The 130773-nt window shown below is 50.8% G+C and overlaps 1 non-coding gene and 1 gene segment (V, D, J or C); one reads left to right on the plus strand and one right to left on the minus strand.

Moving 5' to 3' along the window:
- Positions 1-14932: 14932 nt before the first annotated feature.
- Positions 14933-111331, plus strand: LOC143394878 (Ig gamma chain C region-like). The segment is given in 6 exon segments: positions 14933-15061; positions 101289-101631; positions 102540-102860; positions 106171-106482; positions 109862-110164; positions 111201-111331. Coding segments are annotated over 6 exon segments (1539 nt in total).
- Positions 89585-89657, minus strand: Trnam-cau (transfer RNA methionine (anticodon CAU)). The gene has a single exon. It is a non-coding gene; the product is annotated as a tRNA-Met (tRNA).
- Positions 111332-130773: the final 19442 nt, after the last annotated feature.

The following is a 130773-nucleotide window of genomic DNA, read 5'->3' on the forward strand; positions in this document are numbered from 1 at the left end:
GCTCACAAACCACGTCCTCAGTGAGGCCTGGCCAGACCACCCTGTCACAGTAGTCCCCCTCGGCCCCGCCCCAGTGACACCCTAGTGACTTCTCCACTTTGCCTGCCTAGCGGGCATTGTGGCCTGCCCAAATTGTGTATTTTTGTTGTGTTTTATCTATCTTCCTGCCTAGCTACAGTTCAGTCCAGACTGGCTGCTCAGTGGTTAGCTCTGGACATGATCCTAAGGCTGAAACTCAGACTATCCCAGAGGCAAATTCTTTCTTTCTTTTCTTTTTGGAGGGAGGATACCAAGGGATTGAACTCAGGGGCACTCAACCTCTGAGCCCCATCCCAAACCTACTTTTTTGTATTCTATTTAGAGACAGGACTCACTGAGTAGTTTAGAGCCTGGTTTTTGCTGAGACTGGCTTTGAACTCACAATCCTCCTGCCTCAGCCTCCCGAGCCACTGGGATTACAGGCGTACCACCCTGCCCAGTCCAGAGACAAATTCTTTCAGGAATTCACCTCTCACTTATGAAGATTGGGTTAATGATTGTGTTGAATCTAAACGGTTTTTGTAAGGGTTAAAGAAGTTGATATTGATTATACCAATTGTTTTTTTTTTCCCCCAGAACCTCAGCCCCAGGGGCCTTCAGCAGTAAAGAGTAGGTTGATAATAAATATGTATGAAGTTTAAAAACTGATTCACTCCAGCTCACAAGGTAGGGAATCAACAGAGGCAGGTCTCTGCAAACCTGTGTTTCAAAACTCACCCCACTTTATAATCTCCTCTCCATCGCACCCCGCCTGTCATCCATAGCTGCCCAGGGAAACGGAGCTGTGCTTCTCCAGGCTGAGCAGATTTCAGCAGCCACTGGAGGGAGGGATGGTCAAGACACACGCCACGCCCCACCTCCAGAGGTCTAATTCAGGGGGTGTCAGGTAAGGTCCGGGAATTTGCATTTCTAGCAAGGTCCCCCCTGGTGATGCTGATGCTGTAGGTCCCAGGGCCCCACGTCAAGAGCCACTGGATGGACTGCTGTTCAAGTGGACATGGGAACGGTTGGCGGGCCTGGTCCCGGCTTTCCTGTTGGTTGGCCAGTCTGTCCGTCCCTGGGGTTCCTGTCTGAGGTGAAGGGAGGGCGGAGGGCAGAACAGCACCCGCTCAGAGCGTACAGTCAGTGCTCTGAGGCTGAGGGGCTGTGACAGATCACTGAGCCAGACCCCGAGGGAGCCGTGCGGTAATTAGTGCTTTCCCGGGAAAGTCAGCGATTAAGCCACCAGGCAGCAGGCAGGCGGCTCGCCGAGCTCATCAAGGGTGGGACTGGGCTGTCAGGGCCTAAATACCATTCTCAGGCTCTGGGGAGCTGACTCCACCCAGAGCCGAGCCCAGCTGTGCTGAGGCCGAGCCTGCCCCCACACCTCTGGGAGGGGAGTCTTGCAGGGTGGGGAGGCAAGGCCAGAGAACTGATTGGCTCCGTCTGTGTCCACGAGCCTGGGTTGGGGAGCCACCCTGCCTGCCACATAACCACAGCCAGAGCCCAGAGCACACACCAAGCCCAGCCCTGAGGGACTTCAGTGGGTTCTCTGGTGACTCTCCCATGGACCCGATTCTCATTCCCATTTCACAGATGAGGAAACCGAGGCAGGGAGCTGGACGGGGCTTGTGGCGAGGGCAAACAGCTGGAGAGCTTCAGAGCCAAGCTGTGAACCCCGCAGCGCTCCTTCCCCACCCCTGCTCCCCCACCTCTGCGCACTCTGGCTCGTACTGTGCAGGGAGCTTAGAATGCCCCACAGTCCCCTCTCTGGGTCCCCGTCACTCCAGAGTGACTGGCTCCATGATTTCCAGGTCCTTCTGGGGTGCCCGGCACTGGGCCTGCGAGGGGCCACCAGCACCCAAAGATTTGGCTCTTGTGGGACCACAAGGCCGAGTGGCCACAAGATGGGCATTCAATCCCAGACTGTCCCCCGCTAGCTGCGTAATCCTGGGCAGGTCTCGCCTCAGCTTCCTCATCCAGAAACGGGTTGAGAGTGGGATTAATGGACAGGAAGGAGAGAGAGAGAGAGAGAGAGAGAGAGAGAGAGAGACTGAGAAATTTTGCAGAAGCCCGGGCCTGATGTGTAGTGGTAGCTGCTTCTCCATCTGCATCCTGGGCGTGTGGCTACTCAGGCCACCGTGTCCCCCGGCTCATCTCCTTCTCTTCCTCCCCACTCCCTGTCCTGTCAGGCAATCCTCTCAGCTTTACCTTCAAAATAAAGCAAGAGTCTCGCTCATCCTTCCCACCTGTTTCACACTCTGCGCTGGACACCTGCATTTCTCACTTCCTCCTGGACATTCCACTTGTCTTTCCTTTAATCAAAACCTCCCCAATAGCCTGCCATTTCATCTCTTGAAGAAAACTATATTCTCCATGTAGCTCACAGGGTCCCATGTGACCCGCCCCCTCCTGCTTCTTCCCTTTTGCTTACTGCACTGCAGCCATACTTACCTCCTGGGTACTTTCCTGGTGGGTGTCCACCCCAGGGCCTTTGCACTTGCCATTTCCTGTGCCTGGAATCATCTTTCCCCTGCTAGCTGCCTAGCTCATTTCAACTCTTCCTTTGTGTCTCTCACATGTTGTCGCCTCTCATGGCTCTGCTCATGGACAGAGCAGGAAGCAGCTCTGTCTACGAGGGCACTGCAGCTTGACCAACGGGTTCAGGCTCCTCCATCTTGTCCCAAGGGCCTGGTTTGGCCTGGGTTTCCTCAAGGAACAGGTGTCCTCATCAAACTCCCAGTTGCCTTTCCAGGCAAGGAGTCCAAGACTCCGCAGCTGGCCTTCTGCCTGTTCCAAAGAGGAAGTGTCAGTCCCTGGGCAGGAACTGGCTTGGCCCTCAGGGAAAGCCCGTGGGACACATACCACTTTCTCTGCTGCAGCTTCCAATGAGCAGGGGCCCTGGCTCCCGGTCGTCTGTGGCCACCCTGGTCTCCGTGCTGCCCCAGCCACTGGGGCAAGGAGGGAGTGGCCTGGGAAGCCCCCTCAGACCTCGGTTCCCGAGCCTGGTGGCCTGGTCCCTCCGGCCGCCTCCCAGCCTGGCTGTGTGAAGGTGGAGCTCAGGTGCCGGCTCACCTGGCTGAAGCTCCGTCCTCCCCTGGCCTCTCCCCATTCGCACAGGTGAGCCAGCAGAGGCTCTGCGAGGGAGAGTCGGCCTGGGCGAGCCTGGGGCAGGGGCAAAGCCAGCAGTGAATCTAGATCTTTTGATGCCAGATCCCTTTCCCTCCTCCCATCCAGGCCCTTCCCACCCCAGTGCCAACTGCCTGGAACACGGGGCTGGTTTATGCCTGGATTCCACCCTGAGAGCTTCCTCTCTGACATCCCTTCCCCAGCAAAGAGAGCAGCAGGGACCCCCATGGAACAGATCAAAAGACCGAGGGCCAGAGAGGAACCCTGGCCCCAGACCTCAGCCTGAGACGTGAGGGGCCAGGGGCGAGAACGTGCATCCGGGTTCCATCCCCCGGCAGTTCTTCTCCCCGGAGTCCAGCAAACCACAGTCAGCCTTCCAGAATGGATTTAGCATTAGGCAGGAGTTAGGGTCTCCAGGAAGGTCTCAAACCAAGGTGATTACCAGGGGGGACTGGGAGAGCCGGGGGTCTCAGGGTAGTGGGGATGCTGCCCCACCCTGCATGACTGGGGAGCAGCTGAGGCCTCCCCAGCAGGCCTCGTGGGGGCCCCAGGAAGCCAGGCCTGGGTGCCACAGCCTCTGCCTTTGCCAGAGGCTCCAATAAGCTGGGTGCTGCGGAGACCGAGGCCTGGTGGGAGGCAGGCACGCCTCCGTTCCTCCAGCGGACGTTTACTGAGCACCTACCATGGGCCAGGGCCCTGCCCAGTGCTGGAAATGAGATAGTCACAGTTCCTGTCCCCAGAGCGTTCTCGGGGGGGACTGTCCTAGCTGTTAAGGGTTGTCAGGAAACAAGAGGGAGGGCCGCAGGAAAACCCCAGGGGAAGGAGCGGCCAGACCCCTGGCAAGTTCAAGGACAGGGGGCAGCCAGGAGGCTAGGACAGACGGGTGGAGGAGGGTGGACGGGGGAGAGGAAGGAGAGGCGAGGAAGGCTCAGGGCAGCGGGCGTTCACTGAGGCAAGATGGAGGGCCGCTGCAGGGTGGACGGCCGAGGACATCCAGGCCAAGCAGCAGGCACAGATTCCAGGAAGCCACCTCAAACGCTCCAAGACCCTGGAACTGCCAAACTAGGAGGAGGAGCCCTGAGATGACCAAGGCTGGAGTGGCCTCTCACCCACGGGTCAGGGCAGGGGCCCACACCAGCTGAGAAGGTACCTGGGGCTCCTCAGACTCTGTCTTGTTACGTGCAGATTCTGATTTAGTGGGTCATGAGTCGGGGCAGAGCTCTGTATCCCTAACGAACCTCGAAGCCACTGGTCCCCGCCTGGACAGCACCTGGAACAGCCATGATTTGAAGGACAGAAAGGGCCACATCTAGTCCAATGGTCTGAGATCACATTGCTCAGCTTCAAGGCTGTCAATCAAATCTCCTTTTGGGGGGGTACTAGGGATTGAACCCAGGGGCACTCAACCACTGAGCCACACACTGAGCCCTGTTGTCTATTTTGTTTAGAGACAGGGTCTCACTAAGTTGCTTAGGGCCTTGCTAAGATGCTGAGGCTGGCCTTGAACTTGGGATCCTCCTGTCGCAGCCTTGCGAGTCCCTGGGATTACTGAGTGTGCCACTGCACCCAGCATTCAACACTCTTGACACGTGATGCGGCCCTTCCCCTCAGCTGCAGGACCCAGGCTTTGCAACTATCACCTCCCAAAACAAACGGGTCCTTCCCTGACTTCATGCAAACCCCATCCTGTCCCCGCGTGGTGGGAGAGCATCACGGTGGCCCAGTGGGCTCTGGAGCCTGCAGCCCGAGCAGGTTCCAATTCCACCCCTGCCAGCTACAGGTGGCTCGATTGTCATTCAGTTTCTCATCAGGAAAATGGAAAAATCATGATAGCCTCTTTACAGGGCTATTTTGAAGATTCAAAGGAATAATATATATCAGAAGTCTGCCATACGGACGCACTCAATAAATGGGATATGGCTTTCCCGCTCTTCCACTTGTCCCTTAAGGTAATGATCTATGTGTGTGTATCTCATTACTTCAAGTTTTCTATTTTTGCGTATCTTTTATCAAATACATTATGTTTTAGTGAAAACGTATATAAGTGCATTTATAAATAAACACCTATGTTTAACTTTGGGGGAACATGTTGAACGTGTTTCCACTAATAGAGAAGGTGATACAAAAATTTTTGAAAAAAAAAATCACTATTTGGAAGCCCAGTGGAATTGATAGAGAATCTCAGGGTCGGAAGGGATGTTACAGGGCTTCCACGCTCTCAGCGCCCACTGACCCAAGTATTTACAACACCCTGGGTGGAATTGGGTGGCCCCCGGTGCTGGGGAGCTCACTACCTTTCTGGAAAGTCTGTTTTGTACAGCTCTGGTCTCTGGACAGTACCTTCTTGTGCGCTGGCAGCCTCAGAGCCCCCAGGGCCTGGCTGAGCTCTCTCCATCTCCACCCACTGGGTCACAGGCCCAGGATCCCCCAAGGGCCCAGCACTGGGCTGCAAGCACAGTGGTTCCTACATAATGTCCCATGGGTGAGTGGGAGTGGGAGGTGGGCATAGAGGGCAGGCCAACAGCTCAGTGCCACGGACCCCCTGGGAGAGTGAGGGCCCTTGTGACCCCAGGTGTATATCTGGGCTGGGTGTGTCTGCCTGTGCCTGTCCGTGCAAGCCACTGTGCGTTCTGCTTGTCACTGGGTGCAGGCCCCTGTGTGTTCTGCCCTGTGACTGTCCCTGTGCGTGTGGATGTGTATTAAGTGTGCCGTGCATGTCTGTGTGTTTGTCCAGGCCCGTGTACATGGCGTGGGTCTGCCTCTGTGAGCTCTGCACATGTGTGGGTGTGTGCTGTCTGGTGTCTGTTTGTGGCGTGCATGTCTTTCCGTGTCTTTGTGTGTCTGTGCGCTGGGGCCTTTCTTTGTGTGTCTTGCTGGGTGTGTGTGTGTGTGTGTGTGTGTGTGTGTGTGTGTCGCCTCTCCTCCCCTGCTCGGCCCTTTTGGGGAGCCGGGTGACTCCCCGCAGCCTGGTTGACTTAAGGCCGACTGACTGGCAGCAGCCAGGGTTCCAGCCTCCCTCTCCGGCTCTGCGGTGCTAATCACTGGGTTACATGCAGATGGCAAATGTTTGGCTGCCAGGCTGGGAGGAGGGACTGCAGAGGGGTGTGTGCAGATGAGCAGACGCCGCCGAGGAGCCAGAAGACAATTTAAAGGCAAAAATGGGGTAAACAAGGCTGCTTGGCTCTGGAGTTATGGGTGTGGGGCTCTCTCCAGAGGCAGGGAGGGTATTAAGAGGAAGTTCTGGCTGTGATGTTTGCCTTCCCTGATCAGCTTAGAGTCTCAGAATCACGGGGTTCTAGAATCTTAGCATGGTGTGTGTGGGGGGTGTTTGCCTATAGAATATTCTAGGTTCTCATATCCTATCATCTACCCTGAAAGCCATATTTCAGGTCTTGCATCCTCCTGGGTCTTGGCATCTTCACGGCTTTTCTTCTCTTCCCTCCCTCTTTGCTGGCCTTTCTTTATATAGAATCATGACCAGGGCATGACCTTGGAAGTTCATCAGGACCTCCCCCACTCTGCCCCACAGGCACGCACCGCGCACGCGTGCCACACACACACACACACACACACACACACACACACACACACACGGGCTCCAGCAGGGTGGGGGCATTCTCGGGCATGATGAACGGGCATCTTCCCTCCCTGGGGCCTGCAGGGTCTTGGCTCTCCCATTTCCCCTCCCACCGTCAGCAGGTCTGCACTCCAGCCAACACAAAGGCGCCTGTGTTCCCAGGATGTTTGCAGGGCTCAGGAGCTGGTGGAACAGGTTGCAGGTGTGAGGAGAGTGAAGGGGCGGAGCTTGGCTCCTCCATGATCCTCCAGCCTTCCCTAATAACCCTACCTGCATGGGCGTGGGGGTGGGGATGGGCAGCTGACCAGGCAGCCGCCTCCACCTGGATGCCCACAGAGGCGTCTCCTTCCTGTATTGCTTCTCAGTAAGCAATAGTAGCTTAAATAGTAGCTACTATTAAATAAGCAATAGGAGCTTCTCAGTAAGCAATGGTAGCTTAAAAGTCCAGATTATGTCCTTTCCCAGGATGCTGGGAGCCATGGACGGTTCCTGAGGGAGGTCATTCCACTTATTTTGAAATCCCTCAGGACTCACCCAAACTCTTCAGCAGGGCAGTTTTTCAGGCTCATGACCACTGGCTTTTCCAACGCTCCCTCCCTCCCTCCCACACGTGTCTGGCCACACTGAACCCCCTACTTTGCAGGGACTCTTTCCTCTTTGCCATTTCTTCATGGTGCAAACCTTCATTTGCGGTGGCATGCAGGCTCCGAGTCAATTGTAAGGAAATGCCATGAGAGAAAGTGTTCGACTTGTGTAAAACTTCATTTCCCAGAATCCACAACATTTGGCACACAGCAGGTGTTGGATAAATGTTCACTGAGGGACTAACCGACTGTCTCCTTTCGAGCCTGCTCATCTCCCCTCTGAAGACTCGGTTCCCCCACAGGTGTTTCCTGGGTTCCCATCCCCGCCCCCCCGGGGTTACCTGTGCTGGGCAGTCTGCCTGTCTTGTCTTAGGTTTTCACCAGATGCAGCACCCTTGGAAGCTGACCAAGGTTTGGCCAGTCTTTCTACCTGTGGCTTCCAGTTCAAGGCCTGGCACCCAGCGGGTACCCAGTAAATGCAGGGAAGCTGCCAGCAGCCCGGCTCAGTGACTTGAAATCCCCTGTCGTTCCCAACGGTGAGCGCCGGGCCAAGCTGTTGGCAACATCTGCTTCCGAGTCTCATTTGCAATTAAACGTTCCCAGGCTTTTGCCACTTAATATTTAATAACCAGGCGGCTGGCCTTCTCTGGCAGCCACTTAAGCCCCTGATTGCCTCTTGTCTGAACTTGGCCTTGAGTGAGGCTCGGGCTGCTTTGGGGTTAAGCATAAAGCCCAGATCCCGAGTTTGGGGCCAGCAGAAGGCCAGACCCCTCTGGCACTGGGGGAAGAAATGCCTGTTGGCTGGAGGCTCCTGGTGACCTGACCCTGCAGGAGGCAGGTGGGGCACACTCCATGGCCTCCACCTCTCCTCCTCTGCCGTGGAGCGCTGGCCTGGCTCCTGGGGAGGAGGAAAAGGGAAAGTATTAACGGGACATTCCTGACTCACACCCAAGCTGGGCGAGGAGGAAGACAGGGGGATTCCGCCCGGGCTGGGTCCCAACAGGAAAGGTGGTTCCTTCCTGTGTGTCTTGGCCACCAGGAGTGAGGGCCTGGGGGGCCCGTGGCACCAGGGAGTGGGGCTTGGGCACCCTGCCAGCCTCCACGGGCAAAAGGCTGGAGATGCCTTCGGAGTCGGCTGTGGAGGGAGATGTGGGGAGGGCCGAGCTCCTGCCTGGTGCTGGGAAGCCCCACAGGCCCCGGATGCTGGGGTCAGCTGGGAGAGTGACCTCAGCAGGACTGCTGGGGTGAGAAGAGGAGAGAGGCCAGGTGACCCACGGCAGTCACAGGAAGGTTCTGGAAGAGGGAAGAGCAAGTGCAAAGTCTCTGTGACTGTTGCCATGGGGTCCAGGGAGGGTCAAAAGCAGAGGGAGGTGCTCCTGGGCTCACAATGGGGCACGGCAGAGGCGACAGATCCCAGAGAGAATTTTACACCAAGTTGTACTTGCTCTGCCCCTGACCAGCCCATCTGGGGCAAGTCCCTGCCCGAGGTGCTGTCACTGTGCAGGTTGGACAACATGACTGCCAGACCTCTTCTAGGGTGACGAGTCCTCTATTCTTTTCTCAGATCAACCCAGGAACCTGGGACCCGAAAGGCCACTTATTCTTCGTGATCTGCAGAGCTGATCCCGCAACCTTCAGAAGGTGCCTGGTGCAGATTGCCGTGCGACAGGCAGTGTTTATAAAGCGCTCATCATGTGCAAGGTGCTGTGCTAAATCAGCCCTCTGCCAGCACCCGCCATCTCCTTTAACCCTGTCAGCCTGTCCCTGTCTTCCCCTTGCTGCTTCTCATTCCTGGTCCTGCTGACAGCACCTTCAAAGCCCAGCCCTGGCTCACCACCCGTTCCACCTTCCCCTGCACAGCCCCTATCAACCACTGACCACTGACCACTGCCTGGGCATCCTCTGGCTCTCCTGCACCCGCCCTGGTTTCTGCAACCCATCTATCCCTCCATAACAACCAGGAGGCCTTTGAACATTTGAAATCAGATCGTGTCTCTGCCTGCTTCCAACTGCTGGGGGCTGCCAGGAAGCTCAAAATCAAACCCAGATCCTACAGCCAGTGCTGCTCCACGGCGGGCCCTCCCTCCCCTCCATCCTCATCTTGGATGGTCTCTGCTGTGGAGCTGAGCTGGCCTTCCCCTCCTCCAGGGAGGCCCCCAAATCCAACGTCCAATGCCCAGGGCTTTTCCATGGGCGTCCCCTGAACCTTGGTTCCCATGTCCCCTGCTGGGAGTGGCCCTCCCTCTCCCTCTAAACCCTGTCCCCGGCACCCCACCCCTGCACCCAGCCTCTCATTATCCTATTTCCAAATTTTATAGCTCTTATCACCTTCTTATTTATTTATGTGCTCCCTCCCCTGGAATGGAGACTTCACCAGAGAGGGGCTTCAGCTGGGTTGCTCTTTACAGGATCCCTGGCACCTGCAGAGGGACTCTGGGGGTTCGTTATTGGCAGCCAATGTAGTAGTATCATCCCATTGTATAGAAAGCCCAGCAAGGTCAAGTGCAAGTGTGACTCACCACCTCTGGAATGGGCACAGCACCAAAGCTTGATGCAGGAGGCTGAGTACCACGGTTGTCATCAGAGCCAGAGTCCTGGGAACTCAGAGTTCCTTCAGGGGACATCCTGGTGTTGGCACTGGTGCTGATGGTACCAGGATGTGGTTTTTGATTTTGTCCCCATTGGAGTTCCTATTGTGAGGCTGAGAGTCTAGGATGAGGCCCAGCCTTCCCCATACCCTTCTGCCCATGGGTGGCCCCTGCCGCTCCTGTTGGGGCTGATGGGCCCCCAGGAAACCTAGAGGCCGCTTGGTGGTCAGCAATCTCAGCCCCTGCCTGCCCCGTGGGTTTCCAACCCTCCCTCCCTCTGCCGCAGTCGCGGCTCCACAGTTAATGGAATAACAAGACACTTTACTCATTATCTGATGCAAATACCTTTTGTTGCTGGCACTAGCTCCAACAGCTGGGATCTCACAGGCCTGCAGGCCTCCCACTCCCTGGCTCCCCGGCTCCAGCCCCAGCCGAGGAGGTGGGGGCCCAGCTGGGTCCAGCCATCCCTGTAGGGCTGGCCCTGGAAGAGGGTCAGGGTGCTCGGAGGTGAGAAGGTGGGGCCGCGGCACCCACCCCCACAGACAGGAGAAGGGAAGAGAAATAGGGGACTTCGATGAGTGCCCCTCTGTAGCCGGGCACTGTGCATGTTTAGTCACCACAGGAGAACATGCCACTGTGACCCCACCTCGCACAGGTGGACCTGGAGGGCGCCTCCAAGACTGTGCGCCTTGCAGGGAGGTGCATGGCGTCCAGTTCACATACAGAGGACTTTGTCCCTGTGCACCATTTAGATCCTATTCCTCAAAAAATTCTGCACTGATGGGTCTATTTACCAGATGAAGAAAGTGTGTGTGTGTGGGCGGGGAGGGGTGCCCTGGTCAAGGCCACACTGTCAGCAAAAAGGGTGTGGGGAGTCCAGGAATGAGGGCATGCACGTGTGGGAGAGGGGTGGGGTGGGAGAGGTCCTGGGGCTTGTCCCCAAGCCTAGGTCCTGGGAGCCCACTGCGCCGAACCCACCTGACCTGGTGCCCGTTCAGAGCCTCAAGCTTGTAGGGACACCTGGCAAGTTCAAGGACCCTCCGGAGAGAAGGCAGACCTCCCCCAGACAATGATGGGACCTCCAGAGGACGCTGGAGAGCTGGTCCCTCCTCTGCCCACCCCTTGAAGCTGTGAAGAGGAGGGAGGACGGGTGTGACGGTGACAGGACCTCAGGGGCACCTGCTTGGAACCAAGGCTGAAGCTTGGAGGATGCCACCCGGAGTGTCCTCTGCCCACTTCGCGGTCGGAGGGTGACCTCGCCCACACTCAGGCACGAGGGTCTGGGACTTCTTCCTGGACCCGCCTCCCCTCCCCCGCCTCCCCTCCCCCGCCGGTGCCCACGGAGCCCAAACTCCACACAAGTCCCTCTAAAGGGACTTGCTGTCCCCCCGCCTGTCCAGCTCCCTTCTGCTTTTGTTGGGCCTGTTTTCAGAATCTCCACACACACCTCTGCCTGCCTCTGGAACCCTCCAGCCAGGCCTGCCTGCCCTGCCCAAGTCCTCAGCGGCTCCGCCCAGCTGCATCCCACCTGCTCCCAGAGCCCCAGGTCTCCCTGCCTCCACCTGCCGGGCTTTGTCCCAGATCGCCTTTGTCAATGCAAAACTGTGTCTCCCCCTCTTCAGCGGCACCCCCTCAGGGTGCTGTCCAGCTCCTTAGCCAGGACTTCACCAAGACCTCTATGTCACCAGGTTCTCCCCCACGTTCACCGCTCTTGCCACATCAGCCCAGCCAACTCCTACTCATCCGTCAAAACCCAGCTCTCGAGGGTCTCCCCTAAGAAGCCTTTTCTGATCAGCTCCCTTCTCTGGGTTTGGGGCCCCTTTGGGCTTCTGCAGCCCACTCCTGCCCCCTCCCCAAGTACCTGTTCCCAGGAATTCTTCAGATGTTTATCTGTTTCCCGTTGGACTGTGGACTCCAGGATGGGGCTGGGACTGCCGGTTCTGGAGCCTCCACCCGGGTTCAGACCCTGGCTCTGCCATTGCCCAGCTGGGCAACATCGTACGAGGGACCTTAAACACCTTGTGCCTCAGTGTTCTCATCTGTACAATGGGAAGTGTAATGTGACCTTCGGCACGGAGCTGTGTAGAGGAACCTGAAGCACTCTGACCCAGCCCGTAATGGGTGCTAACTAAACGGTAGTTTATATGGTCACCTCTAGATCTCACACGGGCAGCTCATCTGTGGGTCTCTTCACCTGACAAATAAAAAGCCAGCTCTTTTTAGATTGAACTTGTCTCTTAACCAAGGGCTCTCAAGCCTAGAATCAAGTAGCACCATGTGGAAAAGACACAGCAGGTCTGGGAGGGCCTGGACTGAGAGTCCAGGAACCCCCTGCACCCTATTCGGATGCACCCTGTTCTGAACTCAGCCGCTGCTCCAAGTGGGTGGGGTGGTAAATGAGAATTTGATGTGAAAACTCTGCTCCTGGGACAGCCCTTCTGAAACCCTCTGGGGGCGGGGGTGGTTTGGAAAGTGGCAGATTTGGCAAGGCCCCGCCTCTGGGGCCAGGGCCTGGGTTAGCCCTGCTCCCCTCTTGGGGGAAGCGGCGTCCACCCCTGGGCCTCTCTCTTTCTGAGAAGTGCAGGTTCCACAGGCCCCCCATCTGCTGGGAGGGTTGGGTGATCCCCCTGGGGTGGGCCTGAGACCTAGTGTGCGCTCGGCAGGCGCCAGTGGCCATTACCTTCGCCCCGCGGCCGTTTGTCTTCCAGGGCCGCACTCCCTGAGCGTTTTATTTTCTGTTGATGGATTCCAGCTCATGTTCCGGGTCTGCACCTGCATACAAATGCCACGAGGACCGGCCCACCCCGGGATCTGTCCTCGCCTGCTCTTTGCTGAGCACCAGGCCGAGGGCTCCCAGCAGGGCTCGGAAGTCCAAGGGCCTCCCGTGAGGCTGGGACCACCATGGCCGGCCAGCCTCCCTGGTCGTGGCCGGAAGCAGCCAGGCTGCAGGACCCCTTGAGAGAGGGGATCCCCGTGAGAGAGTGGCTGCTGGGAGGGCTTCAGGGACCTTGGGAGCCACGGGGACAATCGGTAGCTGTTTGGGGGAATGAGGTTGGCAGGGCCCTGGCCCTGGGCACTGAGCCCCTGCTAGGCCCTGCCAAGCCTGGGCCTGGCTTCCCGCTGCCTGTCAGCTCCGGGCACTGGCAAGGAGGCCCAGGGAAACTCTCTGCCTCCTCTCCAGAGTCTTCCCTGTGGCCAAGGAGGCCTAGGCGATGACCCAGGCAAAGATGGCAGCTTTGCCTGGACAGGGACAGGCTCCGCCTGGGCCCCGTCATCTGCCAGGCGAGGGGCAGAATGTTTGGAACTAGAGCCTGCCACCAGAAGCACTGGGAAATGGGGCACCTTCTCCACGGGCCATGGAGAAGCACAGGTTTGGCCTCGGCCCCTGTGTGCTTGTTAGTTACCTCCCTCCCAGTGGTTGGTCCTAGTCAAAGCCGTTGAGCAAGGACAGGACGGCAAAAGACCCTGAAGCCAGGGTGGTTGGAGGAGAGGCATGGAAAAGGAGGCAAAACCAGGATGCCAGAGACCTGAAACTCCTCACATCTTTTCCACTGTACAGTTGGGAAATGTAGTTCAGAGAGGTTAGACAGATTGCCTGAGGCCACACAGCTTGGCAATTGGAAGCACCTGTCTGAACACTTGCTCGTTGCCATGTCGGAGCTTTACCACATGTTGCCAAATTGCTTCCTTGTGAGGTGCAGGTGGCATCCTGTCATGGGTAACATGGGATCCTTGGATGCTGGTTGTATTCCCTGCTGGTGTCAGCACACTCAGCAGGGCCATGAACCGGGCACCCAGGAGGTGGGCCATCTCTAGGGACCTTCCTAGAGATCTGAGTCTGATAGGCCTGGGTTCCGACCCTCAATCGGCACCGCTTTCCTGGGCCTTGCTTTGGTAATGTGCATGCTGGGGCTAACTCTACCTGCCCCGGGTGGCCTGGGGGTGGCCTGGTGGGGGCAAGGAGCCCACCCAAGAAGAGGCTGAGTGATTAGAAAGCTTTTATCCCCTGCCAACACCCACCCCCCCAGGCCTCTGAAGAGGTCCTCACACCTCACAGTGCCCTTCCCTGGGTGTGTGCTCAGGAGAAAGTGGCCCTCCCCAGGGGGCTGCTCTGCAAGGGGACCACCCTTGGGGCACGGCTGCTGCCAACTCGTACAATGGGAACTGTTGGCATCCTCCTGTCGTCCCCTGCCGGGGGCTCTCTGCTTTTCCTTGGTGGCATCCATCAGGCTTGTAATTGCTTGTTTAGCATCTGTCTGCTTCTCTGGGCTGTGCTCTCTCATTCTCGGCTGGCCTTGTTCATGGCTGGGTCCCCAGCACCAAGCAGCCTGCCTGGGGCGTAATAAATGTTTGTTGGGAAAACAAACTAACAGCCAGGCTGGCAGGATGAACACGGATGCTCTTCGGAGCAGCTGGACCCAGGTTCCAACAAGGCTCCTCGGCCACTCACTGCTTGTGCGAACTTGGGCAAGTCACAAGTGTTCTCTGGAGGATCAGGCGGGTTAGGAGGTGAGGCGGGGCCCCGAGGACCACAAGGGAGTAGCCCGCTAGAGGAACCTGGGGATCGGATTCTCCATAGAGAGATGGCGTGAGCCAAGAGGAGGAGGCAGGCAAGTCCTCAGCTTGTCCGGGGGACCCTGATGTCCTAGGCCACCTGTGCTCATTGTGCACCATGGTGCATGGTGTGTTTGAAAGTGTTTGGGTGTGATGTGTGCCTGAGGGGAGTGAGGTGTGTGTGAGACCTCACCTGATGCCACTTGGGGTGGGTGACAGGCAGATCCCACCCCAGGGTCCCTCTGCAGCCCATGCCCTGGAGGCCTGGGAGAGAGGAAGCGCATCTTCAGAGGGATCCGCACCCTGGCACTGCCCATGGAGTAACCAGGAGCCATCGCTCCCCGGCCTCCTTCCCTTCCTGGCGGGGGAGCTGCGGCTGCAGGCGGGCAGCCTGTCCGTCCCGGGGGCCAGGGGGCGCAGGGGGTGCAGGGGGCGCAGGGGGCGCGCGGCAGCCCGCTAGGACCTGGTGGGGACGCGTGTGCATGTGGGCGTGGGCGTGCGTGTGCACCCCGCGCCGCCGAGAGAGGGAATTCTATCGTGGAAATCGTTCGCTGGCCCTCGGTGGCCCAGGGTCGCGCAGCAAGCTGGCACTAGAATATTTCGAGCTCGCGGTAATGAAAGCAAACGGCAATTTGGCGCGTCTTCAGGCTTGAAAGCCGCAGCGCGCCGTTCAGTCATCAGCGGCCCTTATTTCCCACCGCTAATGGGGCTGCGGCTCCCAGGCCGGTGAGGGAGACGAGGGCTCAGAGAGGTTAAGTGACTTGCCCAGCATCACATGGCGGGTAATGGGAGGGCAACGTCCGAGGCGGAGTCTGGCCTCTCCCCCTCCCCCAAGGCCAGGCGGCTCCCCGGAATGGAGCTTCTCGGAGCCTTTCCTGATCGCCGGTTTCCATAGCAGCAGGGCCATTCCTGCACAATGGATCCCCCATCTTCCCTGGGCTTCCAGGCTGTGGGGGGCTGCAGGGGTGGGGGACGCCCATCTTGGGGGACTGCCTGCCTGGGTGCAGCAGGGGAGGGGCGGGACACGCCATTTGGACCCTCTTCCAGAAGGGTCACCCTTGTTCAGGTCTGTTCAGGAGCCGGTGGAGAGGATGAAATACAAAACCATCAGGACGCAGAATGGGAAAGACAGACAAAAGAAATTACACAGAAGCCAAGGCAGGAAATAAAAAAAAAATAAAAAAAAAAAGAAATGTGTTTGTTTTCTAGACAAAAGAATTTCATCCTGACAACCTTGGGAGGTAGATTTTGTTTGCCCCCATTTCATAGCTGAAGAAACTGAGGGCAAATGTGACCTTGCCAAGGCCCCGCCAGTCTCACCTGGGAGGTGGGCCCCACACGGGGGAGGGGAGCGGTCAAGAATTCTGGCCCATTCCCTGTCCTGGCCCTGGACTGAGTGGAAACCAGGACCCCACACGGAGTGAGCTCCCCAGGAGAATTTTCTAGAGAGCAAAGTTTGAGAGGGTCACTGACAGGATGGCTGCCCCGTGCTCGGCTGAAGTTCAGGCAGCAGAGCCAGGATTTAGGACCCAGAAGGGAACAAGAACGAGAGGAAAGTGACAAAGAGAAGCTTTTCAAAGCAAGACAGATATGCCTCAGAAGAGGTGGCAGTGAGCAAGAGAAATAAGCAAGCCCGCGACACACGCAGAGCCGTTCGCAGAGCTGAGAGAAGGGTAATCGGGTGGCATTAGAGAGAGCTTTTAGTGACTGTGGATTGCCTGTCACTCCGCACACTCCCTCACTGTATGCTCACAAGAGCCCCATGAGGTAGGTCCTGTGGCTCCTAGTTTGTGGATGAGGAAACTGAGGCAGGGAGATCAAAGGGGCAGCCCCTCCCTCGATTTGAGCCCCAGAGGTCTGGCTTAGGAAGAGGTCAAGGTTTTAAGGCTGCCTCTGAGGCAGAAAATGCGAGGCTCAGATCTTGGCTCAAATCGTGGCTCTACCACTTCCTACCTGGGTGGCTCTGGGAGCCTTTCTTTTTTTGTGGTTTATTTTTTTGAGGGTGGGACAGGTACTGGGGATTGAACTCAGGGGCACTCAACCACTGAGCCACCTCCCCAGCTCTATTTTGTATTTTAATTAGAGACAGGGTCTCACTGAGTTGCTTAGTGCCTTGCTAGGTTGCTGAGGCTGGCTTTGAACTCGCGATCCTCGTGCCTCAGCCTCCTGAGCCACTGGGATGACAGGCCAGCGCCACTGCGCCTGGCCCTGGGAGCTCTCAGTTTCCTCACCTGCAAAGTGGTGACATGAACGCTTATCTCAAAAGCTTCCTGAGAGGCCCGACTGAAGCGGTGTAAGAAAAGTGCCTAGAGACGGGCCCTGGCGTGCAACTCGGTATGGAGTGCTTGCCCTGCACGCATGAGGGCCTGGATTTGATTTCTAGCACCATGGGGGAAAATGAGAAGGGAAAACATGAAAAGAAAAGCACAGACAGCAGGCCCTGGTGCTAGTGAGGGCTTTTCTGGTCCAGGGGACAGGGATGTTCCTCCCCAATGGTCTTTTCCCTGAACTCAGTGAGTCCAGCTCCTCTCTGAGCCCAGAGCAAACCTACTAAACACAGAATCATCCATGTGACAGAAACAATGACCTAGCTCATGTCCCCACCTGCTGCTATAGGCCACCTGGCTCCTGGGAACCTCACAGGTTCTGTCCGGAATCCCCAACCTGAGATGGCTAGAGTTCACGCCCCCGTCTGCTCGGCCCAGGTGCTCCAGAGGCTCAGAGAAGCACCACCGGATCCACTGGGCTCCTGCCAGGCACCCTCTGGGTACCTGAGTTACATCCCACTGCAGCTGAGACGCAGGAGCCCCGGACCTGCCCCGTTCACCCTCCAGGAAGAATGAGCCGTCCCCATTGCAAGATCAGAAACAGAGGCTCAGAGAGGTAAAGTGACAGACAGGTCCCTGGCCACACATCTGGGAAAGATCAGGACCTGCATCTGCCTCTGGCTATGCTCTGGTTGCCTCTGATAGGCATTGGCTAAGCCCCTGCTGTATACCAGGCCTTGGTGATCCATGAAGCATGGTCATTTCCTGCATCCTCCTGCAGGCTGGGAAAGCAGAGGAGGGACCCATGTCCTTCCCGTGTGGACGATGGGTGTTGTGCCCGCAGATAATGCTTACTGGACGTGCCAAGTGTACTCCCAAGGGATTTCTTCTTGGACCCCACCTGCTGCCCTGTAGGCAGGTGTGAAAATCAGCCACTTGTGGTCCAGCCTCTGTTCTCCAGTGAACGTGGGTGGTCTTGGGGAGGTTAAGAAACGAGCCCTGTGAGCAGCAGTCTCTCTCCAGTGTTGTTGGGCAGTCTTGTGACAACTCAAAATGCTGACGTTCATCAGCCCTCTTTTCACACGATGCTGAGATAGGTTCTTAATGGTCTGTTATTATGGTCACTCCCGTTTTACAGATAAGGAACACTGAGGCACAGAGACTCTAAGGGGAAGGCTTGAACCCTGCACTCGAGTGCCCAGACTTGTCTCTTAGCTGCTTCTTAGTTCTCTGGGAAGGGAGGGATGAGGGCTGGACTGGGCCCAGGACTGGCTCCTGAGAGGGGGATGAGGTCTAGACTGATGGCAAGCTCAGGGGTGTGGCAGGCCAGCCAGTGTGGCTGGGGGAGGCTGAGCAGGGCTGGAGGGCGGGGGCAGCCAGAGACAGAGCCATCTGCAGAGGCGCACGTACCACTCTGAGCCGAACCCGCCCAGCCGAGGAGCCAGCTGCAATCTCATCTTGTCACCCAGGTTACGCTCTGTTAGTAAAATCAGAGTGAGGTCACGCCCCCTCCTGCTCTCAGAGCACTCTGGAGGCTCCCATGGCATGCAGAGGAAAAGCCAGAATCCTGAGAGTGGCCTGCGAGGCCCTGCCCTGGCTGACCCCTGGCTACTCTCTGGCTCTGCCGGCAGCCATCTCCCCCCGGCTCACTCAGCCCGAGCAGCCCGATTGTGGAACATGCCAGGCACGCTCATGCCCCTTCTGCCTGCAAAGGTCTCTGAAATACCTGTGCGGTTCCCTCACTTGCCAGATCTTTTTATAGACAGGCCTGGCCTGACCATCCTGTTTAAAATTGCAGCACCCCCACCCCGTCCTCCCACACCTCCCCTTCCCCTCTCTGGGTTTAATTATTACTCTTTCCTAGCACTTACCGCCATCTGAGATGCTTTGTGTTTTACTTGCTTATTTGTTTGGTGTCTGGCGGTCCCTGGAATAATGTCGGCTCCAGCAGAGCTGGGAGTTTTGTCTGTTTCTTTTTTTTTTTTTTTTTCACCGCTGCATCCCCAGAACCTAGAACGGTACTGGCACATAGTAGGTGCCCAAGAAAAGTGGATGTCACATAGATAAAAATGACAACGATGGTCTCATCTCACCATCGCCATCACTCTGCAAGTCATTTCCTCCACGTTGCAGATTTTGGAAACTGAGGCTCAGAGAAGGAAGGCCAAGGGCTGACCCAAGTTCACGTAGCTAAGGAGGCATGGTGGGTAAGCCAGTCCAGCAGTTCAGCAGAGGGTCATAGGAGATGACTGATCCCTTACAGGGCTGATGGGCTGGCCCAGGCCACTGACCACAGTCCCAGGCCCTGGTGGAGGAGAAGAGAGAAGCGTAGCTCTGTCACAGGTGATGGCCTTGGACTGGAGGCTTCAGACACTGTTATAGGTTGCATTATATTCCCTATCCCCCCCCCCAAAAAAAAAATTCCTATGCTGAAGTCCTAACTCCCAGTAATCTCAGAACGTGACTGTATGAGGAGCAGGGTCTTTAAAGAGGTGATTAAGTTAAAATGAGGTCATGAGGATGGGCCTCGATCAATATGACGATTAAGAGGAGATTAGGAAACAGACCCAGCTGACCTCAGGACACGGGGAGAAGACGGCCATCCACAAGCCCAGGAGAGAGGTCTCAGGAGGAACCAGCCCTGCTGACCCCTGGGTCTTGGACTTGTATCTCCCAGAGAGGCTTCTGTGGTTGAAGTCAGTAACCACAGACCCATGAGCCGCTCTGATCCTTAAACAATGTGCAAGGTGAGTGTTGAGACTGCTCCATTTTACAGCCTCAGAGAGAGGAAGCGGCTCGTTCGGGGTGAATGGTTCTGAGCTGCACTGAATGCAAAGCCAGGAGCTGCTGTCCAGCAGGGGAGACGGGCTGTCTGGGCAAAATCCGTCCAGCTGCACCATCTGTCTGTCCCGTGGTCAGGCAAGGGCTCTGTGAGCTCAGAGGACCCAGGGCGAACAGCCAGGCATCTGGGGAGGCAGAGTGTTTGGGTCTTGAAGAGGGAGTACAGTTTCATGGAGGGCAGTGGTGTGGCAGGATTTGAGGTAGTGGCTGTTCAGGGGTGTGGAGAACGGGGGTTCTCATGGATGTGTGGGTTGGTCAGTGGATCAGAGTGCAAGGACAGAGCACAAACAGGGACCTGGAGAGAGAGGGGAAGGGCCAGCAGGTGCCAGAATAATTGTAGGTGGGAGGTCACCTTGGGAGAGTGGTTTCTAAGTTTGGAATCTCAGAACCAACGTAAAAATCACAGAGCCCCCCAAAGAGTTTTTGTTTATCAGTTTATCTGTTGATAATTACCACATTAGACATTAAAACAGAGACTTTTTGTTTTGGTTTCCAAAGTTTATTAAAAAAAAATCAAAGAATAGAAAAATACATATGTCAACTTTAGCTTCTACACTGTGGTCCACACACAAAAGGAAATTGAAACATGATATCTTTTTGTAAACCTGCAGAGCAGGACCACAGGGGTGGCCAGACCAATTCATCTGGTTCACCATGATGGGAACGGCGGACGTGGTAACTGTGTCTCCAGACAGTTAAAATGTGCACCTACGGGACACTCACAGCGTCCCTTCCTGGTTTCCTTATTATAGGTTTATAGTCATACTGGGAATGCCTAGAGATCAGTACAGACCTATAGATCAGTGTTTATAAACATTCTCTATCAATAGGTTCACCATTTAAATATTTTTAAATATTCTGGGTGATTCTGATGGTCACAAGCTGCAGACTGCGTGCTGCTGTTCTGGAACGGCTGCTGGATACTGCCACGGCAGGTGGCGGTGCTGACCACAGGGCCGACCCAGACACGGGGAGCTGGCCCTAGCTGGGTGTCCACTGCGGTCAGACATCGATCTAGAAGTCCCCACAGCCACACATCCATCAGATGTCATGGCCATTAGCTTCTTGCATTGATATTCAAAGACTATCCTAGTGTTTAGCAGGACCAGAGATCCCACTTTAAAAACAGGAAGTCAGAGCGCCCACAGGACGCAAACCAACCCCAGAACTCGGGGTTCGGCAGAGTGGATATAAGCTTGTTCAGAAAAGGGTAACAAAGGGAGTGGTGGTGGCAGAATACACTTGCCTAGTCATTATACCTGCAGGCTTCTGATGGCAACAGCAGCCGCTCGGGGCCACCCTGCCCTGGGCTCCCCACAATTCACTAGGTAACCCCCCACGGTGGCATGCTAGTGGCACAGGTGCTTCTCAGATATTTTCTTTTTTTTTTTTTTGATACTGGGGATTGAACTCAGGGGCACCCAACCACTGAGCCACACCCCCAGCCCTATTTTGTATTTTATTTAGAGACAGGGTCTCACTGAGTTTCTTACTGCCTCAATTTTGCTGAGGCTGGCTTTGAACTCATGATCCTCCTGCCTCAGCCTCCAGAGCTACTGGATTACAGGCGTGTGCCTCCGGGCCCAGCTTCGGTATTTACTCCTAGCAGAACCAATGCCTGCTGCTATGCAGACTCCTCCACTGAACCAACGGAGTTCCTCGCTCCACATTCCTAAAGCCGGGTGCCATTGTCTGTAATGACATCCGCCAGACCCGCCAGCACAGGCCATGCCACTGAAACCCACTGAAGCATTTCCACAGTCACGTTTGTCTTAAGATGTTAAAATGTGGCAACCTTTTCTCTCCTTAGAAGGCTGTACTTCTGGCACTTTAAGTGCTGGGTTTGTCGTCTAGTTTAAAAGAACCAAAAGCAAAATGTTGGGACTCATGGTCAGAGCAGGCAGCGCCTGGGGCCCCAGGGAAGGGCCGTGGGGTGCTGCTCAGAGGCCCCGAGCTGGCTCTCCAGGAAACCCGTCCAGGCTGCTGGGCGCCTTCCCTTGTGTCTGACAAAAAGACATAAAAGTAAAACCCCAAGCCCCTGTTACGGTGTTGGTAAGGATGCTCACCAGACAACCGCCAACGCCATGAACTCAACTTAGAAAACGCAACCTGGGAAGGGATCTAAGCTTGTTTTTAAAAATCCTCTCTTCCCTTAAATAGAGCATGCGAAAATGTGAAATTAAATAAAAAATATCTGAGTTATCGCATAAATCATAAGTTTTCAATATTGGCATTAGAAAAGCAGTCCTGAAGTTTCAACAAAACACAAGGGCAGTAAAGCAATGCCCCCCAACCCCAACTGCTGCCGGAGACCAGGTCCCTGCAGTCCTGAGCTGACTGCTGGGTTGGGAGGGGGCTCCTGGGAAGGCAGAGCTCACCCATCTCCTGCGATGCTCCCAGAAGCCACAGGATCTAAAACAGAGATATTGTAAAAACACACTCCTCTAGTTATCCAAGAAACTTGGAGCAGTGGCACATGCCTGTAATCCCAGCGGATGCTGAGGAGGCTGAGGCAGGAGGATCTCAAGTTCAAGGCCAGCTCCAGCAATTTAGTGAGACCCTATCTCAAAATAAAAAATAAAAAGAACTGGGAATGTAGCCCAGGGATGGATCACCCCTGAGTTCAATCCCCAGTACCAGAAAAAAAAAATCGAGGTAATGAGGTCAGGGGTTGGGGGTGTGACCCAGTTACACTGCACTTGCCTGCTAGGCCCTGGGTTGTATTCCTATTGTTTATTACTACAAAGGAAGAAACATTTAAAAAAGCAAAGAAGTCATCTTCCCAACACTGGCTAGTATGAGTATTGTTGCTGTTATCCCATTTTATAGATGAGAAAACTGAGGCTCAGAGACACTAAGTGGTCTGAAGCCTTATAGCTAATAAGTGAGCAGAGTTGGGGTTTGAACGCAGGCATTTGGGCTTCAGAGCTCAGGCAGTGGACCACTGCGTTATGTCCCTTGGACACAGTGCAGCCTCCTCCATCCCCGTTCCTGGTGTGGGGCTTGGACGTTCTCCTGGGAGCTTTGGCCTCAATCCCTGGAGCCTGTCTGGAGGCAGAGGGTGGCACAGGGTGCAAGGAGTTAAACTTCCCTGAGACGAGACTTGGAACCGTGAGAGGGATGCTTTACCCTGGAGGCGCACACACCAGGTCCCACCTCCACCTCCACACCCAGGCAGGGGTGAGAAGTCTGCTCTCACAGCCTCAGACTCTGAAATGTTATTTCCTGAAGTGTCTCCTCACCCCTGCCACAGCCCAGAGCCTCTGGAATGGGGCCTTCTTTGGAGAGGCAACTGGTTCCCCGACTTCCCCCGGCACAGAGTCTGAGACCAGCGAGGGATCAGGGGCTTGGGGTAGGATGAGCCCTGGCTGGCACCCGCCCTCCCTCTGCGCCTTGCCCAGCCGCCTGTCTTCATTCAGCTCCTTTTAGCTGTAGGGACACTTAGGGAGAACCTTCCAAGTGCCGTGAAGCGTCACAATCAGAACGTCGCATCAGGTCATTTTGTAAATGCAATCCATGAATGCTTACTGAACATTTGTTATGGGCCTGACACTTAACTAGATCCGGGACGCAGTCCAGAGCGGGAAGACAGATAAGGTCCACCTCTCGGGAAGCTTAGATCCGCATGGAGGAGAAAGATGAGAGCCATAGTAACGGCCTCAAGCACAGGGGGTCTGGGCCAGCTCAGACTGGGAGCCCAGGGGATATTTGTGGCCTGATGACAAGCTGCGACAGGCCAGGTGCTCTCAGGTAGCTGTCCACGTTGTCCCCCGGCTGTATTAGTCAAAGCAGGAGAACCGCTGTCACCAACAGCTTCCCGGTCTCCGCGGCCCAACACAGTCGGTGTATGTTTATCAGCATTTCGCAGTTTGGTGACCCGTGGTCAGCTCCTCAGGGTCACTCAGAGGCTCGGGGCTCTCCGGTGGCTGTGACATACTTTGGGGTTGTGAGTTCTTGGGCGGATCTTCTGTATTCTGTACAAGAGGACAGAAAAAGTCACTGCACGGAAGACCACGGGGCATTGGGGCTTCAGAGCTCAGACAGTGGACCACTGCGTTGTGTCACTTGGACACAGTGCAGCCTCCTCCGTCCCCATCCCTGGTGTGTTCTCGGGCAGGCAGACCGAAGGCACGCACGGCCAGCTCACCTGCTCTGTGTGGGGGGACTTGGTGTCAGCACCCTCGATGCTCCCAGATAAACTCAGTGTTGGAGGAGGTGGTCGCCTTGGGAGGGGATGTGGACTCTGGATGGCCACCAACTTCTAACCAGTAGATTTCCACTGCAATGGGGGGCGGGGGTTGAGGATTCTTTCACCTTCAATGGACAAACAAACAAACAAACATACAAAAACACCCAACTCAAACTACTTAAGAAAAAAAAAAATGGGGCCGAGTGCCTCTGGTCTAGGAGGCAGTTTCAGGGATGGTGGGGTAAAGGGACACACTCTCTTCTTGGCTTTATCTTCCCAGCTTGCGGCAAGGAAGGTGGCCATTAGCAGACGGACCCACACTCGGGAGCCCCAGGATCAGCCAGCCTGGCAGGAGAGGGCTTCTTCCTCCTGTCTATCCTGCACCGTGTGAATGTCCACCCATTAACCCCAGAAAAATCACTTCTGTCCTGCGTGGGACCCATGACCACTCTTGCTTGGGGGCCCTTCATGGAAGCCCCCGTGAGATCAGAGCTCAGAGCACACCCTCAAGGCCACCCTGGGGACTTGACTGGCCCTTTCCAACAGCCTGGGGCCCGTCACACCGTCCCCTGTGTCAAAGGGGACTGGACACCTGAGGAAAATGGGTGGCTTGTGTCTTCATCCGTGGCCTGTGTTCAGAGCCAGGTGTGGACCGCGAGATTGTGCGTGTCAACGTCTAGGTCCCCTTCCTCCCCCACTTAGGTTCAGAGACTGTAGGAGACCCAGGAGGCAGGAGACGGAGAGGAAAATGTCAGCTTACTGCAGATGAAGCTGTTCAGAGGATGCGCTCTGGCAGGCGGGCAGAGGGACCTGCTGGCGGCGATCCTCGGAATAACAGCCCTCAGGCTCCAATCAGGGGGTCCCTCTCCTGGGGTCCCATGTGACAGAGGGACCCCAGGGCAGAGTGTGCCTTCACAGGCGCTGGCCAGGGCCCGCAGCTAGACCCAGAGCTCAGCTCTCCCTCCCCACTCTCCAGAGAGCAGCGTAGGACTGTGCCTCTGATGGAGCCCCCTCCCCACCCCACCTCTTCCCAAATGCGCTGGGTGGGCAGGGAGACCCTGGGAAGTGCCAGCAAGTGTCACCTGAGGGTGGGGAGCTCCTGGCTTCTTGAGGAAGCTGGTGAGATGCGCCGTGGGCAGGAGTCAGAGAGAAGCAGGCTTGTTTCCCTTTCAAACAATGCAGTCCGCTGCGACCACTTTAAAAAAAAAAAGAATTGTAACCTGGCGGCCACCCTGAGTCCCACCATCTAGTGCTCACTCTCGTTACGTGTTGGTGTAGATCCCTCGGGCCTTTGCGAACGTGTGTTTCTCAACAAAATTAGAATCATGCTTTATGCATATTTTTTTATCTGGCTTTCTCCAACGTTCTATATAAAGCACTCCAGCATGGCCACCAGGCTGGGGGCGGCACGAGGGTAGGAACCGTGTCCGCCTGATAAACACCGTGTCTCTGGGGCCGAGTATGTGTGTCGTGTGCAAATCGTACCTCCGAAGATGACATTCGCCGGTGATATTGACTGGGTGACTTCCAGACACCACCGGGCATCATTTAATGACGTCCACGTGACAAGCAGATAAAACAGGGCCTTCTGTGAACTGCGTCTTCCAGAAGGGGAAGCTGAGGCCAAGAGAGTGAAGTGACCCAAGGTCACCCTCAGTGTCCATCTCCGCGTGAACTTGACCTTGTAGGCACGTTTTCCCACTCGACACATTTCCTTGCCACGGTCCACTTTGAAGCAGAGACGGAGGGGACAATTCCACTCCCCTGAGACAGGGCTTCTGGCCTGGACAGTTGGGCCCACTTTGGGTGGGACCCTGGGGGCTGCACTTGGGTGGGCTGCCTGGACTTGGGTCCTTCCCACGGGGACCCCTGAGCAGCCTGGCCTTGGGCTACTTCACCTGGACAAATGTCCCTGACTTCCTGTACCAGCCAGGTGCCCGTGTGTGCACCCACCCAGGCCTCAGGGTCCCCCGTTAGGACCACTCACTATTGTCAGAATCCTGCGGGGCGATGCTCCTTACGCCCATCCCAATCCCTCGGTCTGTCTTTGCCGTCTTGGGCCATGTTGGTTCTGCGTCTGGCCCATGAGTCTGGGCGTGAGAGTTTGGCCCCTGGAGCCGGCCCCATTACCAACATAGCATGAAGCGGAACCTCCTGGGAGCGGCCTTCAGCCAGTCAATGCGGGAACCGGCGTTTCGATTCAGCCTCTCTGCTTGCTCGGGGCCTCTCGGAGGGGCCTCTCTGAGGCTCAGTAGATGCTAGTTCCCAGAGTCCCCCAGGGGGATTGAGGACCCGTCTCCTGGTGGTAACTGGCTTGCCCAGGAACATGTATCTGCTTGCTTCTTTCCTCCTCCCACATCAGCGTTTCCCGGAATCACCTCTAAACACACTTGGATCCTCGGCTCCGGCTGGCTTCCTAGGGGGCCCAAACTACAACTTCCACCCTCCTCTCTTGCCTGCATCCACTACCCATCTGAGACTCCCTCCTTGAAGGCCCTGACTCTACTCTCTCCTCTAATCTGACTTCCACACTTATCCACCTTTTAAGATATTCTGCTCACCCCACTACTTTGCTGATCTCCCCAGGCCTCCAAACTGAAGTCTTCAGCTCAGTATTCAGGGGTGCATATGTTTCCACCTCGTCAGGCTCTGGCATCCTCTTGAGGGTGCACGTGCCATACTCACCCCCCTCACACGGGCTGACTTTCACATGCTGCTCGACCTGCCTGGGGTACTTTTCTCTACCTTGTTTGCTCTGAAGAAGTCTTCTGCTAATCCAGCAAGACCTAACTCAAAATCCACCTCCTCTCTGAAGCCTTCGTAGATCACCTTAGGCAATGACAACTTCTGCCTTTTTATGCTCCATTTGTTAATTCTTTATCCCTTTTACCCAAGACTTCTTGTATTGCAATTATGTTTCTTGTTTTGTTTTATTTTTTTGGTACTGGGGATTGAACCCTGGGGCGCTCAACCCACTGAGTCATATCCCCAGCCCTTTTTATTTTTTATTTTGAGACAGGGTCTTGCTAAGTTGCTTAGGATCTCCTAAGTTGCTGAGGCTGGCCTCAAACTTGTGATGGATCCTCTTGCCTCAGCCTCCCAAGTCATGGGGATTATAGGCATGCGCCACTGCACCCAGCAGGATAGAGGTCCCAAACTCTCCTATCTACTCCAGACCTGGGAGCAAAAGAGGTTAGGGTAACACGGTGATACTCATGATCCTGAATCCACTGCTCAAAGCCCTGCTACCCAAAGTCAGGAGCTGTGTGGATTGGGTGGCAAGGGACACTTGGAAGTGAATGAATGAATTAGAATGAATGAGGGAGTCCAAGACTGAGAGTGTTCGTCAACTCTGGGCACAGACCTGCGTGGAGCTGGTGGATGGGGGGAGGAGAGAACGTGGGGACGCCAAGCCCGAGCCCAGAAAGTTGTTTTGCTTTGGAATATATTATTTTTGCAGGTTGCTATAGTTACCGCTGTGAAATTAAAAATTAAAACCTTGTGAAAGAGAGAGGGTTGACTGAGATGAGGCAGTTCCTTGACAGGCTGAGTTATTTATCTTTTCCCCATGTAACATCTGGTTATGTGCTTGCAAATTTATTTTTAATTCAGAGCTCTAAAAAGGATTTCGCGGTGGTGCGAGGTGCCCGGATGAACGGTTCGGGAGGGGAAGGTTAGCGGGTGGTATCCAGGGGTGATTGGAGACCGTCCCTCTTGTCCCCTGGCCCTTGCCCCTGCTTCTCAGGCAACCTCTAGGAACCAGAGGGTGGCTCGGGTGCGTCTGGACCCCCTGCCAATCAACTGGCAGCCGTAACCATGGTTCCCAGATGCAGAGCCAGGATGGAGCCTGTTATCTGGCTCCTGTGGTTTCCTGAGTAGGAGGACAGGAGTGGCTGGGTGGGGAGGCTTCACGTTGCCGGCCTTCCAGTCTGCGTCCTGACCTGTGTGACCCCGAGGGTCTCCCAGGATCCTCTTGGCCTCTGTAATTTGACCCCCAGAAAAGCAGTTGCTGTGGTTCAGTGAAGGCAATGCTACCTGGAGTTAAGAGATGTGGGACGTGGTCCAGCCAGCCAGTGCTTGCTGTGTGACTTTGGGATATCATCGTCCCTCTCTGGTCTCCATCCTTCTAATTCGTCAGGGAAATGTCGGAGTCTGTAAGGGGTCCCGCTGGACCTTTATTCCAGGGATCACTGGTGCCTATGTTTATGCTTCTGCCCCCAAACCCAAGGTGGCAGGTTGGGACCCCAGGTGGCCCTGTGGTCTCCCATCCCTTGCCAACTTCCCTCAGGCCTTGGCCTTGGCATTCCCTGTGCATGGGCCTCCCTTCCCCAGGTGTTCACAGGAGTCCCTTCTCTGCTCCAGCCGTCTCTGATTGGATGTCGCCTGGGCACCTGCTGATCTGAAATGACCCCCCCGCACCTGCCCGGAGTCCCTCCTAAGCCTGGCGTCCACTCATCGTCTTGTCACCGGTGTCCACGCACTTCAACGCCAGGGAGAGGAGGAGCGCAGGGCAGTAGTACCCTTTGAGAGAGGCCACATTCATACACCTTTTATTTCAGTCTAGGGTTATAATTATCCTATTTTACTATTAGCTGATGCTGTTCGTCTCTTACTGTGCCTAATTGACTCATCCAACGTTATCGTAGGTCTGTGTGGATAGGGAAAAGCAGGTGCCTATAACGTTTGGTGCTGCGTGAGGTTTCAGGCATCCATGGTGGGTCCTGGGCCCTGTCCCCTGGGGGTGAGGGGCACTGCCATAGTGGACATTTTGCCTACTGCCTGCCTGCCTGTCCTCGTCTGGGATGGAGATGCTGTAAGGACAGAGACTGTCCATGTTGGTCACAGTTGTGTCTCCTGTGCCCACAGCAGGGCCTGGTGCGACAGAGGACTGGGTAAGCGTTTGTCAAGTAGACACGTAACGGATGAGGGACAGAATCAACAAAAGGCTTGCTGGGGGCGATGGCACCCACCTGCAATCCCAGCCACTCAGGAGGCCGAGGCAGGAGGATCCCAAGTTCAAGGCCAGCCTGGGCAACGTAGCAAGACCCTGTCCCCAAATGAAAAATTAAAGAGCTTTGTGGTAGAGTGCTCCTTGGTTCAATCCCCGCTGCCAAGGAGAAAAAGAAAAAAAAAAGAAAAGAAAACATCTTTGGGTCCTTGCTGTACGCTAGATTGGGTTAGGGCAAGCTCCGTTAGGTTAGAACCAAGAGGGAAATGAGTTAGATAAAGAACTGTCAGCCTAGGAAAAATGAACGTCAAAGTCAGCTGTAAATGCACACTCCTCATGACGGCCTGAGTGTGTGTGCACGCACGTGTATATGTGTGTGTGTGTGTGGACATGGTGTGAGAGCCTGTTCTGAAATTATAATGATGACCCTCCAGCATAGGATGGTAGAAAGCAATTGTATGTGTGCAGCCAAATTCTCTATAACAGAAGTAACGATAACGGCTGTGTTGAGAACTTATTATACATCAGACACAGTGGGGTAGAGATGTTAGCTCTGATCTTTACAGAAGCCCAGTGAGATCGTTATTATTATTTTCACTGCTGATCCCCAGCGCCCAGCACACAGGAGGGATTCAACAGACATTGATGCAATGAACAAAACTCCATTTCCCAGGAAAGACATCTGATCAGATAGGGCGAGTCATTTGTCTGTGGACACACAGCTAGGAAAGGACGGGGCCCAGCTTCAAGCCCGGTCTGTTTGCTCTGTCCCTGTTGGAGAAGGGGCTCTCCTCCTTGTGTGCTGGCTTCTTTGAGTCACGGTCTCCCACCTATTGCCCTGAAGAAATGACACCCCCCCCTGCATTGCTCAGCAACCCTCCCCACTTGCCTGACACCCAATTTAGCTCAAGATCTGAAAGACCTTGGGCTGGATGCAATAGAAATCAGGCCAGGTGGGGTTTAGCCATCCACACTGCAAGCCCAGCCCGGGCCCTTGGAGTCTTTGAAGCATCCTGGCTCGTTGTCATCTGTGCCTGATGGGGATGATGTGGGAGGACCAGGGAACATTTTGTGGGCAGACAGATTCCAAACTTCTTGACAGGTCTGGACTCATTACCCAGGCTCCCCCCATGGGCGAGCTCCAACAAGCCTGGCTGAAGCCCTGAGCCTGCGTGTTCAGCAGGGATGAATAATTAAAGAACCATCAGGCTCCAACAGCTTGGCGAGGGGGGTGTTGTGTCGCTGGTAACGCTGCGCCCAGCCCGACTCTGTTTTTGGGTAGAGGCTGCTGTTTCTGATGACTGATTAGGTGGCTCTTGGAGCCAGAGAGCCCACGGCCGATTTGACTGAGGCAGAGGTCTTGGGAGGGCCACTGAAGCCCGGCTGCACTGGCCTCAAATCCTCCTGGACACACTGGGGGATCTTGAGGACGTCTCTTTGTTTTTGTGAAGGCACCATAGTAGTGTATGCTGTGCCAGAGCCCTGGAGAGGAGGTGGGTGGGGCTCAGGTAGGCTTCCTACCTTCCTCATTTTTTTTTTTTTTGGTACTGGGAATTGAACCAGGGATACTCTACCATTGTGCCACACCCCGAGCCCTACTGATTGATTGATTGATGATACCAAGGATTGAAACCTGGGTGCTTTACCACTGAGCCACATCCCTGGCCCTTTTTATTTCTTATTTGGAGACAGGGCCTTGCTAAGTTGCTTAGGATCTCCTAAGGTGCTGCGGCTGGTCTCGAACTTGCAATCCTCCTGCCTCAGCCTCCTGAGTTGCTGGGATGACAGGCGTGCACCACCGTGGATCAGGAAGTCTCTGCCTGGTTCCCTGGTTGGGCTTATGTTTCTTCGGTAAAATGGGGAAGTGGGTCTGTATTTCAAGGAGCTGTTGAGGAGATGCAGGGAGGCAATGTAAACTGTAAAGTGTCTCCAAAAGCTGAGGGCTGGCATCAAGAGACATCTGCCTGCTTGCTTTGCTTACTGTCTACTGCTCTCCCTCCTGGTCCCCGGGGAGTGTGGCTGAGAACGCAGGCGGCAGGCAGGGGCTTTGGTGGCTCTGTTCACCTGTGAGTACCTGGAACCCCCACTACCCCATTCACCCCTAGTAGTCCCAGGAGGGGTGGACGCAGTGGGTAGCCATGCCGGACCAAACGTGCTTCCTGGAAGTCCAACCGTCTGGGCACTTAGGCTGCTGGAATCTTCATGGTGGGTGGCTGCAGGGCAAGACCCACGGCCCCTTCCTCAGGATTCTCAAAGGGGTTTGTGTGGGTTGGTCTGGGGGCTGAGGAGCAATCAATTGCTCAGGAGCTGTTTCTGAGCCCCGGTCCAAGCAAAGGCTTAGCCCGGGTGCATTTTGGGAGAGATGGGTGGGGGCTGGGGGGGAGAAGGCATGACTTCTAGGAGGCCGTCATTCCCCAGAGGCTCCCTGGACTTGGTCAGGCAGTCCTGGGGTCCCATCTAGGCCACCTTGGTGAAAGTTAGGAATGAACTTAGCTACAAATAATGAAACTCTACGGCAGAAACGTAATCCAGTTGGCCCTTCTTGTCTCATGTGACAAGGGGAGCCCAGAATATACTATCCAGGACAAGAATGGCTCTCCTTGTTGCCTTGGGGGATCCAAGTTCTTTGCCTCCCTTGAAGAGTAGACTTTTACCCTAGTTCCTGTTACCTCATGGTTAAAAAATGATTGCCATGTCTCAGGCATTATAGCCCCTATTCCACAGGAAGAAGGGGAAGGGCTAAGCACGAAGGGAAGGGCTTTCTAGTTAAAGAGGAACCCTTGTCTCTGGGACCCCTGATTTCATTGGCCGAATCCGTGTTCTGTGTCACTCCTAGTCAAAAAGGAAGTTAGGACAGCTGGTGTCCTGTACCCTAGCAGCCCGGGTAAGAGGGGTGACCGGCTCCGTGGGAGGAGCATGGCTTCCGCAGAGCCAGATGGGGTTCTGAAGCCAAGGGTCCCCCACCCAGGCTCACTGAGGCTCGAACTTCCTGAAAGAAAGTCCTCTCCCCGCCGTCCGTCGTCCGGATGGTGAATGAATACGGTTCATGCACCAGCCAGGCTGCCGGGCCTAATCCTGGTCCCTCCAAGGCCGGCCGTAGCCTCCGGCACCTTCTGCAGCCTAGGTGTGCCTGGGTTCCTCATCTGCAACTTGGGGACCACAGTCCTTTCCCAGGGGTAGTTTTAGGAGGATGTAGACGGTTCAGTCATGCGGGGCCTTGGGGCCGTGTCTGCCCTGTGGTAGGCACATAAGGAAAAAATAAAATGGCTCTCATCTTGCTGTCGCCGTCATCATGACCATAGGTACCAAGTCGGGGCCCCGGGCCTAGGGAAACGGAGAGGCCCCCAAGCCTGAGGTGCTGTCCCAGCTCTGCCCCGACCTGCAGGTCCACTCTGGACAAGACCCCTCTCTGGGCTCGTGTCCCCTCTGTGTGGTGATAGCTTGGTCCCACAGGCCTCTCCCAGGAGGCCGTGATGGATGCCTACGTGACAGTCACCCCAGGCCTTGTCACATAGGACAGCGGAGTCCTGGGGTGGAGGGGGGGGCAGTGGTGGCAAACGTGGGGACCCTTCTGCCCCTGTTTATTCCAGGTCGCTCCCTCCCAGGTTTGGTCCTGGCCTGGCTGTGGCACTTCTCTGGGCCTGAGAAGCCTGAGCGGCCAAGTCCACCTCCCTTCCACCCTGCTGTCTTCTGGCTGCCTGGCTCTGGGGGCCCGTCCCCCTCTCGTGACTTCCCCTCTCTGAGTTCCCAGCAGGCTGGACTCCGGTGCCTGCTTCCCGGAGCCAAGGCCCTGGGTCCCTCTGGGGCAACAGGCAGAGGGGCAGAGAGTCCGCACGGGATGTGACCTGGTGTCGCAGCGGTTGACATCTTACTGGGAAGATGACTAAGAAGCCCATCTGCCCTCCAGAGGGAACTTGCGTCTCAACTGGCTGGTGACCTCAGCAAGTTCCCGTTCCCCTCTGGGCCTCAGTCCCCCCATCTGTGCAGTGGAGTAGCCGAGTGCCCCAGCTCTGAGGGGCCCACAGACTGGATTCTGAGCCTCCGAACAGCCTCGGAGGTGGGGTGGCCTTGAGCGGTGTGGTCACCTCCCTCCCCTTGATGTAATGGGAGGACGCAGGTTTGACAGGGGCCCTGTGCTCCAGCCCCCCGCCCCCCACTCCAGCAGATGGGTGGCTTCTCTTTCTACCGCATCGGCCGAAGCCTTCACTGGGATTCAACACTCCAGAGTGAGAATAAAAGTTTGAAAGTAATAACGAATGCTTGATAGATTGCCATGTGCGAGGCACTCCGTGTTCCCCACATATTGATTTATATAATCCTACAGCGAGACGGAGTAGACGGGGGACTATTATTAGTTCTGTTTTAAAGGCAAGAAAATTGAGCAAAGAAAAGTTAAGCAAATTACCCAAGATCACTTACCTAAGTAAGAGGGAGCAGAACCCAGCCTGTCTGGGTGGCTCTTTACTATTTTTTGTGGTGGTTGTTGTTGTTTTTTTTTAAACTCATCCTCTCTTCTTCCCATCTGTTAGAATCCTTACTATGACATCCCCTGAATGCGACGCCTGGCTTTGGCTTGCACACCTGCCAGCATGGGACGTTCCTTCCCTCCTTCCCTGGGGATCTTGAGATGCCTGTACCAGTATAAAAATTCTCCCCCAAGTTTGTAGACCCCTTAATAAATCTTTAAGACTCAAAATGGTTTCCTGGGAAACAGAGCAGATTGCTCAGCCCCTGGGGACCTCGGGTATGGTCTGGATTACAAATGGAGAAATTTAGAAGGAGGTCACAAGCCTCATGTTGTGTAGCCACTGGAGGGGACGTGGCGTAGACGTCGGCGGGCACTCTCGGAGTGTCGTGGTCCATCTCAGGCCATCTCTGGGAACACCGCAGGCGGGTAATTTGTCAACCACAGACGTTTAGAAGGCTCAGGGCTCTGGAGGCTGGGAAGTCCACGGTCAAGGGACAGTCATGGAGTAAGGTCTTCTTGCTGGGTCACCCCATGGCCAAAGGTAGAGGGTAAGAGGGGAGGCATGAGAGAGAGAGAGAGAGAGAGAGAGAGAGAGAGAGAGAGAGAGAGAGAGAGAGAGGAGGAGGGAGGGCACTTGCAGCTCAAAGCCTAATCCATTCAAGTACCAACACACACTTTCTGGGGGACACTCTGTAGACTGAGCATCATCTCATCTTCTGTGAAATGGCACTTACGAGGCCACCTTCCCCATGGAGTTGGCCTCAGGTTTCCACATAGCAGTCCGTGTTGGGCACCTGGTACTCCGTGGACATTGGCTGGTGTCTTGGGATCACCGCCATCGCCATTGTTACCGCCTATGAAGGTCGTCTTCTTACTCCAGCCTTTCAGAACGACTCGGTCCATGACTCCATCATAGAACTAAAGGGGTCAGGGGCTGGGGCTGGGGCTCAGCGGTACAGCGCTTTACCTAGCATGCGTGAGGCACTGGGTTCGATTCTCGGCACCATATACAAATAAATAAAATAAAGTCCATCAACAACAAAAAATATTATATATATATATATATATATAAAGTCTGAAGTTATTAAAAAGAACTAAAGGGGTCAGGAACTTGCCTCTTGGGTCCAGCGAGTGCTCTTTGGCCTATAGAGAAATCAGTTTCCAGAGAAGAGCAGGGACCTACCTGAGGTGACCCAGCCAGCCAGTGGCAGAAGACAGAGAATTCCATGGAGCGAAGTGAAAGGTGATTGGTCCGGCCTCTTGACCCTCTTGGAAATGTGAGGTCAAAGGTCAGAGGCTGCCCCATGGCGGGGGTTGGGGGAGGGGAGGCTCCTTGGCACCAACTTCCGGAAGGAGCCCAGGGCAGTGGGGACTAGTGAGTGTCCAAATCCATCACCGGGATGTGTTGCTCAGTTAGGAGTTTCTACATCTGGGCGTGAGACACAGTTCAGAGGGATGTGGCTTGGGTTGGGCTGCGGCCAGACAATCTGGAATGTGTTTTATTTGGATGGTTTGAGGACACACGGAAAAGATCCCTGAGGACACCAAAGGGTCCAATGGAAAGAGCCAGAGTCCCGGACGCACCCGTGGGCTGGGATCCCAGCCGCTCCACCAGCTTCCCATGTGAGTGCCCCTCTGAGCCTCGGTTTCTTCATCTAGAAGACGGGGGTGGGGCTGGGGAAAGTGTGAAATGTGACAGAGGCAGTTGAGGTGCCTTAAAGGCAGCCAGCCCATACTCTGTCTCAGCCCTTTTTAGAGACTGAGAGACTTGACATCAAACCCTCACGGCCTCAATCTCAAAAAATCAAATGATTCCAGCCCCTGGAACCACTTTCTCGAGAGGCCACGTGGGCATCTCTGGACCCCGAGAGCTGGGCTTTCTGATCTGCAATCTGTCAATCTGCCTGACGGCCACCTGCGGGCTGGAGGTCGCGGGTCCACCCTCCCGCCCCAGCAGGTCTGTCCCCTTCCCCAGGAGGAAGGATCCCTGCAGGAGGCAAATCCCCGGTCCCTGGAGGTGTCCGCTCAGGGCGGCTCCAGGATGAATACTTCCTTTCATAATGTTGCTAATCATTTTTTCCTCCAGGCAGAAACGGAGGCTCTCCCAAGCTCCTGCAGCTGCCGTGCCCCGTGGGCTCTTAATCAATGTTACATGGTAATTAATAATAGATCCTCCTCCTCTCACTCCATCACTGGCGGCTCCCGGTTCCCTCTGACAAGCTGGCATCTCCCCGGCCAGACGAGGCTGAAATCAAAGGCCTGAAATTGAAGCTGAAAACTTTTCCTCCAATAGCCGGTGGGGAGGAATCAGGAGACCCGGATCCCCCGTCGGGTCTGTGCTGGGCGAGATTCTCCTATTGTCCTCACTGAGACCCGGTCGATGAGGGGTGGCAGGCTTGGAGACGTGCAGTCATTTGTCCCCAGGGTTCTCACCCTCTGGTGTGCATCTGTGTGATTCCGGAGGTCTGCAGGGTCTGCAGACCAGTGCTAACGAGTCCCAACCGGTAGGCTGGTCCATGGGCTGCTCTGAGGGCACTGGTTTGTTGACTACATTCCAAGGGCGGGTTACTGGTTTTAGGTGTCAGGTGAGAAAAGCAGATGTGGTTCCTGCCCTCTCGTTGGGTGGAATTGACCTGGGGCATCACAGGACAGGTAGGAAAGTGGGTTCTAGAATCTGACCAGCTTAGCCGGCTGGGCGTGGTGGCGCACACCTGTAATCCCAGTGGCTCGGGAGGCTGAGGCAGGAGGATCATGAGTTCCAAGCCAGCTTCAGCAAAAGTGAGGCACTAAGCAACTCAGCGAGACCCTGTCTCTAAATAAAATGCAAAATAAGGCTGGGGATGTGGCTCAGCAGTCGAGTGCCCCTGAGTTCAATCCCTGGCACCCCCCAAAAAATGCCACAAGTTTGATCAGAGCCCTGGTTCAGCTGGTTATAGCTGGTAGTTTCCCTGACTCCTCAGAGCCTCTATTTTTGTAGCTGTCTAGTGGGAATAATTGTGTTTTCTGACTCAGAAGGTAAAAGTGAGGATCAATTGAAGACAGGCACGTAAACATATGTGCTCAGAAATAGAATAAAACAAATAATGCACATTCATGATTCTGTCATCATCACCCTTGTCCAAGGTCGTGTAGCCATGTCCTGGGGAAGCTGAGGCTCATTCATGGACCCGTCAATGCATTCCACACGTGGGTCTTGAACACCAAGAATGTACCAGGGCACTGGAAGCGCAGAGGCGGATCCAGGAGCTGAACTCTCTACCCTCATGGAGCAGGTTTTCTTATCAATAAGCAGATACATATGTAATAAAGGCAGAGAAGTGTGAGCACCGTGAAGCGGAGCCAAGCAGGGCGGGTAATAGACACTGGGGCTGGGAGAGGTGGGCAGAGAGATGGGCAGGTGACGTTGGGTAGAACGGTCAGATGCTCAGGTGGTCTCTGAGCAAAGAGCCCTCGGGGAGCTATGGCAGCCCTGGGAGGTGTCTGCAGGCAGAGAGCAGAGGCCAGGTCAGGTCCAAGGTCTGTCTGGAACTTACATGCGTCCCACCTGAATGTCACATGATATCGCATCCAGGGGTTCCAGACCTTTGGGTTTTGGGGGGACCCCAGCAGCTACATTTCTTCTTTCCCCAAGGACTGACCCTGACCCCATCATAGGCACATGTCCTTGTACCCCCAGGGCCGTGTAAGCTAGTCACCAGTTCCACAGGCTTTGCAGCTGACCCCTGTGACCTTACACAGACCAATTCCTTCTCTGAGCTTTCCTCAACATGCCTGCAAATTGGGGGTGATGACCTTACCTATATCTCAGGGGATGGTGAGTCAGCACAGCCTGTGAAACTGCTTTGCAAGCCAGGCCCTTAGTAGGTGCTCGATGAATGCTGGTCATCAATGCGGCCTCTCCTCCCTCCCCCCACACCTTGGGAGACCCAGGAGCAGGTGGGAGCTCAGACCCAGGATTCTGGCTTAGCTAGGGAGCGGGCCTCATTTGCATGGATTTGCATGAGGCCTGAAATGGTGTGTACCTCTCTTTGCCTTTAGTTCCTGTGAGCTCACGTCACTATTTAAAAATAGGGTGTTGATCTTCCCCTTTTCCCACTATTCCCTTTGCCTCTTGAAAGAATTTCAAGCTATTAATCAAATATGCTGGTTTGGAAGCTGTTTTTATTTTGGACAGGAACCCCTTTTTGCAGAAGGGGGTCATCCACTCCAGGTAGCCCTTGATTACTTGCTTTACTGGAGGGGAGACAACAGCAATGGTCTCACACAGTGGAGGGTCCTGGAAGCTTTAAAAAGAAAAGTCAATTTTATTCTTTCTGCTCACAAAAGTAGAACATACAGAGAAAATGGAAAAACATAGAACAGCAGGAAAAATTCCCCAACAAAGTACTTATAATAACCCTAACCAGACACAATCACTGTTAACATATTAGTGTGTTTCTCTCTGGTTTATTTTTTCCCCATGAAATTTTTATATAATTGAGAACATTGCCTTCCTCCCCCTCCCCTTCTCTCTCTCTCTCTCTCTCTCTGTGTGTGTGTGTGTGTGTAGTTATAGCTGACTTCCCCCAGGCTATTAAGAAATCATTTTTCACAAGCACATAATATTCCACAAAGCAGATAGTTTTCAATCTTTCACCTGTTGTTAGGCATTTAGATTTACTCAGGGTCTGTTTGGACTATGGTGTTTGCAGCTGTGGTGAAAATATTGACGTTCTTGGAATTTTCTCACCTCAGTGTGGGTTACTTCCTCACGAGAGAGCCCAGAAGTGAAATGAGCAGGATGGGGAGGGGAGACAAGTTTAAGGCTTGGAAAGATTTTTCTGAGCCAGTGTCTGGATTTAGGAAGCACATTCAGGTTGGCATCACCGTAGGCCTCTTCAATAATATGCCCCAGAGCGAGCCCAGGATGCCCCTCCCCGGGAGCAGAGGAGGCAGCGGCACTTCTGCGGCTGCTCCGTGGCTCTCCCCCACCTGGGTCAGGGAGCACAACCCCCGCTGGGTGGTGGCAAAGGCTGATCTGTCTTCTTGCAAATGTCCCTGGGGTTTTAAAAGTATCTGAGATCCAAGAAAACCCAAACTGCGTCTCCAAAGCTGTGTCTGTGCTCTCCCAGTCCTGTTTTGAAAACAACAACAACAACAAAAAACCCCCCAAAACAAAAAAGACGGCTTTGTGTCTGTTAGGAATGTCTTCCGCTTAAACAACCAGGCTCTCCTAACTTTTTATAATAGGATGTCAGGAGACAGCAGTCCAGAGGGTGTGCTACTGTCCCACGAGGCCGTCTGGCCCCTGCCCTCCATATCCCTGGTTCACCATCTCTGGGAAGTTGGCAGCTGTTTTTGCAGTTGTTTTTCTTGGTTCCAAGAGGTTGCCACATCAGGTGGCCATTCCTGAGCCAACTGTTAGTGAAGACTGGCAAAGTGACCATGACCTCTGGACCCGCCAAGATTCACCCCAGGGCTCTGGGAGGGTCCATCTTCCTTGAGACCCATGGCTTATCAGCGCCTTGGGAACAAATCAAGGTTTAATCAACAGGGTGGAACAGGATGGGGGGGTAGGATGGGTGTTCCTAGGAGAGACATTCACAGACTTCGTGGAAGATGTTATGATTTCATCCCAGCTGTGGGCTCTTATCCGTCAATGCCCATTCCACTTGCCTGGTGATTGGCTCAGAGGAGAGTACATGGTTCAGTAGGGCATCTGGTCCATAAGGATACCTGGAATCACTGCAGTCATTTTGGTCCCACAAGATAACCTAGCCTGAGGAGGGAACTAACAAGCACTCAGAGGAAGGGATGCAGACACAAAGGAATCCCTAAGTGATAGAGCTATGGCCTTGATCAAACTATGCCTGAGATCCTCCAGACTTCTGGACTTTTTGGTTACAAAAACTAACACATCCTCTGAGTTGTGCAAACCAACCTGACTGAAGTGTTTGATGCAACAGCAAAAGCTGTCCGTAACTGATAGAGATGAAAACAGGAACTTGAAGAAAAAGGGCTGTGTGGTTATGTAATCCTGAAGAACTGGATTACGCAAAATTTGATAGATTTCTTTTGGCCTTGACTTAGATTCTTTTATATGCTAATATGTAATGCGCTGCTTTAGGTGGGGGAGACCTCAGGTAGCATTTCCAGACTCCTTTTAATAAGGGAACCTCAGACATCACTGGGAAGGGCCACCAGCTTAGCCCCTGCCCCGTGGACTTAAGTTTTTAACTTGAGATCTGATATAACAGTTTGTGTGGGCAGAGTTAGGAGAAGCAAGAGGGTACAGGTTTTGGTTCCTCAAACATCTCCCCAGTGGTCCCTGCGTTTCCTCCTGAGGGAGGCCCCGTGTCAAACAGACCAGACAAGAAAGCTATTTGGAATGAGGCAAGACGTTCCAGGAAGCTCGCTGCAGCCTCTCTGGATGGGGAGGGAGAGGAAGTGGGTGCGGAGGGGAGGTGATCCGGGTTCCAGTCCTGCCTGGAGATGGCCCTGTCCTCCTTTGTTGGCCTTCTCTCAGACCTCAGTTGTCTTATCTGTGGAATGTGGGGCCAGGGCCAGGTTGGAGTGACACTCTTCCCCCATGTCTCCAGGCCGCCGTCAGGGCTGGATTGATGAGCGTTTCTGTGCCAGAACTTTTGCAGCATCCTGGATGGAGAAAGAGAGAAATAAAACACTTACCCCAACCTTCCAGGAAGCCGTGGTCTGAGGGGTGTGTGTGTGTGTGTGTGTGTGTGTGTGTGTGCGCGCGCGTGCGCCTGCCTGAGCATGCACGTGTGTGTTGCACATCATTAACAGGATATTGAAGCCAGGCACTGTAGCACAAGCCTGTAAACCCAGGGGCTGGGAGGCTGAGGCAGGAGGATCGTGAGTTCAAAGCCAGGCTCAGCAAAAGCGAGGCACTAAGCAACTCGGTGAGATCCTGTCTCTAAATAAAATACAAAATAGGGCTAGGGTTGGGTGCCCCAGAGCTCAATCCTCAGTACAAAAAATAAAAAAAATATATAAAAACAGGCAATTGGAAGTGAAAAAACAGGCTTTAACCTAACTCTTCACCTCTTTCCAATGATCGTGCCTCTAGACTGCTGCAACCCAAGGCCATCCACAAGCAGGCTTGGCGGGACAGAGTGCCCTGGCAGTGCTGCGCTCCCTGCGTGGACGGAGGGAGGGTTCCTGCTGCCTGCCTGTCTCTTCCAAGTGCAGAGCCAGTGGAACCGCAGGAGCCGGGCTGGGGGAGCTGCAGGGATCCCAGTCTGGAGCAGGGCAGTGGGAGGCCTGCTAGAGAAGAGGGCATTGCCTCTGAAGGGGGCAGATGAGTGGGAGGTGGCCAGGCGGGGATTCCCCGCTCCCCTGTAGGAGCAGTGCGAGCGGAGCTCTGCGTGGGTGGCCTGGGCACAGCTTCTTGTAGCAGGTGGAGTCGAGGGAGGAAGATGGTGAGGGGCAGGAACGGATCACACGGGGCCTCAGGGGCACCATGCCGTTCTAGATCCTTATCCCCAGACGTGCAGGCACGGTGGAGTTTGGGCAGTTGAGTGGGTGATGTGTTTTAGGACCTCGTCTCCTGCTCCTGGTGGGGTGAGTCATGGCCGGAGGGCGAGGCCAGGATGGGGACCGCTGTGGACAAGGACAGAGCGCCCAGCCATCCCGTGAGAGAGGGGTCTGCAGGAGAGCCCACCATCCCCGAGAGGCAGACTGCCTGGTGCTGCGGGACTGACTTCTCTGAGGATTCTGCGGTGACCTTTGCTGACTTTGAATTAACAAATAGCTGTCTGTAGCTGTGGACCTGGGCTCAGGGACCAGGAGGGCAGGAGCCTGCTGGGCTCCCGGGAGATGGTCGACAAGATGCCCCATGGGAGGGGTCAGGCTGGTGGCTTTGCTTTGTTTGTCTGGGGAAGGGAGATTTCTGGAAAACTCCGAGGAGCCTGGTTGGTCCTTCTAACTAGTCACTAATAATAAGAGCCCTCCTTCATCAGCCCGGCATTCAAAGTGTACTCCGAGTCTAAAGCCTGTCATCATCTCCACGACCTGGATCGTCACCAGAGATGCTCACCGCCTGCCTCCTGGCTCCCTGGTCTCCTCTGGTGCTCAGAGGAATCTGAGGGTTCCCATGGCACTGCCAGCAGAAGCCCAAACCCCTGCCTGCTAACCTGCCTCCCTCCCCCTCTCCCCAGGGCCCCACCTTCTGCTTACCTACCTCTGTGACTTGGGTCCCCATCTGTCAGATCACTGTGCTCTGCCCACCTGGCCTTCTGGCTGTGAGCTCTGCTGTCCATCTGCCTGGAAGGCTCTTCCCCAAACATTCACACGGTTCTCCCCAGGGCTTTGCCCAGGTGCCACCTGTTAGGCCTTCCCGACCACTCTGATTAAAACTGCACCCCCAGCTCTACTTACCCTTCCTCCCGCATCACCATCTAGCACACTGTGTATTCTACCTGTGTCTGAGATAGACTGTCCCTGGGTTGGGAGTTCGCTGAGGGAAGCGTCTGGTCCTCTCGGTCACTGTTAAAGCCCCAGGACTGAGAGCGGCCTGGTGCGTGGCAGAAGCTCAGTACCTATTTGTTGATGAGCAGGATCATGGAGCATCACGGTTCCCCCCCCCCCCCCCCGGGGTTTCCACCTTCTCAGGACATCTAGGAAGCCCTGCTGTGAATTTTGTATTCTTGTTTCCTCTTTCCAACTTGGGGAATTTCTATGAAACCATCACCAGTTTCATTTTTCTCTCTTGTGTCCATCCAGTCTGCTAATAATCCAAAGACTCCTTCCTCTGTGACCCCAGGTCTTTCTAGGGTGCTTCTAGCATTTCCAGCCGGCTGTCTCTCAAACTCGCCATCTGTTCATGCATGTTGTCTACCTTTTCTACTTGATCTTTTAGTCAATTGATTGTTTGATACTGAGTGAGTAGCCATTTATCAAGTACTATGCACCAAGCTTTGGGATAATGACTTTCATTGATTCAGATGGGAAGAACTAAGGATCAATTACTGGAGGTGACTTACCCCCAAGGTCCTCCAGACATCAATGTAGTCACTGGATTTCTGACCCCAGACTGAGTGAAGAGCCGTCATTGTAACCAACTCTGCTGTCTGCCTTCAGCTGTAAGCTCTCCCAGATACCTGGACTCAGATGGCCAATTTATCCACAGCAGAGGATCCAGGTGGCCTGTCCCCATGGCACCTCATTGCAGCCAATTCTCCAAAGAGTAGAACAGGCTTGCAATCAGCCCCTCTGCTTGGCCTTCCACCGTCCCCTCCCCAACGTCCCCCAGGCTCCCCATCAGGGAGCCAAGCTGGGCTTTTCCTCTGCCAGAATTCCTCACCATCTTCTCCTGCTCCTCTGGCACCATAGATGTCACTCTGCCTGTCATTCATTGAATGACATTTTTATTTATTTATTTATTTAGATACTGGAGATTGAACCCAGAGGCTCTCTACCACTGAGCTAGATCCCTATCCCTTTTATGTTGTTTATTTTGAGACAGGATCTCCTCAGTTTCCCAGGCTGGCCTTGAACTTGCCATCTTCCTGCCTCATCCTACCAAGTCACTGGCCTGACTCACTTTTATAACATATTTAATCAGTTTGATTTCTGATCTTTCCATTTCCCAGCTGAGGATTTAAGTAAGCAGTTTCCTCCTCAGAAAGGGGACAGCAGAAGGACCTGTCCCACATCTGTTGAGTCTAACCTAGTAAGTGTGGGCGGCTGCTGAGGAATGAGAGCTGTGACTTAGGGATACGGAGGTGGCATAGACCCAGCCCTTCTCTCTGGGACTCCCCCACCCCAGTCCCAAGAGGCATCAGCTTGGAGACCTGATTCCGGTGGTCAGGCTGGAGCTGGCACAGGCCGTGGGTAGCCCAGAACAGGCCTGTCCTTTGCCTGCCGCTCTAGCCGCTTGGCCGATCAGAGGGACACGGTCACTGGGCTGTGAAAAGTCCAGCTGGTCAGGCCGTGGCAGGAGCCCCTCCTGCTGGCCCTTCCCTGCCCCCACCCCAGCTAGTCACATTTGCTCTCGTGGCCAAGAGGAGCCTGTGCACAGACAGACACACGGACAAGGCACACTCTCAGAAAGGCCAGCTTGCGCCTATGGTCAGACCCGAAGACGGCCCCTGCGAGCAGGCAGGACTCTGGGCCACCGCAGCTCACCAGCTGCTCTGAGGATACATGGTCGCCTGGCGGAGCTCCACCTCCCACGTGACTCTCGCGACGACCTCATGAGGCAGGTTTTATTCATATCCCCATTACACCGAGGGGGAAGGCGAGGCGGAGAGGGCGGAGCAACCTGCCCAAGGCCCTGCCAAGCAGGTGCCGACTTAGATCCCCTCGGGGGGCAGGCTCCTGCCGCGGAGCCCCGACAGCTGGGCAGCCCGGGTTTCCCAGGACTCCGGGACCGTGCTCATTTTTAGACATTTGGACCCAGATGCGTGTCCCAGGGTGGACAGGGGAGCTTCCCAGATTGGCAGACTGACAGCCTGGAGACCCCAGCCTCAGACTCTGAAGGCCCCTACTGTGGGCACATCCGCGGAGACCGTCCCCTCCCCCACACTCCAGAAGCAGAAAACGATCACTCCATCACTCGGACTCCTGTGGAATCGCCCCGCTGTCAACCCACATCCCGGTTGACTGTCCTTTCTCCGTGAGAGCCACAGCCCGGGCCGGTGAGCGCCGCCCGGTGGATCCCTGCGCCTGGCTCAGCTCCGGCTACCAACATATGCTCAGCTCACCTGGTGGCTTCCCTCCCCGGGAAGAGTGTCAGGCCCTTCCCGGTCCCAACCTAGCCAGCCAGGCCCAGACTCTGTTCTCAGCCGCCCACGGCCAGGCTGACCACCTGACCACTTCTCCTTTCTGAGCCCCTGCTCCCCTCCCAACCGCAGGTTCCCTTCCAGGCCTGGGGGCCTGCTGGCTGGGGCTCGGCTCTCCAGGATGCACCACTCGCAGGGCCTCTGCACTGGCCTTTGCTGGGTGGGTCCTCCAGCTCCCTCCCTCACCTCCTTCGGGTCTTTCTGGCTCTCCCTGTTGAACTGAGATTCCTCCTTGGCACCCCCTCACTCTGTGCATCTCCCAGACTAGAAGCACAAGCTTCTTGAGGACAGGACTGCTTCTGCACCCTGGTGTCTCCTGAGCCCAGCGCCCAGGTGTCCCACGGTTCTCTGGGGCATGGAGAATGAGTGAGCTTTGGGGCCTAGGAGCAGCGCCCTCCAAGAGCTGGGGGGGGGGGCGGTGAGGTCTGTGTGGATATATGGGACACAGCACGGCTATCTCTAGAGCAAAATCACTCGGGTGCCATGTGATTCTGCCCTCCAAGGTAGAGTCTCATGCAGTGTTTGAGCCGATAGAGCAAACCAGTGGTCATGCCCCTGCTCCCCAGCCTGCCCACTGGCCTCTCTGGTTCATTGCTGGACACCTGGGAGGCATCCTTCCAAGCCTTTCTGTGTGCTTTCAACTGCACAGATACAGGAACATGTGTGTGTCTTAAATACGTGTTGTCCATCAAATGGGATCATCCTCCATTTATTTGATGGCCACTTACGAAGCACCTACTATGTGCTAGGCATTTGCAAGCAAGCTCTTGCCTTCCAGAGCTGCTGTTGGCAGCGAGAGGACAGTCGGTGAGCCTGTAGTGCACTCTCAGGCTGGTGGGAGATGCTTTGAAGAGATATGAATTGGAGGGAAGGGCTACTGATTGAAGAAGCCTGGGCTGGGGCTGGGGGACATTGGGTCCAGGTGGCCAGGAAGCACTGTGAGGAGCAGGACTTGACCTGAGACCTAAAGGAGGAGTACAAACAAGTCCCCCAGGTATCTGGAGCAGGCAGAAGGGACAGCAGGCGCCAGGGCCCTAAGGCTGGCGTGGATTTAGTGAGTTGGAAAAAGAGCAGGAAGTCATTAGGGCTGACGCGAGCGAGCAGGAGAGGGACAGGGGACAAGTCAGGGTGGGAGGTGAGGGTGCAGAGCGCAGGAAGAGCCGGGGGCCATGCTGGAGAAGACGCAGAGCTGGCGGAGGCCTCATCTAGTGTGTTCTCTTTGTGCAATTTTTCTTATTGTTGCAAAATGCCCATCACATGAAATTTACCATTTTAACTCTTTACGGGCACGGCTCAGTGGCATTAAGCACATTCACATTGTTCTGCCATCATCGCCACCATCCAGCTCCAGAACTATTTTTTTTTTTTTTCAAAACTGAAACTCTAGACCCATTAGACACTCATGGCCCCTCCCCCAGCCCCTGGCAACCACCATTTCCACTTTCTGTTGCTATGGATTTGACTACTCTCCATATCTCACAGAAGTGGAATCACACAGTGTCTGTCTTTTTGTGACTGGCACATTTCACTTAGCATAATGTCCTCAAGGTTTATCTACAATGTAACCTGTGTCAGGATTCCATTCCTTTTGAAGGCTGAATAATATTCCATTGTGTCCCCATGCATTCTTTGGCACATGCTCAGGTTGGGCTGTTTCCAGCTTTTGGCTATTGTGAATGAGGCTTCTAGGAACAGGGCCTGCGAATATTTTTTTTTTTTTTTTTAAGACTTGCTTTGGATTCTGTTGGTTACATAGTCAGAATTGGAATTGCTGGGTCACATGTGATTCTCTCGCCTGGTGTTTCCTGCAACAGAATCCAGGGAGACCAGCCAGGCAGCTAAGCTAGTGCGTGGTGCTAATGACAGGTCCTGCAGATTCCTCAGGGATGGTGCACGGAAGCCCACCTGTCTCTTCAAGGATTCCGGGCACTCAAGTCCTCGTTCTTAATTGAGGCTCAACCCAGCTCTGGAGTCAGGCAGGGCGAAGCCTATGATTTTCTTTGAACCAGGAGGACAAGGGGCTCAGGGAGGGAGGGAGTCTCAGCCCAAGTCACAGGGCTGTGGCGGGATAGGGGCTCCAGGACGGTTTTGAACCCTGGGCCTGCCTTGGGGGTGGAGGATGGCCCTGGCAGCCTCCCTCTTATTCCTGGCTTCTATCGCGCAGGGATGGGCAGCTAGAGAGAGCTCACAGCCGGAGCGGGCTCTGCCCATCTGTGACAGGCACTAACAAGCCAGAAATGCAGCCCAGGGCATCCCCAGGACCTGGAGAGCCAGGCGGAGGCCATGCCCTAATTAACCACCTGCCGCCCAGGAAACCTAGTCTCCTCACCTGCTGCTAGGGGGGTCCCCCATGCAGCCCTGCATTAAGGCCCAGGTGTCTTAGGTGGGGCCAGGAGCCCCGAGACTGGCCACTGTTGGTTGTTCACCCCTTTCTGGGCCTCAGGCCCATGAAGTTAGCAGAAATTCTACCAGAGTCACCGGAGAAGCCCCGCCCACCTGGGCTGGGTCTGTCCTGGGTGAGCACACACCATACCAGAGGATTTTCTTTCTCGGGAATATTAAAGTTCACTGTTTGGCTGATGAAGTTTTGTGGGATAAAAAGGAGGAGCAGGAGATTCTGCTACCTTGGGTAAGGGCCCCAGGAGCAGAATGGAGAGAGGCGGGCAGGCCTGACCTGGACCTTTGCCCTCCCCTGCCTGATAGCTCCCTCCTGTAGGCAGCCAGTTCTCTCCCCTACTCCCACCAGCTTACTCCAACCTCTTTGCTTCCTTCAGACACCAGGCATGATCCTGCCCCAGGGCCTTTGCACTTCCTCTTTCCTCTGGCCCCAGATTTCACTTCCAGGATCTACAGATCTTTGCCCAAATGTTACCTTTTCAGTGAGGTTTTTTTCCTGAATGAGGCCTGGCCTCTCTCCCCACCTTGAAGGTCAAGTTGTGGATGATGGGTTTCATTCCACACGGGACCCATTAAAAGGAGTTCTGCCTCAGATGACCTACTCAGAGTTGCACTTAGTAAGACTACTTTGGCCTCCGGAGAACACTGCCCAGATGGGGCAGGACTGGCCAAGGGAGACCAGGCAGGGGTCTGAGCATGAAGAGGAGGACTAAGTGGTGGATGGTGGCACGACTCACGCTGGTTTTGTTGGTGGGTGTGTTTGCTGTCCCTTCATTAGACCAGAGCTTCCTGAGAGTGGGCCCTAGTCAGCTTCTTTCTCGGAGCAGACGCCGGGCACATAGTAGGAGCTCAGGAAGTGTGGGTTCAAGGTCATCTGCTTCCCTGCCGTCCTCCCTGTCCTCACCACCCAGATCGTGGGACCCACTGGGCAGAGTCAGACCCAGTGTCAGAGAGGTCGGGCAGTGTTTCCAGGTCACCCCGCTGGTGAGCACCGTGTGTGTGTCCTTTGTGTGTCTGTGTGTCTCTGGGTGCCTGAGTGTCCTCTGTGTGTCTCTGGGTGTCCATGTGTCCCTCTGGACTTGTGCATCTGGGGACCTCTTTCCCTGGAGCTGCTGTGTACACACCTGCTTCACCTGGGAGTGTGTCTGTGTGCCATCGTGAGGCCTGTGGCCCTGTGGTCCCGGCACTGCCGGCTCTTTGGGCCCCAACTTGGTGGCCCTCGCATTTCCTTCTCTGCTCCAGACCCCTAGGGGCTCTAACAGTCCCTTCATCTCCCAGCTGTGGGGTCGCTGAGCTCTGGGGGCACAGTGGAGAGGGGCTGGCTGGCCCTGTGCATCCCCTGGGCCCACAGTCCCTGACCCTTGGCCCTGCACTGGGCCTGGGCCCGGGATTGTCTGCTGACTTGGAATTGCCGATCCCACATCTAGTTGCCAGGAGCCTGCACTGGGCTGGTTCCCATGGCAACGTGGAAGCCGTCAGGCCTCTCTCTCATAAAGCAGGTCATAAGGCAGAGAGATGATGGGAGGAGGAGCCCGGGCTGCGGGGCCGAGGGGGGCTGACCATGTTGGGGCCACTTCTCTCGGAGCCCTGGCCATCCACATGGTGGGTGGGCAGCCGGGCCCAGTTCTTCCACTGCCCCTGCATTGGGCAATCCTGGGAAAGCACTTCTGCCTCTCGGGCAGTACCAGACCACAGCTCTGCCTGCAGGCACACCGTTGCCTGGATTCGGGAATGTCCTGGGTGACAGGTCCCAGCAGGACTAAAGCCGGGGTGAGCTCTCAGATCCTTGGTTTCCCGGTCAGTAGAGAGCTAACGGGAAACATGTGGTGAGGTAAAGATCCAGGTTTGAGAGCACACTGAGTTCAAATCCAGCTCCACCTGTAAGCTGCGTGACCTTGGGCAAGTGGTTGACATCTCTGAGCCAAACTTGTTCACTTCTAAAGTGGGACCCAAAAATAGCATAGGGCTTCTGTGAGAAATAAATTCAAGTCTCTTCATGGTGCCTGGCTGACGCCTGGTTGTGAGTGATAATGAAGGCTGTTAGTAATCATAGTGAAGGCTGCGAGCCAAGCGCTGATCTAAACACTTCACATGTGCCAATTCACTTCATCCTTCCAGGTATAATCGTTTCCATTTTACAGATGGGGACACTGAGGTTAAGTCACTCCTTGGTTAAGTAACCTCTCAAGAGGTTAAAGTTATTCCTCTCTAATCCTCAAACCAGCCAGCTTGCATGTTCTCAGGCACCCTCCAGTGCTGGCCCTGGCCACATCAGGGCTGCCCTCTGCTGCCCCACAGACTCAGTGAAGATGGTAGGAGAGGCACCTGGTGGCTGAGCCAGAGGTTCCACCGAAGGACCACACGGGGGGCGTGGCTCTCGCAGAGGGCGTGGTTCTCACAGGGGGCGTGGTCCTTAAAGAGCGTGGCCCTTTCGGGGGGCGTGGTCTTCCGGAAGGACTTGGGGGTGCAAGTTCCCGAAGACAGCCTTTTTCAACACTCTTCCTATGGCTCAGATGGAGAAATCGAGGCCCAGAGGGGGCTAGTGACTTGGACAAAGTCACAAAGCAAGATGGTAGCGCTTGGATTCAAACCCAGGTCCCTTTTCCCTGAAGCCGGTTCTACACCCAATAAACCTTATTGACGTCCAAATACCTGTGGAGGCAAAATTGAGAAGGAAGCAAAAAGAGAGCAATCGTGACAACGAGTGATTCCTGCATAGCCAGGGCAAGTGGGTATCAGGTGCCCTTCACACGCACCCTAGCGAGTCCCCGCAGCAGCCCTGTAAGTTACAAGGTGCGCATTATTAGCATCAGCCCCGGCTTAGAGCTGAGAAAATCAGAGAGCAAAGAAGAGATTCCGCCTGCTCCAGTCACAGGGTTAGACTCAGGGGAAGGGAGCCCGCCCACGTCCTCCACCCTGGGGTCTTTCTGTGGAACAGCTTTTGGGAGTGCTGGTGGGGGGTGGCCTTGTGCTGGTCATAGTGGGAACCTGGGGCAGAGCCGTCGCCAAGAGGCAGGAAGGCGAGCCGGCATGTGCCCGAGTCTACCCGCTGCCCGTGCACCGTCATGGCGCGCTTGACGGGGACTTACTGGGCTCTACTCGTGCCAGACAACACCCTGGGCGCCGGGGTGGACACTGCCCTGGACCCCTGGACCCCGCGTCCTGGTGGGAGGAGCTGAGAGTACACAGCATCCACCAGGCAGGGATGGTCCAGGATGGACCTTCAGAGAAAGCTGCTCACGGGAGGCAGGGACCCCGCGCGGGGCGAGTTGGAGAAGGGTTTCTGGCCAACGTGGCTGAGACCCCGCGGTGGGCGCCTGTCTGGCATGTTGGAGAAACAGAGCAGGAGGACACGGCCGGAGTGGAGGAGGGGCTGGGGGTCGTGGGAATCCAACCCCTCCCTGCCCCGGAGGATGCTCAGGGGGACCCTTGGCGGTTCTGAGCACAGCCGCGGAATAATCTGATCAAGCTTTTAAGAGGATCCTGTGGCCACTGGGGCGAGGTGGGGTTCAGGGGGCAGGGCAGCGGGGCGGGATGGCCAGCACCACCGTGAGTGGGAGGCCAGGGGGGCTGGGCGGGGGGGGGTGGCAGGGAGGGTCTGGGGTGGGCGTAACTGAAAGGATCGGGCCCCGTACTCCTGATCTGGGATGACCCGGGGTTTAGGGCTGGGGAGATTGGAGCTGTCGCTGGCTCCGACCGACAGCCAGCAGGTCTGCGCTCAGCCTTCGCACATCTCAATTTGTCGAAGCCTCACTTTCTACCAGCGGTTCTCACAGTCGAGCGAGCACCGCGTCACCTGAGGGACTTGTCAAAACCCAGATTGTTGCGCCCCACGGCCAGAGTTTCCAATTCAGTGGATCTGGGGAGGGACCCGAGAATCTGCGCTTGCCATCAGTTCCTGGGTGACAGCAGCTAGTGCTGCTGCTGCTGAGGTCTGACCTCGCATGGAGAGCCACAGATTGCCACACCTGGAAGGCGGCTGGAAAGGGCCCGAAATGGAGCCCAGGGTTCTTCAGCAAAGAAGAGAACCCTGGGAATATGCCCCCCCACCTCATGTTCCATGCAAGGCTGAGGCCAGAGGAAGGCCGAGGGAGGGTGGCTGCCACTCCTAGGGTCCTGTGGCCTCTGGGACCTCTTGGCTGTGTCTCCATGGGGCGGATAAAGGGCAGCCCGGTGTGTTCCTGCTGTTCCCAGCCGAGACAGTGTCCCGTGTGTGTGTGTGTGTGTGTGTGTGTGTGTGTGTGTGTAGCAACCGCGGGTGACATCTGCTGCAGACGTGGCTGCTCCTCGTCCTTTGTTTTACAACCTTCTGCCATGTCTGCATCCTGCTGCTGTCAGAGGTGCAGTCAGCATCTGGGTCCCTCTCTGGGTCTGCTCATGTAGGGCACCCCTCGGGACTGTGCTTTCCTGCCGGCTTGAAGTTGAGGCACAGCCATGGCACTCGATCTAGGCCATGAGCAGAAGGGAGGCAGGCCTCTTCCTGCTGGGAGCCCTGAGATCTGCTGAGCAGTAACTGTCTCCATGGCCCACGAGGGTGGCTGGTTATGGGACTGGAGGTAAAGGTGGAACAGGAGGTGGTCTGCTCTTGGCCAGAAAATGAATATTTGAGGCTTTCTGTAGCCACTCAACTGTGCTCTGGGAGCAAGAAAGTAACCAGAAGGTAAATGAATGGTCGTGTGATTGTGCTTCTGTTGTGATGAAGCTCAGTGTTGTTAACCAATGGCCAAGCCAGGTGCAGTGGCACAGCCTGTAATCCCAGTGGCTCAGGAGGCTGAGGCAGGAGGATGGAAAGTTACAGGCCAGCCTCACAACTTAGTGAGGCCCTATCTTAAAATAAATAAATAATAGAAAGGGCTTGGATTTAGCTCATTGGTAGAGCACCTCTGGGTTCAAATACAATTAAAAACAAAACAAAACAAACAAACAAACAGAAAACACCCCCAGACAAGTGGCCAGCTTGCAAACTGTGTGTGGCATGTTCCTTGTGACCTGGCTGGTCTGTGTCTGGGCCTGTACAGGTGCAGGGCGGAGAGAGGGAAGCTCCCTGGCTTCTGCAGCAGACCCTGTGGTTCTCCTCCCAGGTCCTTACGGCTCAGCTGTGAGATGTCCTAAAGCCCCTGTGGGTGCAGGGGTGCTCAGAGGGGTGGTGGGACTGTGAGAGCTGGAACCTAGCAGCCCATCCCCGATGGAATGGATTGACTGGGTGGTGGGGGCTGGTGGCAGGTGCCTGAGACTGGAGGAGACTGGCCTGGGGACATGCCCTGGAAGGGTTCATCTTCCCGGCGGCCCCACCCTTCTCTACCTCCTGAACAGAACAGAGTCCCCTGCCAGGCCCTTCCACCATGATGTTCTGCTTCACCTTGGGCCCAGAGCCGTGGACTCCGCCCAGCATGGACTGAATCTCTGAGACCAGGAGCCAAGATAAACTCTCCTTCCTCCAAGTGGTTCTTGTCGGGCACTCTGACCACGGGTCCTCTTCCCTCCCTCTTTCCCTAGTCTCTGTCCTGGGAGCCTGGCCTTCAGGGACCATGACAATGACTTCACCGGTCCTCTGGCCGCCCACCGGATCTGGCCCCTGGGAGCCCTGGTCAGAGGCTAAAGGAGATGAGGTTGGGGGGTTTAGTCCCCAAGCCCCTGCCTCGGCATCTCGGAGTGGCTGTGTCCTCCACGGGAAGGTCACAGCTCTGTCTGCCTCCTGGTGACAGTAGCTTTGCCCTCCCTGAGATCCCGCCTCCCTCCCTGTGGTCCCCTGGAGGCTTCCCTTCCCTTTGTAGGTTACCCCTTTATTAAGCTCTAATCTAATGGCCCAGCTCCAGGTGCCGGCTGCTCCTGCTGGGGCCCTGAAGGCTGCTGCTCTGAGTCACACAGCTCTGGCCCCCAGTAGGGTCCCATCACTGCCTGGGCTGAACCGGATCACCTTTCTGGGCCCCCTGGGTTTCTCTTGAAGGCTGGAGCAAAAATAACCTCCAGAAGAGGAGGAGGCGCTTCTCAGCCTTGGTGTCTGTCCAGTGTGGAAGGCTGGGGGATTCCTGCTGGGAAAGCCGAGGGGAGGGAGGAGGGAGGGGCGAGGGAGGGAGGAGGGAGGGAGGAGGGAGGGAGGGAGGAGGGAGGGAGGAGGGAGGGAGGAGGGGAGGGAGGAGAGGAGGGAGGGGGAGGGAGGGAGGAGGGGAGGGAGGAGGGAGGGAGGAGGGGAGGGAGGAGAGGAGGGAGGGGGAGGGAGGGAGGAGGGGAGGGAGGAGGGGAGGGAGGGAGGAGGGAGGAAGTCCACACATCAACTTCAAGGGAGGGGTCATTAGCCCCGTGTGCCATGTAGGAAATGAGCGAGGCAGAGGCTTTGAGAGATGGGACATTCAGGGGCTCTGAAAGGGACAGCTCTGGACAGACATCTCTGCAGCCATCTCCGGTTCAGTCCCTTCTGAGAGTATTGCTGGGAAAGGGTCCCGGAGAATAAAGGATGAAATGTCAGTCAGGCCCAGGTTAAAATGTGGGCTTTGCATTCCTTGCTGTGTGACCTTGGGCAAGTGATACCACCTCTCTCTGTATGCTTTGTCTGAAAATAGGAATAAGAGACTTACTTTGTGGGAGGGCCAGAGCATAAGCAGGCAGTGTGACTCTCCACTGCTGTATCCCTGGTATCTAGAACAGTGCCTGGCCTACAGTAGGAGCTTCTTGTTCATTGGGTGACTGAGTGAACAGACGCTCTAAGGACAGTGCCCAGCATGGTGTCTGCTGATCTAAGTGTCGACGTGTGTGTGGTAGCTTAAGGAAACCACCACTATTCCCTGAGCTTTAATGAAGGCAAGCAGCCTGGAGGTCACTGCCAGGGCTCAGAGCCCCTGCCTGGGCTTCTGCCCAGTTTCCAACTCTTAGGCACCTCATTGAAATTTCCTCCTGTGAAAGGTGAGATTCAGCACAAGACCTGCCGGGGCACCTCCCTGGGAGCCAGGTGTGGGCACCAACCACGCTCCTGCTGGGTGGGTTCTCTGGAATAGTTCCTGGCCTGGGCCACCTGCCAGGTGGCGTCAGTCACCTTGCCAGATGCCCCTCCAGAGTGGCAGTGCCCATCTGTGAAGTGGGAGGTGGCAGTGGAAGCAAGAACCTCCACAGAGGTCTCATGCCTGCCCACTGCAGCTGTCCAGGCCAAGATCTTGCTTGCTGGGCCATCCACGAGGCCAGGGGAGGGGGCCTCTGGGCAGAGTGGCCCTGGGCAGGGTCAGGACCAGAGCCAGGGCTGCCAGGGAGGAGACAGGAAGGACACCTCAAGGAATGCCACTAGTAGTACTGTGGTCATTGCTATGTCACTAAGCTCTGCGGGGAGCGGGACCCTCCACCCAGGACGCTCCTCCTCTGGGCAGGATTCCCAGATATGGCTCCCAGATAAGGGAAGCTCCCGGGCCTCCCGGGCAGCCCCCTTTGGAGGCTGGGAGTCGCTCCTCACAGAGGCCACCAGCCTTCTTTTCCTTAAACCTCCAGGAGCTAATGCCTGAGGGTATCAGCCCCTCACCTCTGGGTGGCAGATCAGGTGCCCCAAGCTGGGGGTTGTAGGTGGCCCCGGCTGCAGGACAGGAGGCTGCCGCCTCTGAGAGCTGCCCTGGTACCTGGGACACCCGTGAGCCTCAGAACCCAAATCCAGCCACTGGACCCCACCAGGGGGCTCCTGTCTCCTGAGCACCTGACAGTCCACCTCTTTTCTAAGCCTTCACACTCCTCTCTGACCTCAGCCTCCTCGTGGAGTCTCCCTGTCCTTCTCCGGGCTCCCTGCCCCCTCTCTGAGCCTCATTTCCTCTCTGGGCATCTGTCTCCTTCCCTTTCCCTTCCCCGCTTCCCCATGTGGACATTCAGTATGTGCGGCAGAGCTGGACTCAGCCCTGCCCTGGGCATCCGGAGTCCTGGCTCTAGACTCAATTCCATTTGTGACTCTGAGGGGAACTTTGAGCAACTCTTGTCCCCACACAGGTCTTGATTTCCCCATCTGTGTACATGAGAGGGTTGGACCAGATGAGGGGCAAGGCCCCTTCTCACACAGAGCATCAAAGGCTCCATGGATGCAGGGCGCTATGGTGCACGCCTGTAATTCCAGCAGCTTGGGAGGCTGAGGCAGGGGGATCACAAGTTCAAGGCCAGCCTCAGAAACTTAGTGAGGCCCTGTCTCAAAATGAAGAATAAATAAATAAATAAAGGCTGGGGATGTGGCTCAGAGGCAGAACACCCCAGGTTCAACCCCCAGTACTGCAAAAAAGAAAAAAAGAAAGAAAGAAAAAGACTCCATAGAAACCCAGGATGTTGTCCCTGGGAGCTCCCAGCCCCAGCACCCTTTCTGCCCCTTTCCCAGAGTGCATTTCCCCTGAGCCACAGCCTCCTGAGTGTATTTTGGATTTGCTGTTACAGGTGCCCTTCCTGCTCCCTTCCTAGCGTCAGCAGGGTCTGGTTCAAACGGCCCCACCTCCTACTATCTAAACCTTGTCCAGGGCATGTCCCTCCACCAAGGCCCAGCGCCCTCCCCAGGGTCCCTGGATAGGCAGGAGCTTCTTCCCAGGTGCCCTGCAGAGGGTGGGGACGCGCTGGCTCCAGGGCTCAGCCTGGTCATTGTGGCAGCCGTCAACCAGGAGAGTTTGACTGACTGAGGGTCCAGCTGCGGCCCCTGGGGCTGTGCCACCGTGACTGTGCTGAGCCCTTGTGTCCCATGGGCTGCTCCCAGCCAAAGCCTGAGCATGATCAGTCACCAAGTCTGCCGGATCTGGGGAGATGCGGAACTCCTGCAATGAGTGGCTTTGGTTCAAGGACTCCCACCAGCATGGCCGGACCTTGGCATTGGCTGAAGTCCAGGATTCTCCCCACCCATCAGCCTTCCCCTCCCTCTCCTTCCTGGGTGCCAGACCTGCTACACAGAGGCCCTGAGACTCCTGCTGCCTCCTCCTGCTCCCCTCTCCATAAACCTGCTCATCTCGGGCAGCCTCCACACCTGCTGCCCGGGGTGGGGGCACCCTAACTCAATTGTTTCAACTGCTGGGCTCTTGAGGTTGTGTGCCCGTGGCCACAGACGACATCAGCGACGGGTGTTTAATGCACACCTATTGTTGGCCCTGCAATATCTCATCTAACCATGACCTTGACCTCCGGAGCAGGGGACCCCAACCACCCCATTTTACAATGAGAAAACCGAGGCTCAGGGAGGAAGGAACTTACTCAAAGCACAACTAGAAGGTGACTTTCTCTCCAAAAGTTATTCTTAGTATCTTTCTTTCCGGCTTTACACCATAAGCCTGCGAAGGCAGGTCTTGCCGATGACCGCACCTGGTCCTCGGTCCTCGCAGCCCTGCTTGGTCGCTGGCGGGCGTGCTCACGGCTCTGGATACAGACTTGACGCCCTTGCTCCTGAATCCTCCAGCGGCAGAAGAGCAGTGAACAGTGGCCAAGCGGCTCATCCACCTTGCAAAAGGCTGCGCTGGGGCCACCGGAGTGAAGTAGGTTTCCTGGGAAAGTTCTCAGCCCTGGCAAAACATGAGGTGTGACTTTCTATATTTATTAAAACATATTTAGCTTCTCTTTCTTTCTGTTTCATGCCCATCGTGGCTGACTTGGGAGGCGGAGCGGAACGATGGAAAGAACAAGTTAAACCTAGAACTAGTCCTGGCTTTGCCACCCACGACTTCCTGGGCCTCAGTTTCCTCATCCACAAAATGGGGGTAGTGACGTCTACCCCATCAAGAGCCCGGCAGAGCCAAGGCTGAACCGGCACACTGCAGGACCCCTCCCCCTGACGGCGCCTCTGGGTCTCCCACGAAAGCTGAGCACGCGGCCCCACGGGGACAGTATGGTGGCTGCGGTGGCAGGAACCTGGGTGCCCCAGAGGCTCAGGAAGCCCAGCCTGGTGCCCTGCTCCCCTCCGCCAGCCGCACAGAGGCATGGCGCCAGCCTTTGGCAGCCTGCAGGCGCATCTCGGCCCCAGGGCTGTCCCAGTTTCTGCCGTCCTCTGCGGAGGCCTGGGGTGAGTCACTGTGCTCACCGGGCTCACGCAGCTGCCTTGGGCCAGATTAGTAACTGGATCACGGCCCCCACCCCTGACAGCACTGGCTCGGGACTGGCTGTCCCTGCTGCAGAGACCTTGGAGCCAGCTGTTCCTGCCTCCCAGGACCTTATTTCACACACAGGGAAACTGAGGCTCGGAGCAGGGGGAGGAACTCCCCGGGTCACGCGGAGGGAACAGCGAGTAGGATGTGATGGCCCGGGTCCCACATCATTCACACCCCGGGTCCCAGCTCTGAAGACACCTCCCCCATCTGGTGGCCCCTTCCCGACCCCGGGGCCAGCCTCCGCCAGCTGTTGTGCAGCCTCTGTTCGACCTACTGTTCCTAGAGGATCCAGGGGGGGCTTTTGTAGCAAAGTAAACATTAGACCACCTCACCCCATCGTCCCCTTCCTGAGTGGGTCCCCATCCCCCTAGAATGAGAATCTGAGAAGGTGATCGGGAGCCCCCCCCCCCCAAGGCTTCCCTCTCACACAATGGGAAGCCTTCACCTGGGCCTCCCTGGAAACCCCCGTGTGCCCATGTGCCCTTCCCTCTGACTGAGCACCTGTCCCTCCCTGCATCTCCAGGGCCCCTCAGTTCGTCCTGCCCCTCTCTGCACACACATCCGCTGCTGAGTTCTGACCGGGCAGCCCATCCAGCCACCCGGCCACTCTGCCCAGACACGTGCCCCTTTTCCATGCAGCCTCCCCTGGTCTGTTTGGGGGCTTGCTCACCAGTGGCTGCCCCACCAGCCTGCTTTTCCTCCCTCACTCACTGGGGCTCATTTTGCCTCTGAATAGTCCCCTCTTCCTCTCTCCTTCCTTCTGCTGGCTCTTGGTGACACTACTCCTGCCACTCCTGCTACCGACTCACCTCTGTGCTCTGGGAAACCTAATCACATTCAGGTGCGATAACTCAAGGCCTCCTACTTGGAGGATTAGTCGCCTTCAAAGATTAAAGCCAAAGAAATGAACGTCTCGTGGTGGAATGTCTGCCTCCAGTGAGGTGGGAAGGCTGTCCCCAGCCCCTGAGATGCCACTCGGCCTACAGCTCTCCCTTTGTCCTGGTGAAAGCTGAGTGTCCACTCTCAAGTCAGGCTGGGCTGCAGGGCCTTCCACTTTGTGCCTGTCTGTGTCATCTCACTCCCCTCCTTCATCCACCACTTTCCCAAGATAAATCCACCAGGTCAGTCAACACGTTTTCATGAAAAAGAAACAAGTTAGTCTTTTGACTCCACAAAGTGGGCCTTTCTCGAGGCAGAGGGGCTGGGGCAGTCAGGAGCATGTGGAATCGGCGCCGCTGGGCCAAGACAAGGCCCCTTTTGTGTCCTGGGACAAAGATAGAGTGTCCTGGCAAGATGGGGCCAGGCCTTCTCAGCGCCAGCTCCGGCCGCCTGGATTGGCTGGCAGACGGACAAGTCCACCCCGTGACCGCAGGCCCTGGCTCCCGCCACCCCACCCAACCCTCCCTTGGGCAAACAATCGGGCGGGGACCAGACAAATCATGAAGCCAGACTGTCTCCTCTGTCGGGGCTACCTGGTACCCACGGGGCTGGGAACCCCAAAAGCCTTCAGCCTTGGTGATCACGTGGTCGAGAGCCCTTGAATCAGCCGTTTCCCTGGCTTTGGGAGATGGAAAGACTTGGGTCTGGTTCCAGACTAGGTGACCTTGGGCAAGTCACCCTCCCTCTTTGAGCTTCTATGCACCCATCTACAAAATAGTGCAATAGTTCACCTCCAGCTGCTGAACAGAGGCCACGAAATGCCTTCTCTAGTAACAAGGCACTTATCTGGCACAGAGAGGGCGCTCGCACATTACAACACACAGCTCTTTGGTGTGTATGTCACTTTCTATCTATTATCTCACTGGATGCTTAGAATACCACCCGTCCCAGGAGACAGAAGGATCATGCCCATTGAACTTCTGGGAAGTGTTGGTCTTCTGGAGGGACACTTGGGAAGGTTATGAGTGGCCCAGGCAGATAGAGCCTGAGGAGATGCTAAGAGAATCCTTGACAGAATCAGAGACGATTGCTGGATGTACCTCTGGGCCTTTGCAAGTGCAGTGCTGGCTGCAAGGAACGGTCTTCTTTTTCCTGCCCCCCACCAGGTAATGCAGCCTTTCCATTGAAGACAACTTAACCCAGGGAAGAAGGAAATTTACTTTCCTTTTGTGCTGTTAAAATACGTGGCTAGGCAGAAAATTTTAAAAGGGAAATGTTTTGGTCGAATGGTTTATTCATTCAACAGATATTTCTTGAGCACCTGCTGTCTATCAGACACTTTGGCCAGACACTGTGAAACAAGATAGAAGCAGTCCTGGTCCCCTGGGAGCGGACAATCAGTTCAGGGGCTCTCAGCCTTAGCCCCGTGGCATCTGAACTACTTGTGGAAGTTTAAAAATTCTTGGTTTCTGCGCCTCACCCCAGTGATCCTGATTCAGCCTGTCTGCCACGGGGCACTGGGATGTTAAATAGCTCTTCAGGTGTTGCTGGGGTCCAGCTGAGTAAAGAACCATGGTTTCCGGGGAAGGAAAGAAATGAGCAAATCACCAAAATGCACCAGGCAGCATAGGTTCTGTGCAGGAAATGGACCAGGAAAAGGATCGAGCAGACAAGGTTGCTGTTTAAGACAAGCCAACCCTACAGGCCACTCCAAAAGGCAGGGAGACTTGTCTACTGCTGTTGTACAGCAGGAGGGACCCAGAGGAAGTGAAGAAATGAATCATGGGAAACTTAGAAGGAAGGGTCTTAGTACTTTCTGTACTAAGAGCCAGCAATGAGAAATGGTGAGTGTGCTGAAAAGCATGGCAGCTGGCAGCCCTGATGGGGCTGGACGGCTGCAGGTAGGAAGGAGGTTGAGAGGCATTCTGTGGCCCCCAAACCCCAAGCATAAAGGAGTTAGTGCTGCTCCAGGTCCTGGCTGTCTTCCTTTTACCAAGTAATTGGGATGGCAGGGACAGTCTGTCCCTGTATGTTCAAAGTAGTGTCTGCACCAGGTTCTTCCTCCTTTTTCCTCCCCCACACACGACCCCACTCAGACCTCAGAAACATGGGATGAGGGTGGTCACTGGAGGTCTACCACAAGGCAGAATTCCTTTCTGCCTTGGGAAGGACGTGCCCTCTGGATGGGCAGTTGGGTCAGCCTGGCCTGGGTCTGGGACCCCAGAACTGAGAACTGCTCTGGACATGGCCAATGATAGCGGTGGCCAGGTCTGTAACTAAGCCGTGAGTTCTGATCAGCATCACTACCAACCTGCCTCACCTTGTCCAGTGGAAATTCCAGGGGCTTAAAATCCCAGAGTCCTGGATATTTATTGAAGTAATAACTTAGAAAGTTATCTTAACATGTGGTGTTAGAATGGTGTTCAAATACTGAAGAAATGTCCTATGTGATTAGCCTAGATGAGACTGTTGTGCTGGGATGTCTTCGAATATTGTATTAGGGTGTTATATAAAGTTGTGTGTTGGAAGGGCATGTGCGTTAGTGTCAGATTAGAACGGTGGTTCGAATGGTGCTAACGTGTGGAATTGGAATATCAATCTGTGTTAGTACATCATATTTGAATGCAGTGTTATAATAGCACATTAGAGCATTACATTAAAATATGACATTGTGTTGGAATGTTTTATGAGCATGTTTTCTTTGGATGGCGTGTTGAATCTGAAAATCCAGAGGGGGGCTCATGGGATTGGGGGGTGCGTGGGAGTCCAGGGCTGGATTTGGGCTCTGCCCTGGTGCTGACACCTCCAACGTTCTCTCTCTCTCTCTGGACCTCAGTTTTTTTTCCCTTTGGTCACAGGGCCTGGTGGGCAGTACACAGAGGCTGGTGGCCTCTGTCCCCGGGCTGTCGATGGGGCTCTGAGCGCTGGCGCTCACCCTTCGCCTCCTCCCGCTCAGGAAGTGAGATTTCCATTAACAATGAGGTTGATCTTATCAGGGAATGAATGACTTTCTGGGGGTAAACAGCTTCCTCACTGACAGGAAAGTAAGAGGATACAATGACCAGGGTGGCGGAGTGTGGGGCTTCCAGCCAGCTGACTAATGCTCCCTGGACCGATGGCCCCGCCTGCCCTGGGAACCCACCCGCCCGGCTCCGCCCCCGCCCTGCCCCTGCTCCGCCCCTGCTTTGACCCGCCCCCGCCCTGGGACCGCCCCGCCCCTAGCCCCACCCCCGGCCCCGCCCCGCCCAGCGCTCTCTAGGTCGCAATCCTGGCTGCGCTGATTGGTGGGGAGAACCGCAAAGTTCTGAGCCCCGCCCCCACCCAAATTTCAGCCACAACCTTGACCCTAGCTCAGTTCTGCCCCTTCCCTGGGCGCACCTGGCCCCTTCAGAAGTGGGCCTCCCACAGGTGGTTTGAGCCAAACTATCCTGGGTCTTCCCACCCAAATCACACCGCTCCTCGCTCCCTGGAGGAAAAAGCAGTGATGCCAAAGCGAACTGGAAAAATCTTCACACTTGGACACACTCTGGCTGTCCTGCACAACCCCAGGGGGCCGTACGCACTCCCACTCGGGGTCCATGATCCAAGACAGCCAAGAGGCTAAGGGCATGGGCCGGCAGGCCGGCTAAGGACCACGAGTGCTTGTCTCGGTTGGTTTTCCTGTTGTTATAACAGAATACCCGAGACCGAGCGGTTTATTTAGCGCAAGGTTCTGGAGTCGGGGAAGGCAGGAGCACGGCACTGGCATCTGTCGGGCTCCCTGTGCCACCTTCATGCTGCTTCATGCAGGGAGGAGAAGGAAGGGGTGCGGGTGCTTGCACAAAAGGGTCAGGGACAAAGGGAACTAGGTGCTTTGCAAAACCCTGCTCTTAGGATAACTAACCCTGTCTGGTGAGAACTAGCTGGTCTTCTATCTCAGGCTCAGTTATCTGTAAAATGGGACTTTAAAGGGTACTTTTTTAAAAAAAGGACCCATTTTTATATGAGATGGTATAGCTGATAAATCCAGAAAAGGAGGCCTTGCGTGGTGGGGGCAGAATCCAGTGTCAGAGGAAAATGGGAGGGAGGAATCTCTGGGCAGTCCCCATAGAGAAGTAGCCTGTGGCAGGTAGGAAGCAGACTTGGGTCTGGATGCCAGCTCTGCCATTAGCTTGCTGTGTGGCCTTAGCTGATCCCCTGCTGTCTCTGGTCCTCAGTGTCCTCAAGTAATGCAAGCTCTTTAGATTGACGGACCTGCAGTGGGACCCCTTTTTCTTGGGCTTTTGGATTCCCTGATGTGCATCCTCAAGCCCTGGCGTTCAGTCTATTTGTCTTTCCATCTAAAATGAGTCTTTTGTAGAGAGCATAACCATGGATCTTTTCTTTTTTAACTCATTCATTAATTTATGCATTTTGATCAAAAAGTTTAATCCATTTACATTCAAACTAATTACTGTTACATTTTGTTGCTTTACTTATTAATTTTTGGCTGGGGAGATGGGACTGGCCCACAATTCCTAAGTGCCTTTGTTCTCATCCTCACGATTGACCCATGAGTAGCAAAGAAGGATACCAAAGTCCTGGAAGGGACATCTAGAAAGTGAGGAAAGCCAGCGGCCAGTGCTCCTGCCTGAGGCCTGGCGACAAACTGCAGATGCTACCTTATGCACTTTCCCTGGGATCAGCTGCCAGGGACAAGGGGAACCGCGCATGCGCATAAGGCTCCAGTGCCAGCTTCTGGAGCCAAGTTCTTGCAGTCACGGGACTAACCCTGAGCGGGCAGGCAACGCTTAGCCCTCTGCTCCTTGGTGTGTGTCTCATCAGAATTTCTTCCTGGAGGACTGACACCTTTTTGCATGTAAAATGTCCTCCTTTGTCTCTCATGATCACGTTTGACTCAGCGTTTCCATTGGAAGATCCTCTCTCTCCACCAGAGTCTCTTTTGGTTATGATTTGCATGAGTTCACTTCATTCAGACTATTTGTATCTTTCGATCTAAAATGAGTCTTTTGTAGAGAACATAACCATGGATCTTTTCTTTTTAACTCATTCATTAATTTACGCGTTTTGATCAAAAAGTTTACATTCAAACTAATTGCTGATACTTTTTTTTTTTCTGCACATCGTATAGTTCTTTTTTTGGTCCCTCCTTTCCTCCGTTATAATCTTTTATCATGTTTAGTTGATTTTTGTAGTGATGTCTTTTTATTTCCTTCTAATTTCCCTTTGTGTATATTCTATAGATACTTAAGATATGTTGTGTAGATAACCGAAACCGTCTACTGATACTTAAAAATACATATTAAAATAGATATTTCTTTAAGGCTAACATGGGGATTACATGTATCATTCTGTATTTGTAACAATCTTATTTGAATTGATATCAACTCAAGTTCAATGGCATATAAAGATTCCACCCTGCTCAGCTCTATCCTCTCCAAAATAATATCTTTGTATATTGTGTACCTGCTAACATGGATTCATAATTATTTTTATTCATTTTAATCAATTCTTTCTCTGTTCTCCCTCGGCTCTTTGAGCATATTTAAGACAGTTGTTGCGAGGTCGCTTTCTAGTAAGTCCCATATCTGGGGACAGTTTCTGTCGCTTTATTTCATTTCTTTGCATGAGCCGTGGTTTCTGTTTCTTTGTTGTGATTTCATTGTAGTTGACAGCTGGACCACCTTTGCAGACTGGTTGTGGACTGACCCTCCAGCAAGGTGGAAGCTCAGGGGCTTCTCGGGTCTTTTCTGAGCACAACTCTTCGCCGAGCCTGCCTGGGGCTTTCTGGGTTCCTCATGTGCTCAGCTGCTTTTGAGCGTCTGACGTCCCAGGGTCTCTTGGCAGCTTTCATGAACAGAGCCCTCCAGTGTCCCCTGCTTAGGCCAGAGTCGGGGCAAGCAGAGGGCAGGCGCTCCAGGCAGCCCTGCCACCGCCCAGGATGTCCTAAGGAAGGTCTGCCTGCTCTCTCTGGCTCAAGGGAGGGGCCCTGACAAGGGATCTGTCACCTCCTTTCCACCTTCTGTGCCAGGATCAGGGTGGGGCTCCGGTGAGGACAAGTGCCAGGGAACTTTTTCTACGGCTCTGAAGGTGGCTTTTCCTTAATCGGAGGCTCACTTGGTGCTGTCACCGTAGGCTGCTATTTTGGTTCCCCAGTCTCTGGTGGTCTGTGAGCTGCTTCCTTGGAGGACTAAGAGCTCGGGGCGTCTTAGTTAGCTGTTTTGCTGCCGTCGCTCCTCGTCACTCCTCCGATGGACAATACATTAGCAATGCTTAGATGTCCCACCAAGTGTCACTGGAGAATGAACAGCACCGCTGTACCAACCTGTGCAGAGGGACGTGCTATGGACCGTTGGGCTCTGCAGGGCCCTTGCAGAATGGTGATTTTTGAGCTGAAAGACAGAAGGGAAGAAGCCAGGAGGGGAACTGAGGGAAGAGCAAGATCAAGGGCCCTGGGCAGGAAAAGCACCTGTTGACAGGATGGAATGGACAGAGCCTGGGAGGCCTGGGTGTGGGAGCCCGGGAGGCTGGGACGGGGTCGTGCAGTGTGGGACCTATTCTCCCTGGGATGGGATGCACGGAGGGCTTTGAGAACGAAGGAGACCTTGTGGGTTAGATAAGGCCTGGAGCATCAGCCAGCGTAGCCTCCTGGGGGAGAGGTGGAGGTGCAGCCTGGGAATTCGGGGCAGCCCTTGGCAGGGGACAGAAGGGGTGGTGAGTTCGTTGAGAACCGCCTGACAGCATCCCGGAGGGCTTCCAGAGATGAACCAGGGAAAGCCATGGTCAAGTTAAACCCTGACTGGCACGGGGTCTGGGGGTGGGGGGCATGCTCCTGCTCCTGCCCCGCGGGCTTCTGTTGCTGTCTGGGCTTCACCTCTTCACGTGGGTTTTTCTCTAGGTAAAGGAAGATGAGCTGGGCCTCTGGGATTTGCCAGGCTAGAATCTGAAAAGTTGGTGTTTTTAAAACGAGAACTGAAGACTGAGGAGATGGGGAAGCTGGGGCCCAGGGAGGAATGTGGCTACACAGAAGTTTTCCCCCTTAGCGAGGATGAGTCAGGGACCACGTTACTCAGTTCCCATTGATAATGCGATGTCAGCTTCTGAGGTTAAACACAGGATTCCAGTGTTGGGCTGGTCTGGCCAGAGTCCTGACCCATTCTCAGAGTGATATGGTGCAGGCCTCTGTGCCTCTCTGAGCCTCGGTCTCTTCATCCATCCCACTGAGGTGATAATAGTCCCCAGGACACTTCAGAAAGCACTTGGCGAGGCCCCTGGTTCATCATCAGGGCTCAGCCATTGACCTTTGCAATAAAATTGCTAATTGCCATGGTAGCTAATTGCTATCAGGAGATCCTGCTTGCAATTTCAGGCACCCAGAAGAAACCACAGAATCAAGCTTGGTCCAACTTCAGAGAATGTCAGAGTGATCCATTTTTCCTGTTCCTTCTGTCCCAGCCACAGAACTCAATGTATTCTCAGGCCCTGCAGCTTGTCTGGAGTTCAAGGTGAAAAGACATGTCAGGGGTGAAAGGGAAGGAAAGATCACCAGCAGCAGCAAAGACCATGAAGAGGACATCAATGCTGGATGGACAGGTGGCATCTGAGTGGACCTTCAGGGTGGTTGGAGCCACGCAGGCCAAGATGGCATTCCAGAGGAATGAAGGTTCCGCCAAGGTTTGGAGGTAGAAAATGGTGTCTCAGTGCTCTCAGGTGGACAGAAAAGAGGGGCCCGTTTTAGCCGTAGCAAGGAACTGGAGATTCGAGGGCAGATACAAGGAAATCGAGTTGTCAGGCTGTGGCGATGTGGAGGCCAGGGTGGGGTCTGACCTCACCTGGGAGGTGGTGTGGAGGGAGGTGTGGCTGTTTCTGAGGAAGGGAGGGTCACCTTCAGAGCCGGCATCCAGGAAGATCACTCTGTGCCTGAACACAGGCGAGAGGCCAGAGGGCTTCCCAGAGCTCTGACCGAGGTCTGGGCCTGGGATGCCGAGGCCCCTGTGGGCAGTGGGAGTGGCAGACGAGGGCAAGATCCCGGGGATTGAAGTCAGTAGAGTCAACGAGTCTTGGCAGCTAACTAGAAGAGTCAGGGGAGACTCCCAGATGGCCCTCCAGAGCAGCCGAACGGTGGAGATCAAGACCCAGGGCAGAAGAGGCTTGGGGAGAATGTCAGCCGCTCTTCGCTGTTGTGACTAAATACCCGAGGAAATGAACTTAGAGGAGGAAAGAATTATTTTGGCTCCGGGTTTCCATCCACAGTCAGCTGGCTCCGTGGCAGGGGTCTGGTGGGGAGGCAGAACATCATGGTGGGGAACCCATCAACGGATCAATCCACCCATGGTGTCAGAACCCCCAGAAACCAAATCACTTCTCAAAAACCCTGCCTCCAGACATGGCTGCATTTGGGACGAAACCTCAACCCGGGAGCCTTTGTGGGACAATTGGGATTCCAACGGTCCCAGGGAGGAAGATGCAGGGACGGAGCTGCCCCGGAGGCTGGGCACTTGAGAAGTCGGAGGGCATCTGCGTGGCAGATCCCGACCTGGAGGGAGGTCTCAGGACCGGGCTGGGTGTTTGATGATGGTCACGGTCCTCAGTTTGGCTGGCTTGTCGAGGGAGACAGATGGAGGGGAGGGGGCACGGCAGAGACCCTGGCTGCTTCTGTCCCGTTGGCCCATGTGTGCCCCCCAGGCTCTTCCCCCTCCCCCAGGACCCTCCCCCCCTTCCTCTCATCTGACTTCCTTTCTGGCCTTGTTAGCTGCGTCATTTTTAGGGAACTTGGAAACCAGACCTCGTGTGTCTTCAACTTACAAAATTATACACTCCAATGAGCCGGAAAGGGGTTTTTGGAATAATTCTATTGAAAATATGTGGGTTTTCGCCTTGAAATGATCTTCCTGAAATTATCCCCTTTCTCTCTTTATAAATATTAAAAAGAAGGAATCGGAGCTTAGTGCTCTAAATCCCTATTCAGAGACTCTCTCTTCTGCCTCCCAGGAAAGCAACCGAGAAGGAAAGGAGGAGGATGCCTCGGTTCCCTTTAACACGATCCAGCACCTCAGCCCCAGAGCCGCCTCTTGGGGTGACCCTGACCAGCCTCTCCTCATCCCCCCTCAGCCCAGCTGGGATGCAGGACTAGGATTTGCTGCAATGTCCTGTGTCCCTGTGGGGGTGTGGGGAAGAGCACAGCAGGGCCAAGGAAGCTTGGAAAGATGGAGATGAGGGAGATGGACCGACAGGAGTGGGAAAAGAGAGTGTCAATAGGGAGGGACCCAGCGAGTCAGTGACACTGAGGGACACCGTGTAGTGCTGGGAGATGGGAGATGGAATGGGGAGAGAGAGAGAGAGAGAGAGAGAGAGAGAGAGAGAGAGAGAGAGAAAGTAGCACACAGATGCAGAGAGACAGAAAAGGAAAACAGGAATAGAGACACTCGGAGGGTTAGGGGAAGAGGCAGAGGCAGAAAATAAGACAGAGAGAGAGTCACGGGGGGTGGAGGGGGGCTCACAGAATGGAGATGACACAGATGGACAGATGGGGTAGAAAAGAGCCAGAGACCTTAGGTCAGAGATGGAGGCAGAAGAGCAAGACCCAGGGAGCCAGTGACCTGCAGGAGGGTGGGCAGGGCCCGGGGTCTTGCCACCTCAGGGTAGAGCATGGGTGGAGCATGCTCCCATGCATGGTGACACTGAAGGAGGGGAGCCCCTCACTCCCAGCCTGCTCCCTCCCGTGCTCACCTCAGTCCCACGCCTGGAGCTAGGCATCGCCAGTCGTTGATACACAGAGGGATCTGCAGAGCCCAGAGGGGAATGTGGCCCTGGCTTAGTAGATGGGCAGCCCAGAGTCAGCCTCAGTTCTGCCAGTCACTGAGGTGTCACCTCTGGCACCTGATTCAGTCTTTTGGAGCCTTGGCTTTCTCATTTGAAAAGTGAGGGCGTCAATACTTATGTGCTGGGGGTGCCATAGCACCTACATGAGGCGCCTTCTGGGGACAGCGGGTGCCCACCGTAAGTCCATTGACCTCTTGCATCCTGGAATCTGGGGCTCAACTATCATCCTCTTGTGATTTTGCAGTTGACCAGCACTGACCTTGGAGACCTGGGGTAGAGCCATACCCCACAGGTACCTCAAAAGGGAAAACCCAGAGGAGGGAGGGAGCGGGAAGTCTTCGTGGGTGGGAGGGTTCCCTAGACAGCCTTCTCAGGCAGCCGCGGTGGGTGCAGTAGGCAGCAGGCAGCGGAGGGGCTGGTGCACTTCACTGGTCTGCCAGTGACCTTGAGCCTCTCCAGGGCTTCTGCCTGCCCGGCTGCCTGAGTCGGGGGGTTGGACTCCCAGGGGCCTTTGAGTCCCTGACGTTCAGGGGTTCTCAGAGTCTATGATTGTAAGCAGCCCGACCTGGGGGGGGGGCAGGAGGGTGTCCCGAACTCCCCCCACCCTCCTGCCAAGACTGCGGCGGGAACAGAGGCCGCGGGCTCTGAAGGATCTGTCACAAAGCGCGGTGGTCGGTTACCGGTTACCACATAAGCCAAGCCCTTGATCTGCCGTGTTTGAGGAAACCCTTTGTTCCCTTCAAGTCTCTATTCTCTCAGCCAGGGCTGGTACAGGGACCCAGGCCGTGAGTTTTCTCTTTCTTCTTTTTCTTTTTGGATTTTTAAAAATAACTGGCTTGTGCGTTCAGGCAGTATTCCAGAACTGGGTTCCCAGACTGGGGAACAGGGACTCCCGCAGTCCCTGAACCCCCAAAGGCCTGGGGGGAGGGAGAGCCTGAGGCTGACGGGGGAGGGGAGGCCAACCCAGTGCCCTCCCTGGGGACCCAGGCTCAGGGTCCAGTCCTGGGAGGCGACAGATGGAACAATGGGGGCTTCCATCCTGGCAGTAGCACCCCCAAGCTGGCCAAGCCCGGTGCACCCCTATGCTAAGCTTAGAAGCCCTAGCAGACCTGGCGGATAGCTCCCTGCTGGGTCCATGCCAGACATGGTCAACCCATGTCCTTCCCCACGCCCCTCGGATGAGTCCTAGGATCCTTTAGGGCCCCGTGCTTCGAGGGTCTACTCCCAATTACATTTGCCCTGCAAAATGAAACCTACCTCCCGAGCCCAGACAAGATCCCCTCTAAGGCACCGACGGGAAATGGACACGCAATAAATACTTGGTGAATGGGCCATTTTTCCCCCTTTCTTTTTTTAGCCTTCACTACATGCCAGGCACTCTTCTAAGTGCTGTTCTAAAAGTGAACAAAATAAAGTTCCTGACCTCAATCTAATGTGTGTGGGGGAGACGGGAGGTAAACAAATAAGCAGAGAGATATTTCATGTCAGGTGGTGATCAGTGCTATGAAGAAAAATGAACAAGAGAGAAGCCACAGGAAGTGACAGGGCATGGGGCGGGGGAGGGGGCGGGTGGCACACCGCGGATGACATGCTCAGAAAAGGCTTTCTGAGGAGGGGACACGGGAGTCCAGAACTCAACAATGTGAGGGTCTCCTGGGATCCCGTCCCTCTAGATTTTGAGTCCCCGTTGGTCGGACTGCAAGATTTTAATTTTGTTGTTGTTTTTGTTGAGTCTAGAATCCCAGGAATCTAGGAACCTATAATCCAGAGTCGAGATGTTCACTGCTCTTAGATTCCCTGATGATGCTTTTACTATTCCATGACTCTGAAATTCTAGGATTCATGGAAGCATCGTTTTGCTTGAATAGATTCATTGCCTACCCTCTCCTCACTACCCCTAGGAAACGGAGCTGAAAATAGTAACAGTCCAAACAAGAAGCCATTCCAACTCTAAGTGCCATAGTCAACAAATGGCCCGACGTTGCTCTGATGGTTTAATAGCTGCAGCTCCAGATGAGCCCATTCAGAAGGATCTTCAGTTGATGGAGAGGAAGATGAGGATGGGGGCTTGGGGGTGGCTTGTGGCTGGCCCTGGGGGAGGTCTGTGCCACCGTCAGGCCTAAGGCCGATGCTCTGCAGGACAGGTTGACTATTGGCAAGGAAAGCCCTGGTAGGCTGGGTCAGACCCCTTAGCCCCAGGGAACCAAGATGGCGGAGATGTCAATGGGAGAGTAAGGAAAGTTGACACCAGGTTGAACCTGAAGACCGCAGAGCATGCGGAGTTGGCAGAGAGCTGGGAAGGCAAGCCCCAGGCGAAGGGAACGGCGGGTTCAAAGATCCTGAGGCCAGAGGGAGCGGGTAGGTTTTCTGGGTAGTTGGAGCATAAGACAGTGATGGGATCTCAGGGGGAGGAAGGGGCTGCATCCCACCGGGGTTTGGAGATCCGGCTGGGAATGTGGGAACTGCTGGAAGGCCTTAAACAGGGAAACAAGACAATGTAAGTCCATATTTACAAGATTCCCAAGTTCTCTGAGTAAGATGGATGACCAGGGGCAAGAGCAGAAGTTGGCCCACTGGAAGATCACCAAATCGATTTTCCACGGGAAATGAGGGCGGCAGAAGATCCATCTCTTCCTCCATCCCTTCTTTCTTCCCTCCTGCGTTTCCATCTCTGCCTCCGCCCCTACCTTCCTTTATCCATCCACCTATTAACTGAACACCTACTAAGTGTTAAGGGGAGTCGGCCGCAGTGCTGAGGTTACAAGGATGGATTAAACACGGTTCCCAACCACGCGAGGTGCTGGCCAAACAGCGGGGTTGGCAAAGTTGCCACGTGGTGGAACACAGCTCCAGCCCACAGGAGGTCCTGGCCTGTCCCCGAAGGTGACCAGAGGCCTCTGGGAGCAGATGCCGGGGCTGGACTTGGGCCTTTTGAAGGACGCGGAGGAGCTGGGTGGAGACCAGGAGGGAGCTCCAGTGGGCGTGCCGTGGCTGGGGAGCTGAGGGGCGGGGGTGGCTGGCTCAGCCCTGTGGGGGGACCCTGGGGAGAGGAGTCTGGGCCCCTCGGGGAAGGGGCAGCGCCGCCCCTTCCGATCAGCACCGCCTGCCCGTGCCAGAGCTGAGTAATTTAATTAAGTGCCAGCTCTCCAACAAGATGCAGCTGTTTAGCAGATGTCGCCTTCTACCCCAGATGGAGGTGCATCTTGGCGACGGGCACAGCATTTCCTGGGCGTCTAATTTGCGAGGCTGTGAAGGGGAAGGAATTCAAGTCGCTCCCTTTTTCTTCTTTAGCCATCAGTCACAGCGCACCCCCTCCCCGGCACCGCCCTGCGCCACACATTCCTATGGCTTCACTTTGGGCTGGAGGCAGAGAGGCTCAGAAAAGCAAGAGGGAAAGGGAACCAAACAGTTGCCAACCTACAGAGCCTCCACGACCTTTTATGATGATGGAAAGCAGGTACACCCCAACTTTTATGAGAAGGCTGTGAAGAATAACTGCTATCTGTTGAACAACGGCCATGCTGATTCTCCAACTCCTGTACTAGCCGGGCTTGATCCTGCCACAGGGCCTTTGCCCTTTCTGCCTCTTTGGCTGGAAATATTCTTTCCAGATAGCCATGTGACTAACTCCCCCTATTATTATTATTATTTTTTTAAATTAGTCCGCCTCTTATATCTATGGGTTCCACAACCACAGATTCAAACAACTGTAGGTTGAAATTGTTAAAAAAAAAATCTTGTCATTATTCCCTAACAATACAGTATAACAGCTCCTTAGAATTATTAGAATTATTAATTTGTGATTATAATTAATCCAGAAGTGGTTTAAAGCATGTAGGAGTTCATGCATAGGTTTTTTTAAAATACAAATACTCCACCAATTTATATAAATGATTCAGCATTCTTAGACTTGGTATCCAAGGGGGTCCTGGATACCGAGGGATGCCTGTGTGTTTGTTGAGTGTCTGTTTTTTCTCTTCTAGTTTTTAAGTTTCCAAGGACAAGAATCTTCGGCGGCTCCATCCATCGTGGCCCCCACCCCCAGCCCTCAAAACAGTGCTTGACACAAGACGGAGTTTTATAAATATTGGTTTAGTGGGTGGAAGGATGATGGATGTGTCTTATGGAACACAGGAGAGTGGGGGAGATAAAATGACCCTCTTAGACTCACAGCCGACTGGGAGTGGGCTGGGATTTCAATTCAGGTCCGCCTGATTCCAAAACTCTGCCCCTTTCATTTCTTCTCCACGGCACTAGTATATTCTTCCTCTGTTCCCACGGTTAGTGCATCTGTCCCTCTAGAGTGGCAGCCCCGTTCAGAGCCTGGCACCCAGGAACTGCCTCACAAGCTGATGAAGGAAGGAAGGGCCTGGAGATGGGAGCCTGGGTCCCCACACCCTTGCCGTGCCTCCATTGGGTCGGAGGGTCAGGAGAGGCAAGACCCTTCCCTGATCCCTCCCACAAACGGGCTTCTCCTGTAAGTAACAATGCTAGTTAGGAAGGCATCTTTCATGCCATTTTACAGCTGGGGAAGTTGAGTTTGATCAAAGAGGTGGTTTGCCTTGCCCAAGGTCACCCAGCCAGTGAGTGGAGGTGTTTGAGTCCAGGCCTCCAGAGCTTATTTGTTATCCAAGAGGGACCCTCGACTAAAGCTTTCTGGCTGGGTCCACCCGAAGGCAAGAGCTGTCTGGCCCGAAGGTCCACGCAGAACCTACTAGAAGCCAGAACTTCCCCCTCAAGGTCAGTGCTGTTGGGGCCAATGTGAAGCTCACCTTTAATTCACTACTCCCCAGTTCTGTCCATTCAAGTGAAAACTTTCATGTTATTTTCACCCAAATCCCCCGTCGACTTCAATGGAAGCTTTGAATCCAGAAGGAAGGTCAGAAAGCGGTTTTTGGAGGTAGCGCCAGAGCCTGATGGAAACCACATTAGCATATTCATTATCATCAGGGCGCTTTGAATGTGTTTTTTAGCTGTTCCCTTAAAGTGACTAGGGGACAATGGCTCCTTTCTGCTCATGGACTCCTGGGTCCTAAGCCAGGCTGTGGTTGGCTCCCGTGGGCTCCTCTGCGCTCCCCAAGTGGCAACGGTGAACCCGTGTTGCGTAAGCTAACGGGAACCGTCCCCTTCCAGGAGCCCTGGTGGTGAATGAAGCTCATCATCACCCGGTTGGGAGGAAACACCGTTTCCAGTCCTTCAGGCAGCTGTGGTGGAACCCCAGGGATGTGGTCAGGGAACAAAAGATGTGGCTAAACTGGGTGCCGTGGCACACACCTGCAATCCCAGCACCTGGAGGCTGAGGTAGGAGGATCGCAGGTTCGAGACCAGCCTTAGCAACTGAAGGAGAACTTGTCTCAAAAATAAAAAGGGCTGGGGATGTAGCTCGGTGGCAGAGCATCCCTGGGCTCAACTCCTAGGTCTTCCCCCTTCCCCCAAACCAGAGTTGTGACATTGCCTTTTTAGGAGGCTGGACCTGCTTAACAGGAGGCCCGGAGGGCCTTGAGGGCTCAGGATGAGTCTGGGTTGACACAGTTGTTGCTCAACTCCAGCAAGGGCCAGGGTCACCTGAGGAGCAATTTGTGACAATCAATACCCAGCACCCCCCACCAGAGAACCTGGACCCCACTCTGAGCCAGTGCATGTGGGCGGGGTGGGTGGACACCGGGGCATCAAAGGTCTTCCGTGTCCCCAGATGACTCCACTGTGCTGACTCATGGGTGAGCAGAGCTGAGCTGCTCTCTTCTCAAACCAGAGGCGAGGGGAACAAAGAAGTTCTGGGGTGGATGATGGTGGGGAAGAGGGGCGACAGGAAGTCCTCTGGGGAAGTACCAGGGTCAGAAAGAACTGGGGAAAAACAATCTCTCTCTCTCTCTCTCTCTCTTTAAAACAATTTCAAACTGCAGAAAATTGGTCCCAAATACCTGAAGGGAGTGTGTCTCAGATCTCACGTGAGGCGCCTGCAACACAATAAAGGAGCTGTTAAGTCAGTAGCTGGCCGTGAGTCCATAGTGCAGGGGGCAGGACTGGTCTGGAGTCGCCCCCATGGTGGTGACCACAAAGGGCATTATTGCAGATGGAGAGCAGCGCCAGGTCTTCGGGGCCTCCTCACCTGCAGGCTATGCCGAGGGACGTCCTGGTGCCACAGCCCTCTCCATTGCCACTTTGGGTTTTCAGTTGCCTTACAGTGAAAGGGGAGGGCTGGGCCAGGCTGCTTGGTTGCAAAGGGCAAAACCCCTCTGATTACCCCCAGCCAAGGAGTGGTTGCAAAGCAGCAGAGATTTTGGCTAGACATCAGAGAATGCAGCTGAGCCCCTGGAAAAGATTCTTTGCGATCCAGTGTGCAGGGGCTGAGTTCGTGCGTGGCCTGTTGGGAGCTGGGCTTGGTCTTCACCGTCTGAACCGCGTGGCTGGATGGATCTGCAACCTGGCTACGTGATGGGCAGCCTGTGGGTCAGGTGACTCCTCCTGCTCCAATCAGATGTTGTGGTGGTCATGGAGGGAGTGGGTCCAAGTCAGAGTCAGCGATGGTAAGGATGCCATCATCCTATCAGTGTGGCGTATCCATGGAGGCCGACTCTGCATCAGACAGCTTGGGTTCAGGGTCAAGTTCAGCCTCCACCATTTCTCACCACGTGGGCTTCGGAAGGACCTCACTGTATCCCCATCTTTTTTTGAGGGGGGCTTTGGGTATTGAACTCAAGGATACTGACTACTGAGCCACATCCCCAACCCTATTTTGTATTTTATTTAGAGACAGGGTCTCCTTGAGTTGCTTAGTGCCTCACTTTTGCTAAGGCTGGCTTTGATCCTCCCCCCTCAGCCTCCCGAGCTGCTGGGATTACAGGGATGTGCCACCGTGCCCAGCCCTCATCCCCATCTTTACATCTATAAGCAGGAAATAGTAATGTTACTTAACATCTTAGGAGTATGGCTAGGGATACATGAGCTAATCGATGAACTATTCATAGCACAGAATTTAATGAGGACTCAACAAGTGCCAGCCAGTGTTATCATTCCCAGTGGTCCTTCGGTTCATCTGTATTCAATTGGGTACTTTCGAGGCACATTCTCACTTGATTCCTAACAAAATCCTCAAGAGATAGGGCCTCTTTCAGTCCCCCCTTATAGATGTGAGAACGAAGTACAGAGAAATTCTACAACCTCTCTAAAGGCCCTTCAGCCAGTAAGGACTGAGTTGGTTCCAACACTGGTGTGTCTGACTCCAGACCCAGTGGTCTTGGCCCCTCTGCCCCCCACCAGGGCACCCCTATGAAATGCTCACCCAGGGCCACTTCCTCAGTGAGGCTGTGAACAGGAGCCCCCCAGAGATGCTGTGCTTTCCTTGACCTTGCCCCCAACCTCAGACCTTCCCAACCCCCAGGAGATAATGTATGCAAGTGGGGGCTGCAGCCCTCCAGGGCTCCCGGGGAGGCTGGCTCAGCCCTCCGACGAAGTGGGCCTCAGCATTGTGATTGGCTAACAGAGCAGGGACAGTTCCCTCCCATTTGACAGATGCAGAAACCGAAACTCTGTAAAAGGGCAGAAGCAGGAGAGGAAGCTGGGTTTGTCTATCTCTTTCTCCTCCCCCTTCCTCTTTGCAGGGGCCAAATTGATTTGAGGAGGTCTGGGCTTTGCTTGAACAAAGGCAAGAACTGGTGTCAGAAGAGTGATTTGGAGCTGGGGGTGGAAAGAGACTCCTTTAAATGGGCTGGATACAGGCTTTTCCACCCCAGGAAACCACAGGGGCTAAGGGGGAGGCTGCGGCTCTCGGCTCACCTGTGTGTGTCCACCAGAACACCAAGCCCGGGCCTTGCTCGTTCTCAGCAGGCCCCGGCCTTCCCAGGTGCAGGCACGTCAGCCCACAGCTCCACTCTGACAGCTGAGGGTTCCAGTTTCCGTCTTCACCTACTCACTGTGTGACCTGGAGCAAGTTGCCTGAGCTCTCTGGCTTTGGCTGTCCTCACCCGGGACCCTTCTCAATGGGTTAGGGTGCACATCGAGCGAGATGTGTTTTTAGAGAGCATGGTGCTTCGCCTGCCGCGTGGTGGATGTCATTATCGTCATTTCAAGAATGACAATCTCTTGGTCCTAACAAGAAAACCTCCAGATTCTTGCTGTTGGCATGGGAATGATCCGAAGATTTGCCTTTTAGGAAAACAAGACATAATAATAAAGGCAAGATGATTTTGATGACAGTGTGGGGGCTGTAGTAGGAGGGACAGAGAGTGTAACATATCTGCTGGGAATGTAGTTGGTGGTTGGTAGAAAAAAAATCCAAATTTCTAGTTCTTTCTCAGTGGCCATACTCTTCTTCTTCCTTAGTCAAGAGAATCCCTAATTTTAAGCCGAGCACATGTCATCCTGGAGTAAACACTAGATTCTAGCTTCCCTTCCATACACGAGGTATAGCCATGTGAATTCCAGCCAGCCGGAAATGTTGCATGTGACTTCTAGAAAATGTCTTTCAATGCCTCCCTTTCTTCTTCTTGTTCTTTTTTTTTTTTTTTTTCAGAGAGAGAGAATTTTTTTTAATTTTTATTTTTCAGTTTTTGGTGGACACAACATCTTTATTTTATTTGTATGTGATGCTGAGCATCGAACCCAGCGCCCCGTGCATGCCAGATGAGTGCGTTACCGCTTGAGCCACATCCCCAACCCCTCTCCCTTTCATCTTGCTGCCTGGAATATGAGATGTGGTGGCTACATCTCAAGCAGCCATCTTGGGTCACGTGGTACATTAAAAATGCCTGGAGAGAAAGAGTCTATTTCTCTGCATTTGAATCTGGGCTGGACTGTGACTACTTGGACCAATAGAGTAGGGTGAAAATGATGCTAAGTCACCTCTAGGCCTAATCCTTGAAGGGTTTGGTAGCTTCTGCCATGGCCTCTTGAAGATATGAGCTGCTGTGAACAAGGTCAGCAACCCTGCTGGAGTGGCCACCTGGAGAGGCCCTGGGTTTACATGAAGAGGGACCCAGCTGAGCACAGTATTCCTCTCACCCACAATAAGTCACCAGTTAACCAAATATAACCATCTGGATCTTCCAGATGGGCTTAAGCATAGATCAAATGTGACCAAGTGACTCTAGTCACTCTGACCCCATGGATCCTTGACAGATCACCAGACTGAGCCTTGTCCACGTTTCTGACTCACGGAATGGTAAAAAAATAAAATAAATGGTTGTAGTTTGGGGGCAGTTTATAACGCGGCAATGCACCATGAGCCCAGACCAGGAGGTGGACGTTGAGAACAGTACAGCAATAATCCAGCCCTGGCCTGGCTACCTCCGAATTTCTTGTTTTGTTTGAGCTCTGATGACACTTGGGCTATTGCTGGGGCCTCAGTTTACCCACTAATGTAAAATGAAGCATTTATCTCCTCCTTCTTGCCTCCCAAAGGTGCCTGAGGAGGTAGAGCATGAATCAAGAAGGGAAGATGTACTGTAAACAGTGCTTCTGTCCCCGAAGACCAATTAGTGACATGTGCAAACATTTATAATCCACTTAATGCGTTCATAACGGGTGCAAGCCTGTCATGAACCCACTGCAATAGATTGTGGAACCAGACACGTTAAGGCCGCCGGCTCGTCCCCGCTACTTTCTAGCTTGACGAATTGGGCCAGTCACTAAATCTCGCCAAGACTTAGTTTCCTCATCAATAAAACACAGACGTTGTGATTTCCCCCACAGAGTCTGTGTGAGGATTAAATTAAATGAGATTAATCCATCTATTTGATAAGGATTGAAGATCTGCTATGCACTGGGCCACACCCACCCCTAATCCTGGGGAGGCTGGTGCCCACTCACCCCTAAATCTAAATATTTATAAGTTATAAATCAAGCTAATGCCATGCTTAGGAAAAACCGCTCTGTCCTTCTGCTGGGTTAGAACAACCGCGGAACTGCCTGGAAGGCCAAGTTCAATTTAGACACCTCCGACTTTGTCAGAGGTTGTGCGGAGGCGAGTGCAGAGAGCGGCCCAGCCCTGCCCCTCACCCCCAGCCCACCACCTCCCCTTTCACCCTCAGCTCCACCCAGGGCTGTGGACATCTCAGGCTGCATGTCCCAGCTCCACCCACACCCCACACTGCATAGTGACCCTTGGCCACACCAGAGGCCAGAAAGCAGGTCTGGGACCTGGAGGCGAGGAGCTCTAGGATCCCAGGAACCTGGAATATCCTAGAAAGAGAACATGGGCTTGGGCAGATGTGTCCCCTGGCGCTGTGGGGTGCATGCAGCTGGAAGATGGTTAGAGGGTCCTTTGAAAGTGTGAGGAGCAGGGCAGCATGCCCCTGGCCTGGGTGCTGGGTGCTGGGATCCATGAGTAGATCAGGTAGATGTCTCCCTGCCCCCAGAAGGGTGGGAGTCACTACAGTCTAAGCCTCCATCTCAGCCCTGCCTCTAAGACTGAGGGCTTAGCTGATCTGACATTTCCAAGTTTGTGTTGGAGACAAAGGCTGGGGACGTGGTGAATGTCAACACCAACCTCCTGGAAGCCAGGAGGCCAGATGCGAGGGGGGTGTTTAAGGCCTGGGTAATTCGCTTCCTTCTCCAAGTCTACACAGCTCAGCTGGAGGACCCCCCACCCCCACCTAGCCACACCAGAGCACCCTGGGCACACAGCACCATCAGCACCGTGAGGACAGCACAACTCTACCCAGCTCCGTGCTGGCCTGCCAAGCCTGTCCACCTGGTTTCTGACTATGTCCAGCCTCCTCCGTCATCCATCTTCTGCAGCTCCCCCTAACTGGCTTCAAGGGCAGGCAAGTGCCCCTTGACCTTCCTTTGATCATGAAATGCTCAGTCCATCCCTCCACCCCAGGCCTTTGCCCTTGCTGTGCCCTCTGCCTGGAGTGCCAGCTCTTTGCCTGGCTGAATTCTGTCACTGTTCAGGCCTCAACAAGTGGCCCCATGCATAGAGATGCTGGCTGGCACCCTTTGGGAAAGAGCTCTCCTCCAGCACTGGTCGGCTGGGGACAGTGGCCGGTCAGTTCTTCCTAGCACACCCAGGAGTGCAGGGAGGGGATGATCCCAGGGCTCCGCCTGGAGCTGAACCGTCTAGGTCCAAACCTAGGCTCCACCATCTGCTGGCACTTGGGTATGCTGTTGGATGGATTCCCCATGAGTGTATTGCTCAGCTTCCTATTTCCTTGGAAGAGAAGACTCAACGTCCAAGTTCCTCTCTGTAAAAGGAGGTGAGAATTAATCTCCTAGGTTCGAGGCGATGCGATTACACGGGGTAACGTGTACATAATATTTGGAACAGAGGCTCGTGCAAGCACGGCATTTGTTTGCTCTGATAGAAACACTTGTTGCTATTGAAACATGAGTGTCTGTGTGTCTTCCTTCCCTCTTTGAAAGGCGACTTCCCTCCCAGCAGTCTCCTCGTCGGCACCGCCGCCTCCCACAGCGCCTGGATAAAGGAACTCCAGCGAGGAGCTGGCACGGGGCTGAGCCCTGATGCAAAACATCTCCCAGTGCATCTGGGGAAACCGAGGCAGGGGCGGACGGCCCCTTGCCCTGGGTGATGCCAAGTGAGGGGCTGGCAGGGACCAGCCCTGCTCAGCGTGCGGGCGCCCTCGCCGCCGCCTCTGGCAGATGCTCCAGGAGTGGTGCTGGCGTGGCCCCTGCCGCTGGCTGCCGCGCACCGGCCTTTTTGTTCCCGGCGCGTTGGAGTCTTTCAGGCCAAATAGAAGCGAGGCGGAAAAGCGGCGCCCAGCCCTCGTCAGCTGCGGTTCGGTCCTCCAGTCCCCGGCGCGGGAACAAAGGCATTTGCATGAAAACAGGAACTCAGTTTGCAAAAAAGGACGGATTGGAGGGTGCGTCTTGCGCTCCAGCGCCCCACAGCTGTGCGCCCCTCCCGGTTGGGGAAGGAGAGGGGCGGGGAACCGGTCCGAAACCTGGCTCGGCGGACCCGAGACTGGCGCTGAGGTCCTAGTGGCCCCCGCACCCCGCCTCCTCCCCGAGCCTGCAGCGAGAGCGCTTCTGCAGAATCCTCAGGGCAATTTAAGGAGGCCTGAGACCCGGGCGCAGCGCCTTGGAGCGGGGTCGCCGGAACCCGCCCCTGGGAACGCAGAAGAGCAGGGCCCAAGCAGCACCACCGGTGGCAACCCTAGGTCTTGCGACCCGGCCCACTCCACCCACACGCGGGCCCTGGGGGTGGTCCTGAGCCGCTCTAAGCCTCCCTCTCCCGGCCTGGCCAACCGGGCGCAGGAATGCCACAACACCTGTCCCCAGGGAAGGGGCTTTCCCGGGCCTGGCACGCAGAGGGCTCAGTTAACATCGCCGCCTTCAAAGCTTTTGCTTAGCAGCTACCTCCCGTTTGAAACCTCCCGCAGGCAGCTCTTGGAGGCGGGATAAACTAAGTGGTGGGAGCAGGGGGTTAGGAGCTAGAGAAATCTGGATTCAAATTCTGCTGGTCACTGAGCAGTGCCTCTGCCCGTCAGGGGCCTCAGCCTCCTTTTCTGTAAAATGGGGCATAACACAGTCTGTAAGGAGCTCAGTTCAAAGTCAGGAATCAAGTCCTTAATGCATTCTTAAGTTCACCATTCCCAGGGTACAGATGGGGAGTCGCTCAGGGCAGAAAGGGGGCTCTCTCAAGATCATGCAGGGAGTAAGTGGAACCCTCCAGGGATCCTGATGATAGAGATTGCTCATTTTCAGCAGCATGAAGGGAAAGTTCACGAGTGGTTTTATAGAGGCGAGTAGGGGGAGGTGAGGGACACGCGCAGTGGGTCATCTAGGTCTCCACTGCTGTGCCTGGCCTGGGGCTGGGAGGGTAGTGACGGGGGATCTGGGGCCTGGAATGAGGTTCTGGGGGTGGGGCTTAAACCCACGTTGAGACTTTTTTTTTTTTTTTTTTTTTTTAACTTAAAGGCCAAGCCTCTGCTGTCAGAGCCAGGCTCCTATTCTGGGCAGACCTCAGTTCCTCCCAGAGAAGGAAGCCTTGCGCTGCCCTCCAGTGGCCGGCGAGGCTGTGCTGGCCTCTGCTGAAGCTGGAAAACCAGGAAACAAGGTGGGAGCTGTCTTCCAGGGAGGAGAGAGAAGCAGGGAGAGAGGGAGAGGGAGGCATGGGGCGAGGAGGAGAAAACAGGCCTCATTCCTGTGTTGCTATCTGTGGTCCCCGTGGATCTTGGGAATGAATCTTGGAAACAGAATAATAAACTCTTGAGTTTGAAAAGCACCGGAGGTTCTACATTTTGCTTTTGTTTATTTTTGAATAGATAACACATTTACATGATTCAAAAAAAAAAAAAAAAAAGAGGGAAAGGGAAGTCTCCCTCGGACTCTTTCATCAGCCACCGGGTTCCTCTTGCTAGAGACAGCCATTGTTCTGTCTGTATCCTCCCAGAGTTGGGGAGATAGAAATATTTCACAGGGCCAGGAACTTCCTTTGTATTATGTACTTTTCTGCATCTAGCAGCTTCACTTAAAAATGTCTCATGGAATTTGTTCTATATTGGTTTCCCTAAGTGGGCCTCATTCTGTTGAATGGCTTTGTAGTATCCCATTCTATGGAGCTCCTAAAATTATTGGATCAATCTTTTATTGATGGACCTGGAAGTTGCTCCTAATCTTTTATAATCACAATGTCACAACAAATAACGTTGTGTATTTTTCTACTCCGGTTCCAGTGAATCACTTAGGTATTGCTATAGAACAAACCGCTCCAAAACTCAGTGACTAAACAAAAAGCTCTTGTTATTACTCTTGTGGGTCAGCTGGGTGGCCCTGTGGATCGGGGCCAAGTTTGGCTCATTTTGCCTTAGCTCCTTGCCTGGAATCAGACAGGGAGGTCCAGGGGGAGGCTGGGTGGTCTCAGATGGACTCAATCATGTGTCTGGCAATTGGCTGGCTTCTGGCGGTGGCATGATGGGTGTGTGGGCCACAGCGAGGCCCACAACATCATCCAGCAACATCCCAAGGTCTCCTGAGACTCCATGATGCGTTTACTTCCATAATCCTATCACAAGCCAGCCTCAAGGCCAATCCAGATTCAAGAGGTGGGGAAACAGAAAGCACTCTTCCCCAGGAGGCATGGCAAAGTCAATGCAGGAGACATGAACTATTGTGGCCATTAAGGATACATCAAATTACTCTGTGTGCACCTGCGAACGTACCACAGTGGACTCCACCTTTGTGCATATCTATAAAGAAACAATTTGCACAAATAATAATAGATGGTGGAAAGCCAGAGGAGTAGGGGAGGGGGAGCTGGGTTGGGGGCAGAAGGGGAGGGAGGGAGGGAGGGAGGAGGTACTAGGACTGCAGTGGAACACACTTTGTTCTGTGCTTGTGTGGTGGTGGCACCAAATGAACCCCACTTGTATGTATAGCCATAAAACATTCAAAGTGGTAGAAGGGACTCTATTTGAGTATAAGCAGACTCCCCCCCACCATCACCCTCAAAAGATACATTTAAATACAATTTGTATTTTAGGATGGATTTTTATGCTAGGATTTTTATTTTAGATCTATCAAAATATTGCAGTTTCTATAATCCCCCACCCAGTTTCCCCTATTGTTAACACATTATTCTGGTGCATTTAGCACAACTAAGAACCAATATTGGTTCTTCATCATATTAGCAAAAGGCCATAGTTTGTTCAGATGTTATTGGTTTTCCTTTGGTGCCTTTTTTTCTTTAAGAGGCTCCCACTCAGGAAACCACATGGCATCCAGCCACCATATCTCTGTAGGCTCCTCTCAGATCTTTCTTGTTTTCGATGACCTTGGCAGTTTTGGGGAGAAGTGGAGAGGCATTCTGTAGATGGTCCTTCAGATTGGGATTGTCAGATGTTGTTCCTGGGATCAGACTCGGGTATGGGCTTTGGGGCTGAAGACCACAGGGGCCATGGGTCCTTCTCCACACATCCTGTCAAGAGAGCATGCCACCAACATCCCTTATCTCTCATGCTAAGTTCTCACCTGGCTGGGACAGAGTTTGCAGGCCTCTCCGCTGTCATCGAACCCTTACTCCCTATCCAGACTGTACCCATACCAGGAAGCCGCCACGGGTAGCCCCTCAGCGAGGATGGAGAATTATACTCTACCTCCTCCAGGGGCAAGTGTTGATATAAGTTATTTGGATTTCTTCTTTTATTTATTCCACAATTTATCACATTGATGTGCACTCACAGATATTTATCTTATACTTAGAGTCATGATCTAACACAGCCTTTTATTTCTCTGTTCAAACTGTTCCACTTTGACTCCTGAGAGCCCTTTCCGTTGGCCCCCATGTCTCTTTGACGTAGAGACATGCTCCAGGCTCACCTTGTGTACTTCTGTCCGGGTTTTACAAATTGCCATTTCTTCAAGGAGTCCTGGTTCCTTTTATTGGAGAATGGGATTCAAGATTGAGACCCGGGGGCTGAGTGTGCTCCTTGATACTGGGGACCCCCTCTTAGTGGGCTGCCCTAGGAAACATACACACATATGTGTATGTACAGTAGCTCACGTATATACATAACAAGTTCCTTCTGTATTTGTATTAAGCTGGACATGAGCTCATGCTACTGTATCTGGTTCTTTTTTTGTTTAAAAATTTTTTTAGATGTGTAGGTGGATACAATGCCTTTATTTTTATTTATTTTTATGTGGTTCTGAGGATCAAACCCAGTGCTTCACACATGCCAGACAAGTGTGCTACCACTGAGCCACAATCCCAGCTCCTACTGTATCCGGTTCTAACCCAGTCACAGGGCTCATTCTATCCTGTTCCCCTTGGTAATTCACAACCTCCTGCCTCAACAGTGACTGGTCTGGTTCCTACCACCTGTCACTCATTTTCTTAATTGTTCCTTTCTGGTACACAGCTGCTTGGATTTAAAGAGTTGTTCACCTGTATCCCTGTGAGAAACAACTTAACTAACTAGAGTACAATGTTGTGGATAGTTCTTTTGATCTGAGTCTTCTAGTTTAGGGTCATTTCCAAAGTTAAAACTTCAATTTCCCATGCCCTTCAGTGAGATGATCAAATTTGTATTACCAATTAATAATTTGTATTATAAATTATTGATAATCATATGTGTAATTAATTACATTGGTGACTTTTGACAAATGAGCACTCTAAGAAAGTATTTTTAGTTGTAAAATAAATAATAACTTTATTTATTTATTTAGGGGGATACTAGGGATTGAACTCAGGGGCACTCAACTACTGAGACACATCCCCAGCCCTGTTTTGTATTTTATTTAGAGACAGAGTCTCACTGAGTTGCTTAGCGCCTCACTTTTGCTGAGGCTGACTTTGAACTTTCAATTCTCCTGCCTCAGCCTCCCGAGCCACTGGGATGACAGGCCTGTGCCACCATGCATGGCTTACTTATTTATTTTTATGTGGTGCTGAGGGTTGAACCCGGTGCCTCTTATGTGCTAGGCAAGTGCTCCACCACTGAGCCACAACCCCAGCTTGAGAATTGGATCATAACAGAAGGATAGTATAAAAGCTCTTTGTTTGTTCTGAATGTTATCAGAAATATCAGTCTGTCACCCAAGTACCATGCAGAATAGTTTCATGGCTCTGAAATATCCTCTGTGAGGGCTGAGAGTGGAGTTCAGTGGTAGAATGCTTGCCTAGCATGGGCGAGGCCCTGCACCCCAAACAACAGAACAAACACAAACACTAAGATAGCCACTGTGCTTCCCCGCTGTTGACTGTCTTCCTTTCTCCAAACCTCTTTCAACCACTGATCTTTTTTCTATTTCTATCATTTTTGCCTTTTAAAGAAGTCATGAGGGCTTTTTTTTCTTTTAGCAATATGCATTGACAACTCATTCATATTGTTACGTGGATTGATGGTTTGTTCCTTTTGATAGTAGGGATGTTTCCTTGTTTGTTTATACAATCATCTATTAAAAGAAATCTCAGTTGCTACCAGCTTTATTATGAAAAAAGCTGTTATAAACACTGGTGTGCAGGCTTTTGTGCGGACATGAGATTTCTAATCAGTTGGGTAAATACCTTGGAGCGTAATTGCTGGGTCATATGGTAAATCTGTTAGCTTGCTAAGAAACCGCCTGTCTTCCCAAGTGACTGTCTCATTTTTCATTCCCACCAGCCATAAACGAGAGCTCCCATGTGTCTTTGTCAGGACTTGGTTTGGGCCATTTTTAAAAAATATTAGCTATTTTAACAGAGGTGCGGTACTTGTTTTAGTTTGCATTTTAATTTGCATTTTCCAGTTGACAAATGATGTTGAGTATCAAACTCAGTTGACTGACCTTATTTACTTATTTTTCTGAGCTCCCTGTTTCTTTGATCTATGTATCTGTTCTTTTGAGCAGAGGGTCTCGATTGCTTAGCTTTACAGTAATTCTTAAAATTGGGCAGTGTGAGTCTTCCAACTTTGTTCTTTCTCAGAATTTTGTTGACTATCCAAGTACCTTTGCCTTTCCATGTAAAGCTTAAAATCACTTTATCAATATCCACCCAAAGCTACGTTGGGGTTTTGATTGCGATTGCACTGAGCCCGTAAATCAAATTGGGTAGAATTGACATCTAAAATTGAGATTTTAGATGTCATTGAGACTTACAGTCCACAAATACAAAATACCTCCCCATTATTTTCTTTTTTCTTTTTATTCTCCAACCCTCCCCACCCCACCCCTAAGCCCCTGATAACTAACATTCTTTTCTCTGCTTCTAAGGGTTCGACTCTGTTAGATTCCACATGTACGCAAGATCACGTGCTATTTCTTTCCATGTCTGGCTTATTTGACTTAACATAATGTCCTCTACGTTTATCACTGTTGCCAAGGATAGCTTTTCTTCTTTATTGTTGTTGAATAGTATTCCATTTTAGTTATCTATCTATACACCACATTTTCTTTACCCATCTGTTGATAGACACTTATTCCATATCTTGGCTATTTTGAATAAGCTTCAATAAAAATGGAGAGTAGATGTAAACATACTAGTTTTATTTCCTTTGGAGGTGTACCCAGTAATGGGATTGCTGGATCATATGGTAGTTCTATTTCTAAGTTTCTTCATATATTTTCCATAATGGCTTTGATTCCATCACCTGCATAGCTTTGGACAGAGTGCAAGGATTCCTGTTTCTATCCAAACTCATCAATACTTACATGACCCCTTCAGTGTCCACAGAATCAGCAGTAGTGACCCCTCTTTTGATATTTTTTTTCTTGGTGCAAGGGATTGAATTTGGGGTCACTCGACCACTGAGACATCTCCCCAGCCCTATTTTGTATTTTATTTAGAGACAGGGTCTCACTGAGTTACTTAGTGCCTCTAGTTACTGAGACCCTGTGGCTGAGGCTGGCTTTGAAGTCGAGATCCTCCTGCCTCAGCCTCCTGAGCTTCTGGGATTAAGGCGTGCACCACTGTACCTGGCTCCTCTTTTGTTCTGATGTTGGGGATTTGTGTCTTCTCTTTTTCTTTCTTGTTTAGTCTGACTAGAGGCATCTCAGTTTTATTCATTAATTAATTAAATTAATGAAGCATTAGGTTCATCAATTTTCTCTACTGTTTTCAATTTAATTGATTTATGTGATAATCTATATTGTTTTCTTCTATTAGATTTAATTTCTTGTTCTTTATTTTTGTAAGGTAGAAGTTTAGGCTGTTGATTTTAGAACTTTCCTCTTTTCTAATGTACAAATGAATGCTATAAATTTCCTTGCAAACACTGAATCCCACCAGTTTGGACAGTTTGTGTGTTCACTTAGTTCAAAATATTTTCTGATTTCTCTTGAGACTTCTGTTTTGACTCATGGTTTATTTGGAAATGTATTGTTTCATTTCCAAATCTATTCAGTGATATTTTTGTGACTGATTTCTAGTTTAACTGTGTTGTGGTCTGATGACATAATTTTATGATTTCTAATTTTTTTGATGGTGAGGTGTGTGTTGGGGTCCAGAACATGGTCCGACTTGTGATTGTTTCCTATGCACTTGAGCAGCACCTGTGCATTTGGCTGTGATTGGATAGATATAATCGAAACCAAGCAAATGTCCACTAATTGATCAAATAAACAAAATGGAATGGTGCAATGGAATAGTATATCATAAAATGGAACATTATTCAGCCATAAAAAAGAAATGAATTACTGATAACACACTACAACATGGGTAAAATTTTAAAACATGTTAATGAGATAAAGTTCATGGACAGTGCTATTCAGGCTATTCATAGCCTGGCTGATTTTCTGCCTGCTTAATCTTTTAATTACTGAAAGAGGGGCTTTGAAGTCTCCACCATAATAGCAGATTTGTCTATTTCTCTTTTCAGTGCTATTAATTTTGTCTTGTGAATTTTGATACCTTATTGTTTGGAGCTCAAGATCACTATCACCTCTTGGAGATTTGAGCCATTTATTATGTAGTGGCCTTGTTTATCCCTGTGATCGTCTCCATCCTAAAGCCTGATTTGTCTGACATGTATGTGGCTCTGCCAGCACGCATCTTTTTGATTCTGAAAAAAAAAATAGGGGTAGAATATCATACCATAAAATTGACCCTTTAAAAGTGTGCAAGTCTATGTTTACTAGTATATTCAAAAAAGGTACAGCCATTGTCACCACCTAATTTTTGAACCTCTTAATCATCAAGAAGAAATACCATCCCTGTAAGCAACCACTTCCCATTCCCCTCCCCACAGCCCAGGCAACCACTAATCTACTTTCTATCTCCATGGATCTGCCTATTCATACAAATGGAATCATAGAGTGGGATTCCATATTGTCTGCCTTCTTGCACTTAGCGGGTTTTAAAATGTTATCCATGTTGTAGCGTGTTATCAGTAATTCGTTTCTTTTTTATGGCTGAATAATGTTCCATTTTATGACATACTATTCCATTGTGCTATTCCATTTTGTTTATTCCATGATCAATTGATGGAAATTTGCTTGGTTTCAATTTTGTGGCTCTCATGAATGAGGCTGCTGTGAACATTGGCATATGCATTTTTGTGTGGATATGTTTTCAAATCCCTTAGGTATATGTCTAAGCATTGAATTGCTGAGTTACATGGGAACCCTATAGTTAACATTTTAAGGAATCACCAAACTGCTTACCCAAGCAGATGCACTGTTTTACAACTCACTAGCAATATAAGAAGATTCCATTTTCTCTGCTATCACTTGTTATTCTACATCTCTGTGTATGTGTGTGTGTGTGTGTTCTCCTTATTTTGGTTATATATATATTTATATCAATCATAAAATTTGCCATTTTATTAATTTCAAATGCATAACCTAGTGGCATTGATTATATTCACAATGGTGTGCAAATGTTGCCACTATCTATTTCCATTTTTTTTATACCCAAACAGAAACTCTGCAACTATTAAGGAGTGATTTTCAATTCTCTCCTTCCCCCAGCCCTGGTAACTTCTAACCTACTCTTTGTCTCTGTGAATTTACCTGTTCTAGATATTTCATATAAATAGAATTATATACTATTTGTCTGTTTGAGGCACCATTTTCAATTCTTTGGGGGCATAAAGCTAGGAGGGGAACTGCTATGTCACATGATAAGTCTGTGTTTAGTATTGAGGAATTGGCAAATTTTCTATCCTGTCTTCACCATTTTACATTCTTACCATCAACGTACAAAGTTCCCAGTTTCTTCATATTCTTATCAACACTTTGTTATTTTCTGTAAAAATATTTTTATAGCCACCCTGGTAGGAATGAAATAGTCTTGATTTTGCACTTATCTAATGACTAGTGATATTTAAGTACTTTTCATGTGCTAATTGGCCAACTGTATATCTTCTTCGGAAAAACTTTCAGTCAAGTCCTTCGCTCATTTTTTAATTGGGTTCTTTGTCATCTTTGGTTGTTGGATTATAGGAACTCTTTATATATTCTGGATATTAATCCCTATTAGATATATAATTTTCAAATATTTTCTCTCATGACATAGGCTGACTTTTCACTCTCTTGATAATGTTATTTGCTGCACAAATTTTTAACTTTGATTTTAATTTATCTGTTTTCTTTTGTTGTTCATGCTTTAGTTACCACTGCCAAATCGAAGGTTATGAAGATTATGAAGATTTCTGTCCATGTTGTCTCCTAAAACTTTTATGAGTTTAGCTTTTATATTGAGGCTTTGATCTATTGTGATCTAAGTTTTGTGTGTAGTATGTGGTAGAGACTCAACTTCATTCTCTTGTCTGGGGAAATCCAGTTGTCCCAGCACAATCTGTTGAAGAGACTGTGTTACTGGTTGACTGACTTATTACCTTCAACAAGAATCAGTTGAAGCTTATTTTTGAACTTCCAACTTTATTTCATATGTCCATATGTTTATCCTTATGCCAGTATCACAGTGTTTTAATATAAAAGCATTATAGTAAGTTTTGAAATCTGGAGTGAGTCTTCCAATGTTGTCTCTCTTTTTCAAGGTTATTTGGGATATTTGGGACTCCTTGTGATTCCACATGAATTTAAATATTGGCTTGCCATTTTTGCAAGAAAGTCTGTCTGGATTTGGATAGGAATGGATTGCTTTGGGTGGTATTGACATTTTAACAACATTAAGTCTGTCTGTCCATGAATGGGATATCTTTCTGTTTATATGTCTTTAATTTCTTCTAGAAATGTTCTGTAGTTTTCAGTATACAAGTCTATCACCTCCTTGGTTAAAGTTATCCCTAGGTATCTGATTCTATTAGATGCCATTTTAAAAGGAATTATATTTTTTTTCCAAATTGTTCATTGCTGGTATATAAAAATATAGTTGATTTTGGATATTAATTTTGTATCCAATAACTTGGCTGAATTCATTTATTATTAACTCTGGTAGTTTTCTTGTGGATTCTTGGAAACTTTCTATAAATAGGATCTGTGAGTGGAGATAATTCCACTTCTTCCTTTCCAATTGTTTGCCTTTTATTTATTTTTCTTGTCTAATTACTGTGGCCAGAACTTCTAGTACAATGCATCTTTGCCTTGTTCCTGACCTTCGGGGAAAAGCTTTTGATCTTTCACCACTGAATACAGTGCTAGCTTTGACTTTTTTTCATAATTGCCCTGTATCATTTTGAAGATCTTTTCATCTATTCCTATTTTTCTGTCTGTTTTTATGATGAAGGGGTTTAGATTTTTTGTCAAATGCTCTTTCTGCATCACTTGAGATAATGGTCAAATGGTCATGTGGGTTTCTGCCTCCTCCCTGTGCCTTTGCTCTATTAATGAGAGGTATTACACTGACCTTTTTTTGTTTGTTTGTTTTTTCTCTTTTTCTTTAATGTGCAAGTACCCTTGAATTTCTGAGATAAATCCCCTGTGGTCATGGCATATAATCCTTTAAGAAGATTTCTGAGTTCAGTTTTCCAGCATTTGACATCTCGATTCATAGGAAATATTGGCCTATAATTTTCTTTTTCTTGTGATGTCTTTATCTGGCATTAGAGTCAGGCCATGTCATGCCTCATAGAATGAGTAAAGAAGTATTCCCATCTTAAACACACACTCTCTCTCTCTCTCTCTCTCTCTCTCTCTCTCTCTCTTTTTGGTGGCGGTGCTGGGGATTGAACCCAGGGTCTTGTGCACATGAGGCAAGCACTCTACCAACTGAGCTATATCCCCAGCTCTTCTTTCTATTTTTGAAAGAATTTGGAGGGGATGGAGTTAATTTGTCATTAAATATTTGGTAGAATTCACAAATGAATCCATCAAGTCATGGGCTTTTCTTTGTTGAGAAGTTTTTAGTACTACTGTTGTTACTGTTACTAATTAAATCTTTTTACTTGTTAAACGTCTGTTGAGATTTTCTGTTACTTCATAAATCTGTTAAGGAAATTTGTATATTTCTAGAAATTTATTCCTTTTACCTAGTTATAACATTTGTTAACATTCTATTGTTCATAGGACTCTCTTACAATCCTTTTTATTTCTATAAAAGTGGTTATATGTCCCTATTTTAAACTCTGATTTTAGTCATTTGATTTTTCTTTTTTTCTTTAGTCAATCTAACTGAAAGTTTACCTTTATTTGAAGAACCAACATTTTATTTCATTCATTTTTTGTATTGTTTTTTTATTCTCTATTTTCTTTATTTCTGATCTCATCTTTTCTATTTTTTTTTTTTTTTTTTTTACTGCCAGCTTTGAGTTTGGTTTGATCTTATTTTTCTAGTTCCTCAAGGTATAAAATTAAGTGATTGATTTTATGTCTTTTTTTTCTTTTTTAAGACGGATATTTATAGCTATAAATTTTTCTTTAGGCATCACTGCTGATACATCCATGAGTTTTAGTGTTTTTTTTTTTTTGTCTCCGTCTTTTCTAATTTCCCTTGTGATTTCTTCTTTAACTCATTGGTTGCTAACAATGTGCTATTTAATTTCCATTTATTTATAAATTTTCCAGTTCTCTTTCTGTTATTGATTTCTGGTTTCATTTCGTGGTAGAGAAACTTTATATTATTTCAGTCTTTTTAAATTTGATAAGATTTGCTTAGTTTCTTAACAAATGACCTTTTCTGGAAAACGTTTTTCCATTACAATCTTGAACACATTGATTATAGTTATTTTAAATTCCTCATCTGACGATTCCAGCATCTGTGTTTCCTCTTAGTCTGCTTCTGATGATCGTTTTGTCTTTTCAGTGTTTTCTTTTTTCTGGCCTTTTGGCACCTATGGTAGGCTGAATAACGAATCTTGAGATGGGGGATTATCCTGGATCATTCAAGTGCACCCTCGACATAATCATATAACTCCTAAAAAGAGAGAGGCAGAGTGAGGCAGAGTGAGAGGCAGAAGAGGAAAAAGTGATAGGACCAAAGAGGCAGAGATTAAAGTGATTTGGTCCAAGCCAAAGAACCTGGAGGAGGTAAGAAAAGACTCTCTCTTGGTCTTTCAGAAGGAGCACAGCTTCTCATTTCAGCTCAGTGATACTGACTTTGGACTTCTGGCCTTCAGAAAAGTAAGACAATAAATATTTGTTGGTTGCAGTCACCAAGCTCATGGTAATTTGTCATAGCAGCCTTGGGAAATCAACACAAGTATGCCTTGTGAGTTTTTGACAAAAATTGAGTGTGTCCTATGGGATGATAAATTCCAAAGAAAATGGAACTTTAGAGAGAGGATTGATGTTAACCTGGCTAGGCTGTGGGCTCCACTTAATGCTTGGTGGGCAAAAATGGCCTCAAGACTCCTTATTGTCTTGTTTTCTTCTCCTGACTTGGCCCTGGAGCTTTCCTGTTGTAGTGCTCTTCAGAGTCTGTGTCTTGCAGCTGTGATCTGCTGATTACACTGCAGCCTTATGGATGTGGCGGTCAATTGTCAGGGAGTGTTTTAATATAGAATCTCTAAAATGGAGAGCACCTCATCAGTAATTAGGAGACACACAAGATGGAAGTAAAGATTTTATTACTCACAGGTCCTGGGGGTACATGGTACATCCAGAGACCACCCACACAGAGGTCAGGGAGCACAAGAGAGACTGGGGGACCCACGCACTGGTGCCCTTGTTGGATCCAGAGTGAGATCCAAATAGGTTTCCTGTGGGAAATTTTAATTGGTGGGTTTTAAACAAGCAGGTAGGAGTCCCTAGAGGTCAGCCTCGACTGAGAGGTGGACACTGTGGCAAATCTGCAGTCCCTGTGCAGCTGTCAAGTAGGCTGACGGAGGCTGTGCCACAGGGAGGTGGTCACCAGGAAGAAGTTCAGTGAGGCAGAGATACCTAGATCAACCACCGTGAGGAACTAGGACGAAGGTGACACTAGAAAATGTCCAGGGTGACTGCGACACCGAGGCACTCACCGTGGGGAGGGAGGGGTCTGCCACCCTCTAAGTTGTCGTCTTCTGGGGGCCTCTCACGGCAGAAGTGCGGCCTGGTTTGGGGTTCCTCTTCCTCCTTAAGGGGAAGCTTCCCCCCCCCCCCCCCCCCCCCCCCCCGTTTTTCCCCTCTTAGGCCAAACAGGAAGTAGGGGGCTGGGTGACTTCCCCCTGCCTGGCTGGGATGGGTTTCACAATTGTGCTCTGGCAAAATGCTTCCCTCTGGAAAGGAGGGGAAAGGGCCTAGAGGGCCTAGAGGCCTGGCTACTCTTGGCCTCTTCCTGCCCGGGCCTTGGGGGAGGAGGCACTGTCTCTGACTCTCCCTAGGTCTTCCCTCCTCCCCGAGGCTCTGGCCTCCAGCCAAGGGTCTCCCTCCCAGCCCAGCCCGAGCTGAAGGGTTCCCGCTGGCCCAGGGTGGAGCTCCCAGCCAGCAGCTCTGCATGCTGTCTCTCTTTGGTTGCACCTCACTTCCTAGATATTTGGGGTGCACTCTGCCCTGAAGTCTCAGTTTTCTGGTAGTTTCAAGAAAAGTCACTGATTTTCAGCTTTTTCTTTTTTAAAAAACAGGAGTAACGACTTCTGGTCTCTTGACTTGTCGGAGGAGTTGAAACCCGAAGCCATTTTGTGACCATTTTTAATGCCATCTACCACGGCCAGTGAGAAGTACTAAGGAGTCACAAAACCACAGGATTGTCATCTTGGAGTCCTAGCTGGCACATCGACTCCCAGAGTGTTTACAACTGGGGACTCATCAATTCTAAGAATGAGAATTCCCTGGATTGGAAATCTCCGCAGGCTCACCAGTGCTTCTAAGATGACAAAATGTAAGACACTTCTTCATCTGCCCGGCTCTCTCTCTCTCTCCGGCCGCCTGTCTCCTCTTTTCTCCCACTCAAACCCTGTTCTCCCCACACTCATCGTCAAAAATAAATTTCATTTTGTATCCAGGATCCAGCCATGCCTGCAAACACTAGAAATTCCAGGACCCACCCTGACTATTGCCCTGAATGTAGGGAATCCTCAACAATCATTTGTTAATGAATAAAATCACGGCTCTCTCAGGCTGGTAGGTAGCACATAAGTATTAAAGTGTAGCCAATTTTTATCAGCGAGCTGTGCATGGTACTCTTCTAAGCCCTTCACATGGCTTGATTTTGATTCATAACCTTACCTGGTAGTTGCTCTTATCATTCCCATTTTAAAGATGACGAAACTGAGGCACAGAGAAGTTAGCAACTTGCTCAAGGTTACCCACCTGGTAAGTAGCAGAGCTGGGATTCCAATTTGGGAAACTCTGATAAATGGCTTCTAATAATCAGGATGATGTGTATAATCTCTAATTTCAGGATAACCTCCCTCCCTTGACTACATGAAGAAATGGAGGCACAGAGAGGTTGGGCCACTGGTTTATGCTCACACAGCTATTAAAACGGGGGACTGAAGTTTGAACCAGTCTGCCTCCTGTAAATCCCATACCCCTCGCTATTCTCAGCATGACTTCTGGGCCATCTCTTGAGGAAGGGAGTGCCTTGACCCCTCGTCAAACTGTCAACCTCCTTGACTCTCAAGACAAGCTCCAGGATTCCTCTGCTGTGAGCTTCCTCTGATCTCTCCCCCCCAACCCCAGCTGCTCACCGCACAGCCTCGGAGCCCAGGGCTTAGGTGGACAGGCTCTGTGCTTAGGGGTCTTGGGCTCAACCCTCGGATGGCCCTGATGAACCCTTTGAGTGACCCTTTGGGCCTCATGTTTTCTCCTCTATGAATGGCTCTGGGGTTGGGTGACCTATGCACACATCTTGGCTGGGCCCTGGCTGGAGCAGCCACCAGGACACACTCTGAGGATCTGTTTAAACATCCGTCTCCTCACTTGACTTGAGGGCAGGGACGTATTCTGATGTATCCCTTTGCCCCTGGGCCCCAGCGTGCCTTAGAAAGGGTGTTACATGTGCACATGAAGGAAAAGCAAATCCATGAATCTGAGGTTCACACATGAGTCTCTTCACCGTAAAGTGGGAAGGACCTGGAGACTGACTTCCTGGGCTTCTCATCTTTTCCACGGTCACCCACCGTCAGTGAGACACTTTATGCTGCCCCAGATCACACTCACCCACACGTGCACACACACACACACCTGGGGGTTTTGCCTGGACAATGGGAGAAAAAATCCAAAATTCCCTCTTTTCCATCCTCTCCTCCCTTCTGATTCTTTCTCTCTTCTTTTCCTTCCTCCCCTCTCTCTCTCCTCTCTGTTAGAAAGAATGCGCCGAGTTCCCTCCTCAGCCCCATCTCCTGGCCCCGAGGTGCTGTGACCTGGGTGTTAGAAACCTCTCTCTGTCCCAGCTGCTCAGCCAGAACTTTCCTCCCCAGAGTGGGAAGTTCTGCCCTCAGCAGGTGAGAGGTTTCGTTGTTGGACAGCATTGATTGCTAGAAAGTTCTTCCTTCTCAGAAGCTCAAAGGAGCCTCCACACTTCCCCATCCAGCCGGCTGCTCCCGCGGCTGGGAGCCGTCAATCAAGGCGCGTCTCCGGGGTTTCCCTTCCACACGTGCGCCCACTTAAGTCAAGGAGCTGAGAGTCCACCATCAAGGCCACTGTTGGGGCAGAGGCACTGATGGTCACCAGCATCTCCCACTGTTGCCCTCTTCTGCAGTTGGGAGCCTTCAGGGCCCAGCAATGGATGTGGCTGAAGTCCTCAGCCCCTGGGCACAGGGGTATGCTGGGACTGGGTGAAACAGCCAGAGGCTTCCTACGGCCCCAGTTCTCTTTCCCCTGTTTCCTCTCTTCAGCTGCTAGAATTTTCCCAAGGAGGTGGCTGGGTTAATGAAACAACATTTCAGGGATGGCGAGCAGGCAGTGAAGGAGCCGGTCAGACCTTCACCTCTGAGTCTGAATTTCCCCCAGGGGGTGTGATTCTGGTGGCCGGTGTCAGAAGGCCCCTGAGTGGCTGGACTCAGGGTGCAGGAAGTGAACCCAGGTCTGGGAAGGCTCAAGGGACAGGAGCTCTCAGAGATCACCTGGCCCAGTCCCTCCACGGGTCTTCTCAGAGGTGGGACAGGAGGCAGTAACCAAGCCTCACCCCGAGATGAGTGGGAGTTCTTAGGACCAGTCCACCACCTTGACCCTGGAAGTCTGAACTCTCTCTTCCTTCATTTGCTCACGAGCAGACATCTGTTGAGCACCTTCTGTGTGCCAAGCCTTGGGCTACGTGCTGGAGTTTCCCTGCAGACCAGGATGGTCTCATCCTTACTGGAGAGCGCGGTCTGGAGGTAATAGGGGTGATCGACCTGTAATCAGGTGTGATGGGTGCCCTGTAAGGCAGGGAACTGGGGGAGCTCAGAGCAGGGTCTCCTCTGCTCAGGGGGTGATGGGATTGGGGGAAGGCTTCCTGGGGTAGACGTGTGAGCTGAGACCTGAGGGACAAGGGGCCTGTGGCCACGGGGCCAGCGCCCCTCTGCCTCCTCCGCCCACCCCCCACACCATGGCCGCTGGAGCCCAGCTGGGTCATTGGCTTGAACAAGTCGTTCTCAAGCTTTCACTCAATCTGCAGGAAAGCCGATGTGTTTTGCTCACCTGCAGATTCCAGGGCCTCTCTGATTCTGCGCCTAGGGTGGGCGGTGCTCTGCACGCCAGACCCTGGCTCCCGCCTTGGGAGACGCTGGTCTGAATCAGGATCCCTGGTGTGGTCTGCCCCGACACCATTTGTTCATCTTTGAAAGCAGAAAAGCCAAGGCCACCTTCCTGGAGTCACAGAGCAGGAGAGATGGTGGAGGGTGGTGCTGACAGGGACCAGAATGTCTTGGAGGGGTCCCGTGGGGGTCCTTGGTCCTGATGCCTAGCACCCTGAGGAACCTCCACCCCCACCCCCTCCGTGCCAAGGGCGGGTGGCAGCATGGGTCACATAACTAGCCTGGCCCTGGCTTCAGAATCCCCGTCAGTCCCTCTGCGTGTGGGGCCCTGTGCCCCTGAAGAGACCAGGCCCAGCAGACACTGTGGCTGGGCAGGCCCCTGAGTGGCTGGACTCGGGGTGCAGGAAGTGAACCCAGGTCTGCGAAGGCTCAAGGGACAGGAGCTCTCAGAGATCACCTGGCCCAGCCCCTCCATGGTGGAGACCCGAGACCTGGCCCCAGCTCCCCAGCAAGTGGTAGCAGAGAGAGATCAGATCAGAATCCAACCCAGGACCCTCCTGCTTCCCTTTCTTCTCTGCTTCTTTTCCAAGGTGGTCTCATCCCATACCAGGTCTTGTTTTTTTGTTTTTTTGTTTTTCTGATGGAGGGGTACAGGGCATTGAACCTGGGGGCCCTCAACCCCTGAGCCGCCTCCCCAGCCCTATTTTGTATTTTATTTAGAGACAGGGACTCACTGAGTTGCTTAGCGCCTCATTATTACTGAGGCTGGCTTAGAACTGTGAGATCCTCCTGCCTCAGCCTCCCGAGCCACTGGGATTACAGGGTGTGCAACTGCCACTGGCCATGCCAGGTCTTTGGAAACCCCCATATGCCATCAGTCTTCCAGTCTCTCTCCACTTCCCACCTCCTGTCTCCTCCCCAGCCTAGACTCCTGGGTCCAGCAGGCCGCAGCTGGACACAGTGGTCCCTTACCTCCACCCCATCCCCCCAGCCCACAGCAGCCAGTGTGTGAAGCTTCTGTCTGCACATTGGATCCCACCCAGCCCTGACCTCAGCCCGACGCACTGCACACAGAGGACAATGCCACCCCCTCACTATAACCTGCGTGATCCGACCCCGAGGGTTCTCCCATGACCACCTGCACCCGCCACTCTGCTCCCGCCACTGTGCCCACTCGTGACCGCCCTGAATGTTGCCTTCCTTTCTCTGGGACGCGCTCCTTCTGGAACTCACCATGGCTCCCTTCCTGCAGGTCCTAGCTCACATGCCTCCCCCCAGAGCCATATTCCTGGGTACCCTGTCTCAAACGTACCCCGTTACTCTGTGTCCCCTGCCCTCTTTATTTTCCTACACGCCAGTTAACCCTCCAGGGAATTGTGCTGCTTATCCCCTCCTTGATGTCCACTCTCCCCCTTAGAATGTAGCCCTGCTGAGGACAGAGACCTGTGTGTCCACAGCTCACCTCTCAGTCCTGGAGTGGTAGCTGGTGCATCCTTGATGCTCTGTTAGGAGTCGGAGGAATGAGTCCATCGGTGAGGAAATGACTTCCTGTGACACGTGGTACTGTGCTAAGCCCTGATGGCTTCAGCAGGGAGCGGGCGAACAAGGAAGGGCCCAACCCTCAGACGGTCTGGTCACCCTCTTGGGAAGAGATGGGCATTTTGTTTGCAGGAGCCTCAGAGTGACATGAGCCCTAAGGTGATGCTGAACTGAGCCCCCTCTAAGCCTGGGTGAGGATGAAGAGTCTCCATGGGTCCCTGGAGCATGGAATCCGATTTCAAGGACAGCTGATGAATCTTTTCTCCCTGTCGCTCTCTGGTCCCTTGGTCCCTCTGGGCAGGATAGGGGCCCACAGTCATAACAAGGGCTCCCACAAGCACTGAGGGGGTGGGATCCAGTTCTCACTGGTGCCGGAATCAGGAAGAAGACTGGCACAGCTCCCCCCAGAGAAAACCGAGTCTTGCCCAGCGGCCCAGCCTGGGGGAGCCCTGTGGGTACCTTGGCTCGTCCCAGGACACCCACAGGAGAACTCTGATTTCCCCACTTCTCCTCAAGCCTTCCAGCTTCACAAGGCTGGCCACCCACAGCTCCCCACCCTCTGCGGCCAAATCTCAGCATGACCAGCCTCCTCCTTGGAGATGGTGTGACTGAGGCTGAGGAGCAGGTGCAGGAGGCCCTGGAGGCCAACCCCTTCCTCCAAGAGGCCTTCTTTGCTTTCTCACCGGGAGTGTTCTCCTTCCACTTACTCCATAGCACACGTCCTCCTTTACTTCTTTACCTATGAGTCTGTCCATCCATGGATGAGTCCATCTGTCTGTTCGTCCATCCATCTATCCGTCCATCCTTCTATCCATCCATGGGTGCTAAGAGCCATAGCCAAGTAGTAATGACGCATGGCATTTTTGGTTGAAAGGTGACGCCAGCAAGCCATTGAGATGATATGATTATGTTAAGATCTGCATTCAAATGGATATTAGACCCCTGCTGTCCACCTCGGCCTGCTACGGGACTCCTGGAGAGTTCCCATTGGTTGGGGAAGTGCGGTAGGAGGGAATTCCGGAGGAGGGATTTCCTGTGTGTGTGGGTCGGCATATTTTCCCGGGAGCATACAGGGCATTGGCGGGAGTTTCAAAATAAAGTTTGTTCCTGTTTGAGTGGCTCGTGATTTTGTGCCCAGTCAGACTGCGGCACATGGGTACAACCATTTCTCTATGGATCCATCTGTCCATCCAACAAACATTCATGGAAGACCTTCTGGATTCCTGGCACTTATTCACAGTAGTGGGCTAAAGACATGGTCCTTGTCTTCCGGGGCTTAGAATCTATTAAGGGTAACAGTCAAAATGCAACTGATTAAAATGTTCATACGGCTGTGATAAATGCTACGCAAGAGGAGTGCCTGGACCCATTTGGGGTGTCAGGTAGGCTTTCCTGAGGAAGGTCACCAAGAGCCCTCTTTCCAATATGGTAGCCAAAACCATGTGTAGTTACTGAGCATTCACAATCTGGTTAGTGCTACTGAGCAACTGAACTGCAAATATTATTTAATTTTAATTAATATTGGACACTGAAAAACTAAAGCACTATCAACTCTTTGTTGCTGTTCAACACCACTTTATTGATTTGTTAAGATGACATTCCACTTTGTAGGAAATTCAGACTAAAGAAAAAAGTATGGAAAATATCACAATTTTTCAACGCTGTTTGCATGATGACTGTCTATTGGATTAAATGTTATATCAGTGAAATTGTTTTTAACTAATTTAGTTCATTTGACTACATTTAGGCTTGGAGAGGTGAGGAAACCAGACCAAGTGCTGAGCAGGTGCAGCCCCTTTGTAACAGGTGCACTTTGCTGGGGTGCACACCTGCGCTGGTTTCTTCCACCTGCTTTCAACTCAGCTCTGTCAAATCTCTCCTTCCTTCCCCTCTGTGTTCCCTTAGACTCTTCCCACCTGACTGCGTACCTGCAGAACTCTGCTCTACAAAGTGGAACTGATGGATGATAAAGGAGGAATCGTTTCCAAACTTTAGGAAATAGCTACTCTGGGTCAGGCCCTGTTCGAGGCCTGGTCCTAACTAGTCCAGTTCAGAGCGCATGGACCTCCTGCCCTCATGCTTTCCCTGTGCTGCCCCTGTGACATGAAGAGGGACCAGGGAGGGGCGCAGGTGAGGTGTTCCTGGGTTCCTCCTGCCTTTCCTGGGGGGTTCCTTCTGCCCTCTGGGAGGGGAGTCGGGGGAAGCGGAGGCCTCTCAGCAGCCCTGTTCACTGTGGGTGGAGTCTGGAGGCCAGCTGCCTCCTGGAGCACAGGCCCAGGCGCTTGGGAGGGCCCTGGGGGTGCATGGCTGTGCCCAGCTTGGAGTCCATGCTGCATCTTCTTGGGCCCTCTGGCCAGCACTCAGCCTTCCAGAATGGGCCACAGACCGGAGGCTCCAAGCTTGGCCACCCTCATCCAGGGCAGCCTCTCCGAGGGCCCCCTTGCCACCCTGCCAGGAGGAAGTCCACCCTGCCTCTGCTTGGTGTCTCTTTTCACTTCCCCTTTCCTCCTGCTCAGGGAGCCATGGAGATAGATCCACAAGCCCGCTGTCTGCGGCAGGAGACACCTGGGGACAGAGGCGCCTCCGCCAACAGGCACCCATCCCCTCTGTCCGCTTGGCTAGGAGGGGTGGCGAGGGAGGGGGGCCTCCAGGACAGCCCTCCCCCCAGGATGACAGCTCCTCTCAGCCTCCCCCGGCACTAGCTGAGTGTACACCCCACAGGAGCTGGGGGACGGGAGCAGGCTGGGCCTGGCTGCTTCACGTCAGCCCTGAGCTCTCCTTGCCCTGAAGACCCCCCCCCATTGTTTTGGAGTGAATTCTTTGTGCCCAGGAGTGCTCTGGCTGCTGGTACAGCAGGGAACCAAAGGCAGCATTTTCCTGGCAAAGGTTTTCATGGTGAACACAGGCCCCAAACCATCCCAGGGGGAAGCCCTGGGAAGCCAGATAGAGTGGAGAAGGGGTGGAGAGAGACCAAGGGAGAGATGCTTCCATCGGGGCAGGGAAATTTCCAGCTGTGCTTCAAATTCATTTTTCTCAGCTTGGAATCCACTGGACAATTCCAGGCAAGAGGAAATGCCCGGTCCATGTCGTGATGCTCTAGTTAAGCAGAGGCCAGAGGTGGCGTTGCACGGTTCCTGCTCTGTTTTCATTGCATTTGGTTGTATTCGTCCCAGCTCATGTCACCAACCCTCCTGGGATCATATCCGATCCATTCTATATTTCCAGAAGCCATCCCTGGGACAGAGAAGGCTCTCCGTGGTCCCACTATGGAGAAGTCTCCAGAAGAGGGGCCCCCACAGCTTATGTATCAGAGGACACAGAGCTAGCTGGCCTTGAGGTTCAAGGTGGAGCTCAGCCCTGCCCCAGTCTGGCCCCCGGGGCACCAGAAAGAGTCAGCACCCAGCCACAGGCAGCAGACACTGCTGCAGCTGTGGGTTTGGGGTTTGGATGGGGACTTTTGCCACAGTGACCACTTCTCCAGGTCTGGCTGGGAGTGGGCAGCTGGGAAATATAACGTAGTCCCAGGCTGGCAGGAGACCAGGCAGTGGCTCTTGGGTCCCTGCAGAGCCTCATCCAGGGCTGCCGCCAGCACAAGTCAGGGACGCCAGGTACCTCACCATGTCTGCCTCCCCTGGGCAGGCCCTGGTCGCCCTCCTGCTCACCCTCCTGCTGAGACTCACAGGTGAGTCCTGAGTCCTGTCCATGGCTGCCTTCAGAGCAGACAGGAAGGCCCCCAGGATTACCAGATGGAGCCAGCTTGTGTCCAGGGGGAGGCTGAGGCTGGGACCTGGCTGAGCCGGTTCCCTGCCTGCCAGGGGCTATTTGGCATCTTTTCTCAGTGTGGAGACTGTGGGAAAGGGAGATGGCGGGAGCCTGGGAGTCAAGGGAGGAACATGGGACCCAGGACGAGAGGCCAGGCTGGAGGTAAAAGAGGAGCCCAGGGTCCCCGATGCCAGCTCTGGGTCAGAGAGGGTGGAAGCCAGGAATGAAAGAGGGAAAGAGCCGGATGCAGTGGCACATGCCTGTAATCCCAGCACCTTGAGAGGCTGAGGCAGGAGGATCACAAGTTCAAAGCCAGCCTCAGCAAGAGCGAGGCACTAAGCAACTCAAGGAGACCCTGTCTCCAAATAAAGTACAAAATAGAGCTGGGGATGTGGCTCAGTGGTCGTCTGCCCCTGAGTTCAATCCCTGGTTACCCCCAAATAAAAGAGGGAGAGAGAAGTCAGTTGGGTGCAGAGTCCTGGGCGTGTCTATTGCCTCCTGGATCTGTCCCCCTCAGCACGCCCCACAACCCCTCTCTTTTGCAGCTGGGGAGCAGCCGGTCATCTCCCTGACGGGCCCATCTCAGAGGACCACCCCTGGAAATTCAGTGCCTTTCAACTGCACTGCTGGCCCCTTCAGCTCCACAGACTTCAATGTCACGTGGCTGAAGGACCGTGATGAACATCCACCCTCAGCCCAGTCTCAGATGACCGATGACAAAGGCAGGTACTTCGTAACCAGCAAGGTACTGGTGCTACTGACAGGAAAAGAGGTCTTGTCTCAGATCACCTGCCAAGTCACCCACGGGGACCTCGCTGAGCCCCTGCAGATGACCTTGAATCTCTCTGAAGTGCTCCAAGGTGAGTGGGTGGTAGAGTGTGGTGGGGGTGGCATGGGCTTTGGGGGTTTTTGCCTGAATGCCCATTTCACAAATGGGAACTGGACATTCCTCCCTTCCATCCCTGATGGACATGTATAGGGATTACAAGTCTAGGCCCCCAAGGGGATGTGGCTCAGTGGTCAAGCACTGCCTGGCATGCAGGAGGCCCTGGGTTCCATCTCCACCACTGCCCATAAAACAGATCAATAAATTTAGTCATATATGATGGGAGACCATGGGTGTCTGAGGCCAGCTGTCTGGGTTTTGTCCCTAGGCCACTTTACAAGTTGTATGACCTTGGGCATTATCTCAGTTTCCTCATAAAATGGGAATAAAATTAAGACCTGCTTTGTAAAATTCCTCTTCAGACTAAATGAGTTATTCCTTATAAAACACTTAGAACGATGCCCGGCACTCACTTGTTTACCGTGGCCTGATTTTTATTCTGCAATTGTCTGGCCCCAACTTCCCTTTCCGAATATCTGTGTTCTATTCATTTCATTGCTATTTGTTTTTGATTTTAACTATTATTCATTCAATAAGTCATGAGGAGCCACTGTACGCCAGGTCCTGTTCTAAGTGCTGTGACAGAGCGGGGAACAAGACCCGGTCCTCATGGGCACGGTCTGGTCATTCTTAGAATCCTATTTTATGATATAAAAATTATCAAACTTATTGAAAAGAATATGCCAGACAGCCCCGCCCCCCCATATTAATGAAAATAACATTTAGCCCGATTTGCCTAATATTGAGCATTCAAGAAAAAATATATTTTTTTTTAAAAAAAAGAGAGTGAGAGACTTAAGATCGGCCCCTGGGAAGGGGAGACCTGGAGGGGACGAGCAGGGGGGCCCCTCTCAACGGCCCCCTCTTCCGCTGCTGCTCTAGTCATCCCCACCCTGAAGATCACCATGGACCCCGACGGCGCCCGCATCCAGGTGCGTCAGAGAGTGAACCTCACGTGCCACGCCGGCCACTTCTACCCCGCCCACGTGCAGCTCATCTGGATGGAGAACAGGCACAAGATCCCCACGGTGGAGTCCCCCCAGGTCACTCGAAACCCGGATGGGACATTCTCTCTGGAGGACACACTGCAGGCAGAGGTCACGCTGAACGGGAGTGAGTTTTCCTGCTGGGTGGTCCAGGACGAGCAGCCCCCCAAGCAGGCCAACATCACCCTGCGAGCGCCGGCTTCCAACCGGGGGAGAGGTAGGTGCACCCAGCCCCTGGGGGCAACATGGTGGGGGGGGGCTGGGAACTCAGGGCAGCCCCTGGGTGAAGGTGGAGAGAGGCAGGGTGCCCTAACTGGTGTGAAGACTCTCACATCCATCCCCAAATCGCACTCCTCTCTCCCTGCCCAGCACCCCATCAAGAAAAAGGAGGGAAGTCCCCTCCCCCATTCATGCTGTCTTTATATCAAAAAATTCTCTGTCTTAACACTTGACTCTAAGAAATGGCAGAGTTGTCCCGGCACAGTGGGGCACACCTGTAATCCCAGTGGCTCGGGAGGCTGAGGCAGGAGGATCAGAAGTTCGAGGCCAGCTTCAACAATTTAGGAAGGCTTTAAGCAACTTAGTGAGACCCTGTCTCAAAAAATAAAAAGGTCTGGGGAGGTAGCTTAGTGGTAAAGCACCCCTGGGTTTAATCCCCAGTAGAAAGGAGGGAGGGAGGGAGGGAAGGAAGGAAGGATGGGAGGGAGGGGAGGAAGAAGGGGAGGGAGGGAGGAAGGGGAGGAAGGAGGGGAGGGAGGGAGGGAGGGAGGGAGGGAGGAAGGAAGGAAGGAAGGAAGGAAGGAAAGAAGGAAGGAAGGATGGGAGGGAGGGGAGGAAGGAGGGGGGGAGGAAGGAGGGGAGGGAGGGAGGGAGGGAGGAAGGAAGGAAGGAAGGAAGGAAGGCCAGCCAGAGATGGCAGATCTCTGGGCTCCAGATCCCCGATTCTGTTGGAAATTTCTAGAAGTCAATTTTAAAGAGAGGCTAGGAATTCTTGACCCCCTTCGCTGGGAAAGAGTGTCCCTTAGGTCTCACCTGGAGTCAGTATGAATCTCCTTCTCTCTCCTCATCCTGTCTCCTGCACACCTAACCCAGTTTCTGCTCCCCATTTTTCACTCTTTGTGGCTTTACACCATTTCTTCCACCAGGTGTCGCTGCCCGCTCAGTTCAGAGCCAAAGCGGCGCGAGCAGGGTTTCCTGGGTCCCCCTAGAACTGGCCTGGGAGGAGGACTACCGGCCTGGAGGGCGCTGGCTGGGGCGCGGGCTTGGTGAGGGGTGGTGTGATGATGGACCAGGCCTGGGGCCAGGGTCGAGCCAGCGAATGGGCTCACAGCTCTGCCGAGCCTCACCAGGTGGGAAAAGACCGTCCCCACAGCGGAGCTGCCTATTGGGTGCTGCGCCCTGCAGCGCAGGCAGGGAACAGGGCAGAGCAGAGGGCGCTGCGGGGAAGCCAGCCCCTCTCCACCGAGCAGGCTTCCACCCGCTTTCTCTCTCCCTGGCAGGATCGGCTTTTCTGGTCCTGCTGCGAGAATTCTCCAGGGCAATAATCCCACCTTTAAATTTCTCTGTGCCCTGCCCCCCTTTTTTGATGCCCTGCAGACATAAGGAAAGGTTCACCCACTAGTAATGCTCAGGTCTGGGTGAAAAATTCAAAAATGGTCCTTTCTGATGGGAAAAGAGTTGCATTATTAATATTTTTTATTGACTCACTGAGTTTTTTCCTAATTTTTTCTCCTTCACTTGTGTACGGTATATCTGTCCCACTGCGGCAAGGCAACCCTCTGAGACCATCACTTTGATCACACCCCTATCTTGTGCAGCTGCGTGGTCCCCCAGAGTCTGCAGCGGGAAGGGCAGCCCCTTCCTCTCCTGGATTCAGGCCTGTCTGTACTTGGCAGGAACACACCTTTTACTTCTGCAAACCCTCCCCAAATCTCTTTCCTTAAGGCAGTGCCCTTGTAGCTCCCTCGCTGTGCTTGGTTCAGCGCCCAGAGCACTCTCAGGATTCTGGGAGCCTCACTAGGAAACCTGATCCTCTGATGGGCAGCAGAGGGACCCAGGTCTGGGAGAGCCTTAGGTTAGTGCTGGCTTAGGTTAGTCTATTCGTAAATGTGATTTTCCTATACTTTTCTCCTCTCTCCTGGCTGAGAATGCCAACTTCAGTGTTGTCTCAAATCTCTTTCCAACTCTCCGTTTAAAATACTCTATTTCTGATGTTCACTTCTGAACTGTCACGTCTGCCTGTACCCCTTGGTTCCCACAATGCATACTTAAACTCTAGGGCTTCTAGAAACCCGTAGCCTGAGTTCTATTGGGTTCACCTTCTCTGCATCCTGGGAGCAGGAATTGGTTCTTATTTTTGGAAGTGGCAGAACTTTGGAAGCAGACAGATCAGTGTCCCCTTGCAGGGCTGCCACTGCCCGTTCCTGTGATCTCAGGCAAAGCGCGGTTCCTTTCCGAGTTTCCTCATTGTGCAGTAACAATTGTTGTCCCTGCCTGGTGGAGACCTGCTGAGGATTCCTTTCCCTGACTCCTGTGTGGCATCTGGACCAAGCAGCACATGGTCAGGGATCTGCAGTTGTTGTTTGCAGCCTCCGTAGCGCTCAACCCAGAGCGGGGCAGAACCCTGGGCACGATTAAAGGCCGTCAGTTAATAGCCAATTGTGGAGAAGTAGAGGCAGCTCTGTTGGGTTGCAATGTCAGTTCTGTTGGCAGTGAAGCTTTTGGGCGAGTCAAGACCTACTCTGAGCCTTTTCTTTCTCTGTTCACATTAAAAATATGATTATCAATAACAATTCCTCAGATGCCCACTTAGAGTACCTGCTACTGCTAGTTGCCACTTATAGAGTGATTACTGTGCACGTATTCTATGCTAGCTCCTTTACTTGATTGATTAACTCTGAGAATTAAGAATCACTCCCATTTTACAGATGAGGAAACTGAGGTCAGAGAGTGGAGTTACTGAGCCTCACCCTGTGGAGGAGTTGGGGATGCAAATGCGGTTGAGAAACCCAAAACCCGTGCTCCTGACCTCTTCCTTTGACCTGCCCAGGAGGCGTGAGAGGAGTCTCACCTTTTCAGGCACTGGGGGAGGATGGAGGGCATAGAGTCAGGGACCACACCAGCTGGCTGAGAACCCCTGGCTCTGTCACTGAAGAGCTGTGGATCTTGAACAAGCTGCCTAGCTTGTCTGGGCCTTGGTTTCCTCATCTCTAGAATGGGAATGGTAACAGCTGTATCCACGGGGCTGCGGTGAGGACTCAGTGAGTTGGAGGGGCTGGTAGGCAGGGTGTGATGTGGGTGTTTGCTGTGCCTTGTGGGCCTCTGTGCAGTGTGGGTCTCTTTTTTTTGATCCCTTGTGGATTCCTCGCCTGGCCTCCACTCTCAGCCTCCGAGGCTAGCTCCGATTAAAAGGCAGCTTTTAAGCCTCATGGAAGAGGAAGTATGGGCCCCTTCACAGAGATGCAGAAGACTCCTTCACTCCAGGATTCAGGCACCTGAGCCCCTCTCACGGGAGTCTCTCCTTGCAGGAAGGATGCTAACCATCTCTAACAAGGTGGAAGGCCCCCTGCAGCGTGCCGAGCCAGGCACGAGCATCCAGCTGACGTACACATCCTCCGGGCTACACACCCGTCAGGTCAGCGTGACCTGGCTCAAAAACAAGCACGAGCTCCCCAAATCCAAGACCGTCATCCTCGCCAGTGGGGACACGTACAATGTGACCAGCAGTGTGCTCGTCCCTCTGCAGTTGGATGACATGAACTCTGAGGTCCTCTGCCACGTCAAGCACAAGCTGACAATGGTGTTCCAGAAAACCATCAACTTGAGCCAGTACCTTCGCAGTAAGTCTTCATCTTTGCCAGATGACTGAGTCAGGGCAGAGTTGGGCTGTGGACTTCTCTGAGCATCAGTTTCTTCTTTGGCGAATGGTCTTACTAGTAGATTGTGGCAGAAACTCTGTGAAACACCTGTAAAGTACTTCACAGGGTGCTTTATTCACAGGAACCTCTCAGAAGGGGCAATGGGTGTTGCTTTTGATTATTGGGAGTCTCTCCTTGCAGGAAGGATGCTAACCACCTCTAACAAGGTGGAAGGCCCCCTGCAGCGAGCCGAGCCAGGCACCAGCCTCCAGCTGACGTACACATCCTCTGGACTCAGAACTCACTCCTCTCATGTGTAGAATGGAGACAGAACATCTATTTATCTTCTGGGGACTTAATTGTATTATTATCACCTTATAGGAAGAAGATTTGAAGGGATTTGCAAACTTACAAATTTGTTAGAATATGATATCTTTAGATGACTAACTCTTACCTGGATATGGGTCTAAAATTTTTTATCTAATTGTCTTTTATTTTCTTGGGCTGGAACAAAGAGGTGAGGGTGCCCCGAGGTTGCCAAGCTGGTGAGTGAGGGGCCTTTGGCATGAATACAGGCTTCCGGCTCTGCCCTCCTAACCAGCTGCGGGTTTGCCTGCTGTTCCTATGTTCTGTCAGCTTTGCCGCCTTTGGCTGAGTAACAGGAAAAGGTCTTTTAGAGGCTCCTCTTACCTGAGTACTTATTATATAATCTCCTGGAACTAGGGCAATTGTGCAGAGAACCAAAAAATCACAGAAGATACAAATGTCCCCAAATGACTGCTTCCTTTAAAATGAGCTGTGGCTGCACCCCTTTCTTGAGTTGGGTTTCAAGGACATTATCTCTGTGGTTGTCTTTATTTAGGTTTCCCTGAAAGCAGAGTCTGAATCTGAGATCTGGGGGCAGAGGGCTGGGAGGTGATTCTGAGGGTGGAGGAGAGAGATGGGTTAGGAGAATAGGCGAGAGACGGTGAGTTCCTGGGCTAGATACTCCTGTGGGTGCCTGGAGTGCAGTGCCACTGGGGACCCTCTGAGAAGTAGTGTAGACTGTGCCTAGAACTGTCCCGTGATGGAGAGGAGGCTGGGACGTGCCTTCGTGGGCTAGGTGGCTTTTCCTGGTTAAAGAGAAACCCCAGGCAGAGGCATGAGATACAACTCCACCCAGAGGCCAGCAGCTTGTGGAGGTGGGTGGGCTGAGTCCTGCTGTGAGGACTCAGTGAGTTGGCGGGGCTGGTAAGCAGTTTGCTGTGCAGCGTGGGCGTCTTGACACCTGTGTGATCCCACACCCTGGACGCCATACCACCAGGAAGCCCCTCCTGCGGGAAGTGAGCCCTGCCTTGATTGACGTGTGGCAACAGCAGACCGTACCAGGCAAAGAGAATCCACTTCCAGGGCACAGGGAATTGGGAGATCCTACAAAAGTGGTGTTTCAAGAATTTGCCGCCAATGATCCCGGAGATGTGCTGGGATCACAGGCAAAGCTATAAATGAAAGAAGAAGAAGAAGAAGAAAATCTCTGATGATAATGGCGCTGTGGGCACTTCGGGAGAGAACGCTTTGATTAAAAGAGGCCCCTCTGAAAACTGATAGAACCCTCGAATCATTTCAAATCATTTTCCAAAATCATCTTTTAATGATGGTGCTGTGAATGTGAATTTGAAATGAAGGATTTGTTGGTCCTCTAGTTTAAGTTTTGGATAAGACATGACACCAGCTTTCTTATTCCTTCGAGAGTTGGTGCATAGTTGCAGGGATATTCTATATTTATTTAAAACACAAATTATCTTTATAATTTAAGTGGTTTTCCAAGATGAAGCTCAGCCAATTCCTTTTTGACCATTTCTATGAAATGGGAGCCTGATTTTGTATGGGCTCCTTCTAAGTGTGTTTTTCTTTGTCTTTTTTCACGACATCATGCGGCTTTCTGTGTTCACCACATTTGGTTTTGTGAGGATTAAATAAGAACACCCACGGACGTTGCCCCAAACAAAGCCAGTCAGTACACGGGAGCAGACGTGTCCTCAGCTGTGTCCAGGCCTCTATCCTCCCCCAAATGCCCTGGACACCATGCCACCAGAAGAAATGGGTTGCTTGGTGACACTCACCCTAGCCTGTTCCCCATGGGTGCCACCCACACCACCAGACCTTCACACCTTCCAAGTCTTTGTCTTTGCTTGGTGAGAGTCCTTGTGCTGGGCCTGAGCATCAAATGGGGGCACAGAGCAGATAGTAAGCTTCAGGACAGGGTCTTGCCTTGGTTGTGTGACCCATTAGCGGCATCACTGATAGAACTTGATAGGTCTTGGAGGGTGAGAATGAGGAAACGGTATTTTGGGATCAGATACTCTCAGCTCCTTCAAATTATACCGCCCAAGGACTTACTCTCTACCCTAGACCAAGAGCTGACATCCGTCTTAAATAGAACCATGAGTGTTAGAAATTTCAAAATTTCAGTCTTGGAAACACAGGAAAATGAACCCCCAAGGTGATGTTGGCTATGGTGGCAGCTCAAGGTCCCTAATCCACAACACCCCGCCTGTCACAGTTGGATCTGCTGGGTGAGCTTTCAAAATCTACTGAGATGGGTCATATTTTATTGGATTCCAGAATAGCCTAAGGTTCCCTGTTGTGAATACCTTCTATTGCAGAGGTGAAAACATGGTGGAAAAAAATTCTAGAAGCCATTAGATCCTATTATCAGAATCTTAATTGCGTTATAGTTTGGGTATCAGGATAGCACAGTGGTCAAACACTCCTTCTCTGGTGTAATTCCAGCGGCACCAACTATAACCCTGAGCAAGTTCCTTTCCCAAACTGAATTTCCTTCCTATTACAATCTTGGTATTTTGGACTCAAAGACATCTAGTGGCTCTGAACCTTCAAATCTTAGAATTGTCTAGTCATAGAGAGTGAGTTGACTGATTTGTAGATTCTTAAGTGACATTCATACCTCATCTTTTCATCTTTAATGGCCAATGTGGAAAAGAAAGATTTCACCAATACTATTTATTCTTTCTTCCATCCATCCATCCATTCATCCATCCATCCATCCATCCATCCAAACATGCATTCCTTCACACATTCAGACACCCATTCCATCATGCATTTCTTTATGCATGCACCCACCCATTTACCAAGACTCAGGACCTTCTTTGTGGCAGTCCTGACCCATTCCCAGCATCACTGAGAGAACTTGATAGATCTTGGAGGTTGAGAATGAGGAAATGATATTTTGGGATCAGAAGCTCTCAGCTCCTTCAAATTGTACCACCCAAGGACTTTCTCCTGGACAAATAACCCCACCCCCAGGGAACTGCCAGAGGAATTCCCACGGTAATTGTCTGTTCTCTCCGGGTTTTGTCAGTTCCCCCTACAGTGACAGTGTCCCAGTCTTCGACTCCCTCCGGCTTGGTGGCTGTTACCTGCCATGTGCAGAGATTCTATCCCCAGGAGACGCACCTCACCTGGCTGGAACACTGCCACCCACTCAAAAGGACCGATCAGCCCACGCCCAAGCGGAACAGCGATGGCTCCTTCACCTTGGAAAGCTTGCACTTGGTGAACATGTCGAGGCAGAGGTCCGAGTGGCTGGTCACCTGCAGGGTGCAGCACCAGCAACAGCCTGCTGTCCAGGCCAGCCTCATCCTGTCCACAGCGTCCCATCCCAAACGCGAGCCCTCTGGGAGCCCAGGTCGGTGCACCTCTTCTCTTACCGGCAACTGGGCCACCTCTGTCTCCGGAGTGGATTCCAGAAGGCACTGGGAGGAAAGGGAGCTGGATCATCACTGAGGTCTTGTCAGAGTAGAAATCTGACTTCTAGAATGATCAGAATGGTTTCTAGCCGGTGGCTCCCTTTGGCTGGGGCCATCCTGCAAGGTTCTTTCATTTCTGTGCAGAGAGTGGTCTTCCAGCAAAACCTTGCAAAAAGACCCGGGAGAGGGTGTGAGTTAGTGCTCTTTCACTGGTGGCTTTGAGTTGGCTGTCAGCAAGACTCTTGGTTAAAATAGTCTATTTGACAGGGAGGTGAGCTTGCTGGACGTTGGTCTATAAGACTTGCTTGAACAACCTCACCTGGGCACTGCATGATGTCTGCTCCAGTGACAGAACCAGCTCTTCCAATTAATTATTGCACAGATATAGACTCCTCTGGGCTCTGTTTGCACATCTGTAGATAGGGCCTAAGGAGATATCCTAATTCACAGAGTCCTTACAAGGTTTAAATAAGTTAATATATGCATAGTCTACACGAATGTCTGCAATAAAGCGGCTTCTATTATTACTACTTGAAATAGGGTAGAATTATTTTTAAATGGTTTCCAGTGATGGTAGCTGTGTAAACGCAGGCAAGTGAGTCAATGATCTCTGAGACTCAGTTCACTCATCTATGAAAGGTTGCCGATGAGACCAGCTTCCTATGATACTAGCAAATGGTATGATAAATGACCCCAAGGGCTCAATGGCATGCACTGAACTTGGATTTGTACCCCGAGAGCCTGGCACATTGACTGGTGGATGTCAGAGACTCAAATCAGCATTTATTGGGCCAAATCCAAGGTGAGCCTCATGGGTCAAAATCACCTTTCCTTTCCAAGAGAGCGAACTGTCAGGTTGGGTCCAAGGAATTGGGTACAACTTGCTGGCTCTGGAACTTCCCGGCTGCCTGACCTCAGAGAGATTCAGACTCACAGAGCCCCATTCAATGGCTTCTTCTGCTTTGTGCCGTTTAGGTCCAGGGACGTCCACCCTTACCTTTGTGGCTTTCCTCTTGGGAGTCAAGGTGCTGCTGTTGGTGAGTTTCACGGTCTTCTACGTCTGTAGGCGGTGGAAACTGTGACAGGTGAGTTTGGGGTGGGCTTAGTCCCCAGGGAGACAGGTCAGGGGCACAGTTATGGGCTAGCAAGGGAAATTCAGGGCAAGGGTACAAAGTCACCATTTTAGTCAGCTTTTTCACGGCTGTGTCCAAAGACTTGACAAGAACAATCTCAGAGGAGGAAGAGTTGATTTGGGGCTCATGGTTTCAGAGGTCTCAGTCCATAGATGGCGGACTCCGTCGCTCTGGGCCCGAGGGGAGGCAGAACATCTTGGCAGAGAGGCGTGGAGGAGGAACGGGGCTCAGGACTTGATAATCAAGAAGCAGAGAGAGAGACTAAGCTTGGCTCCCCAGGGACCCCATCTACACACCAAGGCATGTCCACCAGCGACCCACCTCCTCCAGCCACACCTACCTGCCTACGGTCATCACCCAGATAATCCATTCAAGTGGATTAATGCGCTAATTAGACTAAGGCTCTCCTAACCCAGTCGTTTCTCCTCTGAACCTTCTCGCATCGTCTCTCACATGAGCATTTGGGTGACACCTCATGTCTCAACCATGTCAGTCACACAGGGTGCCCACAAGAGTGTCCACAGATGTGATCAGCCTCAAGAAAAGGTTATAAACTCCCTTACTTTCTCCAAATGTCTTTTGGAATTCTCAGAGGCTCCCAGCTAACCATACATTGTACAGTGCCTTGGAGTTGGAAGGTTTTCAAATTATGTTCTAGGGCCCTGGAGGTGGGAGTCCAGAGTGTGGGGGTGCAATGAATGTCAAGACCCCAACTCCAGAGAGTCCCCCATACTCTGTGATATATTTCATGTGCTGTATCTTTGAAATGAACCAGGCAGATATTGCTACAATCTACTCTACTGTCCGTGGCGCAGTTATGTCAGGGCAGTGGGGGAGGGTCTGAGAGACCCAAGGAAGCACCCAGAGAAGGCATGTGACACAGGAGATTTATTGAAAAAAAAATGCTATAAGGAAGGTCAAGGGGCAATGGGCCAGACAGATGGCACCTCTGTCCCTTACAGTGCTTTGCCATGTAGCACCTCCGTCCCTCATGACACTACTCCAGAAAGTCTAGTGGCCATAGGCTGGGCAAACATCATCTCTGTCCCACATGGTACATCCCCAGAAAATAGTGTCACCTCACCTGTAATCTCTGCTACTCAGGAGGCTGAGGCAAGAGGGTCACAAGGTTGAGGCCAGCCTCAAGAGCTTAAAGAAACCCTGCCTCAAAATAAAAATAAAGAGGGCTGGGGATGTAGCTTGGTGGTAGAGCAACCCTGGATTCCCTTCCCCTCCAGCCCCCCACAAAAAGAGAACAGATAAGCACGGCTGCTTCTTGAAGCACCGTGTCCGGTACCATCTGGACCAGTAGCACTTGTCCTCTCAACATGCCCTCAGTTCTGCCTGTCACCACAGCAAGAGGGATTTGATTCACAGCAAGAGGCAGTGACGCCACTCGTTTGCTTCTCTTGCTCTGTTCCTCGTATGGCCACCACTCAGCTTTCTATAGACGATTCCCAGCATCCAGCAGAGAGGGCGGTGACCCTCTAGGTAACTGTGTCTGGGCCTTCCAGAGCAGACGCGCCCTCATCGCTCCCTTCACTTGGCTGCGTTCTTGGGGATGGAGAGGGCCATGGCAGGGACACGTGTCACATCAACTCATGGAACATGCTGTGAAGATGTGAAGGTTCTGACTGTGGCAACGATGAAGGAGGGCATGGGAGAGATAGAGGGGTCGGGATGTAGTAGTAGGGACTTTTTTCCTGATCTGCAGCTGAACTCAGGCCAAGCAGAGTCTGCCACATAGTAGGTGCTCAGTCAATATTTGTGGACTCAGTACCTAATGAGCAAACCACCAACAGCTCCTGCATCCTCTTTGATCCGTTGCCATCTACCCTCTCTGACAGGTCCAAATGGACAGAAGCAGCTCCAAGGACCTGGAAGTGACCTCCGGCCCCGCTCTTTCCTCTGCCTCCCCCACCACAGACTGCTCCCTCTGCACACCTTCTGATGTTCCTTCCCTCAGAATTTTGGAGCTGGGCAGGGATGGACTTGGGTTCAGGGGACTTGGGAAAGGCTCAGTCCTAATGAGCTGGGCTTCAGATTGACTCTGCATCCATCCAAGAGGATCCAATTGACCAAGAAAACACATGTCCACCTGCCCTTGATCAGGTGCAGCCTTTAATATTCAGAGATTTCACCTTGACTCAGGGCTTTGCAAAGTAGGACTTTAACACATACAGAATTTGAAGTTACTGTCTGTTGAGTAAGCATTTATCTGTTCTCAATGTATAAAAACAAAATATAAAATATCCCTGGACCTACCATATTATCTTCACAAAATATTAACTTTTTGACATGTTGTTTAGTTTCTTTTTTTAAAAAAACTTGTCCTGAATTTGATGTTCATTCTCTGATTTTATGATTTTTACAACATACATATAAATCCTTAAGCCATGTATAGTGTTATTTTGCATGTTTTAAGTTTTACCTAGATGCTCGTCTATCACACATAGCATTTTCATGCTTAACGCCGTTTGTGGATTTATTGTGTGGATTTATGTAACTCTGTTATTAATGTCCACTGATCTGTGGTTCTCTGTTGCCAGAACAGGCACAGTTCATTGATTATTCTTCTGAAATGGATATTGAAGCTATTGTCAATGTTTTTATTGGTATAACCTTGTCTGTACAGACATTCTTATGTTTGTTTCCTTGGGCACATTTAAGAGTCCCTCTTGTTCCTCTAGTGTAGCGCACAAAGTCGCAGTGTTGGTAGCATTTGAGTTTTTTGTTATACAAAATAAAATTTTAGAGTCTTTGCTCAAGTTATGCTCTTTTGATATTGTCTCTAATCTAGCCATATTTTTTCTGGTGTGTGTATGTGTGTGTGTGTGCGCGCACACACATTAGTCACAGGCAGTAGGGATCTAACGTTTTTCTACAAGAATGAATTCTCCAGTCCTCTGTGATATATCTGCTGCCACCTTTGCCATATATCAATTTTCTCTAAATCTGACTTTCTTTTGATGAGCCCTCAATTCCATGAATCTCCTTGTCCATCTCTGTCAACACTACACTGTGTTAGAAGAGCTTTAAATTTCGCTCTTTTAAGCAAACCATTCTACTTTTTCTTGTTCACATTTCTCATGGCTATTCTTAGCCCAAAAGCATTTTAGAATAATGTTGTCAGGTTTCATGACACTTAGAATTATGATTTGATTGCATTGAATTTCTATACTAATTTGGGGAAAATTGATATGTGTGTGTGTGCGTGTGTGTGTATGTGTGTGTGTGTGTGTCAATTATATGTATTATTATATATGATCTTATATATATCAAGTATATATATATTAAAAGATGACTTTTAATTTATGATTTTTTATTTTTTCACCCATAATGGTTTTTGTATCTTTAATTAGTACTCTTTTTAATACTTTCTAGTTTATGAAATCTTAAAAAAATTATTGTTACTTTTTTTTCAGTGGGTTTTAACTACTGAATAGGATTGCCATTGAGTTTTGAACATCAGTCTTTTATCCAGCAAATTACAAAATTCTCTTTCTAGTGCTACTAATGTGAATATTCTTTTGATGTGTTACTCTTATAACATTAGTTTAATGATCTAAAGTCCATTTTCCCCTTATCAAAGTTCCATGTACATGTAGTTTGAGTCAAATAGTCCTATAAATTCTACATTTGAAAAGCAGAGTCTCCCTAACCACCCACCATTTCCTACCTCCCAAAGCAACACTTTTTCAACTTTTTTGGGGGGGAAGGGGGATGGTACTGGGGATTGAACTCAGGGACCCTTGACCACTGACCCACATGCCCAGCCTTATTTTGTATTTTGTATAGAAACAGGGTTTCACTGAGTGGCTTAGTGCCTCGCTATTGCTGAGGCTGGCTTTGAATTCTCCATCCTCTTGCCTCAGCCTCCCAAGCTGCTGGAATTACAGGCATGTGCCACCATGCCTGGCTACTTTTCAACTCTTTTAACTGGTTATTTTAGATTTTACTGTCATATCTTATATCACATGCTTCAACAGCCACTTCTTAATTTTCCCCTCTTAGGCATTATTTAATGACTCCCTATGACCAAAGACATGGGTACAACATTCTGTCCCTGCTGACCTCCTGCTACACAGGTGTCCCCAGAATATGAGTGTATTTTAATTTGAGACAGCTTGCACTGTGGTGATTGCATGAACATTATTTATAGCTGAGTGTAGCAATGCTTCCAGTTTTGTCTTATAGGCATGCTCATGTGACCACTGTGACAATCAAGACACATAATGATTCTATGATAATAAAAGCCTCCCTTATGCTCCTCCTTGATAAGGTGCCCACTCCACTCTACCAGATCTCTGCCAAATGCTAATGTATTCTGTGTCTCTATGATCTTGACGATGTTGTATAAATGTCTCCTACGGTATGTGAAATGTTCAGTTTGATTTTCTTTGCTCAAAATGCCTTTGAGGGCTAGGAATATAGCTCAGTTGGTAGAGTGCTTGCCTTGAATGCACAAGGCCCTGGCTTCAATCCCTAGCACCACTACACACACACACACACACACACACACACAATGCTTTTGAGATCCTTACAAGTGTTTGCACATATAAATACTTCATTTTTATTGCTGAGTATTATTTCAATGTGTGGGTGTACATGTTGTGCTTAACCATCTACTTGTAGGACATTTTGGTTGTTTCCAGTGTCTCACTATTATAAAGAAATCTGCTATAAGCACCCATGCCCAGGCTTTTTAGTATACATAAGCTTTCTTTCTTTCTTTTTTTCCCCCAGGATGAATGCCTGGGAGTACAATTGCTGGATCAAATAGTAAGTTTGTATTTAGTTCTTTTTAGAAACTGCCAGACTCTTTAGAGTTGGTGGTACCATTTTCCATTCCCACCTGTAGCACATGAGAGATGCAGTTTCTCCACATCCTGGGCAGCAGGTGGCACTGTCACTTTGTTTCACTGTAACTCTTCTGTTGGGTCTATAGTAATACCTCATTGTGGCCTTAATTTACGTTTTTCCGGATGACTGGAGATGTTGATCATCTTTTCACGTATTTATTTTCTGTCTATCCTAATCAATGAAATGTCTCTTTATATCTTTTGCCCACTGACAATTTTGCCTTATTTTGTTTTTTTACTTTTGCATTTTGAGAGAAACATTTTAGTATGTGAGTCCCTTGTCAGATGTGTGGCTTTTAGATATTTTGAAACACCTGAAGCCCTTTTTTCCTTCCTTTAACATGGTATTTTGGAGAAAATATTATTTTTAGTTTTGATAAAGTCCAACATATTGCTTTTAAAAAGCTGATCATGCTTTTGATGTCAGGTCTGTTAGAGATTCCTGAAGATTTTCTTATGTATTTTCTGCTAAACGTTTTATAGTTAAGCATGTTTACATTTGAACCTATGATTCATCTTGAGATAATTCTTGTACAAGGTGTGAAGTTTAGATAGAGGATTTTTTTTTTGGTTTTTGTTATTATTATTATTATTATTATTATTATTATTATTTTGTATCAGGGATTGAACCCAGGACACTTAACTACTGAGACACATCCCCAGCCCTTTTTACATTTTATTTTGAGACAGGGTCTCACTGAGTTGCTTGGGGCCTCACTAAGTTGCCAAGGCTGGCTTTGAACTCATGATTCTCTTGGCTCAGCCTCCCAAATTGCTGGGATTACTAGTGTGCCACACTGTGCCTGGTGTGGTTCATTTTTTTGTTTATGAATATCCATCACCTTTGTTTTAAAAGATTTCCTCCTTTGAGAAATTAATCTTTTTTGCCATTAGATTTCTTTTTCTCTTAAAAAAATCAGTTGTCTATACTTGTGTGGGCTGTATCTGGATTACCTATTCGGTTCCACCAATCTATGTGTCTATCTCTCTGACAACTTCACAAAGTTCTGACTACTGCATGTTTGTAAGGACTCTTAAAATTGCATATCCTCACTCTTTTTTCATTTATCAAAATATTTTTGACTCTTCTGGTTCTCTCTCTTTTTTGTGTACACAAGTCTTAGAATAGTCTTATATATGTTTAAATATTTTATAGTTAATATATGTATATCATATCCTGTTAAATATTTAATATTTTCTTAATATCAATGTAATATATTTAATATTTAATTTAACTTATCTAGCATTTTGATAAGAAGTCTGTTAAAGTTACATGTTAGTCTTGATAGAATTGACATTTTTAATACGTTGAGTCTTTCAGTCCCTGAACACAGCAAGCACCCGCTGTGGTGGTTAATTAGATGTCAACTGGATCCCGTTAAGGGATACCCAGGGTAGCTGGTGAAGCACTCTTTGTGGATCTGTCTGTGAGTGTGTTTCCAGAAGATATTGGCTTTGGACTCAGTGGACTAAATAAGGAAGATCTGCCCTCACCCAACACAGACAGGCAACATCCAATCAGTTGAGAGCCTGGATAGAGCAAAAAGGCAGGGGACTAGTGAGTTTGCTGTCTCTTCTGGAGATGGACTGCTATTAGAACTTCAGGGGTGTCTGCCTTTGGGCTTTAAGACTTGCACCAGCACCCCCGATTCTCCCCACTGCCTGCCCGGTTCTCATGCCATTGGTCTCAAACTGAGAGTTCCACAGTGAGCTTCCCTGAGTCTCCAACTTGCAGATGACATGTCATGAACTTCTCAGCCCTCAGAATGGCTTGAGCCAATTCCCATAATAAACCCTTTCCTCTCCTACTGACTTCTCTGTCCATCCAGATGATTTCCTATTGCTTCTGTTTCTCTAGAGAACCCTGACTACCACACCCTCCCGTACAGCACACAAGTCCTATACATGTTTTGTTAGATTTATACCCAAGTATTTTATTTTTTGAGCCATGGAAACAGTATTGTATTTTAAAATGTATATATTTTTAGTTGTAGATGAACACAATACCTTTGTTTTTATTTCTTTATTTTTATGTGATGCTGAGGATCAAACCTGGTGCCCCACACATGCCAGGCGAGTGCTCTACCGCTGAGCCACAATCTCAGCCTGGTATTATATTTTTAATTTAGTTTTTCACAGGTTTGTTTCAAGTATAAGAAACACAATTGATTTTTGTGTTTATCATCTGCTCTGCAACCATTCTGGACTCACTTATTAGTTTTAAGAGTTTTTTTTTTTGTGTGTGTATGTGTTTGTATTCCTTAGAATTTTCTAAAAATACTAATGCAAAAACATACACTGGAGAAAAGATAGCCTCTTCAACAAATTGGAAAATTGGAAATCCATACATAGCAAAATGAAATTAAACCCCTATTTCTCACCATGCACGAAACTCAATTCAAAGTGGATCAAAGACTTAGGCACTAGAACAGGGACCCTGTGCCTCATAGGAGAAAAAGTATATCCAAATCTTTACCATGTTGGCTTAGGACCTGATTTCCTTAACAAGACTCCTAAAGTGCAAGAAGTAAAATCAAGAATCAATAAATGGGATGGATTCAAACTAAAAAGCTTCTCTGCAGCAAAGAAAACAATCAATAATGTGAAGAGAGAGCCTAAAGAATGGGAGAAAATCTTTACCATACACACCTCAGATACAGCGTTAATCTCCAGAATATACAGAAAACTCAAAAAACATGAAAAAACAAATAACTCAATCAATAAATTGGTAAAGGAAAAGCACAGACACTTCACAGAAGAAGAAATACAAATGATCACCAAATATATGAAAAAATGTTCAACATCTCTAGCAATTAGAGAAATGAAAATCAAAATTACACTAAGATTTCATCTCACTCCAATCAGAATGTCAATTATCAAGAATACATGCAATAATAAAATTTGGTGAGGGAAAAAAAAGGTACACTCTTACATTGCTGGTAGAACTGCAAATCGGTGTACCCATTATAGAAAGCAGTATGGAGATTTCTCAAGAAAACTCTAAATGGAACCACCATTTGACTCAGCTATCCCACTCCTCAGTTTATACCCCAAATACTTAAAATCATCATACTACACTGATGCACCCACATCAATGTTTATAGCAACTCAACTCACAATAGCTGAACTATGGAACCAACCTACATGTCCTTCAACCGATGAATGGATAAAGAAAATGGAATATTACTCCACCTTAAAGAAGAGTGAAATCATGACATTTGCTGGTAAATGAATGGAACTGAAGACTATCTCAGTGAAAATAATCAATCCCAAAAAACCTAAGGCTAAATGTTTTCTGTGATATGCAGATCCTAATTCACAATAGGGGGTAGTGCTAGGGAAGAATAGAGTTTCTTTGTATTAGACACATGGGAGTGAAGGAGGGGTAAGGGGTATGGGGGTAAGAAGTTTAGTAGAATGAATCAAACATTATATGACTATGTGATTGGTGAGAATCTACATCATGTACAATCAGAAGAATGAGAAGTTATTCTCCATTTATGTATGATGTGTCAAAAGTACATTCTATTGCCATGTATAGCTAATTAGAACAAATAAAAAAGACTATTATGTCATCAACAAATAGATTTTTTTTTCTTTCTGAAATTTATGCCATTTATTTCCTTTTCTTGTCTCATTGCTCTGACAAGGGCTTCCAGTAATATATTGAATAAGAGTGATGAGAGAGAGAAGAAAAACTGTTCCTAAGAAGTCATGGTGAAGCCAGGCTTTCCACTGCTGCTGCAGAGCAGAAAGAAAACTCCAAGAGGACCTAGGAGCCAAGGTGAAATAGAAATACCCAAACATCAAGCTTTACCTAAAAATCAAGAGTAACTGCAGAAATCCACCAGCTAAAAATACACAAAAGTGGAGTTATTGACCATGTTGTTCAGTCTATCAAAGCATCAAGACCTAATGGCATCAGCATCACGCTCCAGCCCAGATTTGCCAGTATTATAAGGTCCCAGTGCTAAAGATGGAGCCACCAAAACTTCTGTGCAAAAGCTCACTTCCAGATGTTTCTTCTAACTCACACTATAGGAAACAGTCTACAGCATCTTGAGATGGACCAGCAAGGACAGAAGGTCTGCCATGCAAACCTGCAGGATCACTTAATATACAGGAATTGAAAACTGTGAAGAGCATGTTAAATGTACAGACTCTACGGACAGTGGTCACATTAAAAATGAGTCTTTGCATAGATTCCCAAAAGAGATGACAAAGAGAAATTACTTCAAACCTTATCAGACTCTGAGGGAGAAACCAAATCCTGAATTATGTACCAGAAGTAAGCCAGAGACTCACTCTGACCCTCAAAACCAAGAGCAGTTGGATCCCAAACAGGCATTGGGCAAAAATTTAGTAAAGAGTGCTGTTCTGAAACACAGAGTAAATAAACAATTTATTGGAGAAAGACAAGCCAGGTTGTGGCAAGTTTGCAAGATTTTTGTAAAGGAGATCTTGTGAAGGCTTGTATAGAAAACCCCAAGGACAGGTTCCTCTCATTTTAATCTGACACCTAGTTGGACTTATGCATCAGAAAAGTCAATGGTCAGTATGAAAGGTTAGCAGGGTGAGATATGAAAGAACTAACCAAACTAAGTCACAGTCAGACTTTATTACTGAAGAGAAGGTAGATAAACTGAACCCAGGAGAGATGCCAGTTTGCTTCAGGGCGACATAACAACAGAAGCACTGAGTAAGATCAGAGCCCTTGGTTTACACCTGGGTCATCATGTGGACTGAAAACAAAACAAAAACCCCAGATGTTGTAAGCCAGAGAGCTCTTGTGACCATTGACGGCTTCAGTTCAGCCATTCCAAGCAACTCTAGCATAAGAACAAACAAAACCAGTGGGAATGCATGTGACAACAGCTCCCAACAACACGTAGGTATTGGGACTCTACTTTGAAAAAGGCTCTTCCCCAGGAATGCTTCAGCTGCCCAAACTCAAGCTGAAGATGCCATCATAAATGGAAAGGGAAACCCAAATGGAACTCAGACCACCCAAACAGTAGAGAAGACAGAACAGCGAATGGAAGGAGGCAACTGGGAGAATAGCTGAAATCTAAGGAGAAAATCTATCAAGAGTCTCTTGGGAAGACTTCAAAGGAAAAGAAAAAATGAGAGGAAATAAAATGTTCATTCTGGAAGAGCCTTGGAAAATAAAAGGGAGAGAGAGAGAGTACAACATGAGCTGCTCAATTAACTTAACAACAATGACAAAATGTTTGCATGTCATTGAAGGAGATGTACTTTCCATGAAATAGTTACCATATTGTCCAGTATTCCTGGGAGTTACTTAAAGGTCACTTCAAAATGGCAGAATAGAGAAGGTCACTTTTCTGGCTATTCCATGGCATAAAAGTGATAAAGAAGATATGCAACTTCTCAGCAAGGCAGGTGAACAATAAAGGAGGAGGGGTTTTACTGGAATTTAATATTGGACACTCAAAGCAGATCTGGAACTTGGGAGGTTGGATATAATAAGAAATCCCCAGAACCACAATGACGGCTGCAGTTGAAGGCACCAGCCAGAGTCATTCTTCTGAAATAAAAGTGGAGGGACAGGGAATTAAAGGAACCCACAATTTTAGAAGGAATGATGTGTGTCTGAATACAAGAGTTTAGAGATCAAAGACACTGTCCAACTGAACTGAAAGGCATTCTGCTCAATATCCTTGTATGGAAAAGAAGCTGCAACTCCTGACTACTTGTGGAAGACAGAGGAAGGACACATTTTTGCAGCTGTGGCTGGCAGTTGAGGAAGCAGACTCCTGGCAAACCCGAGTCTGACCTGAAATACAGGCTTGGCAAACCTACACTGCACGACCTAGAATGTGCCTGAGTAACCAGGAGAAAATCCAATATGGAGATAGGTTTCCACAGGGGACAACTGGTCATGGAAACCCACTGCCTCTCCCCCTGCTCCTTCAATCAGCTGCTTGCAGGACCACCTGGGAGAGAGCTGGCTAGGAATTGAAAAGGGCAGGGGCAGGAGAGGTTGTGTTTGGATACTGAACCTGAGACCAGGAAACGTGGGGTCTGCAGGGATGTAGTCAACTAAGAGTTGGCCCTTCCACCAAATGCATGGAACCCAAGGGAAGTAAATCTCTGTGGTGAAGAATTCCAGCATGGACCAGCAAGTACTTGGAGGTGTGCTGATTGAAAATCTCCAGATCATTTGGAATTCAGTGGAGAGCCTGGAGCCCAGCTAGGCCTAAACCCTACCTCCAGGAGTTCCACCTACTGGATTACCTCTGTTACTCCAACAATCCAACCTGAGTGTGGAGCAAACATCATACTCCAGATAACCCCTCTTAACACTGCTGAAAAGGGAAGCTGAGAACCTTTTGAACTCCAATAGAAACAACTTTTCACTGAGATCTCCCTGTCTTTTTTTCCTGTTTAATTGTGACCTTAATGGTTTATAGACATTTATACATATTCATATTTGTTTTTTCTCACTTCTAGCATTTTTGAAACCAGTTATTTTTCATGGTTTGTTTTTTTTACAGACTAGGATGTTTGATTAGTATATTTCAGTTTTGTTTTGTATTCTCTTATTTTTATACTTTTTAATTTAAATTTTTTTACTATATATATATATATAAATTATATATATTTCTCTCACTCTTCTGTTTCCCTTTTCTTTCTATTTTTATCTGCTAACAGCGAATCTCTATATTTCTCTTTCATTCTTCCTTTAATTTTTTACCTCTATTTTCTTTCCTCCTCCCTCAAAATCATCACAGCCTACATCACTTCTGTTCTCTCCCTGTTCACCATTTGAAATTGTAAACCCCTTGTCAAACTGACTGTTTTTATTGTAGGCAATAACTGATCATAAGATTTCTGTTTATTATGACAACATTGTAGATGTCACAGGAGGAACTATTTGGTTTAATGATGTATATTGTTTTCATTGGTTGTTGTTATTATTTGTCTCCCCCTAAATGGTGAGTAGTGGAAAATTCAGGGACACTATAAGTACACAGAGTGGAAACTGTACTACCTCAGATCCATACAGTTAGATAAATAGACATACAAACAACATTAAAAAGCCAGAAAACAAATTGCTTCAAACAAACAAGAGTGAAGCAATTTGTTTTCTGGCTTTTTAAAACCTCTATAACAGAATCCATCAAAAACACAGTGGAAGAGAAGGAGTTTAGAATGTACATAATTAAAATAATTTGTGAGAGAAAGCATGGTGTAAGGAGTGAAATCAGAGAAAAAATACAGGAAGTAAAAAATTACTATAATAAAGACACAGAGATTCTAAAGAAATATAAGCAGAAATCCTCAAAATGAAGAAATCAATAAACCAAATTGAAAATTCAATGGATAGAATCTCCAAATAGACTAGACTTCTTGGAAGACAGAGTTTTAGGTAATGAAGACAAAATACCTTGAAAATAAAATGGACCATGTAGAAAAGATGTTAAGAGACCATGAACAGAACTTCCAAGAAATATGGGATAAACCTGAAAAGACCAAATATAAGATTTATTGGGACACGTAAAGTCTCAGAGATACAAACCAAAGGAATGCACAATCTTTTCAATGAGAAAATATCAGAAAATTTCCAAAACCTAAAAAATAAAATGGAAAGTAAAATACAGGAGGCTTACAGGACTCCAAAGATATAACATTACAATAGATCCACATCAAGGCATATTATTATAAAAATGCCTAACATGCAGAATGAAGATAGAATTTTAAGCACTGCCAGGGAAAAATGTCATGTCACATTTAGAGAAAACCTGATCTGGATCTCAGCTGATTTCTCAACCCAGATCTTCAAAGGTAGAAGGTCTTGAAATAATATATACCAAGCTCTGAAAGAAAATGATTGCCAGCCAAGAATACTATGTCCAGTAATATTAAGCCTCAGAAGTGAAATAAAAATCTTCCATGATAAACAAAAGTTAAAAGAATTTGCAACTAGAAAACCAACATCACAAAACTTACTCAATAAAATATTTCATTAAGAAGAAATTAAAAAACAGTGGACACCATCAGGGCTGGGGTTGTGGCTTGGTGGTAGAGCACCCGCCTAGCACGTGCAAGGCCCTGGTTTTGATCCTCAGCACCACATAAAAATAAATAAAATAAAGTTATTGTGTCCAAATACAAACTAACAACAACAACAACAAAGTGACCACCCTCATAGGGAGGAGCTATCCTAGAAGAATAGTCAATTAAAGGAGAAACTAATTTAAATTAAAAACCAGAAATACATCAAAATTTAGAAAATAAAAATCATTTCTCAATAATAACATAGAATGTAAATGGTCTAGACTCATCAATTAAAAGACACAGACTGGAGATTGAATTAAAAAATGAGACCCAACAAAATGCTTTCTCCAAGAGACTCAGCTCATAGGCAGAGACAGCCACAGGCTGAAGATAAAAGGAAGGGAATAACACATCATTAACACAGATCTCATAAACACGAGGGGTTTGTATCCTCATATCAGATGAAGTGGACTTCAAGCCAAAGTTAATAAGAAGGGACAAAGACATTTCATACTGCTTAAGGGAATCACACATCAATAAGACATAACATTCATAAATATTTATGCCCCAAACAATGGAGCATCTATGTACATCAAAAAAACCCTTCTCAATTTCAAGAATCCAATAGACCACAACACAATAATACTGGGTAACTTTAATACACTTCTCTCACCACTGGATAGATCTTTCAAACAAAAAGTAAATAACTGAAAAATACAATCGATAATTTAGACTTAGTAGATATATACAGAATGTTTCCTCAATCAATGACTAAATACCCTTCCTTCTCAGAAGCACCTAGATCCTTCTCTAAAATAGACCATATCTTAGACCCCAAAGCAACTCTTAGCAAAGGAAAAAAAATAGAGATAATACCTTGCATTTTACCAGATCATAATGGAGCAAAATGAGAAATCAACAATAAAATAAAAAATAGAAGCTACTCTAACACCTAGAGATGAAATAATATGCTCTTGAATGACCAGTGGATAGTAGAAGAAATCAGGGATGAAATAAAAAAAAAAAAACCTTAGGGATAAATGAGAATAGCGATACAACATATTAAAATCTCTGGGACTCCAAAAAGACAGTTCCAGGAGGAAAGTTTATTCCTCATTTTTGTCTTTATGTATAGTGTTTCTGTAAACAGGTGTGTACAGTATTGGTGTTTTCATTTCTCTTGGGTCTATAACTAGGAGTGGAATTGTTGGGCATATGGTAATTCTACATTTAATCCTGTGAGGAACAGGGAGAGTGTCTTCCAGGTAATGGTGCATTCCCCTTAGCCTAGAAGAGCATCTTGTAAGGTTTCATGTGCATTTTCCTGATTATTGATTATGCAGAAGATTTTTCCATGTGCTTATTGGCCATCTGTGTATCTTTAGAGAAATGTCTATTCAGATACTTTGCCTTTTTAAAAATCAAGTTTTTTTTTTTTTAATCATTGTGGCTGGAACTCAACTGAAGGAGGCTAGGATTGGTTGAGTACAAGAAAACAAAGGAGACAGAAGCAAGGCGCAGAAGCAGAATGGCAGAATAGCAGCATGGCAGAGAGGATCTATGTGCTGCTGAGAAGAAAGTGTATTTAGTCATTGATTGAGGAAACATTCTGTATATATCTACTAAGTCTAAATTATTGATTTTATTTTTCAGTTATTTACTTTTTGTTTGAAAGATCTATCTATCATTGAGTCATAAGATATATACTTCTGTGCTTTTCTTGCAAGAGACATATGTTTTTTTTCTGTTGCTTTTGAAATTTTCTTCTCGTTTTTGGCCCTCAGAATTTGCACAATAATGTGCCTTCTTCTTGGTCTCTTTGTAGTTATCTAACTTTGAGTTAGCTGACATTCCCAGATGTGCAGTTCATGCTTTTCAAGAAAATCGAATGTTGTGCATCATTATTTCCTGGAGCCTTTTTCCTGTTCCTTTCTCTATCTCCTATCCTTCTTGTGCTCCCATTTTTCAAAAACGATTGTACCTAATGATGGCCCTTCCTTCACTTGTCTTCACTCTTTTGCTCTCTCTTTCATATTGCATAATGTCTATTAGCCTATCTATATCCAAGTTTTCTAAGAGCTTCCAGATTCACAGCTGAAATCTACTGTTGAGCCTCTTTCATTTCAAGTTATTATACTTTTCAAGTGGAATTTCCATTTGGTTCTTTATCTGTATTTTCTATAGCTTTATAGATAATTCTCTATTTTATGTGACATTTGATTTCCTTTGATTCTTTGGATATATATCTACAATGTATGTTTTGAAGTTTTTGTTAAATCTGCCATCTTACTGCTGACACAGGTTTTATGAGTTGTTTGTGTTTTTCTAATGTGGGGAATCATACTTTCCTGCTACTTCACATGTCTTAGAATTTGTTTGTTTGAAATTCAACATTTTTGATAATGTGTTTTAGAAACTTTTGGTACTGCTGTCCCTGGCCACTGAGGATTGCTATCATTTGCTTGTTTATGGATTTATTGACTGAATCAATTGTTTCAGTAAACTCTATTCTCCCTATCCAACACAATTACATTTTTGTCGTGTAATTTTTTGGTAGAAAGCTAAAAATCTTTGTAGGAGAGTAGAGACTGATTAAAATTGTAGTGAAACATGGATGTAGCTATATATTTTTCTTCTGATTGGCAGCTTTTGTGTGAGGTTGGGGTAATGTAATCATTAGATGAAAATACATTTGGGTATTGTTGGTGCTTTATTTACCTTCAAGACACCCAGGCTCTTAATTTCTCTAGTGTTACCTGATGCTTAGAATAGACTGTTTACAGGGGATTCTGCTCAATGCCTGTTTTACCCCCAAACCTCAGGTGTTTGCCTTGCACCTGGGCCCCAGAGCAGGTCTCTCTCTGTGCTCTTGCTACCCTCCTTACTAAGCTGATGGTCACCTGGCGAAGTGGAATGGGGCCGTGCCCTATCATGGTGGCTTAGGCTTAGGCAGGTACTCTGACCCTAGGTCCCAGAGGTGATACTGACCCCCCACCCCAGGCATCTCAGTAAGGAATCTCCAATGATCTAAGTCCATGACATTTTCTTACCCTTCCCCAGTGGTAAAAGAGGACTTTCCTGGTCCTTTACATAAGGACAAGTAGATTTGCTGCCCTGTCCACCTGCTTAAGGTTTTGTTCCTCACAGGAGATAGGCATGATGGATCAGGGTGTGGCTTTGTCCTTTCCCACGGTGGCTGTTACTCCCCTCCACTGGGCCTGTACCAGGAGGGAGACTCCCTGAACTCTTGGCCTGACCCAGTGTTTCCAAGCATCCAGCAAGATTTGTGGAGAAGAACCTGTGAATGAATGTGCATTCCTTCTGGGTCTGTGTCTCCCGGGGGTTCTATATTCTCATGTAAACCCACACTACACTTCAGTGATTTGGTAGAAAAATCTTAGCTGAACTATTCTTACCAGCTTACATGGCTTATGGCCTCTGTCCTGTGGGTCCCTGCTCATGGCCGTCTATTTGTAGAGGCATCTATTTTTCCTTGGATTGCAGATAAGTTGGCTGCCAGTAACCTCAGCTCACTGGGGGATTCAGGAAAAGCTATTACATCGTAGACGATAAAACTTCTAGGTTTTGTTGTAAGGACAGAAGTGACATTCTGTCAGGCTTTATTCATTTTAAGCAGAAACGATATTTCCCTGGATATATCTTTAAAATAGAGCCCATAGGATCTATGGTCAGTAGAGTGAGCGAGAGTGAGAAGACATGAATGTCCCTGAGATTTCAAGCCTGAGAGGTCAGAATAACAAATTGCCATCGAGCGAGTTTGCAAAAGCTGCACGTGGAGCACCTTGGGATGGGGAGGATTAAGCACCTGCTTTTGAACATGTTGAGTTTGAGATGACTTTCCAACACCTCCCTGAGGGGAGATATCGGGTGGGAATGGAGATATACATCTGGAGGTTGGGAGCCTTGGATTGGAGATGTGAATTTGGGAGGCATAGGCAGGCAGTGATTGCTCATAAAGAAAATGAAGACCTAAGGATAGAAGGCAAAAGTCTGAATCTAGCACTCCTCAGTATCAGTGGTGTAGTATAGACTTTAGTTGTTGTATTAAAATAAATGACCACAAAATTCCAACAACACACAACAGTCAGCATTCATGACTCGGTCATGGATCTGCATCATGGCTGGAACTCAACTGAAGGAGGCTAGGATTGGTTGAGTACAAGAAAACAAAGGAGACAGAAGCAAGGTGCAGAGGCAGAATGGCAGAATAGCATCATGGCAGAATGGCAGATAGGCAGAAAGCCCCTTGTTCAAGCTGCCAGCTTTATTTATATCCATAGGTTACATTAGGCCACTGGCATCAGTAGTGCATTATTGTTCATTGTGTCATTAGGCAGGTTACAGAGTTAGCCGCATTATGCAGCTTATTTCTCAGTTACATACTATAGTTGTGGTGTGCGATGGTAGGACCTTTGTGTAGCTCTCAAGAAAGTCCATTGTTTAAGATAATGTCATGTGCTCAGGTTCAGGTTCAGCAGGGTTGGTGGAACATTGTGGTTGTCTAACAAGAGAGTTCTCAGTAAGAGCTGAGAGAGTGCCTGAGATCAAGGTCAAGGCTGATAAGGCTCTAGCCTGAGATCAAGGTCAAGGCTGGTAAGTCTCTAGCACAGAGCCTTCTCATGCAGAGCATTGTCACAGCAGCTAGACATTGCCCATGTATTGGTTAACTTACTAGTTCCTTGGAGAAACTGCAAAATATTCCAAGTATGGAAAACAGGGTGCCAGTTACCCACCGAGAGTTTGCTTACCAGAGGAATGCTGTCCTGTACATTTCCACAGGGAGAACCCTCACAGTTGAGCTAAGCTCCTGGTGAGTTCTGGTTGATTTCTTGTGTCTCTGATTCCCTCAGGGCCATTCATTTGTGTCATATTCTCCAGGTTCTGCTTAGGCCACATCCACTAGCATCCTCTTGACCAAAGTATCTCATGGTTGAGCCCCACAAAAACGATCAGGACACTTTGCCATGGAGTTGGAGAGAGGGAGTGAATATATACGAAAGATTAGCCTACCTTACCAGAGCACATCCCTTTGTCCAGAAACAATCACATAGCATTCATAGGAGAAGCATAAGTATTCCACTTGAAAATTTCAAGTACCATTTCTGCTTTCCAGATGATCACAGGGGACAGTTTCACCAAATGTCTTGCCACTACTTTCACATCTTGCTGGTTTTCCAGCTTTCTATAATAGTGCATTTGCTCTCTATAAACTAGTCCCAGTGTCACTCTGATACTTTTCAAGTTCTTGTTTTCACAGTAGCCCAATATGTGTGAACTACTACTATAGTGAATTATCTCTGCATAATGAACAATGAGAACAATTTCAGTGGCCTACAGCCAGATGCAGTTTCTTATTACTCATATGTATTTAGGTTGGTTAGAGCTCGGTGGATTAATATGAGGTCAATTAACTCTGATTTTTTTTCATATGTTTGCTTCATGCATCTGTTCATGTGACTGACACATCTTCTTCTTACAAATGAAAGGCAGAATCACAGATGGTCAAGATCAAATGTGGGGATAAATCTCAAGTTCCTCCTGGGGCTACATGTATTGGCATTGCATTGGACAAGCAAAGGCTCCTGGCCAAGTCCAGATGTAGCTTGAGGAATGCTGTCACAGTCGAGGCAGTTGTACAAGTCTGCTTTGTTCCTGCACAGGACCATCCTGTTCAACTAGGAGTAAGTTGCTCACTAGAGCCCTTCCAATCTTTCCTGAGCATGTGTGCAGGGGTGTGCTCTTGCACAGGCTTCCAGATCACCAGGGAAAAGCGAGGCCTTATCAATGTTCTCATTGGCTACCTTATTTCCCTGATCTCTCCATTTAGCTTCTGGCCCGTCTGCTGTTTTTTTTTTTTTTTTTCCCCCAAAGATTAGTAAAACATAAGGATATTTGCCATGTTCACCATCTCTCTTTATCTGCCACTGAGATCACTACTGTTTCATGATTTTACACCATATTCTTCTAAGCAGAGGGTATCAAGCATATTTTTTGGTGGTCTTGTCCATTTGATATTCAGCTGTGTCTAAGAAAATCTCTGGGTAGGCATTTTCAAATTGCAATTTGCTAAAATCCTGAAGCTGGATGATTTGGTTAAATCTTTTCAGATGGTATTTATGCAAAATGTGGAGGGCTCATTTTGTTTTAAACATCTACGACCACTGTTAGACATAAAGATTAATACCTACTAGTGTTTCAAAGGCTGAAACATTTCTAAAATTTGGTTGGTAGTGGGAAGTACAAGGACACCATATGGGAGTCTTTTACTTCCTGAAAGATGGAGCAGACAGATGTTTTACAGTTCTTCCAACTACAGACAACTGAAAGCCTTGGTCATTATCCCCAAAACAAATAGAAGACTCTGAAAAGGTGGAGAGCAAGGGCAGATGGTCTGGGACCTCAAAATGTGAATGAGGCCATGGTGGTGATGTTCCTGCAGTTTTTTTTTTATTTTTGCTGCATGGATTTCACACTAGGTAGTGAAGA

Source organism: Callospermophilus lateralis, chromosome 3, assembly GCF_048772815.1.
Source record: "Callospermophilus lateralis isolate mCalLat2 chromosome 3, mCalLat2.hap1, whole genome shotgun sequence".
Lineage (NCBI taxonomy): Eukaryota > Metazoa > Chordata > Mammalia > Rodentia > Sciuridae > Callospermophilus > Callospermophilus lateralis.